Below are 144179 nucleotides of genomic sequence, written 5' to 3'. Positions count from 1 at the left end.
GCTAAAAAATCACAGGATCTAGGAAATATTCAGTTAATCCCAAAGAAGATTTAAAATTAGAGGAAAGGGTACACACATAATATATGGGACAAATAATAGGCAAATAGCACGATAGTAGACTTAAATCTAATAATACCAATAATCATATTAAGTATAAATAATCTAAACACCACATTAAATTAAAAAGGCAGAGATCATCAGATAGGATTAAAAAAACAATACCTGGCTGTATACTCCCTGCAAGAAATGCATTTCAAATATAATGACACAAGTAGATTAAAAATAAAAGGATGAAAAACATGATGCCAACACTAATCAAAAGAAATCTGGGGTTTCCCTGGTGGCACAGTGGTTGAGAATCTGCCTGCCAATGCAGGGGACACGGGTTTGAGCCGTGGTCTGGGAAGATCTCACATGCCGCGGAGCGACTAGGCCCGTGAGCCACAATTGCTGAGCCTGCGCGTCTGGAGCCTGTGCTCTGCAACAAGAGAGGCCGCGATAGTGAGAGGCCCGCACACCGTGATGAAGAGTGGCCCCCGCTTGCCGCAACTAGAGAAAGCACTCGCATAGAAACGAAGACCCAACACAGCCATAAATAAATAAATAAATAAAATTAAAAAAAAAAAAAGAAATCTGGAGTGGGAATATTCATATCAAAGTAGATTTCAGAATAAAGAATGTTATCAGAAATAAAGAAGGTCATTCCATAATGATAAAGGGGTCGATTCACCAAGAATATGAGTTTATAAACGTAATAAGAGAGCTTCACATTACATGAGGCAAAAACTGACACAACATAAGAATTAATAGACAGATACATAATTAAAATTGGAGATTTCAATGCTCTTCTCTCAATAATTGATAGAACAAGTATACAAAAAAATCATTAAAGATATAGATCTGAACAACACTATAAACAAAATTGATCTATTTGACATTTATAGAATATCTCACCCATTCAGAGAAGAATACACATTCTTTTTAAATCTACATAGAACATTTACCAAGATAGACAACATTTGGGGCTATAAAACAAGTTCCAATAGAATTAAAAGGATTCAAGCCATATCAGGTATGTTCTCTGACCACAATGGAGTTAAATTAAAAATCCATAGCAGAAAGATCTCTGGAAAATTTCCAGTTACTTGGAACTTAAATAATATAGTCCTAAATAATCCACACATGAAACAGGAAATAAAGGAAATTAGAAAGTATTTTGAATTGAATAAAAATGAAAAGACAACGTATAAAAATTTGGTGGATGTGCTGCTAAAGTAGTACTTAGGGGAAATTTTATAGGACTAAATGCTTATACTAGAAAAGAAGAAACATCTCAAATCAATGACCTCAGCTTCTATCTTAAGGAATGAGAAAAAGGAAGCAGGTTAAACTCAAAGTAAGTGCAATAAAGGAAATAATAAAGACCAGAGCAGAAATCAACGGAATAGAAAATAAAAACAATGAAGAGTCATTGCAACCAATCTTATAAATAAGATTGATAAACATTTAGCCACACTGATCAGGGAAAAAACAGATAAGACACAGATTACTAATATCAGAAATTGAGAGGTGACATCACTACAGATTCTACAGATATTAAAAGAATAAGATAATATCATAAACAACTTTATGACAATACATTTGGTGACTTATATGAAATGGACCCATTTATTAAAAGACATAAACTACTAAAGCTGACTCTTGGAGAAATAGAAAACTGAATAGCTCTATATCTATTAAAGAAACTGAATTTTTAGTTAAAAACTTTCCCACACAGAAAACTCCAGGACCAGATGGCCTCACTGGTGAATTCCATCAAACATTTAAGGATTGAATAAAAGTAACCCTACAAAAAAACACTCCTAGAAAATGAAAGCAGAGGGAATGCTTTCCAAGGCATTCTATGAGGCCAACATTATCCTGATACCAAAGCCAGAATATAACATTCTATAAGAAAAGAAAATTACAGACCAATATGCCTCATAAATGTAAATGCAAAAATTCTGAACAAAAGTTTACCAAATCAAATCCAACAATACATAAAATGGATAATACATCATGACCAAGCAGGATTTATCTCAAGAATTCAAGGTTGGTCTAAAGTTTTAAAACCAATCAATTTATTTTACCATATTAACAAATTAAAAAAAGGATCATTGCATTATCATTGCAATGGATGTCAAAAAAGCGTTTGACAAAATCTAACATGTATTGATAAAAATTCTCAACAAACTTTGAATAGAATGGAACTTCAACCTGATGATGGGCAGCTACAAAAAGCCTACAGCTAACTTAAAACTTAATGGTAAAGAAACAAAAACAAAAAAACGAAAGCTTTCTCCCTAAAATTGGGAACTCTGAAAGAATGCCCACTCTCACCACTTCCACCCAATATTGTACTGAAGGTTCCAGCTAGGGCAATCAAAAAAGAAAGAAAAAAAAGAAAGCAAGACAGGAAGGGGGGGGAGGGCAATAGAGATTGGACAGGAAGAATTAAAACTGGTTACATTCACAACCAATATGACTGTCTATTCACAACCAATGATTTGTCTATGTAGAAAATCTGATGGAATCTACAGAAAAGCTAGTAAAACCAATAAGTGAGTTTAGCAAGGTTATAGGATACAAGATCAATATACAAAATTCAGTTTTATTCCTATTTATTACCAATGAACAATCTGAAATTGAAATTAAAAATTACTCTAAAAAACAGCATAAGAGATATGAAATACTTGGGGATAAACCTGTGAAAATATGTGAGAGACCTCCACAGTAAAAACTATGAAATACTACGAAGAGAAAATAAAAAGACCAAATAAACAGAGACATATACCGTGTTTATGGGGCAGAAGGTTTACTATGTTAAAATGTCAATTCCCCCCAAATTGATTTATAGATTTAATTCAATACCAATCAAAATTCTAGGAGGTGTTTACATAGAAATTAACAAACTGATTCTAAAATTCATATGGAAATGCAAAGGACCTAGCATAGCTAAGTCAACTCTGAAAAAAGAAAGGGAGAGTTGGAAAACGTACACTACTTGATTATAAACACTTATTATAAAGCTATAATAATCAAGACAGAGTGGTGTTGGTGTTAAGAAAGACAAATAGATCGATGGAACAGAATAGAGTTTAGAAATAGACTCATACATATGTGGAAAACTGATTTTTGACAAAGGAGTAAAAGCAATTCAGTGGAGAAATGATAGTCTTTTCAATAAATTTTGCTGGAATGATTAGATATACATGTGCAAAAAATGAATTTTGATCCATATTACATGACATATAAAAAATCAACTCAAAATGTGTCATAAACCTAAATATAAAACCTAAAACTGTAAAACTTCTAGAAGGAAACATTGGAGAAAACCTTTGCAACCTTGGTTAAGTAAAGATTTCTTAGCCACCAAAAGCACAATCTATAAAGGAAAAAAGTTGATAAATTGGACTTCATCCACAATTTTAAATATCTACTCTTCAAAAGATAGTGTTAAGAGAATGAAGACAGAAGACCATGAGAAGAAATTTGTAAATCATACATCCTGTAAGAGACTTATAACTAGTGTATGTAAAGAACTCTTACAACTCACCAATAAAAAGACAACACAATTTTTAAAAGGATGAAAGATTTGAATAGTCCTTTCCCCAAAGAGGATATACAAATGACCAATAAGCACAGGAAAGATGCTCAACATCATTAGCCATCAGGGAAATGCAAATCAAAACCACAATGAGATACCACTTTATAGCCACTACAATGGCTACAATCAAAATGATGGACAATGACAAGCATTGGCAAGAATGTGGAGAAATTGGAACCCTCGTACATTGCTGGTGGGAATGTAAAATCAGTCTGACAGTTCCTCGAAAGGTTAAATGTCACCATATGACCTAGCAATTCCACTCCTAGGCATATGCCCAAGAGAAATGAAAACATATGTTCACACAAAAACTTGTACGTGAATGTCCACAGCAGCATTATTCATAACAACCAAAAGATGGAAACAACCCAGATGTTCATGAACTGATATATGCATAAACAAAATGTGGGATAGCCATACACTGCAATATTATCCAGCCATAAAAAGGAATGAAGTACTGGTACATACTACAACATAGATGAACCCTGAAAACATCAAGCTAAGTGAAAGAAGCCAGTCACAAAAGCCCACACATCGGGACTTCCCTGGTGGCACGGTGGTTAGGAGTCAGCCTGCCAATGCCGGGGACACGGGTTCGAGCCCTGGTCCGGGAAGATCCCACATGCCACGGAGCAACTAAGCCCGAGTGTCACAACTACTGAGCCTGCGCTCTAGAGCCCGCCAGCCACAACTACTGAAGCCTGCGTGCCTAGAGCCCATGCTCCACAACAAGAGAAGCCACTGCAATGAGAAGCCCGCGCACCACAACGAAGAGTAGCCCCGGCTCACCTCAACTAGAGAAAGCCCGCGTGCAGTAACGAAGACCCAATGCAGCAACGAAGACCCAACGCAGCCAAAAATAAATAATAAAAAATAAAAGCCCACACATTGTATGATTCCACTTACATTAAATGTCCAGAATAAGGCATATCCATAGAGACAGAAAGTGGATTAGTGGTTACCAGGGGCGGGGTGGTAGTGGAAATAGAAATAGGGAGTGACTGCTTAATTGGTATGGAGTTTCTTTTTGGAGTGATGAAAATATGTGGAATTAGATAGTGGTGATGGTTGCACAACTTCGTGAATATACTAAAGTCACTGAACCGTATACTTTTAAAGGGTGAGTTTTATGGTATGTGAATTATGTCTCATTAAAGCCATTATTTAAAAAAGAAAAAAAGATTCTGAGTTATTTCCATTTTTGTTTAGCCCTTTGTATCATTTATTTTTTATTACATAGAATCTCTGGACAATGGGAAGTGGGAGGGAAGAAGGACAGTACAAACCCACACTTACTTACTGTGTGGAGTGAGTGACCTTATGGAGTTAAGATGTAGTGTTTCACTTATTTGTTTTTAATCTCTAAAAGAGACCTTTTATTAAAACAAGGAGGCTGAGGCAGGCCTTATTGGAATGGGTTCAGAAAAGTCATAGTAATATGTCTGAGCGCTGTGGAAGATGCGAATGCATTGGCAATACATGGGTTCAGCTCCCACTACACTCACACTGGTTGGATAGTGTGAACTGTGTGCCCGGGTGAAAGCAGCTTTGGCCCTTGGCTGGGGAAGGAACAAGGGGAACAGGATGGGGTTTGGAGCCATATTTCCCCTGCTTTTGCTCAGCTTGTCCATCATCCAATGAAAACATCCAAGTCTATCAGAAAACCTGAGAGGTTGTTCAGTACAGGGGGCGGTGGCCAACCTGCAGAGAGGAGAGTGAATACTGGACTTTGGTTCGAGTTCCAGCTCCGCCACTTCCCAGCTGGGTGACCTTGGGGAATTCACACAGCCCCTCCAACCTCGTTTTTCTCATCTGCAAAATAGGAATAATGACGTTTGCAAGGTTGTCTGTGTATTGCCCCAGAAGATGTATGTGAAAGTGCTTGACAATGCTTGTTGATTGCATTTGTGTCTGAAACTCCTGGTAGAGTCATTACTGTAACGTCCCAAAATAGCCAGTTTAAATGTGTATAAACCATCCATATTCCTCCACATACCACACATGCAAGAATAGGATGTAAATACTGTCATGTACACTATTTACAACAGTAAGAATGTATGGACCATGCTCTGTGTAACGGGCTCTTCTCACAAATTTAAGCCCTGCAACAACTATGAGGTAGGCCCTGTTGGTTTCCCCTCATGTACATAAATAAATTGAGATTCAGAGGTTAGACGATGTAACTTGCCAAGCTACAAAGTAATGGGGACAATAGAAATTGCCAGGTACTGTTGACCTTTGAACAACATGGGTTTGAACTGCGCAGGTCCACTGATAATGCGGATATGTTTCAATAGTAAATACTACGGTACATACGATCTGTGGTTGGTTGAATCAGCAGATGTGCAACCACAGATACAGAGAAACCATGGATATGGAGGGCTGACTATAAGTTATATGTAAATTTTCAACTGCAGGGAGGGCCCCCCAACCCCCACATTGTTCAAGGGTCAACTGTATTTGAATAGGAGGCAGAAGAGAACAGTGGTTAAATGTGTGGCCTGTCTGAAACTAGCCCCACCACTCACTAGCTGTGTGACCCTGAGCACACCTGTCATTTGTAAAAGGGGATAACAATAGTATCCACCTCATTAACCTTAGCGGGTGTTATAAGGATGAAATGGGTTAATATACTTATGATACAGAGAATAGTATCTGGCACAGAGAGTTAGCTATGATCAATAATCCATGATAAAAGATTTTAATCATTAATGAAACATCAATCTAAAAATGTTAGGGTGCTGATAATTAATATAATCTGCCTAATGGGACTTCTGTGTTTGTTCACTGTTTAGCAGTTGCTTAATATTGGGAGTTCTTTTGGCTGCTGATATGTTTTATGACAACTTCCCAGGCCACCAAAAATGGCTTCATCCTCAGAGCACAGGTTAGTCATCCCCATCTAGGGGAGAATGCCCTTCATGCCACCTCTGTGGAACCTGGAGCGCAGGGAGCGAGAAGAGCCTGTATAATGTGACACGCCAAATGCATGAAAAACTCAGGCTGGAAACCGGATCTTCATTAATTTAAGCCCATTTGAAAGCCAGGTCTAGGATTCAGAAGGACTTGAAGACTGTGGGACGGCAGTGAGCAGCTTCTAGGAATTGGTGAAGACTGTCAAGACATTTATTCAAGAAAGGTACATGATGTTTGCCTTGGTTCTTTGGTGACCTGCTGACAGGAAAACCTCTACATGGTACTTCTGACAATGTTTTCAGATAAAGACAGAGATACTAAATATCTAGCTGTCAGAGAAAAGAGAGGGCAGTAAATCCCTCATGGCACATGTTCATGGAAGAGCTAGGTGGTTTATCAATACTGTAATGGTACAGATGCCCCATGGCCTGCTGGGTCTGGGTAGTGTGAATAGAGTGGTGCTTATGTCTGGGCAGTGGGAGGGCTCTGTCCTAGGACCCACTTTCCAAAGGGGCTGAGGGGCATAGGGGTGGCATCCCCCCTCTGGGGTGGCCACTGCCCATCAGGTGGTCTGGGCCAAGGAGATGAGAAGCCGCTGCTTGTCTTCCCTCACCCAGGAATTCTCTGTCAATACACAGCTCTGTCAGTCCTTTTCTTTTTCTGCCTTCAGCTCCTCAGCTTTGACCTGGGCCCTGTCTCCTCCTCAAGTTGGCTGGCTGGGTACCAGGGAGTCAGCGGGGGATGTTCCTGGATCCTGAGCATGGGATGAGGATGGTCCCTGTGCTAAGGCTCCTCTGAGCTCACCTCCCACTCAATCTGCCAGAAGGCCAGAGTCTTCTTGGTGTGACGGGGGAGCATTCAGCAGTAAAAGGATTCTAAGTCCACAGAGGTTAGCACTTCCTAGGCCTCTTTCCTAGAGACTGGGCTCCATCTTCTAGCACGGCGCCCCTGCCTGCTCTAGGAAAGGACCAGGAGAAGAAAAGGGCCCAGTCTCAGAGTCAGGGCATTGGGTTCCTGCCCTGGTACCACCAACTCAGGTGGACCCTGGGTGAGTCTGAGCCTGCCGCTCCCCGGGGCTCAGCTGCGCATCTGCAGAGCAAGAGGGAGAAGGAAAGAGCCTCACCAATCCTAGAAAGTGATGGCAGTCATGGAACCTGTCACTGACAGGCACAGGTGGTTGAATGAGACCTGGGCTCTGGGCTGTGTCTCGACTCCCTGCCTGGCCGTGCCATGCTCCACTTCCTCTAAGGACCCTTCCAGCTGGAAACCCTGAAGACTCCACCGGGCAGCTACTGCCTGCTTGCTGTCTGCGGGGTCCTGCCTCCAGCTGCCCCGGACAGGGTCGCTGCTTAGATGGGGTCTATTCCTCAGACACAACCGCCCGGGGCTACCTTAAAGCTGTCCTGGAAGTAGGCAGTCTGGGGAATCGGGGTGGCTTACACGGAACTCTCCAGGCTTCACTCTGACTGGGGCTGGAGCTGATCAGGGTGTTGCAGAGGATGGCCCCCTCCCTTCTCCCTGGAGACTCGTACCCTCTTCAGACTGGCTGCCATGGTCCTCCTCTCAGCGGCCTGTGCTACTCCCAGCCCTCCCCCGACCCTACTCCTCTACTCTGTCTCCTCCCCCTCGCCCACCCCCCGCCTCACTCAGCTGCCCACTCCCCCTGGCACACTTGGCAAACCTTCGAGGCTCTGCGCATCCCAGGGGGCAGAGGCCCTGAGCGGGGGACTTCGGTCCTGGCGCTGAGCTGAGCCCACAGCTGCCTGAGCACATGTTGCTGCAGAGGGCGGCCTGGCGGGGTGGAGCCCGAGCTGTCGGGACCGGGCCTCCTGAGCGAGCCGGGACCGCAGGCAGGGCAGTCGGCCGGAAGCAGCCGGGATCCACAGGGAGCCCCACTCCACAAGACCGCGTCTCTGTAAAGCAAACCTCCGTGTGGCGATGAGGGTTGCGTCTACCTGATACGAGGTTCTGCCAGGGGACGCAGCCTGCGTCTGCATGGAGCTGGGCCCTCTAAGGAGATGCAGATGGCGTCCACGCAGGAGGAGACTCCCCAAGAAAAGGAGGGCTGTATCCCCAAAGCACAAGACTCTATAAGATGCGGTCTGTATCTGCACAGGGCCCAGATTGGCCAGAAGACACAGATGGAACCAATGGAGAACGAATGGCGCTCACCCTGGGGACGCAGGCGGAGCCAACACCAGGGACTGCGGCTCTTCCGGGCGATGCAGACCGCCACCGCAGGGACCACAGTCCCGCAGAGAACTGATGGCTGGTCCATCTGTGGACAAGGCAGCGCACGGCGTCGGAGGTTGTGTCACCCATGGATGCGGCTGCCCTGGGTGCACGGCTCTGCCTGTTGGTGCCGGCGGCTGGGTCAGCGCTGTGCAAAGCCTCAGTGGAGAGACGTGCGTGCAAGGCGAGCCTCGGCGGCTGGGGCGGCACAGCCACGAAGGAGGTGGCTCTATCCTCGGGCACAAACTGTGTCTCCAACTCAAGCTACATCTGTACAGGACAAGACTCCACAAGAAGATGTGGGCTGTGCGGGCAGCTGCTCTGCCAGCGGACAGACGCTGTGTCTATATGAGCCCAGAGCTCTGGGTGGAGACACAGGCTGGGTCTGTGCAGAGCCAGACCTCGGCTGCCCAGGACAAGGTGGGGCGGCCCCAGAGGAGGCTGCATCTGCCCAAGACGAGACTCTCTGTCCCGGATGAAGTTGCATCCGTCCTGAATACGGTTATGTCTGCAGAGAATGAGGCTCTGTCTACTCAGAATGAGGTTGCGACGGCAGAGAACCAGCCGGTGTCTACGCAGAACCGTGCAGATTCCACAGAAAACAAGGCTTCTCAAGGAACCGCAACCTGCACCGGCACAGCCAAGCCCCTGCCTGCATAAACGCACGGGGCCATCTCGTGGAGACGTGGCCCACATTGAGAGGGTGCACGGCCCTGCTGAGCACTGCCACCTAGATCTGCACCTAATCACAGCCAGTATGTGGCTGATCCAGGGCTGCTGGAGGATCTGCAGCCTGTGTCTACACGGAGTGTGCGTGGCTCCAGGCTGGATCAGCAGGGAGCAAGGCTTTGCAACCTGTCATGGATGAACCTGGGCTCTATCTGCCAGTGTGACCTGTCTCTACAGCCAGCACATGGATGAACTCAGAACTAGCCAGTGCAAGGGAAAGTCGGTTGCACTGATCTCAACTGGGGACCTTTGTGGACACTTGTCCTGCGTCCACACCACGGGCAGCTCCTCGAGGAACTGCAGCTCAAGTGAGGGAAGCAGAGACAGCTGCTGCAGAGGGCCGCTGGCTGCGTCCACCTGACCCAAGCGTGCTGCTCTCCCGGAGGTGCAGCCTGGGTTGGCAGAGCAGAGCGGGTGTGCCAGGGGGCGCTGGCTAATTCTCACTGAACCAGGGCACCAGCTGGAGGCTCAGCCCAGGTCTACACTGAGCCTGGCTCGGCAAGGAGCTGAATGCCGGCTCAGGGCGGCCTCTCCCACGGAGTGCAGGCCGCCTCTTAATGGAGCAGAGGGCCACGTGCAGGACCGGCCCGCCTCCGTGCCCAGCACAGCGCTGCTAAGAAACATCACCTGGATCAGGGCTGCCGAACGAGCCTCTGTGTGGGGCCGCTGGCAGAGCCTCACCAGAGCTGAGCTCCAAGCCCAGGCCGGGATGCACCGACACACAGCGCAGCCGGCGTCCTCCGTCCCGGTCCCTCCCACCCCCAGCACCAGGCAGCTGGAAGCAGCCTTCCCAGGGCTGGATCCAGCCCTCCCAGTCAGCGTTTGCTTCTCTACCACTGCCTGCAGGATTCTCCCCCCGCACCATTTCATCGCATCCCCCCACTCTCTCTGAGCGTCCCTGAGGCCGCTGTGCAGGTCCTCTCTCCTGGGTTCCAGAAGCCTGGTGTCCCCGGATTTGGACAGACTCCCATACCACGTACCAAGGTACAGACTGATTCCCTCATGCAAATCCTTCCGCAGGTCTTAATCTGTAAAAAGGCTTCCTAATAAATCTGCAAAACCACCAGCGCCTGATTCTGTTTCTCTCTGGTTGGGAGATTCGGGATTCATAGACCCTGGGCAGCATTTGGACAGGGGTTGGTGGGGTTGGCAGTGAGCGTTCCCAGCAGAAGAGACTTCATGAAGAAAGGCCCGGGGGTAGGAAAGCATGGACTATTTGAGGAAACAGCAAGTCAGGCATATTTCCTGGAATGTGATTGGCTGCTGTCTCTTGGGATCCCTCAGCACTTTGCAGAGCTCCCCGTCAGCACTTGTCGCCCGGGACCCCATCGCAATCTCCTCCTCTGCTGCCCCACCCTCAGAGGTCGAGCTCCTCACAGGGCTGCCCCACCCTCTTCCCTTTTCCTCTCCCTCCACGCTCCCCAGCAATCCCAGGAAGCCCCAGGCTTCTGGTCACTCGCTCCAGTAGCACTGCCCAACAGAGCTTTCTGGCCAACACACTAGCCCCGAGTCACACGTGGCTGTTGAGCTACTGGATCTATGGCTCATGTGAGCGAGGACCTGAATTCTAAATCATAATGAATCTTTTTTCTTTTCTATTTTAAAGTTGTGGTAAATATATATATATATAATTTGCCATTTTAGCCGTTGTTTGTGTACATTTCAATGATATTAATTACATTCACAGTGTTGTGCAACCGTCACCGCTACCTATTCCCAAAGCTTTTTCATCATCCCACACAGAAACTCTGTTTTCAGTTTTTTACAGTTAAAATTAGTTTAAATTTAAATAGTCCCATGTGGCTAGTAGCCACCATATTGGACAGGACAAATCTAGAAGCCAACGAGCTCCAAATCGACATCTCCTGCTTAGACCTCCCCTCTGCCCGGAGCCCCAGTCCTGGATACCCAACTGCGTAATGGGCACCTCCAACTCAACAAACTTTCCCAAATTGGATTCATCATCTCCACCCTCACCTCCCAATACTGCTCCTTCTGGGCTCCCTGTTTTACAAAATGGCACCACCAGCCACCCCAAGGCCTGCGTCAGAAACCCATGAGTCATCTCAGGGTCATCCCATATCTCCCATTTACTTCGCTTCCACAGCCAATTATTTCTGAGCTCCACAGATTCTGCTTCCTTAAAGTATCTCATCTGAGCCCCATCTCCTCCTTCCCTATTGCCACTCGTCAGGGCTGGCTCCCCCCTCCCATCCCTTCACCGCCATACCCCCGGCCGCCCCCCTCCCCGAGCCCCTGCTGCCGGAGGCTGGCCGAGCTCCCAGCCCCTGCCCCTCAGCACTTCCCAAGTGTGGGGAGACCAGAGAGATGCTCTCTGTGAAGACCAAGACCTCGGCAAGCTTGGGAAAATCAGAACAAGGACGAGGAGAAGGCTACCCAGGCTTCTGGGGCAGCCCCCCAGGCTAGCCAAGAGGTGTGGGAGCAGACTTCCTACGTGGGACCCCACAGATTGGAACTTGAACCCTGGCTCTGCCTCTGAACAGCTGCCTCCGTTTCTCACCTGCAGGACGAGGACGATTCTCTTCCATCCTCACTGTGCTGTGAGGCTGGACGAAAGCAACGCAGGGGAAGGGGTCTGCCACATCCTAGGTAACAGGTCAGCCTCCCTAGGGGACAGAGGTTACTGGTCCCAGCTCACAGGGGTGGGGAGTGCTGTGGCAGCACCTTGGAGATTATTCCAAGAGGTGACAGACTTGTCAACTGGAGTTCAGAGAGGGGTAAATGCCCTCCAGGAAAAGTGGCCAAATGAGGTCACATACAACTCCATTTCCAGAAATGCCTCACCAAGCCCCCGGGGGTTTCCTGGGGGATGTCAGCTTGGCTGATGGGCAAGCCCTCCCAGCAGGGAGGTTTCTGTCTCTGGGCCTTTGTCACTCTTAATCCTGGCGAGTTTAACGGGGGAAATGTGTGTCTGCTGACTGCGCTGCCTGCTGGTCCCTGGGTGAGCCCCACGCACTGGGGCCTGAGGGGTGCTTCCTTCTCCCAGAGCCTAGAGGTCATGAAGTCATTAAAAAGGCGTGAAGCTTTTACTTGGAAAGAAATAAAGAAACTCCGAATTTGAGAAAGTGAGTTATCAGCACCAAATGTCTAGCTTAACCTTCTGGTAGCAAAGACAGTTTTTTTGTTTTTTTTGTTTTTTTTCCTGTAGGTTCATTCTGCAGGCAGGCAGCGCCCAGAGCATCACCCCTGCTCCTTTAGTGAAAATGCAGCTATTCCCCAGACCGAGACTGGCACCCTGGGACCGCCCTCCCCTTCGGTGATCTCCGGACAGGATACACAAGAGGCCCCCTGAGGGTGATAACAGGCCCTCTTCACTGTAGCCAGGCTACAAGGACCTCTGTTTCAAAGACCTTCCTGGGCTAAGGTGAGCAGGGCTTAGAAGCCGTGCCTTTGGCCCAGGCTCCTGCTTTGCTCTTAGCCCCCGAGGCCACAGGCTAGGACTCTCTCCTAGAGAAGGCCTGGGGCCTGGCCAGGTATTTCTGGAAATGGAGTTGTGTGTGGCCTCACTTGGTCACTTCCCTGGGCAGTGTGCAGCCAGTGGGCAGGGTACAGATAGCTGATGAACAAGCCCTAAAGATGGGCTCCCAGCTTGGCCTGGCTGTGGGACCTTAGGCGTTTCTTGGCCTCCCTTATTTTATGGCTGGGGAAACTGAAGCTTTGAGGACAGAGGCAACTTGCCAAGGGTCTGCACCCCACAGCACGGGCTGCATTTGCCACCCTGAATGGGGGTCCCTTCCTCAATGGCCAAGGAGGGCTGTCTTCCAAGCCAGTATCTAATTCCCACAGGAAAACCTAATCTCGACATAACTCCACACATGCCGTACAGCTTGAGCCTCTGTCCCCTACGGGTGCGGCCGTCCTGCGCCCTGGCTGGGGATGGGGACACGCACACACACACACACACACACACACACACGCTCTTAAGCTGAATACCTAATCCTGCACAAAATGCTGGATCTTTCCAACCACCCGCCCGTTCCTCCTTTGGCCCACAGAGCTCCCCTGTGACTTCCACAGAAATCTTCGCTGCCATAAAAATAGACTCCTCAGACATTTGGATGCAGAGCTCTCACTCTCCTTCTAAATTGAGGAACTCATTCTAATATAGTGTTAGCTGCACAGTCGTGAAAAGAGAACGCAAGGGAGGGAGTGGAGCAGGGGACAGGAGGCCTGGCTCCTTTGCCAACCGTGACTTCTAGTCCTGGGCCTTGGGGCCTTGGGCCTGGCAACTGGGACACTACTCACCTGACCGGTCAAAAGATACTCGCGGTGCAACCTTCCTGCCCTGTTGCTGGGAATGGAAAATGGTGCAGCCACTATGGAGAACAGTATGGAGGTTCCTCAAAAAACTAAAACTAGGGGTTTCCCTGGTGGCGCAGTGGTTGAGAATCCGCCTGCCAGTGTGGGGGACGCGGGTTTGAGCCCTGGTCCGGGAGGATCCCACATGCCGCAGAGCAGCTGGGCCCATGCCCACGGATGCTGAACCTGTGCTCTGGAGTCCGTGAACTGCAGCTGCTGGGCCTGCGTGTCACAACTGCTGGGGCCCGCGCACCTGGAGCCCATGCTCCACAACAGGAGAGGCCACCGCGGTGAGAGGCCAGCGCGGCCCCGGTGAAGACCCAATGCAGCCAAAAATAAATAAATAAATTTATAAAAAACCCAAAAAACTAAAAAACTAAAAATAGAGTTGCCATATGAGCCAGCAATCCCACTCCTGGGCGTATATCCAGAGAAAAGCATAATTCGAAAAGATACACACACCCCAACATTCATAGCAGCACTATTCACAATAGCCAAGACATGGAAACAACCTAAATTTGTTGTCAACCTTTGACAGATGAATGGATAAAGAAGCTGCAGTACATATACACAATGGAATACTACTCAGCCATAAAAAAGAACGAAACAATGCCACTTGCAGCAACATGGATGGACCTAGAGATTATCATACTGAGTGAAGTAAGTCAGACAGAGAAAGACAAATACCATATGATATCACTTATACGTAAATCTAAAATATGACATAAATGAACTTATCCATGCAACAGAGAGACTCATAGACATAGAGAACAGATTTGTGGTTGCTGAGAGGGAGAGGGGTGGGGGAGGGATGGATTGGGAGTTTGGGGTTAGCAAACTATCATATATAGCATGGATAAACAACAAGGCCCTACTGTATAGCACAGGGAACTATATTCAATATCCTGTGATAAACCACAATGGAAAAGTATATAAAAAAAGAATGTGTATATGTATAACTGAATCACTTTGCTGTACAGCAGAAATTAACACAACCTTGTAAATCAACTATACTTCAATTAAAAAAAAAAGATACTCCCAGATGAGGACATGCCCTTTGGAAACATGACTCTAGACATAGACCATCAAAAGTTTGGAAACCATCAAACCTAATCATCCCCTCAACTTTTATATTACAAACGTGCCTACTGAGGCTGAGAGAATCAGGTCAGGTCAACACACATTTTTCTGACTCTTTCCAGAGACTGACAGCCCCAACTGAGGGCTCCTTCCCCAACAGAAACATGAAGGCATCACCATACCAGCCCCTTAGGCTTTCCTGACGAGTCAAGCAGTGGCCTCTACCTGGAGCTTTCTGCAGGCAGACCTGGGGTGAGCAACCCAAACCTATGGGACTCGTTCCAGGGTCAAGTTGCTCTATTTGACACCCCCCCGCTTCCTGGTAATCATATCCATGAAGCTGATGGGAGTTAGTTCTCCCAGACCATGTGCTCGTTTCAAAGACCATCCAGGGCTCTGGGGCACGCTTGGGCAAAGCAGAACCTCAGCCAAGTTAAGGCTGGGAGTGTCACGGCCAAAGGTCCCAGCTAACATCAGGTTTGGGGCAAATCAGGCAGATTGTACCCAGCAGGCAGAGACCAGACTGCACCCCTCAGGCCCACCAGCCTGGCAGGAATAGGAAAGCATTGGCAACTCTGCTTGCCCTCACCCTAAGGCATCTCAAGCCACGTTGTGGGGACTGATACCTCTCTTGTCTCAAAGTGTTGGAGAAGATGAGCTAGGTTAGCGGTTTCTTCTTCCTTCAGTGTCAGTTCACTGCGATTGGTGGATTCCAATCATAGATGCCCATCTGGAAAGGGAGGGGATTCGGGGGAGACAGGAAGCAGGAGAAAGAAGCGCATCATTCCGCTGGATGCCAGTCAGGGTGGTGCCTGTGATCTGCCCGCAAGGTGTGGCTGCAGAGGCCCCCAGAGCTGCCCATCCTCCTGCCTGCCCGGGGCCCCGCAGGCCTTCTGTGGATGGGCCCTCTCCCTGTTTGCCCCAATGCTTCAGCTCAGAAAGTGTGTGTGTATTTGGCGGGGTGGGGAGGGATGGGGACAGGCACAGAAACTGGCTTGGAGCAGCCAAAGGCCTTCCACGTGAAGACACAGGGAGTCGATTGCATCTGAGTGATTTTAGGGGCCCCTCGCCGGCTGATGGAAGCCGCAGCCAGGGAGGCCTGTTTCTCATCACACATCTCAGAGAGGAGAGACTGTCTCATCATAGGGGAGGGTTCAAGCGAGGACTAAACCACCGTGTGCCAGGGAATGCCTCCCAGGGGTAGGAGGCCGAAGGCCAGGTGCTTGGGGGCCCCTCCCTGGGATGGTGAGAACGCGCAGCTCCCTGGCCAGTCGCCATTTTGCAGCTCTGCAGCCCCCAGCCTGAGTCTGGGTTGCCATGGATTTCTGCAAGCCGGCTTCCCCAGGGCTCCCTGTGGGCGTGGTGGCTCTACCTGATCCAGTCCAGAGAGGGGGTGGCGGGTTCCATCCCAGGCCCCCGGGGAAGGTGGTCTAGGCCTACCTTATGACGTGTAATAAGAACTGGAACAGGCTCCAAAGGGCTCCACAAGCCTGGGGCAGTCTTGATGTTCCTAGCCACACCTTGGGACACCAAGGCCTTGCAGTTGTCAGATTGGTCTGGAATCTATGCCCCACTGGGGACAAGCTGATGACAACATGGATGGACCTAGGGATCATCACACTGAGTAAAGTAAGTCTGCCGTTGTGGAAAGGCAGTGTCTTGCTTGCTTTCTCACTTTCTTTTCAGTTCACACATTTGGCTTCAGTATTCCCTTCACAAAGAACTTCTGTCCTTAGCAGCCATAAGATAAACTTGTTCTTTCTTCCTCTCTTGCCAGCCTGTGCCATCAAGGGTTCCAATATGCCTCAGTGGCCAGCCTGAACCTGGCATGAGATGCCTTTTTCTCTGACCTCCTCCTCCTTGACTTTGAGTTCATGTATGGCTAAGGGAGGCTGAATAATGACCCCCCCCCAAGATGTCCCCATCCTAATCCCCAGAATCTGTGAATACCTTACCTTACATGCCAAAGGTAATTTGCAGATGTGATAAGTTAAGGATCTTAAAAGATGGGGCGTGATCCTGGATGATCTGGGTGGGCTCAGTGGAATCACAGGGGTCCCTAAAAGAGGAAAGAGGGAGGCAGAAGAGTCAGAGAAGGAGATGTGATAATGGAAGCAGAGGTCAGAATGATGCCTCGCTGGCTTTGAAAGTGGAGGACGGGGCCACAAGCCAATGAATGCAGTGGCCTCTGGAAGCTGGAAAGGGCCAGGAAATGATATTCCCCTAGGGCCGCTAGCCGGGGCACCATCCTGCCCACACCTTGATTTTGGCCCAGTGCAACTCATTTAGGACTTCTGACCTCTGAGACTATAAGATAATAAATGCGTGTTGTTTTTAAGCCACTAAACGTGCGCTAATTTGCTACAGCAGCAGTAGGAAACGGATACAGTGGCTAACGGTGTTCAAACGCCAACCAGACACACAGCCAGCAGCTGTCGCTGGTTGAAACTAATGTGCTATAGTGGACAGGGTAGGCAGGCAACCCCGAGTTCAAATCCCAACTCCTCTGCTTCCTGGGAGTGGGGCCTTGGGTAAAGTCACTTCACTTCTCGAGCCTCAGTTTTCTCATCTGTAAAATGGCAAAATAAAATCACAATTTGCAAGTGTGTAGTTGAGTTAATAGCATTGTACCAACACCGATTACCTGCTTTTGATAACTGTACCAAGGTAACATAAGATGTTACCACTAGGGCAGCTGGGCAAAGGGTATGTGTGAACTCTCTGTACTGCTTTTGCAACTTCTCTAAAATAATGTCCAATTTGAATATATTTACCAATTTGAATTAAAATTATTTTAAAAACTTTAAAATCACAATCCTTAGGGATATTGTCAGGGTGGTAGTTAAGTTCTTAGTAGAATGAACAAACAGTACCAGCTGCGACTAATGCCTGCCATTGCTGTTAGGTGACAGGCTGCCTTCAGAATCATTACAGAAAAAGCACTTTCTTCATGGGTGAACCCATCAAAAATACCATATAAGCAGGGAAGAAAGGATATAGTACTGTATGAGATCCTTGCCAGGTCTGGGTTGGAATTGAACTAGTTGGTGTCAGACACAGCTCAGGTGAAGAGAGCTGGGTGCTCACGGGGCGTTTCGTTCTGGGGGAGCCTTTCTGCCACCGGTCTGGCCTGGGGTAGGACAGTCATCACCCCACTAGAGCAGCGCAGCCCTTGCTCCCAACCACTTGGCCCTCGCAGGATGCATCTTGGCCAGAGGTGATCCCGCAGGTTTCTTTGAACATTCTTTGTCCACAGACTCTTGTTGGCCTTTTCTTTCTTAACATAAGCAGTTTATCATGCAGCTCCCAGGACCTGGAGGGATATTTGCTTTTTCACCAAGATTCTTTGCTTTTAAAAGCCCCATTGTGCATTCAGGGCCCTTAAACTAGGAACAGACTGCCTCAGTCTAGACGTGCGCCTCCCAATCTAGGAAGAACTCCGCGGACCGGAAGGCATTCGGCAGCCTCCCAGGCAGCTCGAGCCCTGTCGACCAGGCCCTCAGGTAGCAGGGGTTCCCAGTGTTCAGAAAGCACAGGCCTAAGGCAGGCCTCCCTGTCCCCTTCATTCAGACTGAGAGAGGAATGCCCAGAGGAGGGCCGGGGCCCAGGTCCCCAGTGGGGCTGACAAGGTCCCGCCCGAGCTGGCCCTGCCCTGTCACCCCACCAGGGCTCGCTTCCAGGCCCTCTAACCTTACTGTTCTCCACCCTCCCGGGCACATTTGGCCGTCACCAATCCCCTGTCCCATCCTTCCAAACACAGGCACATGTGGCCTTTCCATCTGGCAACATGCCACCCCTCCCGGGCATCCTCCAGAGTCACCTGCCTCAGGCCAAGTGGGCTGGCCCTGCTCGGGGGACTCCTGTCCCCTCCCGGCACTCAGCACGCTGGACTAAGATTGTTTGAAGACCTGCCTCCCCATAGGTGGTGGGTTCCTCGAGAACAGAGCCCAAGCCTCCGCCCCCAGCTCCTGGCACAGGAAATGGTGGTGAAGTGGACGAGGGAGCGAGCGAGTGTGTGTGCGGGGTTCGGGGGGCTGAGGGAGCGTGGAGCCCCGGCCACTGCAGAAGCCCGATTCAGGAGTTCTCTCCAGGGCCACCTTTCATTTGTCACATTCATAGGCAAGGATTCAGGAGTGAAATGAGACAGATTTCTATCCATGGCATGACTAATGCAGGGGCTTTTTTACTGTCGATTACAAAAATAGCCCAAATGTGTGGAGGCCCCCTAGGGATGGATGACATCATGCTAGCCTCTGTGAAGTCGGCTGCTTTTGGGGGGGAAGTTACATTGTTATTAGCTATTTTGACTATGTGGAGGAAAGGGTCCTTGGTGAAAGGCCAGCCTGCATCTTCCCACCGGCCCAGGTCCCAGAGGCTGCAGGTCCCACTGGCAAGGAGCAAGCACCAGATCCTCTGCCATCCGTCCCAGTCCTGGGGCCTCTGAGGGCAGTAGGGGGACCTCTGGCTCCCAGGCCCTATGCCATGGCCCTGCTGGTACCAATGGGGCTCCCCATCCATCTACTCTCGGGGCAGAAGGGAAGAAGCTCTCCTTGGGGGCCTTCTGATCAGCCTGACGCTCAAGCATCTTCACAAATGCATCTCCGAGCCCCTCTGCAAGCTGCTGCAGAGACAGGCAGGGAAGGACCGTCTCAGAGAGCCTCGCCGAATGCCGGCTCCAGCTCCACTGCAGTCAGTAGGCACAGGGCGAGGCCTCTGCTTTAAAAGAAACTTGGTTGTGATAGGGGACGTGAGGCTGCTCTATTTTCCTCCCTCAACAAAGGGCTTAAAATGCACCTGCTCTGCCACTTCCAATAGACCTGGCTGGCTTGAACTTCTTTTCCCAGATAAATCAATCACCGGCAGTCATCTCCCGTGAGGTGAACGGGAGGCAGCAGACTAAACAGTCTTTGCGGGAGAGACAGGAAAGCGAGCCTGCTGCCCTGGGACTGCCAGTGGCAGGCACACAGTGGGACCAGGGAGCTTGGCCCTGAGCTGAAGCCCCGGTCCCCAGTGTGGCGGTTTCTGGTGCCCAAAGGACAGCCCTGGTGCTGTGTCCTGCTATCCCACCTTTCAGTGTGTCTGCCCTGCTCACCTCCCAACTTTCTGGGCTTCCTTGTGTCTCCAAGTGCTTCCTTGTGCTACCTGAGGGCAGGAGAGAAGCCCCAGGAGAAAACGCCTGCGGCATGACGTCTCCCCCGCCCCCGGCCAGTAGAATGGAACATCACGTGGGAGCCGGGAGCCTGGACCCAGAGCGGTGGGACCTGACTTCCAGACTCAACCCCTGCGCCTATAGGCAGAGTGACCCCGGACAAACCTGATGATTTTTCTGGCCTCTTCTTCCCTGCTGTCAAATGGAGATGCAACCCCTGGTCAGACCACCCCGTGGCTGCCCCCAGAAGAGCTGTTGCCCTGGGCCCTCCTAGGTTCTTGTTGGCTGGTGTTCTGGTCCCGGCAGAGACCGGCTGCTCCATCAGTCCCATTTTACAGAGAAGGAAACTGAGGCCCAGAGTAGGATGGGATTGGCCTGAGGTGTCCCCAGCTGGGAACCGACTTCCTCTCATCTCTCTCTCTTTTTTAAAATGAAGCTTTTAATTTTGATTTAATAGTAGATTCACATGCTGTTGTAAGAAATAATACAGAGAGACAGCGTGCACCCTTTACCCCCAGTGAGAGAGATCTCATTTTTGAAAGTGAGTCTGAGTTGGGGGTGGGGTACATATGTGCACTAGTACAAGGGACAAGGGAACAAGGAAGATAGAAAAGGCTGTTGTTCACTCAAAGCCAGGTCTGATATGCTTGATCCCAAGCTGAAACTGCAAAAAGAATCCTTCTCTTTTTGCAGCATCCAAAGCAATGGAGAAAGTGAATTCTGAGTAACCCGTGTTGCCCATTTGCCCATTTGGTTCCTCCCAGGCCTTCTCCTGTGCCACCCCTGCTCCTGTGCCCACTGCCCTGCATTTGAAGAATGGGGGCTCGCTGGACAGCCCAGCAGCCCCCTGTATCGGAGACCTCCCCGCAGCCCCCAAGCAGGCAGCCGGAGATGTCCACACGGCTGCAACGTGGGCCTCGGGAATCACCAGCTTTCTGCGGAAACCTCGCTTCTGTCCTAGACCCCCGCCCTCTCCCAAGCGCCTGCAGACACCCGCGATTTCCACCACCTGTCATTTATCAGGAGGACGGGCTCTCGACTGTCAGGCCTCAATGGTCAAGTCTCATCTTTATTTCCTCTCAGATTCCTAAATACCAGCAAGGGATTTGAGTTCATCTTGACAGACAACAGCACTTAAGAAACATTTTTAGCTAAAAAAAAAAAAAAAAGCTGTGACCCTCTTCCTTGGGGTGGACAAACGGAGTCCCTTTGATAGCCTCTTGAGTACTGATGATTTTTTTAATATAAATTTATTTTATTTTTATTTATTTTTGGCTGCGTTGGGTCTTTGCTTTCTCTAGTTGCAGCGAGTGGGGGCTACTCTTCATTGTGCGGGCTTCTCATTGCGGAGGCTTCTCTTGTTGCAGAACACGGGCTCTAGGTGCATGGGCTTCAGCAGTTGTGGCTCGCAGGCTCTAGAGCGCAGGCTCAGTAGTTGTGGCGCACGGGCTTAGCTGCTCCGCGGCATGTGGGATCTTCCCGGACCAGGGCTCAAACCCGTGTCCCCTGCATTGGCAGGCAGATTCTTAACCACTGAGCCACCAGGGAAGCCCTGATGATATTTTGATTTGCTTTTCAGAGTCGTGGGCAGTTGCTTCCACCCAACTTTTGTATAAACCACTGTCAAGAGCAAGCCCCCCAAAGGGGTTCTAACGAGTTGACCTAGTTGGTGTAAATGATCCTCTAGTAAAGCTTTTTACTCGCTAGCTACAGGGAAAGCTGAACGTGAGCTCCAGGGCAAAGCAAGATGGGCAAGAAAACCCGAGCGCTGGAGAGGGTGGAGGTGAGGTGCTGTCACTCCCACACTCCCAGGTGGTGCCAGAGAGAGAGCCCAGTAACCGGGGCAGGACAGATGGGGAGCACGCGGATGGGCCTCCGGAGCGGGAGCCCAGTTCTGCTCACTCCCCTGGCCGCCACAGGCCAGGACGGTGCTGTCCGGTGGAACGATCTGTGCTCATGGAAATGTTCTAGATCTGTGCTGTGCCATATGGTAGGCACCAGCCACATGTGCCTCTGGAGCCCTCAGAATGAGGCTGGTGCAACGGAGGAACTGGATTTTTAATTATATTTAATTTGAATTTAAGTCAAAAACAGGCACCCTACCTATAGTGTGGCTACCGTCGCGCGAGAGCAGATGTAAAGTCTACACGAGCCCAGAACAGACCCCTAGGAATTTTCCCATCCCTGCCCTCACCCCGTGTCTCCCCAGCCCCCCGCAGTGGGTGCTTCCTTTCTGTAAACGTTGCTTTTTCTTGCCAAAGATTTGGTCAGGCCCTAAACACAGCTCCCTTCTCATAGGCTGAGCAAAAGGCACAGCCCAGCCTTGCCGAGCTGCCCTTTCTGGGCACCGGGAGCCCCACTGAGCATGGGGTCCGAGGGCATGGCTTTCCTCTGAGGTTCGGTCTTTGGTGACCTTAAGTTACAATCCATATGGCCTCTCCCAGCGTGGCCTGGGGAGCTTTGCTCATCACCCCCAAACCCGCCAAGGTGGACTCCTAGCTCCCACCAGGGCACCTGACTTTGGCCTGGACCGTGCCAAGCCTGGGCTGGGTGCTGGAGGAATGAGTGAGGGAAAGAGAGGCCAGGAACACTAGCATCCAAGGACTCCGATCCAGTGCAGTGGGGGAGGGGGAACAGTGGTCCCAGAGGGAGGCTTGGAGGTGGGCCCTAGCGAGCGAAAGTGGTACCGAGTGCAAGGGAGAGGGATCAGAGTCAGACGGGGGTGAGTACAAAGCTCAGCTCGGCCCTGTGTTAGCCGGGGGTGTGCAGCTTACCTTTCTGTGCCTCGGTTTCCTCATCTGCAGAACAAGTATAATAACTGTCCCCATGTTTTAGGGCTGATACGGGGAACTGGCCAAATAAAAAGTTACATGTAAAGCACTTAATCCATACCTGGATATACGAGGCCCTCACTACGAAGTAGAGTTTCTTCTAAGCATAAGGGAAGGGTAGGCTGCATCAGACCTGGGAAGAGAAGGGCAGTTTGGGCCAGGGCCGTTCAGAGACAAGTTGAGGCTGCCACTAGGGGTTCTCAAGCAGGCCAGGGGAGCAGGTTATGTCATGAGAGGGGAGGCCGGGCCCGCAGGCTGGACCCAGATCGCAGAGGGCTTCAGAAGCTGCACCTGGCTTTGGACTACAGCCTCCGGGGTGCGGGGGTCACGGAACCCTCTGAGCGAGGAAGTAACAAGGGGCGAGTTGGGCTGGAACAATACAGACAGTGGAAAATCACGAAGAGGTTTGAATGGCTCATTTTGCGGGGCCGCTGGGGGAGAAGCCCTGGGAATTCAGAGCCCTGCAGGACTCCCAGGAAAGAGGAGCCCAGTGGAGCCCGCCTTGGAGGCTGCGTGATCAGCGGAGGAGGACGCTGGCACAGCCGAGCCACTGTTGGCAGAAAGGGGGCACCAGGGAGCTGCCTGCCCCTTCCGAGCACCGAACGGAAGGGCCTGAGCTCTCACTCCGACTCCAGGCTTCCTCTCGCACCTGAGCTGGGCTGCTGCCCGGGGCGAACTGAATGAACACTCTCTGCAGCCCTAGCTCCTCTGGACACTCCAGAGAACCCGCCTCGGGAGGAGATAGCTCTAGGGCCGCGTTCCTCGGAGGCACAGGGACAGCGGAGGCGGAGGCGGGATCCCAGCAGAAGGGGCCCTGGCGCTGGAGGGGGACTCGGGGGGAGCGGCGGCCGGAGTCCAGTGTCGGGCAGGCAGGGAAGCAGGGAGCAAGTTGAAGAACTGGGTCCCACGCCGGGTGTCTGCCCCCCTTCCTGCCGCATCTCCCGTCAGAGGCTCTCTGCCATTGCTTAGCACCCAAACCTCTGCCTCCTGGGTACCGACTTCCTGAGTGGCAGGCTGCCCCACGGCCTCACGACTGGGAGCCCCGTTGGGCACCGTGCTCTGTGCCCCGTGCAAGTGACGGAGGAGGGTTTGAGAGCCTGGGCCCCGGCACAGGGAGCAGCCTGTTGGTGGAGCTGAAGAGGCCTCAGCATAAGTGGGAGGCTCTAGAAAATACTGAGGACGAATCCGAAGGGCCTTTCACCTCATTCCCTTCCCTGAAAAGGCCAATTTTTAAAAAATGAGCGCCCCTCCCAGGCGCTCCCATTGAGAAGCTCAGACAGGCCCTTGTGGGGAATTGCCCCCCCTGCACACTCCCGCGTGACGGGAGGGCATTCGCCGGCCAGCACCGGCCCCCTGGAGCTAGCCCACAGGAGCTGGTATCCTCAAGAGGCCGACATGGCATAAGCTCTTATTCTCTGGTAGCAACACATGCTTTTATGGGCTGAGAGAGCCAAGACTTTTGATAGGTCGCTGGGGAATGGGCCTCACACACATCTAGAATGTTCTGGTTGGTGCCAAGCTATTTTTTGATTTTTGTCTCATGATCAAATCATGCAGCCAAAAATACAAACAGCGTTCCAACTTCTAACATGAGTATCACTTTACCCTGGTAACAAATATGATCATTTAAGAAGTAGGATAAGGAACACATTCGTGTATCTGGTTTTTGCCTATTCCACGAGACACACAAAGATGAGAGCTTGTCAGAGAGGGCGGAGACCTAAGGGGCCTTGAGGCCGACCTCTGCACTCTCGTGATGGGGAAGCTGAGTCCCAGAACAAATGAAAACACAGGCAGCATCCTCTGAACTGCGGTTGTACCTTAACATTTACGAAACTTTTCACCATCTCTTGAACTTTCACTCGCACTGTGAGAGGCAGGCTATGTAGTGGATAAGAGTAGGTAATTAGGAGCCAGACCCTCGGAGTTGGAAACTTACTCATTGTGTGAGCTGGGGCAAGTCTGAATCTCTGAGCCTCATGGGGATGATAATAGAACCTAATTCTTAGGGTTGTTGTCAGGGTTCAATGAAATAATACATACAACGTGTTTAGAACAGCGCCTGCCTCACACTATGGACTATGAAGGTGTCAGCTACTGCTTTTTAAAAAAATCTTATCAGGATCCACAAAAGCCTCCTGAAGTGGGAAGAGCTAGATTATTATTCCATTTGACAGATCATAAAATTGAGGCTCGGGGAGATACACTGATTTGCTTGATTTTATATAGCTAGTCAGTGGTCAAGCCAGGAATCAATCCCAGATCTCTAGACTCGACACCCTGGGGCCCTTTCCACCAGACCAGCCAAATCCTGTGACAACCCTTCCAGCTTGCTCACCCACCTAACTTATAAATAAGTCAAGGAAACACCTTTTTTTTTTTTTTTAATACTTCTCTGAAGATCTGAGGCGGCCTACAATGAAGCCACAGATTAAAGAGGGCAGTGGGACTAAACCTTTGAGAGAGAAGTCAGAAACGTTCAGAGAAAAGAGAGAAGTCATTTCACTGAGACCTGGGGCTGAGATCACTGGGACCAAAATCCGCTTGGCTCCGAGCTTCTTGGCATCCAGAGAACAGGAATGATGGGGCCAGATTCTGACCAGTATTGTCAATAGGAAAGTTTCTGGGTTAAGAAGTGACCAGGGATGGCAGGGGGTGGGAAGGCCGTGCTGCATCATCGCTAAGCCTGCCCCATGGCTGGGCTGTGCAGACACAAGGGAAAGGGAAGCAGGGACGCCACGGGCATGCAGATCCAGGCTACAGACCTCAGAGGCAATTTGGTCACACCAGCTGTCCCCGGAAGGAACACTTTTTAGGGGAGGCATGTGACAGGCCAGGTCCAGGAGGGCTGCAGAGGTCTAGGAGCTGAAAAGTGCTCCTTCAGGAGATGGTCAGGCCGCAGCAGTGCAGAGAAGGAGGAGTTAGTTCAAAGAGCGTCGGGAGCTCCGCCTTGGTCCAGGCAGGCGGGCGTGCAGAGCTACAGGGCTGGGCTTGGAACTCAGGTACCCTTTAAAGACAGTGCTTCATCAAAACATACATATATACTGTTTGGGATTGAATTGTATCCCCCTAAAACTCATATGGTAAAGTCCTGACACCCAGGACCTCAGAATGCGACCTTATTTGGAAATAGAGTCATTGCAGATGTAATTAGTTAAGTTGAGGTCGTACTGGGGTAGGCAGGCCCTCATCCACTATGACTGTGTCCTTGTACAAAGGGGAAATTAGAGCACAGACACACTGAGAGAGAACACCATGTGAAGATGAAGACAGAGATCAGGGTGATGCTTCTACAAGCCAAGGAACACTCAAGATGGCCGGTAAACAGTTAGAAGCTGGGAGAGAGGCCTGGAACACGTTCTCCCTCACGGCCCTTAGAAGGAACCAACCCTGCCCACACCTTCATCTTGGACTCCAGCTCCCAGAACTGGGAGACAATACACTTCTGTTGTTTAACCCTCCCAGCTTGTGGTACTTTATTACAGCAGCCCCAGCAAACTAATACACATGTGTGTGTGCACACACACACACACACACCACCCCCTCCCTGTAGGTACAAATGCGCTTTTCCAGGCCTGCGACACAGAGAGGCACAATTCCCGGAGAAGCAGGACCCAACCAGGGCCATGTGTGTGCAAAACATTAGCAGGTTTAAATCAACTTCCCATTTCTAGTTGATGCTGATGCAGATGCAGGATGAAAACAAACCCGTCCTTTCCATGCTGCTCTCTAGACGCAAGGGCACTTCTACATTCACAACATCACTTAAGCCCCATCAGCACAGAGCGGGTGCAGATGAAGAAAGCCTGAGCCTGAAAGGTGGGCGCTGCCTGCGTGGGTAGGGTGGGGCAGCCTAGCGTGTGAATATTCCTGCCCCGGTGCGTGTGGGCGCAGAGGTAGCGGCAGTGACTGGGAGAGCGCAGGGCCGTTGTTTAAGAAAAGACCACTTGGGGCTTCCCTGGTGGTGCAGTGGTTAAGAATCCGCCTGCCAATGCAGGGGACACGGGTTTGAGCCCTGGTCCGGGAAGATCTCACATGCCGCGGAGCAACAAAGCCCATGCGCCACAGCTACTGAGCCAGCGCACTAGAGCCCACGAGCCACAACTACTGAGCCCGCGTGCTGCAACTACTGAAGCCCACGCACCTAGAGCCCGTGCTCTGCAACAAGAGAAGCCACCATAATGAGAAGCCCGCGCACCGCAACGAAGAGTAGCCCCCGCTCGCCGCAACTAGAGAAAGCCCGTGCGCAGCAACAAAGACCCAACGCAGCCAAAAATAAATAAATAAATAAATAAATAAATAAATAAATAAATAAATAAATAAATTGAAAAGGAAAAGACCACTTGACTTCTTTGCACGTCTCCCCGAGTGTCCACCAGGCCAGCATGGCGCGCAGTGCGCTCTGCTCATTATGATGCGGCTTCCTTTCCACTGGGACAATCCCCTCTCCCTCTGGGGCAGCACTTGACAGGAATCAAAGCTCTTTCACGTTGTTTATCTCATTGTCAACTCAGTTCTAAGGAGGGAGGCAAAGAAAGGAGGAGTGATTTGTCGTTCATTCCTGAGGTAGCCGGGGCTCAAATTCCGGTCTTCAAGTTCAGTGTTATTTTTATAACAATGAGTATGGATTATTGAGCACCTACTATGAGCCAGGCCCTGCCCCAGGGGCTTTGTGGACGCTCTCCTGGGGAAGCCGGGAGGCATCTGCAGGTCTCGCTGACTCTGTGGCCTGGCTGGACGCAATCCCCCAACGCTGTCCCCTCTGGGCAACCTCCAGAGAGGAACACTTGAACAAGTGGCCAGGCTGACACCTTGTTCCCAGGCCCCAGGAGATGCTTGTGAGGAATGACCCCAAATGCCCAGCACCCAGCTGGTAGACCAGTACTCCACGCAGGAAGTCCTCTGGCTAGGGGCCCAGCTCCCAAGGGCTGTTTAGAGACAGTCTCATTCCCTCCTTGTAACTCCTGAAACCCGAGGGCCAGCTCTCTTGGGTGCTGGTGAGCAGCAACCACCCAGGAATGCTCCGGTGACACATTCCCGCTCGCCCAGAGCTGGCCTGGAGCCCAGCTGGCGGAAACCATGGCCCAGTGCAGGTGACAGGAACCCTGGCAAGTGAGTTACCCTTGGAACCTTTCTGGGCTAGAAGGTCCCTGGAAGCAGCAGTCCCTCTGGCCTGGGACATTCCCTCTGCCGAGGGGAGGGGTGCTCAGTGGCCCCACCTGCTGGAGCTGTTGGCGCAGCTCACCCGCCTGTGACGTAAGAAATGAGCCCCAGAGGATAGTTAAGGGGACAAAGGGAAATCTTCCTAGAGAGAGAGAAATCATTTCCTCTAAGAATTGTAAGCTCTGGAGATTTGCAAGGGAACAGCGCGGATGTTAAACTAACATGCTGGGGAGGAAGGCAGGTGCCAGGCTAAATAAAGACATGTGAGGCCATACACAGAGAACACGCTTCTTTATTTCCACAGGGAGACACAAATGTATATTAATAAGGATTCTGAACGCCAAGAAATCAAATAATGACATAAACATCACGTAAACACCAAAGCCCCAGAGTTGGCTGCAATCATTTGCTATGGAAGGAATAGAGGATTTTGACTGTCTGCCCTGCTCAGCAGCCTTCCAAACCTTCACAAAAGACAACTGCCCTGGGACTTGACGCTCTATATGAGAAACTCCTGGCCTCAGCCCTTGACACTGGGGAGAAGCCCTAGGAAGGCATTGCAAGCACTAAACGCACAACAGCAAGGATGTGAGCTGGGATTCATATTACGGGCAAGGAGCTCTGTATTTAAGTCTTGAGGCAAGTTGGCTTCCTAACCCCAAGGGGCACACAGACCTTCAGATGTGGTAGGACATTGGTGGGGAGAGGGGACCTAAAGAGGACAGCCTCTCCACATGAGCCCCACACACAAGAGGACAGGTCCTTGTGTACAGCATGGGAGGACATAGGCGTGAGTGGCTGCTCCCATCCACGCCTGTGCCCAGCTTTGGCCTGCTGGACAGATAGCCATAGATGGGCCAGTTGCACCGAGGCCACACAATCCTGATGTGGGCCTGAGGTAGATATCTATCTCTTTTTGCCTGCCAAGCATCTTAACTCCATTTGCAGGTTTGAGGAAGCTGAAAGCACCTGTTACTCTCCTAGCTTCCTGTTGAAGCTAGAGTGGGGTGTATGACTGAGGCTTAGGCCATTAGATTTGCGGTCAGTGCTAATACTGAAGACAAGCAGGGCCAGCAGAGAATCTGCCACAGCATCCCATTTCCTGGAGCAGCTGTACCAGGGATGCCAGAGGCCATCCATGGTGATGCTAGTGGACAAACTACAAGGTCTACTGCTCAGTGGTGCCAACACAGGTGTCCTTATCAGACTAATTCTGTGCCATGATTTTGTCTGTGGATCTAGCCACATGGCCAACAAGCCTGATTCTCTAATTCTCCCAGCAATTCTGTGAGCTACCCAATATCCTTCCTATAAATTCTTTTATCTAAAGGCTCCACATGTTCATTAATTTTTCTGATTCTGTGTTCTTTCAGATCTTACCTCCCTAATCCCTAGTATTTTATTAGATCTTTAATATTTTGGAGAGACTGTTTTTTAATGTTTTAACTAGAATTTTTATTTCTCTTCAGTGGGAGGGCTAATCCTCCACTATCAAAACTGGAAGCCTCAACATTTCAACTCTGATTTCCCCATCAGGGTCAGGCAGCCATGAGCCAGGGATTCACCAAGCCTCTAGTACCACCCTTATCACATTTTTTTTGATCATCCATTTATCATCATAACAGGAACTCTTTGAGTAAATGAACAAGGTCCAATTTATTTCTACATCCTCGGCACTTAGCACAGCACCTGGCTCAAAACAAATATGCAGGAAATGCTGTTAGGATGAATGGAGTACTTAGGCTGTGGTTCTTAGAAGAGAGATTTGTGTTGGACCTCAAAGGATGGCTAGGTTGTGGAGAGAATAGGGAAGGATATATTCCAAGTTCTCAACAAGGATTTATGGGTCCTCTATCAATCAGGGTTCTTCGTTGTAAGCAACAGAAACTGACTCTGGATGATTTTCTGAAGAAAGAATTAATGAACTGGAAAATAAGAAAATAGAAGATGCACAGAGAAACAACTGAACAGAAAGGGACAGAGAGGATAGAATGAGAAGATCTAACCTATGTGTAATTGGTATCCAAGGAAGAAAAAGGAAAGGAAAAAGAAAATGGGAGCAAAAGAAGTATTTGAAGAGTTAGTGGTTAAAGACTTTCCAAAACTGATAAAAGGCATCAAACCACAGATTCAAGAGGCCTACAGACCTAAACAAGAATCATATACTGAGGCATATCACAGTAAAACTGCTGAAATAAAAGACAAACAGAAAATATCAAACACAGCCATAATTAAATTATATGATGTTTGGGATTTACTTTGAAATGATGCAATAGTACTGGAAGAAGTGGGCAGGGTTATAGATGAAAATATATGGGGAACTTTCACTTCCAGAAGTGTTACCAATTATGTAGCAGAGGAGTCCTCCAACAGTAAACAACGGTAAAACTGGACAAAATATATGAGGCAATTGCTTTCAGGCATTATAAATTTGACATTAGACCTTAGGCAACAGATAGCACAAGACTTCAATCCCTGAAAGCAAAGGACGAGCTCCACAACTGCTCCAGTTCTCTGCGTGGGGAAAATTCCCCAACTGCAGGGAAGCGATCTGGAATCCCAGCAGAGAATGGTGGTCCTACTGAGGTGAGAAAGCAGCGATCAGAGTTAGGGGAAGCTAAAATGGTTGTGATCTTTGGGATAGGGTACTGGAGAGGAGAGAGCTACAAATGGGAATAAGCACAAAAAGTCCATGTATCAGTTTGCTAGAGATGTCATAATAAACTACCACAAACTGCGTGGCTTAAACAAATATATTGTTTCACAGTTCTGGAGGCGAGAAGTGCAAAATGAAGGTGTGGGCAGAGTTGGTTCCTTCTGAGGGCTATGAGGGAAGGATATGTTCCAGGCCTCTCTCCTGGGCTTGTAGACGGCCATCTCATCCTTATATCTCTTCACATCACCTTCCACCTATAGGTATCTCTGTGCCCAAATTTCCTCTTCTTATAAGGATACCAGTCATATCGGATGAGGGCCCACCTTCATGACCTCACTTTAATTTGATTACTTCCATAAAGACCTTCTCTCCAAATATGGTCACACTCTGAGGTACTGGTGGTTAGGACTTCAACATATGAATTTGGAAGGAACATAATTCAACATATAAGAGTCCATGTGGGATCCCCTGAAAGTCTTTGGCTGAGTCTGGGCTATAAATAGGCAGAACAAGATATCATCCCTGATGTTAAGTATACAATAAAAACTTACTAAACCTACAAGGAACCATGAAATTGTGAAAAGAGCAGTCAATTGAAATCAACCTTGAGACGGTCCAGATGTTGGATTTAGCAAAGACTTTAAAGCAACCATGAAAAAAATATGTTCTAAGAATAAAAGGCAAATATAGTATTGATGAATGAACTACCCAAAATAACCAAATGAAAGTCTAGAATTGAAAAAGGACAATAACTGAAATGAATAATTCACTGAGTGGGATTAATATTAGTTTGAAAAAGACAGAAGACAGACTCAGTAACTTTGAAGACAAATGAACAGAATTTATCCAATGTGAAGGACAGAGAAAAAAATTGAAAAAAATGAACAGAACCTCAGGGACCTTGAGAAATCGAATAGTATAATATGCATGCAAATTGTAGTCTCAGAAGGAGAAGAGAGTGAGAATGAGGCAGAAGAAATACGTTAAGAAATAATGGACAAGGTTGTCCTAAAGTTTGAGGAAAATTATGACTTATAGAACCAAGGAGTGCAGTGAACCTCAAGCAGAATAGATACAAAGAAAAGCATGCCTAGCCATATCATAGCCAAACCATTGGAAACAAAAGGTAAGAGAGAGTCTCAAAAGAAGTCAGGAGAAAAACATATACATCACACACAAGGGAAAAATGATACACACTGTGCTGGAGCAATTGGATAGCCACCGGCAAAAAAAAAAAAGAAAAAAGAAAAAATCACCACATGGATCCCTCACGTTGCCCTTTTATAGCCTTTCCTTCCCCTACCTGTCCTTCACCCTATTAACCAGCAATCTGTTCTCTATTTCCATAATTTTGTCATTTCAAGAATGTTATATAAATGGAATCATACATATAAAAAAGCCAATCATAAATGGGATTGGCAATTTTCATTTAGCAGAATACTCTGGAGATTTATTCAGGTTGTTGCATGCATTGATAGTACTTTCCTTTTATTGCTGAATAGTATTTCATGGTATAGATGTATCACAGTTTGTTTAACCACTCGCTTGTTGAAGGACATCTGGATCATTTCCAATTTTAGGCTATTATGAATAAGGCTGCTGTAACATTTGTGTACAGGTTTTGTGTGGACATAAGTTTTTATTTCTCTGGGATAAATGCCAAGAGTGCATTTGCTAGATTGCATGGTAGTTGCATGTTTAGCTTTTTAGGAAACTGCCAAATTATTTTCCAGAATGTCTGTACCATTTTATGTTCTCAGCAACAACATATGAGTGATCCAGTTTCTCTGCATCTTCCTCTAGGCTTCCCCTAGATTGAGTTGTTCTGTATTTTTATTGTCATGGTAGTTATCAATACATCAATCTATGTTTGTGTAAAATTCACAGAGATATATATGAAAATGTCAATTTAAAAATAAAAATTTAAAAATGAAGAGCAAAATTGTAGGAGTTATATTGACAGACTTTTAAAGACTCATTATAAAGACTGAATAATCAGAAAAGTGTGGTATTGGTGTAAGAATAGACAAATAAATCAATGGAAAAGAATAGAAAGTCCAGAAATAGCTTCACGCACATTTGGCCAATTGATTTTCAACAAAGGTGCCAAGGTAATTCAATGGGCGATAACACAAACTTCAAAAAAAAATGGTGCAATTACAACTGAATATTCATATGGGGAAAAATGAACCTGAACCCTTATCATATACCATATATAAAAATTAACTTGTAATGGGTCATAAATCTAAATATCAAAGCTAAATCTATTTAAAAATTCAGAAGAAAAATAGAAAAATATTTGCAAATATGGGATAGGCAAACATTTTCTTGATAGGACACAAAAAGGATTTACCATATTAAAAAAATGATACATTGGGTCTCATCAAATTTTGCTCTGTGAAAGAACCACTAAGAAAATTAAATGATATATTTGCCAACTATATATCTGAAAAAAGACTTGTATAGAGAATATACAAATTACACTTACAATTTAATAATGAGACAAGGAACCCAATTTAAAAATGGGCAAACAATTTAAATAGGATACTTCACAAAAGAAGACATATGAATGTCCAAAAAATACACGAGAATATACTCACTATCATTTGTTATCAAGGAAATACAAATTAAAACACAAAGAGAGATCACTTCACACTCACTTGAATGGCAAAAATTTAACAGCTGGACAATAACAAGTGTTGGCAAGGACGTGGAGCAACTGGATCTCTTAAGCTTTGCATTGTGCGAACACAGAATGGCATGATCACTTTGGAAAACCCTTTGGCACTTTCTTGTAAAGTTTAACATATAGTAACCATACAGCTCAGAAATTCCATTACTAAATATTAGCCAAGAGAAACGAAAACATATGTTCACACATATTTGTATACAAATGTTCATAACAGCTTCATTTGTTGTAGACAAAAACTGGAAACAACCCAAATGCCATCGACAGATAAATGGATAAACAAGTTGTAGTATATGCACAATATGGAATATTACACAGCATTGGAGAAAACCAAACTTCCTATACATGCAACAGCATGAATGTGCTCAAAAAAATTGTGGTGGGCAAAAGAAACATAGGGCAAAAGAGTACATACTACATTGTTCCATTTATATGAAATTCTACAAAAGGCAAGACTGATCTATAGTGACAGAAAGCAGAAGAGTTCTTGCCTGGGGCTGGGGCAGGAGGGATTCAATTGCAAGAGGGCACCAGGGAGCTTTTTGAGGTAATAGAAATGTTCTATACCAACAACATGGATCAATCTTGCAAACAATAGAAGGAAGCCACACACAAAAGAATACATATTGCATGATTTCATTTATATTAAGTTCAAAAAAATAGGCTAAGCTAAAGTATAGTGCTTAGGGATCCATACTTCAGTTACCACTTAACCAAACTAAGAAGGTAAGCGAGGAAGTGATTGCGGGAAAAGTCAAGCTAATGGTTTCCTACAGCAGGGATCGGAGGTGTCATGCTTGGGAAGGGACATGTGCACAGCGTCCGGGATGCTAGCAATGTTATCTTTGTGATCTGGATGGCAGTTACATGAGTGTTTACTCGAGAGCAATTTGTTAATCTGTATTGTTTTGACTATGTACCTTTTTGCTTGTCCATTATATTTTACAAATAAAGACATTAAAACAAAAAGAAGAGCAAAAATGGTAACTGAGAGGGAGGCCGAGGCTGGGACAGGGGAGGAGGTCACGAGAGTTGAAAGCTGCACAGAACAAGCAGCAAGGGCTGTGGGACTAAGCCTGTGAAGTATTTCTAGGGCTACCCTTGAACTTGCTGGGGGCAGATGGACAATGCATCTTCCTAACTGCTGTCCCATCGCATACTCAGCACAGGGATGGGCATACAGTACACTCACCTGAGGCTTGTGCATACATTGATGGTATTAGGGTGTGCCGTTAAGACTCGCCTAAGTCAGAGCATATTCCCCAGGGGCCACCTACCATAAAGCACCAGACTTGAAGGCAAGGGACCTGGGCTAAGGCACCAGCAATGTCACTTCTAGCTACATGACCTTGGACAGGTCATTTCACCTCTTAGTATTAGTTTCCTTATTACTAGTCCTGGCTATGAGTGTCAGTATATATCTATATATCTGTATCCTTCTGCACCCAAATCCAGCCTTTAGGAATGGCCAGTGCAGTGTCTCAAAGCAGGAACACCAAAAGCCTCAACCCAAGGCAGCCAACTGGTCCCCCACATCTCGTCACCCCTGGGTTTAAATGCCTCTGGGTGTGAGTTAGCATGGCGACGTGAGGGACTGCGTGCCAGCTATTCCAAGCTGAATATCTCAAAAGGTGCCAATTCTGAAAGGGGTAGCAGGAATGGGGAAGTGGGAAGGTAGGAAAGCCAAATGCTCTGAGCCTCGGCCGAGTTCACTGCACCCAAGGGGGGTGCATGAGGTGGGGGTCACCACTGTTGCCTCCAAAAACCGCTCTGGTCCCTGACAAGACATTCAAGCTGGGAACTTGGGACCAGCTTCCTTATCCTGTTGGGGAAGGAATGCCCACTTCCTTTGGTTCATCTGAGAGAGACGCTCTGGGTTCACCCCTGTTCACTGATAGGCAGGAACGTTTTGCAAATTAAAGACTTAAGATGAGGGCTGGCTGGCAATGTAGGAATGGCAACAATGGACCAGATGCTACAGCCTTATCCATTTCAAAGGTTCATGAATAGCCAGCTGTACCATGGAAGGAGCCAGGCTTCTTTTTAATAACATGACATGGTCCTGATCAGGCATCAAGTGGTGCCAGCACCTGTTTTCTTCTTGTCCCTGTTCCTCGTATATATACTTTTATTCTCAAGTAGATGTAGAAATCCACTGCAAATAGATTTAGCTTTGGGGAGAAATTATTTGCTGATTCCCCCTGCCCCCCGACACACACTATTCCATTTGGAAATGTGAAAACAATATAACTATGATTAAGACATTTTTTTAAAAAAGAAATCACTCAAATCCCATCACCCTAACAGAGCTCTTTATATTTAAGCGTTTACCGTGCAGAAAGTGTTTGTAAGTTGCAAGATCACAACGTAAATACAATGGCACCTTCTTCTTTACAAAACCTTCTTCTGTTCCATGTACTCCTCGGCCTGCTGCAAGTTTCAGAATGAGCATATTAAATGGCCTCATAATATGCAATGGAATGGATATGCCATAATTTAATTAGCCACCCCTTATTGTTGGGCGATTCATTTGTTCCCAGTGTTACAGGGCTACAGCCACTCTCGTCATGAACATCTTCATGCACATATCTTCTCAATTCTGTTGAAATGCTTCCTGAGGAATCAAATCTCAGGAGGGAGAATTATTGGGTTAAAGGGTAGGAACAGCCCCGGGGCCCCTGCTTCAGTTGCCTGGGCTGCCTTCCACCGGGCTGGGCCCCTTTCTGAAATGCACATACCCTCCATACTAGCCGGCCTTCCCCTTCAGCCCCCCAAAGCTGTCCCACGCACTCTTGGCGCCTTGGTTACTGCCTGTTGTGCGGGGATAAACTTCTATTTGCTCTCCGGGTGCCCTGCACCATGGTTTCAAAACAATGCAAACTTGTTTGGGGAAACAGAGTGAGCCGATGTGGAATACGCGCTGAGCTTCAACAGCTGAGACTTCACAATAATTATCTTTGGGGGATGCCAGCCTCGGGAAGTAAGGAGCAGATGCGCTTGTTTCTCTGAGCCTACACGGCAGAGAACCTTTCCCCGCACCCTGACGAGTGAACCACGGTGCTCTGACACAGGCAGCCTTGCGCTGACTACCAGGCTGCCCTCAGCACCCACTGTGTGCCAGGTCCTGCCATGAACCGGAAATGGCCCTCGCCCTCAAAGAGCCCGCCACCTCTGGTAGAGCCAAACGAGTGAACAACTGACGGGGATGCAATGTGGTGTCACAGTCAAGAGTAGGTGCATTGCAAACCAGGCCGACTTGCGTCGGGAGCCCACCTTTGCCATCCGCTTGTTGCATGGCCTCGAGCAAGTTAATTTCCATACTGTTTTTGGCCTTGGTTTCTCTGACTACAAAATAGGCGTAATGTCAGTACTGAGTCCTGTGGGGTTGTTATGAGGAGTTAGTGAGTCAGGGCATGGAAAGCCTGCAGCACTGCGCCTGCCACGTAGTCCAGTAAGTGAAATATTTCCTGAGAGGGACTGATGGAGTAGACGAAACCCCAGTCTTCCTGCCTGGGGGATGAGGAAATGCTTTTTGCCCTCGTCCCAGCCCCGGCAGTGAGAGGTGCTGGGAGACCCCAGCAGGCCAGAGGGTCCGGTCACTGCCACCAGCCGCAGGTCAGGAAGGCGTGCGGGTGAACCCCAGTGAGCAGCCCTGCAGTGGCTGGAGAGGAGAGGGCCTCAGTGACTTGGGGCTGCCTGGAAAGCCATTCACGGAAGCTTCCCCTGTCCCTGCCTATGTGATTTCTACCAGGAGGGGAGAGCAACTTGGCCCAGCTGACTAGTCTTTCCCAAGCGCTAAATTGCCCTACTTGATTAGAAAAACACAGCCCTGGGCGGACCGCCTGGCCAGCCATCAGTGTTAATGCAAGGCCCAGCTGAGGCATACAGCTGGCCAGGCCCACGCCCAGTGCCACGAAGCCTTTTGCCTCGTCCAGGACATGGGCCAGAGATATAAAAGAGCTGATTTAATAGCAGAGCTACTTAGAGTCGACATTTACGAGTGCCAGCAATGCCTTATATGCAATGAAAGGAACATGAGTGGGGCAGCTTCTCTCCCCACCACCCCTGAGTCCCGGGGTAAGGTTTCCCAGAGGAACTGTCGATTGGGAATGGCCTTGAACCACACAGCTGGCGGCGCAGGCGCGTAGACCACAGAAGTCCCCATCGCCACTGTGGTTAGCGTCCTCTTCCCATCAAGCCTCGTACTCACTTCTTTCTGGGAACAATCTGCTCTCCTCTTGTGGCTGGGAATCTGTTGTCTGCATCCAAAGTAGCCTCTCTTTCACTCCAGTTCATCCATTTCTTATTACACCCTGTCTTTATCGCCCATTATCTGAGCACTACCGTGGCAGATGCAGACCTGAGACAGACGTCATCCTCTTCCCTCAGACAGTAACTTCAGCGGAATCACCACCTAGCAAAGCAGCGCAGGCCCCAGGTAATCATCCCCTCCAGCGTTTCCCAAAGCATGTGCCACACTTAGGGGCTTTACAATATTCTAAGAGACGCTCAGCTCCAAAAAGGTGGCGTGGTGACAGAAGTTTGAGTAAAGCTGAGTGGAGGAAAGTCAGCGAGCTTTCTTGATTGCCCAGCTTCCCAGGGCCTGTGATAGGCCAAGGTGCATTGTGACTCTCCCATGGAGAACGCAGCATCACCCAAGCATATTGGACACCAGGCCCACGTGGCAAAAGCACTGCAGGAGATTCGCAGGCAGCCAACACCTGCTGGGACACACAGAACTATTCCCAGCGCCTTATTTGTTCGATGAAGAGACTAAGGCCCAGAGAAGAAAAGGGGCTTGCCTGAGCTCAGCCGGGGGTCTGAACTAGCTCAGCTTGTAGCACCTTCAAGAGGGCTGGCTATCTCTACCCTCCACCCCCCCCACCCCGTTTTTCAGAGGGTGGAGCCATTAGAGGGTTTTAAGCGTGGGGTTGGTATGGTTGAATGAGCATTTTAGGCAAATCGCTCTGACTGATGTGTAGAGGAGGACGCAGAGGGTGCCAGTGAGAGGACGATTATAGTAATACAGGCAAGACGTGCTGAAGACCTAAAGTAGGGCAGTGGTGGGAGTGTTTTCCAGGAGGAGATACATTCTAGAAACAGTTAGAAAGTAAATTGGCAGGACTTGGTGGCTGACTAGGTGGGGGAGAGGGAGGAGTTAAGGGTGATGCTGAGAAGTCTTGCCTGGGTGACCAGGAAGATGTTGGTGCCATGTGCTGGAGAAAGAGCTGGCTGCCTGGGGTTAGAGGGTGTTAGAGACTTCCATCCCAGTGGCTGTGGAATGCTCAGTGTGGACATCCAACAAGCATTTGGCTTTGTGGGGAGAGGTTCAGGCTAGAGACCTCCATCGGGGAGATAACTGCAGAGAGATGGAACTTAAAGCACAAGAATGGAAGAAATGGCCCAGGGAGAACCTGTAGAGGGAGGAAAGGCAATGGGCCGGGGCCTCAAGGAGCCTCCAAAGAGCTCACCATCTCGACCTTACCCTTCTCTGACGTTCCTCTCAAATTGCACCTCCTCCAGGCAAGGAATGCTCCCAGAACAGAAATACAAGGTGCTGAGGGGATTTAAAGGATAGACAATTCACCAAAAACGTGATTAAAAGAGTAAAGAAAAAAAGCCACAGATTCTACTTCCACCAATGGACAAGTAAATTCTTGTTGAACCAATCCTACTGCAGATAAAACCAAAAACGTGGAGAATAAACAAATAAACAAAAAAATAAAGACACATTACCTGAAGACAGTAGGGAGAGATGGAAAGCAGGCAGATACTAGAGGGGAGCAAACACTTGGAAGAAGAAGATGACACTGGGTCACTTCCCCATTTTTTATGATGTTTAGCTTTGAGGACAGGACCTACTCGGCACAAGGCAGGGCAACTAAAACTCTGCTGGAAAACTTGCAGCCTTTTGAGATTGAAGAACTTGAGCATGGAGTTCAGAGCAACCACAGCAGCTGAATAGTAGGGAGAAAGTCCCCCCAACTGAGAGCCAGAAAGAAAGAGCCTCAAATCCTATGTGTAAACTACACCCAACTCTCTGCTGACCTCAAATCATGCGTGTACGGGATAGACTTCAAGAAGTCTAGCGTGTGTTTTTTCTGATACCAAATATGGTGTCTTTCCTAAACAACAATGAATTCAATTCTCTAACACCACTTGGCACAAAAACAGAAATATAGATCAATGGAACAGGATAGAAAGCCCAGAGAGAAACGCCCGCACCTATGGTCACCTTATCTTTGACAAAGGAAGCAAGAATATACAATGGAGAAAAGACAGCCTCTTCAATAAGTGGTGCTGGGAAAACTGGACAGCTACATGTAAAAGAATGAAATTAGAACACTCCCTGACACCATACACAAAAATAAACTCAAAATGGATTAAAGACCTAAATGTAAGGCCAGACTATAAAACTCTTAGAGGAAAACACAAGCAGAACACTCTTTGACATAAATTGCAGCAATATCTTTTCAGATCCGTTTCTCAGTGTAATGGAAATAAAAACAAAAATAAACAAATGGAACCTAATTAAACTTCAAAGCTTTTGCACAGCAAAGGAAACCATAAACAAAACAAAAAGACAACCTACAGAATGGGAGAAAATATTTGCAAACGATGCGACCAACAAGGGATTAATCTCCAAAATATACAAACAGCTCATACAGCTCAATATCAAAAAAACAAACAACCCAGTCGCAAAATGGGCAGAAGATCTAAATAGACATTTCTCCAAAAAAGACATACAGATGGCCAACAGGCGCATGGAAAAATGCTCAACATCGCTAATTATTAGAGAAATGCAAATCTAAACTACAGTGAGGTATCACCTCACACTGGTCAGAATGGCCATCATTAAAAAGTCTACAAACATAAATGCTGGAGAGGGTATGGAGAAAAGGGAACCCTCCTGCACTGTTGGTGGGAATGTAAATTGGTGCAGCCACTATGGAGAACAGTGTGGAGGTTCCTTAAAGAACTAAAAATAGAGTTACCATATGATTCTGCAATCCCTCTACTGGGCATATATCTGGAGAAAAACATAATTTGAAAAGATACATGTACCCCCATGTTCATTGCAGCACTATTTACAATAGCCAAGACATGGAAGCAACCTAAATGTCCATCGACAGATGAATGGATAAAGAAGATGTGGTACATATATACAGTGGAGTATTAGCCATAATGAAAAAGGAAATCTTGCCATTTATGACAACATGGATGGACCTAGAGGGCATTATGCTAAGTGACGTAAGTCAGACAGAGAAAGACAAATACCACATGATCTCACTTACATGTGGAATCTAAAAGTCAAAACAACCAGAAAAACAAAATAAAATGAAACCAGACTCATAGATACAGAGGACAAACAGGTGGTTGCCAGAGGGGAGGGGGTGTGGATGGGTGGGTGAAATAGGTGAAGGGGATTATGAGGTACAAACTACCAGTTACAAAATAAGTGAATCACAGGGATGTAATGTACAGAACAGGGAATATGGTCAATATTATTGTACATCAACTATATCTCAATCAAAATAATTTTTTTCCAACTGCTCTCCTAGGTTGGTGCCCAGGAATTGGCCACATTTCAGTACTAGCACTGGAAGATCTGACCCTCATTCTTCTGCTGTAATTGATGCTCGGGTTATGGCCACGCAACAGTGAAATGCAATGAAAAAAAAAAAGCAGCAAATGACAGAACTGGGACTCAAGCCCAAGATTCTAACACCCTCTGTAGCACCACGGCCCTCGGAGGAGATCCTCTGATTTAGCTCCCAGTGGCTGCTAAGATGGAATGCCATCTACTTAGAGAAGCCATTGTGATGATCAAACCTAAAGTCACTCACTCTGCTTTCTTAACAATGAAAATTATATCATCAACAAAAAACTGTCACCAGCTCCTCCCACCCCCAGGTAATGACGCACTGTCATGTACACAGAGTGAAAATTGTAGGTCATGAGAGATTGGTAAGCTAGAAGTCCTCAGATGGCTTTATTGATGGGTGACTCTGGAAGGGCTTGATAGACACATATACAAGTGATTTGATATACACAAAGCTCATGACCATATTATGAAGGCGCCTCTATCACCCCACCAGTTGGCAGATGAGCTCCCCAAGTTGTCGAATTCTGTTCTCTGACCAGGGTTGGGAGCATCTTCCTTGAAGACACTTCCTTGTGCTTGTGACACTCATTAACACCTGACTGTAACAACAGCTGGCACAGCTGCACTAGTGCCATCTCTGAGTTTGGGACCTGTTGCTGTAATCAGACTGGCCCAACACATCAACTCCGGCCTAGTCCAGGACTACACTGGGTTACGTGCATCTCACATGTATGAGTCACTCCTCAAATACAGCCCCAAGAGGCAGGCCTTATCATTCTCACTCATAAAATGAGGAAATGGAGGCTTGGGGAGGTGAAGGGAGTGGCCCAAGTTCACAGAGCTGGCCAGTGTCGGGGCCAGGACTTGAACTTGCATGCCCATCCTGGTCTCCCTCTGGAGTGTAGAGCCAGTGCACCTTCTCCTACACAAGGCAGCCTATGTGAATACGCTCTGGGGAAGGCAAACAAGATGAGCTTGGTTGGCCTCACAGCTTGTGACCCAAAGGGCCCAAATTCTACCCACTCACTCATTGATACCATCTTTAGAGAAAGCACTGGAAGCACAGTGTTCTCCTGCCCTTTCCAGGGCTGCCAGCAGGAAGCTTGGAAAGGATGCTTGTCTGGAACCTTCCCTAGGCCCTGCACACGTCTAGCAGTCTGATCACTTATTTGTGGAGGCCGTGTTAGTCTGAACGGAAACAGCGGCAAGTCAGAAGCCCACGCTGCATTCGTTAATGGGATCTCAACTCGGCAGTGCTGGCCTCGCAGTGCCCACCCAGGCAGCACGATGAAGGCTCTTCTAAAGCCAGGAAGGCCACCTCTTGGGACAATGGCCTGGGAGCTGGTGCCCAGACATGCCGGGTGTGAGGTGGAGGAACCAACGTAGCAGCACATCGGAGGACTTTTTCTTTATTACAAACCCCATTCCCACTCCCCACAAGCTGAAGCCACAGGACCCCCGAACTCATCACAGCTTTTGAGACTGGCTAAAGTAGAGCACAGAAGAAAGTCCAATGGGGGACTCCTAGCTAAGTAAAGGCAGGGGGGTGAGTGGGCAAAGTTTCTCCCCTTTACCTCCCTCCTCTGCCTTCCTGCTTGCTACCTCTGCCCGTTGCTCTCTCAGCCAATGGAACCTTCCCCTGAGGGAGCAGGCAGCAACAGGACTAGGGATTGGCTCAGGATTCAGACTGAGGCCGAGTTCAAGTTTACTAGCTTGAGAGCAGCCCCCTGATTACCCTTTTACGCAGGATCCCTCCATCCCTCCCAAACTCAGACAGGCACACCTGACTCATCCAGTCATTGAATCAACAGCAACTACGGAGTAGCCAGCCTGCAGCGCACTAGGGACAAATTGGCGGGCAAGGCAGCCACAGGCCCTGTGCTCTGAGAACAGACATTCTAGGTGGGGAAGAGAAAAATAGTCCATGAGTACATAATGATTTCATAATAAATGTTATGAACGATAGTTTCATAAGAAGTGTTATGAAGATAAGATCCACGGTAATGTGCTGGTGACCGTGGGGGGTTTGGGGGCTGGCAATCCTAGTCAGGAGGTTCAGGGAAGAAGACACACTGGCACATCCCCAGCACACGGGTAATCTACAAACATGCCAGAACAAGTCACGCCCTCTCCCTCTTACACACACACACACACACACACACAAACACACACACACGATCATGCGATGTCAGGGATGGAAAGGCCCTTGGAAGTCATGCAGTCCAGTGGCTTCCAATCTTCTAAAGAAGAGTCTTCTTTGGAGAAGCCCCATCCTTGGCCTCATCCTTGTTCCCCCAAGGTACCACCCTGGGAATGCCAGAGAACACGGTTTGGGTGCCACTGCTCCCGTCCAAGCCCCTGGGTTTACACAGGCACACTCCAAGGCCCAGGATAGAGAAAGGCCTTGCCCAAGGTCAGGCCATGAGTTGGGAACAGAGCTGGGGCTGAGGGCTGGGCCTGTACTCCTCCCCTCCATGCTCCGCAGAGGCTTCTCCCAACCCTCACCTGGGGCTGCCCGACAAGCGCTGTGGCTGGGGTTAGGGCCATCAGTGATGTCCCTAAGGAATGAGGGAGCCCGTGGGCCTCGGGCACCACGGAGGACAGAAAGGAAGGCGCCAGACGGGAATCGGTGCCCCCATCCCAAGCCAGCCACCTTGGCTGCGGGCAGAGCACTGCAGCTAATAAGCATCTCACTCTGCCAAGGACAGACAGTAGGGAGCAGGGTGACGTGTGTGTGTGTGTGTGCGCACACGTACGCATGCAGTGGAAGTCCATCCTACCCAGAAGCCTGGCACCAGCTTCAAGCTGGGCATAGACAAGGGCTTTCAGAGGCAAGGGCTGGCAAAGACAAGTGTCTCTTGGGGAACTGCTCACGACCCACATATATTTGTGACAATTAATGGTTCTGGCAAATTTTTCATTCAAATGAGAGATTTTTGATTTCAGAACCAGCCAAAACTAATGCAGAGTCAAGTGGCATGAGGAAAAATGTGTGGGTTGGAAGCCGGTCCACCCTGGGTGAGAATCCAAGTTCTGCCTTTGCGAACTTGTCAAAAGTGATCAGAAGTGCCTTTGCGATCTTAGACAAGTAATTGTAAACCTCACTGGGCCTCTGTTGTCTTGTCTGTAAAATGGAGCTGTAAGAGCTACCATTTGTGGAGCATCTGCTTTGGCCAGGCTCTGGGCATGTAAAGAAATTCTCATTCCAGCCCCACAGAGCTTTGCAAGTTGCGCTGTTTTAAGGCTGCTTCTCACGCCAGCCTCAGGGCCCGAGAGTCCCTAGCAGGAATGACAGTCACGCGGCACCTCCTCACCCTGTCTCCTCATGCTGCCTCTCCGTGCCACTTGCGATGGAGGGACAGGCTGTTTTCTCACTCAGATCAGGAACAGCCAGCTCCTGGGCGTGTTACAGAGATGATCAAGGTGCACAGGCAGCTGCTCGATGCTTGTTTCACAGGCCAGGTGTCCCAGCCCAACTGGGAGCCCCCAGGACAGGGGCAGGGCAGGCCTCCCCACTGGAGCCTCAGCACCCAGCCCAGGGCCAGCACACGGGCCGCCTGGGTAGATGTATGCCGAATTGACAATGATGTACTCTTGCTCTGTCACAGATAACTTCCTTGGTGGCTCAGGAAAGTTAGGATGGTCCCAGGTCCCCGGCAGAAGCAAGGACAGAGATCCTAGAATTTCAGACGTCACAACTAGGGAGGGGCCCCAGGAGATGGCCTAGTTATTGGACAGATAGAGGCTCGCAGCCAGTGCCAGGAAGGGATGACCCCAAGTCAGCAACAAGCTGGCGACAGAGCCTGACCCAGACCTCACACCTCTTGAGCCTGGGGGACCCTGCAGCCCGTCCAGTCCTCTGACCTCCTCCGATGCAGCCAAGCTGGCTCCAGTACCTCCAGAGTCCACAAGCGCCCTGGTGGACCGTACTGCAGCATCCCTCCGGCAGTCGTGTGCTGGGCGTGGGGCTGGAAGAGGAGCAGAGCTGCTTCCCAGTGAGGCCCCAGGCTCCGCCCTGGCTTCAAGCCCTCCCCCTGACCTTGCAGGCACCTCAGGAAATCCCATTCTGGCCACTATCTGCTTCCTCCCAGCATCCGGGCCCCTCTGCTCTGACAGGCTTGACGCCAGCCCATCCCCCAGCCGCTCTACCCTCAGGCCAAAGCTCAGGCTCAGGGTCCCCAGGGTCCTGGTCAGCAAAGAGGGTTGCTTCCCAGATTTCTTCCCAGAGTTCTGAGGAGACAGCCGGGGGTCACTACCGGCCTGTTGTAGCCAATTCCTCACCTGAAGGGCCCGTGCCTGTGGCTTGTCAGCTTCTGATGCAAAGCCTGGGGGAACCAAGGGTTCTAGAGCCTGGGGGCCAGGCTGACTGTGCCCACACCCCCTTCCCAGCTGTGTGGCTTAGGGTAGGTGGTGAAAGGCCTGCTTCCCAGGCAGCTGGGAGGGCTCAATGAGACAATGGATTTGCAAGACCCTGGCAATACGACTGGTACCCACAATCGGCTCTGTGAGGCCGGCTTTCCTTCCATGGGGAGGGCTTCTTAACCAGGGACCCCAGATGGATTTCCAGGAGTGCCAGGAACCCCCATAGATGACCCACATGTGTGTGCATGAGTCTTTTTCTGGGGAGAAGCTCCCATGGCTTTCATCGGAGCCTCAAAGCGGTTCCGTGACACACCAAAGGTTAAGAACCTCTAATCTAGAGTGTCCCCTCTCGGGTGCAGAGTGCGTGGAGCTTAGTCGAGAATCAGCTACCCCCTGTCATGTGGGGCCTGCACTGAGCCAGCCCAGCAGGTCATGGGGCTCTGAGATATAAGAACCGCAGCATCCATGGGGCCCCTGAACTGAGCCCAGACACCCCGACACGGGAGCGGCCCACACTGCCGTCCGGAGCCCCGCAAAGTGCACTGACCGTGGAGATAAGAGATGAGAAGAGTGGGGGTGGGGAGGGGTGACGAGGGCAGGAGCCAGTCTTGAACGAGAAACCGGCTCAGGTCAGAGCAGCAAGAACAAAGGCCCAGAGGACACAGGACAGAGCAGCACAGGGTATTTTGAGAGGTGGTGTAACACAGTGGTGAAAACCGTGGGCCCTGCTCGCTGCTAACTCACCGTGGACCTGGTAAATTACTGCCCTGCTCCACGCCTGTTTCCTTCCTCATAAAATGGAGACAGTCAGAGTAGCTGCGTGCAGGGCTGTTGTGCGGACTGAGTTCGGACAGGGAGAGCCCTCAGAACTGGGCCCGCAACTGCCGTTGTTCCTGTCAGTCTAGTGGGGCCAGAGAGCAGGGCTCGTGGATAAGTCCGGTGAGACACGTGTAAGCCGGGCTCACACAGGCTGGCCTGAGGAGCCTGGGCTTGAAAACGTGCACTCAGGGCCGCCACTGGCTGTTTCTGAACAGACCGCTGCCACGTGCTGACGGATGACGTATGAAGGTCCTGTGAACATGGTGGGCGGAGCAGCAGGTCATTCTTCAGCCAGTCATTCATTCACTAAATTCTTATTCATGCCAGGCCCATAAGGGACCTAAAAGAAGAGTTTCTGGGAACTAGATGCTTCGAATACCACACGTGGGGCTGTTCTGTGCGGTGGAGCTGCATGCACTTCGCCCCTCCCCCCTGGTAGTGCAGCGCCCCTCTGTGAGTGGAGGCCGGGGCCCAGGTGGGCACAAAGGGATGGGAGCCCCACAAGACTCTATCCACACTCAACGAAGCTCATCCTGCTAACTGCCGACGCCATGGCTTTGCAGCAGGAGTCTGTGGTAGCAGAATGATGACCGCCCCCCAAAGTTGTCCACGCCCCAATCCCTGGAACCTGCAAATATGTTACCTTAAATGGAAAAATGTACCTTGCAGATGTGATTAAATTAAAGATCTTTGGGGCTTCCCTGGTGGCGCAGTGGTTGAGAATCCGCCTGCCAGTGCACGGGACACGGGTTCGAGCCCTGGTCCGGGAAGATCCCACATGCCGCGGAGCAACTAAACCCGTGCGCCACAACTACTGAGCCCATGTGTCACAACTACTGAAGCCCACGCGCCTAGAGCCCGTGCTCCTCAACAAGAGAAGCCACCGCAATAGAAGCCCGTGCACCGCAACCAAGAGTAGCCCCCGCTCGCCACAACTAGAGAAAGCCTGCGCACAGCAACAAAGACCCAACGCAGCCAAAAAAAAAAAAAAAAGATCTTTGGATGGGGAGATGTTTCTGGATTATCTGGGTGTGTTCAATGGAATCACAAGGTTCCTAGTAAGTGAAAGAGGGAGTCAGAAAAATGGGTCAGAGTAAGATGTCATAATGGAAGCAGAGTCAGGAAGAGAGGGCTGGGAGAGATTGAAATTTGAAGATGCTCTGTCGCTGGCCTTGAAGACAGAGGAAGGGCCCATGAGCCAAGGGATGGGGGAGGCCTCTAGAAACTGGAAAAGGCCAGGAGGCCAACTCTCCCCTAGAACCTTCTGGAGGAAAGCAGCCCTGCCCACACCGTGATTTTAACCAAGTGAGGCCCATTTTGGACTTCTGGCCTTGGAAACGGTTAGATAATAAACGTGTACTGTTTTAAGCCACAAAGTGTGTGGTACTTAGTTACAGTAGCAATAGGAAAGTGATACAGAATCTGAAGGAAAAAAGGGAAAGTAAAGCCATGGATGAAACCTATTTTAGAAAGAGTACCAAACCAGGTGAAAGAGAGCCTCGGGGAAATGAAAGTTTATTTAGCAAGTGCTCCAGGGGAACCCGGATGCGAATACAAGGGGAAATCCACTTAGATCTTTACCTCTCCTTGAACAATCCAATTTATTCCAGACAGGTTACAGAATTAGCTGTGTGGAGAGAAACTAGAAGTGAACAGAAGGGAGAACAGGCTGGTGAAGGGTCCAGGAATCATGATGGAAGAGGAATGAACGATCAACCTGGAGAAAAGAAGATGAGAGTCCACAGCTGCCATCTCCAGCTTAGGCCAGAGCTGTCATGGGCAAGTGCACGCAGAGGACAGGACCGGGGCTGGTGGATAGACATTTCAGAGAGAAGTTCAGCACAAAGGGAAACTTCCACACAACTGGCACTGCCTGAGCCCGGAACAGGCTGCCACTGGAAGCCGGGGGAGCACGTCCTTAGAGGTATTCCGATAGAAACCCAACCTGGAGAGGGGGTTCCTGCACCGCGCCGAGCAGAGGACTTGGGAACTGATGGGCCCCTCCATGATCCTGGCGGTGTCAGGTGCCTTCTGCAGCTTTGTGAAGACCAGAGCAATCAGTGCTCTTCTGTCTGGATTTGACAGAAAGACAGAAAGTAGCATCTGTCCAGGGACCAATTCCTCTCAGCTCCCTGACACCTGCAGTATCAGAGAGGACACACAGAACGCATGAAGCCTGAAGTGTGTCCATGGGTCTCACTCCCAAGCCAGTCCTCAGCGCTCAGGGGAATTAAAAGCAAACGTTAACCATGTGCCTTACAGGCTGTGGCACCATGACAAATGGATTGGCCACCGCATTCTGGGAGGGCAGGTGAACGCCAAGGCCAGAGGAGCTTCCCCGTGGTGAGCATGGAGGACCAGGGAACTTCAAGGCTGGTGCGCCAGTGGGACAAGCCAGATGCCAGCCCTGGGCCGGCTTCCCCCTCATTTCAACACATTTGGGTCACCAGCCAGGGTCACCTCCTTTTCCCCAAGTTAAGTTCACAGCCGAGAGGGTCAGCCTGAGGCCAGGGCCTTCCTTGTGTTCCCACACCTCTGTCTAGTTGCCTTACTGAGAACCACAGGCGCTTGATTTAGACGCCTGTGCAGATGAGGAAACTGAGGCAGGGAGGCTGGAGAAAGTACCAGAGTCAAGAGGAGGCGACTACGCTGCTCAGGCCATGACCTTGAACAGCCCACGAAATCACGCCTCCTGAGAGAGGAGGGGCCTGGGAGGAGCCAGCCCTTGCCCTCTGGGTGCACAGGCCAAGTCTCTCTCACCGGGCTGACAGCATGGCCTCCCTCCTGCTTGGCCTTTCCCTCCCCCACTTTCAACCTGCCCTGACTGATCTCCTCAAAACAACCCCACCTTAAATACCAGACAAAGCCTGGCGCGCTTCTGGAAGATGCACGTGTAACCTGATGGAGATTTGGAAGTCACAAAACCCCGCGTCTCCTCGCCCGAGGGCTGCGTGCCTCCCCTCCCCTTCTAGACCCCCCTCCTGATTTCTCCTCACCTAGAAAATGCTTCCAAACCCCCTTCCCCAGGAAGGCCAGCATGGCCGAAAAACGTGATAAGCCAGCTGCTTGGCTGGTTTAAGTCAATCTGACATCGAAGGTCTGCGAGGTATAATTTTCCCTTTCTTTTTCCCCTTCTTCAAGCAAACACGATTTACAGTCCCAGCCATGACATCTTGCTGGCTGACTGCCCACGTGCTTCACTGACAGCCTGCAGAGAGCCGCTTCTGAGGAAAACCTGCCCTCCACAGCGGGCTGGAGCCCTGGCTTGACTTCAGATCTGCTCTTCTCAATGGCCTGGACGAGGCAGGGGCAAGTGAGGAAGCGTTGGGGACCTGGCTTCCGCGGCCTCTGTCACTTCACTGGACCCTGAGCAAGGCCCCTCACCTCTCAGAGCCCGTTTCCAGGGTGAGAGAAGGGCAGTCATTCACACGAAGCTGTTGTCAACACACGACGACGACACCTCCACCGTCTTCCTCTGTCCGCACCCCAGCACTCACACGCAGGGCGCCTCGCATGGGCCACGGTCTGCGGCAGGTACGCAGAGATCAGCCTCCTGTGGGACGGGGTGCTACTGCCTGCATTTACAGAAGAGGCAACTGAGCTCAGAGACATGGAGCAACCCGCCCAAGATCTCAGAGCCTCGCAATGGGGGAGCCCAGGGCACACCGTCCTAAGTGCTGCTGCTGCACTGCTCTCCACTGCCGCCTCCCGAATGGCAGGCTTGCCTTGAACCTGCTTTACCAAAGACCATGGTCACGCAGAAAGCCAGGGATGAGTCCCCGCACGTGGCCCCCACTGGCCTGGCCCCAGTGGAGCTTCCTGGACGGGGGCCTCTCTCATGCCTGGCCTCCCTGAGAGAGGCCTTTTCAGGAGGCAAGCCAGTCCCCCACGGTCACCACCTCTTCCTGCTCTGAGGCCTCACTGAGGGCCTCCCACGTCCAGCCTGCCACACCCACAGCTGCCAGGCCCGGAGCCCAGGTCCGCCTCGGGCCCTGCGCACCCTGCCCGCAGTAGAGCTGCCTAAGCACACATATCCATGAAGCCAGCTAGGTAGCCCCAGGTGGGTTCATGCCACTGAGTGCACTTTGCTTTTCAAATATGGTAAAGGGTGCATTAACCACGCGATGCCAGAGCAAGGAAGAAAGAATGGGAGAAGGTTAGCAGTTAATTTTATGGATTCGTGTATGAGGTTTGAAATGATAGAAAATGCATTTCATAGCATGCGTAGTATCACAGCTCCGTTAAGCAGCGAAGGAGAAGGAGAGAAAAAGAGAATGACATTAGGTTACTGTTTCTCCTTTAAATCTTCGGGGGTTAGCCATCACTGAGGAATGAGAATGCATGAATTTGTCTGCAATTTCTTCTCTGCTAAAATCTGAAATGCTAATGTAATTTAATATAAAAATGAATCCATTCTAATTCACTCTTAGTATGTAGTTTAGCAGAGAAGACTTTTTACTGTTACCATATCCATTTTCATTCATTCATTCATTCTTTCATTCATTCAATAAACATGCGCTGAACTCCTATTCTATGGCAGGCCTTGGCTGGGCCCCCGAAGGAGCAGGAAGAAAACAGACGCACATCAGGCTCACGACCTGACCTTGAGCCTTGTGGTCTAGCAGAGGAGACAAGGCAGGGACCTAAATAATTCAGTGGAATGTGGTCACAGTGCCCCGGGAACAGCAGGGCACTAGGCCGGGGGATCTGGAGAGGGACAGAGAACTTACAGCTAGAAAAATAAATTAGGAGGCTTGCTGCACTCCTGGATTCTATGATGACCAGGAAGTGGATCTAAGCCTGCCTGGCAACACAGGCCCGAAAGAGCCTGCTTCTCAGCCTCAGCTTGGCAGACAGCACGGTGTGCAGCCTGGGGCGAGTCCCTGCTTCCCTCTGGGCCGGTTTTCTCAAGTGTGACCTGAGAGCTTGGGACCTCACAAGAACCTAGAGGCGCGTCCAGGGTGAGGAGCCCAAGCTGAGTCCCAGACGTCTGGGCTTCAATCCCTGGCCCTTCCGCCATCTTTTTGTTATTTCCAACCGCCCAGCAGCTCCCATCTGCTCAGTCTTTGAGTGGGAACCATGGAGCCTGGGAAGGATGACTGAACTTAGTAGGTGGCCATTCTACTTTCTGTTGCCCTCAGATCTTGAGAACATTAATGGAAGACCTGTGTTCCCAAAATGTCTCCAGGCAAGAGCGATACCAATGCCAATAATGTCAAAATGTCCAGCAAACAAACAAATACACTTCTCTTCTGTCCTCTCTCCCTTCCCATCCCCTTTACAAGGTACAAAACAAAATACGCCAGAAGGGATGAAATACAGCTCAAGCGAGCTGAAAGGTAAATTAAGCGGAATGCAGGAGCCCTCTTGAGGGCCATTATGACTGGCCACTCTTGGGGTTTCCTGGATACCACCGGGAACCAAGGCCCCTCTTGAGCAGCTCTGAGCACTGGGCTGGAAGCCTCTGAGTGGAGAGGGTTGTGGACCCGGAAGGAGCCGCTTTCACCTTCTACCACTCTTGTGGACACTTCCAAAGGGTAGGTAGTATTGCTACCCACCCCCATACTGACCTTGACCCTCAAATCAATTTAAGGAGCAATGGTGCATCTAGACTCCTCCTGGGGGCTCACTCCCTGTATTCATTTCCTAGCGCTGCCATACAAATTGCTGCAAACTAGGTGCCTTAAAGCGACAGAAATGTATTCTCTCATGTTATGGAGGCAAAAGTCCCAAATCGAGGTGTCAGCGGGACCACGCTCCTTCCAAAGGCTCTGGGGTAGAATCTGCCCCATGGCATTCTCCTAGCTTTGGGCAGCTGTCAGCAGTCCTTGGCTTTCCTTGGCTGTAGCCGCATTGCTCCAATTTCTGCCTCCGTTTTCACATTGCCTTCTTCTCTGTGTGTCTCTCCTCTGCTGTCTCATAAAGACCCTTGTCATTGGACGTAGGCCCCATCCTAAATCCAGGATGGTCTCATGTTGAGATCCTTAAACTAATTACATCTGCAAAAACACTTTTTGCAAATGAGATCACAGTCACAGGTTCTGGGCAGACATATCTTTTTGCGGGGGACAGCACTCAATGCACTATACCCCCCTCAGAGCTCTTGTGTTTTTGAGAGCCAAGTGGCAGCACTCAAACAAACAGAGATTCTGCCCTGGGCAACTGGTGCTCTCATCAGTTCTGTTGGATAAGAGCATTCTGGAAGACTCAGCTCACAAGACCCCTTCCAATAGAGTAAAGCATGGACTCTAGCGTCAGTCTCCCTGAGTTTGCATCCTGGCTCTACCACTTCCTAGCTGCTGTGTGACCCTAGGCAAATCACTTTACCTCTCTGTTCCTTAATTTCCTCATCTGTAAAATAGGGATGATTGACAGTGCCTACCTCGTGGGAAGAGTAAGGCTCTATAAGTGTTTGCTCTTATTCCCAGTATCCTGCTGTGAGCGCTACCGAGGTAAGCTCCTATCATCACACCCATGTTCCCAGAAGCAGAATCATAACTGCAACATAGAACCGGAAGCAGTCCTACAGACCTACAGACTATCGATTCTCCAGTAGCCTCAGTCAATTGAAAAATGGAGGCTCACAGGATGCAACTGACTAGACATTTACATGGATGCTCTTTTATACTGGAAATCATGATAATGAGACTTTTTTTTTTAAAGCAAAGGAGCCAGAATTTATGCCATCAAGGAAATGTCTCCCTTCAAAGTTCTCCCTTGAGAGGCTCTACACGTTTTCTCACAGCTGCTGTTGTTCAAACCCTGTGGGGCTGTAGAGGTGGCCCTTGGAGACTGTGAATTATACCATCCTTTGTAGCCCAATCCAGCCTTTCCTGGTTTAACCATCCACCTTTCTCCATATTCTCTCAGAAATCCTTTTGGGTTACTGATAATCAAACCTACCCTCCAGTGATACAGAGGTGCTCTGGGACTGGCTGGTCAGCTCTAAAGGCAGACTCTCAAGACAAGTCCCACAGATGCTATGAGCACGCAGTGCCCACTTACAGGTCCCCATGGGGGTTTTGATGATGGGAGCCTGTGGCCACTTTCTAGTGCTGCCACATCCCTTACCTCATTTTATCCTCAACAAGCCTGTGGCTAGACGCTTTACCATCCCTTTACTAATGACGTAATGGAGGACTGGAGAGGGTGACCAGCTTTCCCAAGGTCACACAGCTAGTCCATGGCAAAGGGGAGAGTTGAACATAGACTTTCTGCCTCCAAATTTATCAATTTTTCCATCACCCCAGGATGAACACAAATGAGTCACATTACTTTAGAGGCATTTCTTACATGTTTAAAATAATCTTCTGATTGTCTACTTTGTCCTTATTCCCAGTCTGAATTTGGGGAAAACGGGGATCGGTCTGCTCTGTGCTGCGGGCTGAGCCTGGCACTTTGCTTTGCAATCAACAACCGTGTGTGCACATATCGAGATGCTGGCGCAGTCTGGTGCCACTGGCCTTTAAGACGTCCTAGTCTTTGCGGTCCCAGGTGCCCCTCTGTTCATGTGTAAAAAAAAAAAAAAACCAAACAAAAAAACTTGGTATTAAAGAATTACTGTTACATTTTGAAAAAAAAAAAATCCGTTTTGCAAAAAAAAAAAAAACCCAAAAAACCCCCATAGTGATAACAGAAGAGAGAACGTTGGCCTCAGAGGGATTTTGTGAATCCCGGTCTTTCCTAGGATTAGCGATTGGAAGTGTTCTCCACTGGGGGTATGCAGGGGTGTCTTTGAGCTGTCCTACAAATAACAGCACTGGACCAGGAATGAGGTGGCACTCAGAGTCCTGCCAGCCAAGTAAATGGGCCTGGACGGGTCGCTAGCAGAAGATGCTAAGAGCAGGTGGCTGTAGAGGTGGACACGTGATTCCTGAGGCCGCACCAAGGCTGCTCCTCACAACGGCTGTATGAAACTGGAACAAAATGAGAGAGGGAGGGAGGAGAGTGGGGGACAAGGGCATTTTCTTATTCTATGTAGAAAAATAGGACATTTTAAGATGGAAGGAGGCCAGAAAGCGCACTGAGAGCTGCCTCCTCTTTTCTGAGCCCTGAGTTCTGGCGCAGTATAATTTTCCTCCCGGCACCTGTCGAAACATTTTTAAAAGCAAAACAGCCATTCCCACTAGTGACTCCTATTATTGCCTTTGGTGAATTTCCTGCGCTGGAACCATCCTCTCTGGGAGGGGATGGCGGTGCCTTTCCCTGGATGCTGTTCCCCCAGGGGGCCCCAGCCGCAGGGCATTACTGTCCTCGCCTGAATTTCCAGGGGCTGAAGTCCTCACTCCCCGGCAAGCCATGCTTGCCATTCTTCACCCCATTTCAAAATAAAATCTGAGTCCCTGGATCATCAGAAGGGAAATCTTTGGTCCCAGGAGGATCTAGGGCCTTCGCATATCCTTCTCTGCAGGAAAACTCCGCCTCATCCCAGAGGGAGAAGGTGCCTAAGTCTCCCTGGGAGTTTCATTTTCCCATGAGGCTTTGCTGCTAACTTGGAGAAAACTCCTGGGCCCCACATGAAGTTGGCCATTTCTGCTCTTTTTCCCCCGAGGCTCTGGTCTCAGCTGTGAGAATCAAATCAAACCAGTCCTTGTGAGGAGTCTAGAATTTCCTACACTTTGTGTTTGAGAAGACTGCTGGACTCCCGTGTTGCCCGGTGCAGACTCTCACCGTCCTTGCCAGCCCCGGGGGACAGAGGCAGGCCTCTGAGGAGACAGCCACGGTCTCAGTGTCACTAGTCTGCTCAGAATACAGGAGAGGGCCTCATGGGAGCGGCTGCCCAGTAAGTAAATATTGGTTGAACGAATGAGGAAAAATGTAGCCAAGTAACATTTAAAAGGGTGTCCAAGTGAAAATAAACAAAGAGCTAAGAGGGAATTGGGTCAGCCGGTCTATCAGTCTCTGCCAGCACGTGGCCCTCACAGCCAGGCTCTGGGCCTCTCCGCACAGCCCCAGCCTGTCCGCATCCCAGCCACGCTGGCTCAGTCCACACAGATGAGCTTCTGCCTCAGGTTCTCTGCTGAGTACGTCAGCCCTCGCTGGACCTGGAGCCCTGCACTGTGCCCCAGTGTGCCGGGATCGGGTCCTGTCTCCCTGCCTGGCTTCTGTCTGGTCCCTCCACAGAGGTGACAGACAGCCCCTCTCCCCACCAGCTGCCGGCCGACTTTTGCTGCCAAAGTTTCCGCATCTGGCAATATACCTCCAAGCCCAGACTTCGAGGGTCGCCAGGCTCCCACTGCCACGCTGACCCGCAAGGTGAGCCCCGCCTCAGAGGCCAGTACCTGCGGAAGCCATACCCACATTGCCTCACCACTCTGACTGCCGGGCCTTCTCAGCCCCAGCTGTCTCCTTGTCTCCAGCAGGCTACCCTGCTAAGGACACGGCCTAGCCCGCCACAACACTGGCCTGTTCTCTAGCAAAGGCTAGGCTAGAGTAGACCTGAGCTGCAGATGGGCCTGCTGTTCAAAAGGCTGTGCCTACAGCAACGCGGAAGTTCCTACTGGCAAAGGCCCGGTGCCATGTGAGAAACCTCTGGAAAGCGTGATCAATGTGCACCACACAGCAGGCTGCCTCACACTAGAAGGGGCTGCAGAGGGTGTCTAGGCCACATGGTACAGATGCGGAAAGTGAGAGCATCTGGGCAGGGCGGCAGGCTCCCCCAGGCCACAGAGTGTGTTCAAGCTGCTCTCTGGCCTAAAGCCCAGGGCTCAGAAGATCTTAAGAACAATTTGACAAGTTCCAAAAGACTTCTTTTGGATGAGTTGTTTTGAGTTCAAATCACCTCAAAACGGAACTGCTGCCTATTTGCTCTTTTGACTTTCTTTGGCTTCCTCACCTAATAACATAAACAATAATAGTAAGACAGTTGACAGCAGCTTGCATATGCATTTTCCCTTGGACTCTTCACAACAGCCCTATGAGGTTGATAGAGCGGAGATTTTTAAGCCCGTTTACACCAAGGAGAAAACTGAGGCTCCAAGGAGTTCAGAAACTCATCCAATTCAAGTAGTAGAGCTGAGACTTGAATCGAGTAATTCTATTCCAAGCCCCGTGCTCTCTCCCCTCCCATGGCCTTCTCCGGGAGCGGTCCCAGTGAAGCAGTTTTCTGCAAAACCAAATCGTGGTCTTTCCCAAGCTGTGCTCAGTTGAGATAAAGTATTTGCATGTGATCTTGTCCCCTCAGCAGCCCCTAGAGATCACACCCTCAGCCACCCGGGGCCCAGCACAACCGCTCTAAGTCCCAGCTAAGGCCTCACTCCGATCCAAGATCACCTGGGGACTTGAGCTGGCTCTTCCACCCCGCCCTCTGTGGCAGAAAAGACTCACATGCAAATGAAGTGGGACATTCGTATTTGCACTGGGGGAGATGCAGCCAAATCAAACATGATGACCACATCCACTAAATATTCCAGGCATTTCCTTTCCAGTTTTCCTGCCTGTCACCCATTCAATCTGGTGTAAAACGGCCATGCAAGAATGTGATAAATATTTTTTCCTTCCTAAACTGGCATTTAGCATGAAGAGAGAAGGACTGGAGTCAGAGTTAACTGTTGAAATATTTGCTTTCATTGGGCCAAGTATCTGTGGGAAGGAGTTGGGGTCGTTCAGGATCGAGGTATCACTGGAGGGGAAATGTCGGCGCGATTTTTAAGGCAGGCTTAGTCCCAAATCCACGGCTGGGACACATATCACCTTTGTTGTGCTTCAGGCTACTCAGAGGCAGATGGGCCAAGAGGTGGACATGCTTTGTGAAGAAATAGGTTTGTGCCTAGTTGCTGCTTGGCTGCTTAAAAGCGCGATACTTTTCCTACGTGGAATTCGTCTCGAAGGACGGTGAACGGGTGTCTGCTTAGGACTTGTGAAAAGGCTGACCAGCAGTACGCGTGAGGCCGGTGCGGGCAGGACCCGCATGAAACCCTCAACTGGGCTGGCAGGAGGCCACTTCCTACCCTGACCAGAAGGCCTGTCAGCTCCCTGATCACAGAGCTGGAACACAGGCCTGGAGGCAGGGAGGTTTCGCGTGAGAAGGGAGCTCAGGGATGGGATGAGTCAACGCCCTCAATCTGAGGCCAGAGAGGGGAGGGGACTTGTGCAAAACCAAGAGCAAAGCTGGGGCCAGCGCTCAGGCTTCCAGACCCGGGGCCACGGTGCTTCTCATGCTCCAGGCCACCTCCCAGCACGTGGGCCACAGAGCTCAGGGGTGGACAAGCTACCTTCTTTCTCTCTTGCTGCTTGTCCCGAGGGGAGGCCCCTCCCAGGGCTTAGGAGAAAGAAAGTGATGGCACGGATGACAATGTCCCCAGCAAAGAGGAGCTTTGAGTAGATCTAGGACCTGTTTGCAATAGAAACAGGAGAAGGGCCACCTCCCTACAAGCCCTTTCCCACTGGACTGGACCCTCCTTCTCAGATGTGCTCCGTTCAAAGTTCACCAACTCTGCACATGACTCCTGGGGCCCAGCTCAGCCAGGCTTTTCTGTGGGTCTGATGGACATAGAAGGCAGCAATCTTCTAGAGGACGGGGCAGACGAGTTGCACTTAGAACGTGGTTTTTGAGTGAGTGACTGACAAATTGGGCCTATCATCCCGGTGTGTGTGTGTGTGTGTGTGTGAGACAGACAGAGAGAGAGAGAGAGAGAGAGAGAGAGACAGAGAGAGAGGTGGAAGCAGCTGCTGATAACCCCAAAGGGAGCTTTGAAGTGAAAACCTGACGGAAGCTCTGAAGGCTGGCCTGTGTACCAAGCATGACACCAGGGCTGTGGGTTACCTTGGGGAATGGACACTTTACAAAGCGCTTCTTGACAAGCTCCCTCACTTAACTTGCCCAGTGAGCCTGAATGGACGTGGCTGTGTGTGCGTGTGCGCAGGGCTATCACTCCCGCCACCCCCATCTAACTGATGAGGAAACCGGGACTCAGAGGGCTGCCCACGGTCGCACAGCCAGCATGTGGCAGAGCTAGGACTCAAAACCAGGCCTTCAGCCTCTCTTATCCCCTTGTCTTTTCATTATAAACAGTATAGCCTAGGGGATAGGAGGCCAGCCCTAGAATCAGAGACCTGGGTTCAAATCCCAGTTCTACTAGTTTACTGACCTGATATGGTGACTGTGACCATTAAATGAGCCAATATATGGTCATAGCCCATGCTTAACACAGTCCCAAAAGACCCTTCTCGCCTTGAAAGGCAACAGGAAGCCTGGCTACTCTGTGCTAGACCACGAGCTGGGGGGGTGGGCGGCACAGCTCTCGGCACCTTTGCCTGACCCTGCTTGGGCCAGTCCACGTGGACACTGGGCCTCTCTACTCAGCATCCACATCCAACCTTTTGTTTTTCTTTTCTGTCCCTTCCATAATGGAGGGAACTCTCCCCCCCTCCCCTCAGCCCTGGGTGTAAAAAGAACACCCGGACCCTCCCTCTGAGCTGGTGGGCACAGAGGGCAGAAGCACTTGCCGTGGAGGGACACTGCCCCCACCCCGCCCATGCACTCAGTCACCCGCACATCATTCGGTCCACCCTCATCGAGTGAGTGTGATTGCAGGCGAGCCCCGATACCAGGCTCTGCCAGGACATGGAGAGGAAGGCATTCCCGGCTTGGCTGGCTCCAGAGCTTTCCCCTGGATATTCTCATTTTAGTTCCATAATCATGCCTGGCAAGAGTTATCACCCCATTTTATAGAAGAAGGAAAGGAGGCTCTTGGAGGGATATGATTTGTCTGTCCATACTCACAGGGCCGTAAGTAGCCCAGCTGGGATTTGAATTCAGGTCTCTCTGTGCCCTAAGCCTATGTTCCTTTGGCTCTCCAGGGGCTGGACAGGAAAGGGGCGAGACAGGAAGAGGTTTATAAGGATGTATTTTTCTCCCAAAGGGGATCTGGGCCAGACCAGAGGAAGCAAGGGGCCTGGGCTTCACAACTGGAAGACTCCATGGCTGAGCTGACAAAAGAGCTACATGGAACCACATGGCTGTGAGGTTAAATCCATGACTGCCTCTTACTAGCAGTCTGCTAAATTCAAGGTAGGCCTTGGCAGTGGTAGTCCTGGCTGGCAGTGTGCAGTGTGGTCAAGAGAGCATGGGCCAGAATGGGCACCCCTGCTCTGTGTCCCAACACCATTCTGTGCAGAACCTCCAGCCCCTTATGGCCCTTACTATCCTAAACTCCCATTACCCATTGTTATGGGCTGAACTGTTTTCCCCACTTTTCATACGTTGAAGTCCAATACCTCAGAATGTGACTGGATTTGGAGACAGGGTGTTTAAAAGGGCAATTAGGTCAAAATGAAGTCATTAGGGGGAGCCCTAATCCAATATGACTGGTGTCCTTATAAAAAGAAGAGATTAAGACACAGACATGTAGAGGAAAGATCATGTGAAGACATGGGGAGAAGGCCATCTATGAGCCAAGGAGAGAGGGCTAGAACAGATCTTTTCCTGACAGACCTCAGAGGGAACCAACTCTGCAAGCACCTTGATTTTGGACTTCCAGCCCCCAGAAGTAGGAGACAATAAATTTCTGTTGTTCAAGCCACCCAGTCTATGGTACTTTATTACGGCAATCCTAGCAAATGAATGTACCCACTTATAGAGATCTATCCTCCCTGCTGGATCACGAGCTCCTTGAAGGCAGGAGCCCAGCACCAGCCCAGTGCCTGATGTCCAGTGGATGGTCAGTTAAGAGTTGCTGAAGGGGCTTCCCTGGTGGCGCAGTGCTTAAGAACCCGCCTGCCAATGCAGGGGACACGGGTTTGAGCCCTGGTCCGGGAGGATCCCACATGCCGCAGAGCAACTAAGCCCGTGCGCCACAACTACTGAACCTGCACTCTAGAACCTGCGAGCCACAACTACTGAGCCCGTGTGCCACAACTACTGAAGCCCGTGCACCTGGAGCCCATGCTCCACAGCAAGAGAAGCCACCACAATGAGAAGCCCGCGCACCACAACGAAGAGCAGCCCCCGCTCGACGCAGCTAAAGAAAGCCCACGCACAGCAACAAAGACCCAATGCAGCCAAAAATAAATAATAAATAAATTAATTTAAAAAAAAAAAGAGTCGCTGAAGGCAACCTTGCCTGGGGTGGGCGGGAGGATATCAGACTGGGAGGCAGGCTCCCCATTCCTCTCAGGACAGGTCTGGGGGGTGCTGCCTGCTGGCCCCTCCCTCCCTTGATCTTTTGCAGTCAGAGGGGGCCTCCTTCTTCATGGAAGAGGGTGTGAGCAGCTGCAGCAAGGAGCCTGGTAGCCCGTGTTCCTGGAGACTCCAGGTCGCTCTGGGAAATACTCTGTGCCGGTTCTCTTCTCCATACAGCATGGGGTGAGGGCCTTGACAATCAGGTTCTGGTACCTGAGCATCCCGTGTACCCGTAAGTCCGGGATGGCTGAAGCATGACGATCTGGGGAAAGGGGTGGTCGAGACCTTGGAAAGTTAAGTAGGAAGTAGAACGTTGGGGTGAGGAGGGCCTTGAACACCAGGCCTCGGCTGGGACTTCATTCTGAAGCCAGTGGAGAGCCAGGCCTTCAGAGCGGGAGGCACGACTTCACAGTGGGAGGAATGTCCTTCACACTGGGGACAGCCTGGAGCAAGGGAGACAAGAGAGTGGGCTTTGCCAGCACCCATGTGTGATGTAAGTAGTCTGAACCCCAGAAGCCAAATGGTGAGTGATGGCTGAGGGAGTGAGGCGTTTCTAACTGGGCAGCTGGGGCTATGGTAGGCTTCCTGGCCATGACCTGAAACTGTCCGGCCCTGTGTGCTCCCCAGGGTCAGAGGAACTTCCATTGTCTCCACAGAGTCCACTGCCAAGCTCAATCCGAGGGCCCAGCATAGAATCAAGAGTTCCTCAGGAGAGGTTTGTGGACCAAATTAATTTGCAGAAGAAGGAACGAATGCTAAGTTTCTGTTTTAACCCTGTAGAACGACCTTCTGCCCCCCAAAAGATGCAGGGAATGAAAAGTGGGGAGACTTCATTGTGAAAACCAGCTAATATTTAAACTCAAAACTTCAGAGGCACTCATGGAAGTCAGTTCCTGAGAGCAAAGGGGAGCTGCAACTTCCAAAGGGCAGTAGCCCTCTGTGATTTCCACAGACACGCAGAAGAGGAGAGTCCAGATCTACAGTGAACCAGCTCCATCCAGCAGCATTAATCATCAATGATGCCTTTGCATCTGTTTTGGTCTAACAATATAGGAAGAAAAGGCCTTTCCGGGGTCAAAGAAAATGCTGCGTTCAGTGTCACCCTTTGTTTATCTCCCAGCTCCTTTCTGTGAAAGTTCTGCAAAGCCCTCAGGGGCATGCAGGATGAGCCCCATCTCCTGGCAAGAACAAAGGGCTTGTCTGTGAGTCCTTGGTCCTGCTGCCTGGGTATATATATACTCTGACACACAAATGACATCCCATGCCACAGGTGAGATGGCTGATCAGTAAGAGAGGACTTGCAGCTCTTCTGGAATTTGTCCTCAGTAAAGCTGGCAAGACCTTCAAAGACTGGGGTCCACAGGGGGGAGTGGTTAGCACAGGTTGGTGGTAGGGCTGCGAGTACAACGCAGAGAGCTTGACTCCTGGGCCCAGGCTCCTCGCACTGGACCATCCGGCCTACTTCTCAGGCTAGACCCACAAGACCCACCAGTCTGACCATCTTGATAGAATTGTCTGGTCAAGTCAATGACCATTAATTTGGCTAATTTCTTTTCTGATCCCAATGATCAGTTGTTTGCATTGGCCAGGAAATGAGTTTAAATGGACTCGTTGTTCAAATAGGTCCTTGACTACGGTTGGGCATAGAGGGCTTTGTGATTTAGAATCCGGGGTTGTCTGTCACAGTTAACGGTACATCAAAGAGCAACAGATTAAGAATAGGCCTAACTGGTCCATCCAGACAATGGAATACTATTCAGGAATAAAAAGAAATGAGCTATCAAGCCATGGAAACATATGGAGGAACCTTAAATGCATATTGCTAACTGAAAGAAGCCAGTCTGAAAAGGCTACATGTTGTATGGTTAAATATATGTGACATTCTGGAAAAGGTAAAACTATGAAGACAAAAAACAAAAAGATCCACAGTTGCCAGGAGTTTGAGGGTAAGTGGGGAGTGACGGGGGTGGAACACAGGGGATATTTAGGGCAGAGAAACTACTCCATGTGGTACTGTAATGGTGGATGCATGACATTATGCATTTGCTGAAAACCATAAAATTGCACAACACAAACGGTGACCCGAATGTAAACTATGGATTTGAGTTAATGATACCATATCAATATTGGTTCATCAATTGTAACAAATGCACCACACCAATGCAAGATGTTAACAATAGGGGAAACTGAGGGAGTATATGGGAACTCTCTGTATTTTCTGCTCCATTTCTCTGTAAACCTAAAACTCCCCAAAAAGTCTATTAATTAAAAAAAATAAACATTGATAGAATAGGCCTAAGTGTCCAGATATGGGAGGAAGCAGTGCAGGGCTGGAAAGCTTCTGTTCCATAGCAGACAAATAGGCAAATGCCTGGTAGACTCTGAAACCGTGGCTAAAAGTCTTCACCAACACATGAGGGTAAACACTGGACAATTTGGTCCTGTATCTAAGTACTTAGGAATAACTTTTTATAGGCATTATGTAGTCATGATCTTTGGTGATATGCTGTATGTAGCTGAACAATAGCCCCAGAGCATATGAAAATGGAAAAAGCAAAACAAACTAGAAACTCAGAGGATAGTTGTCATTTTTTATATGAAAAGACTTCAAAATTTTCCCTTTCAATCTAGACCAACTGCATTACATCCTATGATTTTCTCACTGAAGGCAGAGAATGTGGGTCTATACCAAGAAGTGGAACTCTTTAGCCTCTCATTGTTCTTCTCCAGCCTTGGTTTTTGTGCTAAGTCCTTGAGTGCCTAAGACCTGGAGCAAATAAACAGATATGGCAATAAAAACATAAAAGAACACAGGAGACAAACACTACTGGGTTGACCTTATATGTACAATTGACAATTATGGAACATAGCACTTAGACTAAATTCTACACACAGTTCAAGGTACTTCAGCATAAGTATCATTAGCTCTGGCTTTTGTTGAGTGAGATCCCTGGAGGTGGGACCACTTTCAGATAGTTCAAGAGATCCCTCTAAAACACATTCTTTTCACAAGAGAGAAGACTTGGTATTATAGAGACGGCAATTCTTCCAAAATTGATCCATAAATTCATTTCAATTTCAATAAAAATTCTAATAGATTTTTTCATCAAACTTGACAGGCTGACAATAAAATTTACATGGAAGAGCAAAGGGGCGAGGATATGAAAAAAACACTCACGAAGAAGAAGAAAAGAATAAGCAGGGGATCACGCTATCAGAGAGCAACATTTCTTATGAGCCTACAGTAATAAAACTATGTGGTATGAGCATAGGGGCAAAGTAAATCAGACCATTGAAACACAACAGAAAGCTCAGATGTAGGGAACCTTGGTATATGACAATGATAGAACAGCAGAGAGGCAGGGAATGGATAGACTATTTAATAAATGGTGCTTAGATGATTGGATAGCCATATTAAAAAAAGGAAATCCCTATACAAAAATAAGTTCCAGGTGAATTATAAAGCAATATGTAAAAATAAAACATTAAAACACTAAAAGAAAATAAAGGAGACTATATTTATGATAAGGTAGGACTCCTTAAGAGAAAAACACAAGCCATACCATAAAATATTAACAAATTTGACTTCTTTTAATTAAAACATTTATAGAACAAAGACAACATGAAGTTCAAAGATACCTACAGACTGCAAGAAGACATTTTCAACAGATATAAGTGGCAAATATTCGCATTTATAACATCGTAAAACATTCTCAGGTCAAAAAGTAAAAGACAAACAACCCAACTAAAATGGAGAAAAACAAAACAAACAAACAAAAAAACCATGATCCGGCACTGCATAGAGGATGAGACCTGAAAGACCATTCAAGATATGAAAAGCTAGTCAACTCCCTAGCTATCAGGGAAATACAAACTAAAGCAAGAAGACACCTTTCATGCCCATCTATTTGGCAAAATAGTAAAGTCTAGCAGTATCAGGAATGCTGTTGACGATATGGACATACACTGTTGCTGCAAGCACAAGCTTGGCCTGACTGCTTTGGAGACCACTCTGATGATGCTTCATAGACAGCTGCGTGAACGATTACTTACAGTGGAGCTCAGATAGCTCACTTTAGACCTTTGCTCTTTTCTAAATTAAGTACTGAACACTAAACATTTCTCCATAAGCACTGTTTTAGCTGCACCCCACAAATTGTAATGTCGTGTCTTCATTTCCATGTAGTTCAAAACATTTTCTAATTTATCTTGAAATGGGTTATTTAGAAATGGGTCGTTTAATAACCATATATTGAAATAATCAAGAAAGTGAGAAGATGACCCACAGAATGGGAGAAAATATTTGCAAACCATACACCTGATAAGGGACTTGTATCTAGATATATATAAAGAACTGTTTTTAAAAAAATTTTATCGAAGTATAGTCGATTTACAATGTTGTGTCTAATTTCTGCTGTACAGCAAAGTGACTCAGTTTATATATATATATATATATATATATATATATATATATATATATATATATTCCATTCATATTCTTTTCCATTATGGTTTATCACAGGATATTGAATAGAGTTCCCTGTGCTATACAGTAGGACCTTGTTGGTTATCCCTTCTATATATAATAGTTTGCATCTGCTAATCCCAAACTCCCACTACATCCCTCCCCCACCCTCCCTCCCCCTTGGCAACCACAAGTCTGCTCTCTATATCTGTGAGTCTGTTTTTGTTTCGTAGATAGGTTCACTTGTGTTGCATTTTAGATTCCACATTTAAGTGATATCATATGGTATTTGTCTTTCTCTGTCTGACTTACTTCACTTAGTATGATAATCTCTAGGTCCATCCATGTTGCTGCAAAAGGCATTATTTCCTTCTTCTAATGGCTGAGTAATATTCCATTGTACATATATACCACATCTTCTCATAAAGAACTCTTACAACTCAACAATAAAAAGACAAACAACCATATTAAAAATGGACAAAGGATCTGAACAGACATTGCTCCAAAGAAGATATGCAAATGGCCAAGAGCACATGAAATGATGTTCAATATCATTAGTTATCAGGAAAATGTAAATCAAAACCATAACAAGATATCAGTTCATACCCACTAGGATGGCTAGAATCAAAAAGTCAGGCAACAACATGTGTTAGAGAGGATGTAGACAAATCAGAACCCTCATACACTGTTGGTGTGAATGTGAAATGGTGCAGCTGCTTTGGAAAAACAACTAAAAAAGAGTTACAATAAGACCCAGTTAATTCCACTCTTATGTATATACTCAATAAAAATTAGAATATATGTCCACACAGAAACTTGTACATGAATGATCATAGCAGCATTATTCATTAGCCAAAAGGTAAAAACAATTCAAATAACCATCAATGGATGAATGGATAAACAAAACATAGTATGTCTATATAACGAATATTATTTGGCCATAAAAAAAGGAATAAAGCACTGACACATCCTACAATACAGATGAACCCTGAAAACATTACGCTAAGTGAAAGAAACCAGTCACGAAAAACTACATACTATATAATTCTACTTATATGAAAGTCCAGAATAGAGAAATCTATAGAGACAGAAATTAGATTAGTGCTTGCTTAGGCCTGGGTGGGGTGGGGAGAGAGAGGGGTGATAGCTAAAGGATACAAAATTTTTTCTTGAGGTGATAAAAATGTTCTATAATTGTGTGATGGTTATGCTGGACATCTGTTCTCTACAGCAGGGGTCAGTAAACATTTTCGGTAAAGAGCCACATAGTAAATATTTTAGTTTTTGCAAGACATTTGGTTTCTGTGACAACTACTCAACTCTGCTGTTGTAGCACAAAAGCAGTCACAGGCAGTATGGAAACAAGTGGGTGTGGCCATGTGCTAACAAAACTTTGCAAAAGCAGGCGGTGGGCCAGATTTGACCTGGGGGCCATCGTTTGCCAACCTCTGCACTAGATCTTTGCTAAAAAAGATGATCTTTGTTAGCTTAGGGCCATGCACCCAAGATGCATCTCGTGTAGTACAGTGAATAGGAGATATGTGAGTGTTCTCACCTGGGCAACAGTATTGGAGTGGAGGTCGTGATGGTGAGATCTTCTAAAATGAAGAAAGAATCACAATAGTGATAAGGTCTCTTTGTCTCTTTGTGTTACGTTGGCCCAAGCAGAGGATGATCAAGTAGTATAAAGAATGTCAAAGACAATAACCCACAAATGGAAAGATGAATAGTCATCCCTTTGACATTTCATTATGTCCTTCTGGCAAAGTCGTGGGGGCGGGGGTTGCTATAAAACCACCTAGAGCTGTGGAGCGTTCAGGTTTCAAAGACAATGAATTAAATGTAATTTCAAAATAGTTGGTCTTTATGCTAAAACATACACACACACATAGAGGAATAAAGTGTTGTGATCTAAAATGGTTAGAAAAAATGACAGAATAAAAATAATAATTACATTAAGAGAGCATGATTTATTATAAATCTGTTTAGTATTGACAGAAAGCAGGCATGCAGGAGCAGCCTGAAAGCAAGAGAAAGAGTATTTTAAAAAATACAATGTTTAGGAGAAAACTCTAATTCGAAAAGATACATGCACCCCAATGTTCATTGCAGCACTATTTACAATAGCCAAGACATGGAAGCAACCTAAGTGTCCATCGACAGATGAGTAGATAAAGAAGATGTGGTCTATATATGCAATGGAATATTACTCAGCCATAAAAAAGAATGAAATAATGCCATTTGCAGCAACATGGATGGACCTGGAGATTACCATAGTAAGTGAAGTCAGACAGAGAAAGACAAATATCATATGATATCACTTACATGTGGAATCTAAAATATGACACAAATGGACTTATTTACAAAACAGAAATAGACTCACAGACATAGAAAACAAACCTACAGTTACCAAAGGGGACAGCAGGAGGTGGGGGAGAGATAAATTAGGAGCTTGGGATTAACAGATACACACTACTATATACAAAATAGATAAACAACAAGGACCTACTTGTTAGGTAGGTAGCACAGGGAACTCTACTCAATATCCTGTAATAACCTATAATGGAAAAGAATCTGAAAAAGAATATATATATATATATATATATATATATATATATATGTATATATATGTGTGTGTATATATGTATATATATATATATATAACCAAATCGCTTTGCTGTACACTTGAAACTAACACATTGTAAATTAACTATGCTTCAATTTTAAAAATACAATGTTTAATGTTATTCCCAAAGAAAATATTTCCTAACTGAACTCTCCTGTCAAAAAAATTTGTTCTATTTAATAATGGTTATCACCTATGATACAGATGCCCTGTGACGAAAATAATCTTTTGAGATGAGGTAAAAACCTCAATAGTATCTCTCCTTCTCATTTTTTTTCTCATTTATCTGCAATCCTTAATCACAAAGTAAAACAAACAAGAAAAATACTAAATCTACTGAGCACGTGTTCAAATAATTCCTACTCCTGACAGTTACTTGGCATTGACATGATGCTTCCCTGGGTCTGATTGGCTCAGATTAAATATCTCATACCCAAATTTGGCTTCCTTCTCTATTTGACCACAGCCTTACATGGTGAGACAGCTTTTTGTTCCAGCATCAATCACTGTACCTGTGAGTCCCGGGGGTCACCTCACCACTCCTGGAAGGCCACTGGAGTAAATGACAAGAGAGCAGGAAAGGAGTCAGTGAGGACCCAAAGCTATGTTAACCAAGAACACCAGATTTCCCAGGACAGGAGCACTTCCAATAGTTGGCTTCATTGACCCGGCTCTAAATACATTTGTTCTTATCAGACTATGGTCTAGAATTTTAACTTCAGGGCTAGGAGATCTCAGATCCAGCCAGAATCACCTTTCCTTATTTGGTATACTTGCTCTCCCCTGCCTACTTCCCATTAGGGGCTGATTGGCAGTGAAGTCCCTAAGATGAAAGAAAAGTCGGCTAGGAAGTGGAGTCTGGGGTAAGAGTAGCCAGGACAAAGCCGGGGAGGACAAGCGTCTGTGACATGGCACTGAGTCTCTCTGAACCTTCAATTCCTCGGCTATCAAATGTGCATCTCATACCCACCCTGCCACACCGAATATGAGGATTCAGTGTCAGAATGCATAGAAAGAGCCCCTAAAAGCTCTGGCACAGAGGCAGTCCTTATGTTGATTAAGAGTCGACCCCTGAGGCTTATGGGAAGGGGATCCTGGGTAGCCAGCCCAAGACAGGAAATAGCTCCAGAGCTGAGCCCTCAGTCAGCACAGCTACCTCCACGCCACACAGGACGACAGCTTGGAGAACGGGCCCCATGGGTGGGTGGTCACACAGCTTGCCCTAGTTGAAAGTCAGCATCTTCTGAGCGCACAGGGCCATATGACAACATGTTCACTGGGTACTTTGGGGGAAGCAGCCACCGGGCAAAAGAATCGTCCAGCAAGTCCTCTCAAAATCCCAATTCAACCTAGAATAGATGCTATGCATGGCCGCTGCAGGATACTGCTTAATTGAGGTGATTCTTTTCCTCACCACTCTTTCCACCTTCATCCGGTCTCTTTTAGTTAATTGTCAAAAGGTTGTGCTCTTTGCAGCACCTGCTGTTCCTGTGGCTGCTACGGTGGGACGTTGAGGCTGCCTGACAATTTCCTAATTCTGATCCTAAGTTGAGGACAGTGCCAGAGCAACACATGAGTGGCAGAATATCTAGGGTAACCGTGTCATGCCACATTGACTTCTGTGGCTTGTTCAGTACATTCTGGATTTATTATCCTCTTTAGCTGCTGTGACCTTGAGGAAAAGCCATCTGAATTGTAGTGTAAGTATAGCTCACTTAAGAAGGGGGATCTGCTATACATATATTAAATGATGTCTTTCAAACTGAAATGAGGGTCTTTGGAGTGACACTGTCTTGGATTACCCTTTCGAATTATCCATGCTCCTTCCTTTAACACAATGGAAGGCTGGCATCACCGTCACACCTCATTCTGGGGACTTGGGCAGAGATGGTTAGAAGGAATTTTTATTAATATCTGTGAATGGGTACTCTAAAAATAAAGGAAATGCTTTTTAAAAAAACAACTGCATTGAGACAATGCCTACTTTCACAGAGCTTAACACGTGTTGCCATCATCTATTTGAGGCCATCTATCCTTAAAATCAATTTGTAAGTATGTATTGAGTATCTGCCATATGTGAAAGAGAACATTCCACACCTTAAACACAGAAGCTTAAGTAATCATAGAAGACGTGATGCTGTCACTTGAGTAAGAAGAGTACAAGAAATGGAGAGGGAACTTGAATTTCTGTGTACCTACTATGTGCCAAGCTCTATGCTAGGTTCCCTCTCTCTCTCTCTCTCTCTCTATATATATATATACACACACACACACACACACACACACACACACACACATATTTATAATTATGTCTATAATTTTAATTTTCTTAAGAACCATAGAGAACAGGTGTTATTAGCTCCTTTTAATAATGAAGTAAGTTGAAGTGGGTAGATATTAAGAAGGTTATACATGGCCATACAAGCAGTATGAGATACAGGCAGGATTCAATCCCAGTCTACCTGACTCCAATGACTGTGTTCTTTTTACTATACTGCGTTGATATCTAAAAATATGGTTCTTCAGATCTGGGGCAGGAAATGTCCATGATGATCCTGGATTATCTTACCGTACCTAGCAAGGAAGCAAAGACTACTAAAGTCATGTAAAAAGGGCTTAAGGAGCCAGTTTAAAGAGGCTCCCAATGGCCAATGCAAGCCTCAATATGAATAAGAACAATGGATTAAAACACATCAAATATGTTTAAATCCATAAATTCATCATTATACTTTAAAAAAAATCACTCACTGACTTTACTTGCAGATGCTGGCGAACTAGCTCAGTATTTTGAATCAGGCATTTATCTTACCTTCTTATATAAGCTGTGCCCTCAGATAACCAAGTAGTAGATAAACAGATATATGCCAGCTAACAAATAAAGAAGGAAATATAAAATAAGAATATAACAATTTTGCAATCCTTCATGAATGAATGAATCTAGACTTGATCATCAGTGGCTGACATAAAAAGAGACAACCAGATAATATGTGTCTCTTAATGGAGAGCACAAAACCATGTCTGACATAGTCTCACCAAAAACAAAACAAAAAGCAAAAAAAACATGAATCTGATTAAGCCTCTAAAATCGACTACCAATTTAGAGAAAACACATAGTCTGAGGATACTTAGCATACCTATTCAATGTAACGATGCGGATGCAATCAGCAAAATTCAGAGTGTGGGAAATGCTACAGGGAAAAGAATACATTTTCTTCAAAAAATAAATTGCAAGATGAAGAAAGATCAAGGGGGAACCTGTAGGTTAAAAGAGACTAAAAGGCTATATCAATCAATTACAGTATCTATTCTTATTTAGAGCTTTATTCAAACAAACAAGAATCCTTTTACCCCAACTGTAAGATAATTGGAAACTGGAACACTGGCTGGATATTTGTTGATTTTAATGAAGTTTTGTTCATTTTGAGCTGTGATAATTGCATAGTGGATATTTTTTTAAGAGTCCTAAAACTTTAGAAATACATACTGAACTATTTACAGCTGAGGTCTGCAATTTGCTTCAAGATATTACAGAAAGAGGGAAAGTGAATGTGGTATAGATGAAAGAGTGGCCACGGGTTGATCATTTTTGAGGTTTGGTGATGGGATTAGGGGTGTCCTTATATAATTCTATCTGCTTTTGTATGTCTTTTTCATAATGAAATGATATAAAACATATATATGATTTGAAGAGACACACATACAAAATCCCACATCTTGGAATTGATCCTACAGATATACAGTGGAATCACACCATATGCATATGCAAGTCATACAGATTCAAAAGTAGGCACTCAGCATACAGAGAGGGAGAGGGGAGAAAGGTGTGAGAGAGACAGAAAGAGACAGAGACAGAAAGATAGAGGAAAGAGAGTTGAGAGAGACAGAAGACAACAGTTGAAATGGTGTAGCAAGTTGTGCCCACCATTCTTCTCAATGACCCTGCTCTGCCCTAGAGAGAATGTAAGGTAGACGCTGTGATTCTGTTAATCCCTCATTAAGTCTCAATCCCCATGTGCCTCTCACAGAGTGAGCATCTCATTGTGATGCTGGTATTTCAAGATGCATACATGTCATTCAACACGGCTCGTAACTACAAGCTCATCTCCTCATCAGGTGCTGAGCCAAAGACTCAGAGATCTACTTCAATACTGGAGGACAAACAGGCAAACAGACTGCTGGAATGATAAAGATATGGTATGTCAGCCTTCCTAAGGGAATTTTAAGGGTGTTTTTGACTATATGGGATTTTCACTGTATGTGGTAGTTAAATAATCTAACAAAAGATGCCAACGTCCACTGTACCCCACACGGGTGTGCAAGGATATGTGTAAAATATTTTTAATATTTAATATATCATTGTCATATTTTAAAAACGAGAAATCCCGAATGTTCACTAATAGAGGATTGGTTAAACACAGTGTATCCCCACAATGGAATACTTTATGGAGCCTTTACAGAGAAGAAGGTAGATATTTCCCAACCACTGATAGGAAAAGATGTCCAAGACAGTGTTACATGGAAAAAGCATGTGGCAGGACAATGCATATGGTGTGCTTCCCTTTTTGTAAATAACAAAAGGAATAAAGATATACCTATGGATACGTACACACCATTGTTCATCACAGGACATTTCAAGAATACACAAGAAGCTGGCAATAGTAATAGACTCTGATGAGAGGGGATGGGAGTTTAGAGTGGGAGAGTTACTTCCCTTGCACTGTACACTCTTCTATATAGTTTGAAATCTTATCATGTGCATGTATCAATACTGAAACTTTTGCTGAAGTATAACACACGTATAGCAAAGTGCATAGTTCATACCTGTACAGCTCAATGAATGAGCATAAAGTGAACACACCCAAGTAACCACTACCCGGGCCCCCAGAGAGAACGTTACCAGTCTCCAGAAGCCCAGTCAGGCCCATCATTTTCCTCCCCTTCCTCCTGAAAGTTAGCACTATTCCTGATTTCTAACACAATCGTTTAATTTTGTCTCTTTCCGAATTTTATAGAAATTGAGTCACACAGTGCGTGCATTCTTTAGGGTCTGACTTATTTTGATCAACATGATGTTTGTAAGAGTTTTCCATGTTCTTGTTAATTTGTACAGTATCCCATTGTATACATGCACCACAATTTATTTATACATTCACTGCTGATGGACATTTGGGGTGTTTCTGTTATTTGGCTGGTACTAAATAATGCTCTAATGGACATCCTTGTCTATGTCTTTTGGTGAATACATGCAGTGGAATTACGGGGTAGATTGCTGGGTCAGAGGGTTGATGTTTGTTTAGCTTTAGTAGATACTGCCAAACAGCTTTCCAAAGTGGTTGTATCAGTTCAGCCTTCAGCTAGCAGTGTATGCAAGTTGAATTAACTTTTCAAACAAACAAGAACAAGAACAAAAACAAAACCCTAATTCAATTCATATAAGCATTGTTGATTTGATTGGTATTTCTGTGTTATATTCTGTGTTTCACTTGTAAAAGTTAAAGACATGGGTCACTATGTTACCACATGTGCTTATGCAAGGTTCTTGTGACAAATCCTCATTTGAGTTTCATGTCAGGGAGAAGATGATCTTAAAAGAGGAATATAGCTGCTTTCTGGTCCTCAGATAATACATACCACTGTAACCCTTAACCTTGACTGCCAAGAAATCCGGAGTCAATGTCAGTGTTCAACAGCTATAGCATTCCACTCATCCAAAGTATTTGGTGATATCGACTCTTTCTTTTTCAAATAGACAATTCTGTTCTATGTCTTACTTTGCATTATGTTTAAACTGGTAAGCTTCTGCAAATCCTTTTGGAAATAAAGGGGAAAGGCTAAATTGTAAATAAATAAAGCAAAAATAGTTCTAGTCCCAGATGGTGAAGTTTCAAAACAAAATTTAGGAAACTAAGGCTAATGCAACCCCAACAAGAAAAGAAGCAGTATAGATGCAGTGTTCTGTAATTTGTGATTGGCCAATCACCCTGTCACATGGCTGGTGGCCTAGGCAATGTCAGGCTTGTATGAGTCCTAGGTTCTCACCAAACAAAATGCCGTGTTTTATCTTGATGGGAGAAAGGTGGCAAAAGTAGTGCTCTCCCAGGATTTGGGAATTTTTGACTCAATAGCCTTTGGACAAGACCCTCTCCCCAGACAAAAGTTCAATTTCTTCTCCTTGAATTGGAATTAAATCCACATTTGGAAGGGACACACAATCTACTACCACATTTCTCAGTCAAGTATTGCCCCCTTGGAACATCTTCCTAGCTGTGCTTCCAGGCAGATAGAATCCCACATCCCTCTTGGTCACTGTCAGAATGAACCCTAGCCAATCCAGAGGTCCACTTTCCTCACCTTTGGATGCTGCTCTGATATTCAGTTAATGCTTCATGAATGTATCAATGAATTTCTTAGATCTCACAGTAGTGACCAAATGGTCTTAATAAGAGCTTTCCATTTGGCTCGGGGCTAAGTCTATGCTCAGTTTCAAATGGATATCACAAAGAATAGGAGCTCAAGGGAGAAAGAGAGCCTGGGCTGAGGTTCCAGTAGGGTTTCCAAAGATCTGGAATTTGAATGGAACTTTGAAAAATAGATAAGGTATAAAGGTAATAATAAACCTGATATTTGGTAAATCACATATGCAGAGCAATATGCCTACAGACCAAAGTAAAGGGAATGAATATCAGGAAAGGAAATTTGGGTCAGTTCACGAGGCCTTGAATGCCAAACAAAGGAATTTAGATTTTATGCAATTATTGAAGATTTTTGAGTAGGCTGAGAAGAGATCACGACGGAAGAATTATTTCAGGAGATGAATTTGGCTGTGGTGTGCAGCACAGACTGGCTTGGGGGGAGAAAATGAGTAGAGATTCTACTGCTATTGCTATTATCCAGGCAAAGACAACTAGTGCCTGAAGTCGGGAGAGAGCAACAGAGACAGAAAGGCAGAAACAAGAAGAGTACAAAGGAATAATAATCACCAGCATTCAGAAGTGATTAGATGTACAGAAGGAGGCAGAAGGGAGAGTTGAGAATGCCACTGAGGCTTGGAGCCAGGAGAACCATGGGACAGACACCTCTACCGCATGTGGTGGCATCCTTTGTAGTAACAAAAGACTAGAACCAACCCAAATATCTGTCAATATGGACTGACTGGTTGAACAAACTATGGTTCCTCTTTGGGATGGCATGCTATACAGTTAAAAAAAAAAGGAGCAAGGAAGATCCCCATACAGTGACATGGAACAATCTCTAGGACATGTTAAGTGGAAAAGGGGGAGCAGAGCAATGTTTGTAGTACATGCTACATTTGTGTAAGAAATAGGGGGTGGAAAACTACTTATGCTCACTTGTTTAATATTCAAACATACAATGGATGCACAAACCAAAACCTAATAAACATGATTGCTGTAGAGGGAGGGAGGATAAAGATTGGAGGCAGGATGGAAGCAGGATTTTTAGAATATCTCCTGTTATACGGTTTTGACTTTGGAACTATGTAAATGTTTTATACAAATTAAATTTAATAGGGGAAGGAAAAACAATCCCCAAAACCCAGAAAAAAAATGAAGCAAATGAATCAAACTGTGTATCAACTTGGTAACATAACCACACAGAGAAAAATTACTTCAAGTGACTTTAAAACACAATACTTTGACTACTTCCCTAGCAGGATTTATTCTAAAGGCAAAAGGAAGAGCAAAGACATCTTAAATTGCATTCGCTGGTCTTGGTAGTAACACTAGAATTGTTCCTTTGAAATTGTCACAGATATAATATAGGGGAATGCAAGTAATTATATTAACATCATTAGGAACCAAGACTTTCAGAGTGGGAGAGAAGAGACAGTTACAAAATCAAAGATGTTAAGTAAAAGCCTATACTCTTAAATTCAACTTTGAACTATCAGTAGGAACTCATCACTTTCCCTTTTTAAAAAATACGCATTTTCTAAACTCTTTTAACTAAAAAGAAAAGACCTGACAGCCTAGCAGCGGTGAGGAAACCCAGCCCTCAGAAGGGATTTAACCCGCACACCACAGTGAAAGTTCCAAGTCTTAACCACTGGACCGCCAGGGAATTCCCAGGCTGTGCTCTCTTAATACCATTTTACATCAAGAGGCACTAGAGCTCCTTGGAGAAATGGCTGACTCCAGGACTGGGTTTGGAATTGTGCAAGATGAGCCTGAAACATCTCATCAAACCCAAAATCAAGAAATCTATCATGACAAAAGGAAACAGAAGCCAACTTGAAAGGACTCTCACTGACCTAAGATGAGACAACTTTAGCAACCAAATGAATGACTAAAATGGATCGAAACACATTAAAAATCCATTGGTTCATAACAGTACTTAAAAGACTTGGTTGGTCACCATTGGAGGTTGCTAGGATACCAACTCATTCCGAAAATTGATGTTTTTAAAAGGAAGGTATCAAACATTTATCCTGCCTTTCTTTTTTTGTTTACACTGTAATTCAAGGTAACTAAATGGCTGATAAGTAAAATTCTTCTTTATAGAAAAGCCCCAACTAATAAATGAAGAAGGAATAACAATTAGAAAAATGCCATTTTGCAACTCTTAATGAAATAATGGACCTAAGCAGTAATCATCACTGGTTGTTAAAGCCATTAGGGGAAGGGGTGATGGGATCTTTATAATGAAGGACTCCAGGTGATACTATCTGAGCCCACTGATCAATGTTAGTATAGCTAAAAAGTGGGGCAATCAGACATTATTTGCCTCATGAAATAACGGGATAGAAGGTACACAGCCCTGACTGTGAAGTATTCTTTCCCCAGAATTTCAACCTGGATCTAATCAAAGCCTCTAGACGTAACTACCAGTTCACAGGGATAGAGAAACAAGTTCAAGGACAATATGAGGAAATAATCAAGCAATTGAGAATGTGAGACATTCTTCAGGGCAAATGACCTGGTTTCTCCAACAACTCAAAAGCAATAAAAGACTTAACGAGACATAACCAAGTGCAATGTGTGGGCTTTGTTTGGATGCTAACGCCAACAAATTAACTATAAAATGATATCCTTGGGAAAATCAGGGAAATTTGAATATGGATTGGGTATTAAATGATATTAAAGAATTATTGTTAATTTTGTTAGATGTAATAATGGCATAGTAGTTATTACATTACATATAACATATGTAATGTATTATAACTACATATAATATATATGATGATGTATTATAACGACTATGCCATATATATATATATATATATATATATATATATATATATATGAGCTAAAAAAAATTGAAAGGCACTACTGCTAATGAGAAAAGAGAAGATGGAGGAAATGAGAAAAGAGAAGATGGGGAAAGAGGTTAGTTTAGGGAAAAAGGGATGAGAATTTTATTTTTATTTTTATTTATTTATATTTTTTAAGTCCTTTCTCTGCCAGTTGCTAGCTGTGTGACTCTGGGCAAGTTACTTAACCTCTCTGTGCTTCACTTTTTTAATAACACTTTTTTTTTGATGCTATTTTTTAAAAAATTTTATTTATTTTTGGCTGTGCTGGGTCTTCGTTGCCGCGCGGGCTTTCTCTAGTTGCAGTGAGCGGGGCTGCTCTTTGTTGTGGTGCGCGGGCTTCTCATTGCGGTGCCGCGGAGCACGGGCTCTAGGCGCACGGGCTTCAGTAGTTGCAGCACGCGGGCTCAGTAGTTGTGGCACGCGGGCTTAGTTGCTCCGCGGCATGTGGGATCTTCCCAGACCAGGGCTCGAACCCGCGTCCCCTGCATTGGCAGGCGGATTCTTAACCACTGCACCACCAGGGAAGTCCCGGGATGAGAATTTTAAACATGAAGTTCAGGAAGACAGCCAAAGAACCAGGTATAGATGTGCAGCAGGAGCTTAAAAATGCACACTTGAAGCTCAGAAGAAATGTCAGAGCTGGAGAGAGATTTGGGAGTCGTTCATATAGATGCCTCTAAGGAATGAAACCTTGGGATTCGATTAATTTCACTGGGAAAGAAGAAAGGGCCCAGTCCAAACCCTAGAGAATACTTAGATCACAGTGAGGTGTGTAGTGGAGGTGGAAGAGCAAAAGGAAGACTCAACACCAACAAAACAAAACGAGGAACAAGGAAGGGGTCAGAAAAGCGTGAGAAAACCCCAGATAGTTCAATCTCATGGAGACTAAACAAGGAAAGGATTTCAAGGAAATGGTGGTCAACGGTGTTAAATCCTCGAACAAGACTGAGGAGGATCAGGCCTCAGCAAGTAGACTAGCCCTTACCTTACATTCCTGCTATCCATCCAAAGTAATCTCAAGCTGACAGTGACCTCGCTAATAATAGTGAGCCTCTAAGAAACCGTCTTAATCATCAGCCTCCACCTGTCCCTTCATTCATTCCTTCCCTCACGCACCCACCCGTCCAGCCACTCATTTAATCAGCATTACTGAGTTCCTGCTCCAGGCCAAACCCCTGCCGCGTTCTGCAGATACTGAAACAAATACAGTATCTGCCCTCCAGCTTAACGAGGAAGACAGACCTGGAAAAATAATGACCACATAGTGCTAACATTTCAGCATCGACTTATTGAACGTATATTCTGGGCCAGGCACTCTGGGAGGCACTAGATATACAAACACAAACAAGAGGTTCCTGCCTCCGGGGCTCAGAAAAACAGCTGGGAAGGCAGACGGAATTAGAATATGTTGCAATACGGACTAGAAATACGAGGAATGTACAGATTATGCGAGAGCGCAGAGCAGAAAATGAAGCTTGTAAGGCAGTCTGTGAAACAGGGACTATTCATATGTCCATTTCACACACAAGGAAACTGAGGTACAGGGAAGTGGGGTGACAGCTGTGAGTGGCAGAGCCAGGGTTCAAGTGTGGGTCTGTGAGACTCAGGAGTTCAGGTTACCCACTCTGTCATCCTGCCTGAGGGCCTCTTCCAATACCCCCATTCCCTTTCCACTGTGCCACGCTGGTCACACCTCCAAGGGCACAGAGCAGGTGATCAATGAGTGTCTGCTGAATGAATAAGTGAACTATGCAACCTCACAGGGCTGTTGGGAAGGTTCACTGAGATAAGCACTAGGTCATCTGAGGTCACGTGAGGAGTCACAGTGTAGGGTGGCAGGTGAGGATATAAAGACCCCACACCCAGAGGCTCTCTGCTGGGTGGGCCACTACTACCAAAAAGAGCAGCCAGGTAACCAGTGTGTCTGGATAGCTAGTGATAGGCATCGGGGAGCTTTGAGACTGGGGGGCAGGACCTCAGTCACAGGGACAGGGACGGAAAGGGGCAAGGGCTAGGCACAGTCACAGCCCTGGAGGGCTCATGCTCTGAATGCAGGGGCTCAGGGACCCAGATCTAGTTCCCCAAACTAGGCCAGCAGCACAGAGAGGCGACAGCCTGCCAGGCTGACCTGGTCCCTAGTCCGCCAAGCCACTAGAAAGCCCTCTGATGGTAAAGGAGGAGGAAAAAGAGGGGAAATAGAAGGGGGAGGAGGCAGAGAAGGACAAAGAAGAGGAGGGTAGAGGAAGGGGAAAGGAGAATAGTGGCAGCTGACGTTTACCCAGTGCTGAGGGTGGGCCAGGGGCTGGGCTGAGTGCTTTACAGGTAGTCAGGTAACCCTCCCAACCATCCTGTGGGGCAGAAACTAACATTTAACTCTCCATTTTATAGACAAGGCATTAAGTAACCTACTTGACGTTACAAAGCCAGGATTTGAACTCCGGCAGCTTGACCCCCAGGCAGGGTTCTAATCCATTGAACTTTCCTGGGTCTTACAGTCTTACTGAGATGGGCTAAGCTTGCTAGGGGCAAGGGGCTCTGCCCGCCTCTTCCTGCACCTATCCGAGCCCTGCCCGCAGGTAGCAGTGGCCCTGGCTGATGATGTACATGTGACTAGTCAGCACAGCAGAGAATTAAGAATCTGCTCCAAATATTTCTTTTGAGTTGCAGAGAGAAGGTGCTGGGGCGAGGAGAGGAAATGCTTCCATCTCCTCCTGTGAACTCCTGAGGTTGCCAATCCCTTGATCTGTAACAATGAAGATGTTAACAAGGCCTTGCACCAGGGTCATGCCCTGTAGTTTACAAAGCCTTTCACGTACATTACTTAACGTGTCACTTTGGAGAAAACAATTGGAAAAAAAAAAAAAAAGCTGGTTCTTGATCCTGGAAACTTTCCCCAAAAGATTGTGTATTCCTCTCCACTTCAATCCACATATATTTCCCAGATGTCTCTGGTCTTCCTGGAATTTCTATTAAGGATTTCAGCGATCCCAACAAGAATCTTCAGACATCACAGTTTCTACTAACATATGGAGACCAGATCTCCTGGTGTCAAATTAATTTCGCTTTCTACCCCAGCTGGGGCCAATGCTTCCACAGGAATGGTAGAGGGGAAACAGGCTCCGCAGGAGCTGAGGCGTCATTCCTGGTTTCTGTTCCATTAGCCCCCAATTCAATTCCCCCACTCTACTCAGATCCCCACAGCTAGACTCACTTATCCTTACACCTAGAGGCTCAAGCCCAACCCAGTTCCCAGACCAACCCATTCACCCGCATAGGAGCCAATGCCTGGCCTTAGCCCTGAGGCTGGGGGATTAGGAATAGGCTGCTTTCCTGGATCTGGTACCCCCAGGACAGATGCCTGAGAAGCCGTGATGCTCCCGGACCAGAACTCTCCCCAAGCCCCCCTCTTACACTGACACAGTCTTAACAACTAGCCTCTTGCCTCGATTCCTATCCCCAAGTCCTACGTGTTGTCCTACCAACTATCTCAGCCCCCTTTAGAACTAGCGCCCTGGCAGATGAGAATATCTTACTTGTCTCTTCCCACAACATGTGGCACAGAGGATGGTCCTCAATGCATGCTTGCTGGGTGGATGAGCCCTTTCCCCCTGCCTTGGTCTTGCCCACCCTTTTCTCTGGAGCTGGAACCTTGGCCCACTGATGGGTCTGGCCACTAAGGAGGGGCCTTCTAGATGATGATTGCCCAATTGGCTGAAGATACAAGCAATACTCACATACCCACTCTTTAGCTGTGTGATTTTGAGCAGGTTACTGAACCTCTCGGTGTCTCGGTTTCCTCATTCGTAAAGCGGGGAAAGAGCATTGCTACCTAATGGGACTGGTGTGAAGATCAGAAGATTAAAGCTATGTTAAATGCTTGGTACAGCATCCATCCATATAAGTATCTGCTCCTGCCATTGCTATTACTGTTGAGTTAGTTACTGTGGACCCCTCAATGTTGACCTCTTCCCAGAATGTCATTGCGGCCCCCGGGCCTGCTACCTTGCTCCGCACCCACTTGCCTGCCTCTGCCTGTACCAAGGCCACTTCCCCAAGCACGTGTTCTGGCCCAGTGTCTGTATCCAGCACCAGGGCTCGATTCCCTCTCCCCCACTGCCTGGCCTGCTTCTGCCATTAAGCCCATCATTCCAGACGCACAAGCCTTAGCAGGATGAACACCATCTTTCTAACAACCAAAGTTCGGGTAAGCAGACCGTTCTCTCGGGGCCGGGCCATCCCTAGGGTGAGCAGAGGTGGGAGAAAGCACCAGTGTGGTCCGGAGAAGCAGCGGGCTTAGAGGAGTAAAGCAGCAGCACAAAAAGCTGGGCCACGTCCCTGGGAGCTAGGTGTGGCTGGACAACCCTCTGCAGGCCGGAAAGACCACTCCCCCTGAGGGCAGAGCCACCCTGGGGAGAGTCTGTCAAAAAGCAGGAAGGCAGCGGGGCTATTGCTTCGTGGGGGGTAGGGGTCCTGCCAGTGCAGCTCCTGACATAATCAGAAGAGAATCCTAGCATCTCAGGGACTCAGGGTCACCCTCTAACAGAGGACAGTGGCCCAGCAAGATCACTTCTTTGCTGCTCAGAGCCCTGGAGGCTCTGCAGACCTGTTGACGTGGGCAACGTCTGACACGGGGGTGCCCTCAGAACTCGTTTAGCCCCCTGCCTTTCTCCTACAGGTAAGGACACTGAGGGCTTGTTTTGCCCTCTGCCTGGCTCTTCAGATGCAGTTGGCCTATTCACATGCCATCCCATGAGCAGCTTCAAAACTAGCCTCAAGGAATGGCTCGTCTTGGCAACTGGACCCAAGCACTTCTTGCTGGCCTGTGACCCACAGCGTCGCTCTTATCCTCACTGCTGTGTTCCACGTCTTCCCCATCTACCACCTTAATGCCTGGTCCATCTGGTCCCTCAGCCTGAGCAATACACTTGGACTTCCTCTAGCTTGTGGACCTGGGCTGCACCTCAGGGCTTTTCACTGACTGCGCTGCTCCAGGCAGTGTCTGCACAGAGACCCTCTCCTTCAGCCCCAGCCAGACTGGTCCCCTCCTCTGCCTCTCCTCACGTGCACGCAGCTTCCGGGTCATGGGATTCGGGCACTGTGGCCCAGAAAAGCAATAATAATAGCAACACAAGCTCCTTGGCAGCAGGTGAGATGTTTTTAACTTTTAAAATAAAGAACAGAATCCTAGTACAAATCTCAGTTTCAGCTCTGCCTAGCTACACGATCCTGAGCAAGTTATTCAACCTCTCCGAACATCAGTTTCTTTATCCATAAAATGGAAACTAAATGGGATACCGTACCTAAGTGCCTGGCAGTAGGAAGAACTCACTAAATTCTAACTAACATTAGGAGTAGTAACAGATGACGTAACAACCTTTACATCTTCGCCATCCATCAAGCTGGTGCCCCAGGGCAGTTGCTCAGTAAGTGCTGAGTGAAAGATGTTTCCTGACCTGACCATCCCAACCACCAGGTGAGGCAGGTAGAGGAGACCCTGGCCTCTCCAGGGATGGAGAGCTGAGGCTGGGTGGCTAAGCGACTTGTCCCAAGTCAGAGTTAGTAAGCAGGAGAGCCTAGACTGGGAGCTTCTGTTTCCTGACTCCCAGAAAGGAATGTAGAGATTACCTAGCATATCCTATCATCTGAGAATGTGAAAACTGAGGCCAGAGAGACCAAGGACGTTTCACAAGACCAAAGAGCTAGTCAGCTGGGGAGTAGAGCCCAGGTCTCCTGACTGCCAGCTTACTGATCTACCAACAACATAACAGCTTACCTTGCAAAAATCACCTCACTGTTCCTAGTTCAGCAAACATGGTCATCCTAGGCTCCAGGCTACCGCAGCTTTCTAAGGAAACACCCAAGTGGTAAGTGCAGAGGCCTCCTGCAATGACAGGCCCGCCCTCAGAGGACCAGATTCATTCTTCACAGAGGGTACACTTCCCATGTGATTTGAAAAAACGTGTCAACGCGAAGCTCAGTGGCAATCAAGAGTGCACCAACAGTCGCAAGCTCGGTGGTATGGAGTACCATGTTTGAAGTGGACCCTACAGCATTTCTGGAATGTCAAGCATGAGCTCTGAGAAACACCCTGCTTGGCAGGTCCTTCTAAAGCAACAAAGACAGTTAAATGAGCCCCAAGTAGCACAGGATATTATTGTTTACATGCGACCCTTATCCCAGGGCTGTGGGAAATGGAGCCAAATTCCACAAGCTCTTTTCTCGCGAGAGATGCTTGGCAAAACAGAGAAGGCCAGCAATGCTTCTTGGTCTGCTGTTCCTTCTTGAAGTCAGCTTCATTTGAAAACAAAAAATGATGTCCTCAGAATTTAAGCTCCAACTCTGGGGAGATGTATTAGGTTGTTCCACTTGGAATTAATCTCAGGATGCAAAAGTCAAACGAGCATCATGTTTGCCTCAAATGAAGAACACATGAGGAGGGGGCAGAGGTGAATAACTCATTCATCAATGTAACAAAAAAGGGATATCCACTACTCTTTGAAAGGTTTCAAAATTCGAAGGGTTTCAGCTGAAACACGAGGGGATGTTTTCTGTAGAAGAAAGTCAACACCTTGTATTCTAATAGCACTTTTTTTCCCCTTGAAAATATCACCAAACACATCTATTACACACTTCCTTGTAGTTGGGCCACGGTGAGTGCAGAAGCCTGTGATTGATGGAAGAGGCCTGTCTCCGTGCTCATGGCATGCCCTGACCAAGTACACAAATCAGGAGTACCTTGCGCTACATCCTCAAGCACAGGCAAGCTAATGCAGGCATCCACAGGCTCAGTAAATGCCATGCTTCTTGGTTCCCTCTGCTTCCGATATAAATAGCCATAGCAAATCTTAGACAAGTGGTCTGTCTTAGTTAGCACACTTGCTTGGGTCTTGGCAGTAAAGGAGAGAGGCCTTTGGAAAGCACCATCTTTGTGGACAATCTCTAAAAATGATAACATTTTGCAGTTGGTTTTACTCTTACTGCATTCACCTGCCACTTACTGCAGGCCAGGTTCTGGGCTAGGTGTTAGAGAAGAAGAGAAGAATAAAGGAGGAAACAATCAATTCTGTCTTATGGAGGAGGGACTGGGCTCGATATTTTTTGAGCTGGTCATGTAGAACATGAACAGAGCTTTGACAGACATAGGGATGGGGATGGAGTACTAATGAGAGAAGATGTAAGAAGGAAAGAAGCTGGCTAATGGCTCATGCACTCATTTGCTTAAACAGTTGGAATCATTGGATTGTAAATGGTTGGGGCTGTCTTCTCAAAGTGAATGAGTATATTCATGGAACACACACTTGTTATTAATAGGACACAATGCCTTTTTGCAAAAGACTACATGGAGTAGAAAGCAATGGACTCCCATAACTATGTTAGCATTCATTTATCAGATTTCTGAAGCTTCTAATCAACAGGAATTTGGTCTTGTCTAATTGGGTTTTAATAGCTCAGACAAAATTAAGAGCTAGAGGAATTTGATATGGCTTGTTTTTCATTCAAACTTTCTATAATCCTCATCTCTTTAGAAGCTATAAATTATAACTTACCCTCATAAGATTATAAACAAAGCCCATAAGTACAGGGAAAAAAATTAATCAGATATTGTTAGTTTTATTAGATAACAAATATTGCAACCACAATCCTATGTCTGGTCAATAATGCCACAGGAAACGTCATTCATTACTTTCTAGCCTACTGGTGAGACATTTTATGAAAATAAAAATCGTCTCCTATACTGTTAGAACATACATCTGTAAAGGTACATTCTACATCTACACCATGGATGGTAATATTATGTCTATGTCATTAACTGGGGAAGCACCCAAAGCTGAGGATCAATTATTCTTCATTGTTTGAAATTCTCGAAGGTCTTCTAGGGTTCAGAAGGAATCTCTCATTGTTAAGTTCCAATGTCCTGAAATATATACCTAAAGAATTCTAGGTATTTTCATTGTTTTAAATAAAAAGAGGTATTTATCCCAGTTCTTAGTAAACTTGCAAAATTACAGACTGGCCAGAACCCAACCCAGGACACATCACAGAATCCAGAGATGAATGGTTCTATAAAAGTAGCATAAAAGCAGGGAGGAAACCTCTCGGAAAACAAAGGGTGGATGGGTCAGGGAGCTGAGTTGGGTAGGACTTGGGGCGGGGGGTGGAGGGTGGGAAGGCAGCCTGCAAAAGAAGGACAGGAACAATGGACAGAGGTTAAGGTGGGAAACTTTTTTTTAATGTGCTCCTTTTTCTCTCCTTATCTTTGCCCTGAGAAGACCATTTTCTGCCCCTTTGCCACCGGAAGGCATGTAAGCCATAGACCTGTACCCACCAGGGGTGGCAGGGTAACTTCAGGGTGGAATTCAGGGCTGGCTGGAATGATGGGTCCTAGGTAACATGTGCATATAGACTGGCTGTCCCTTAAGAGTTCTTCCCTACCTGCATCCACACAACAGTAACCCTGAAAGCTCCAGGAGTACAGCTGGGAGAGGCTTCTCTTGAAAGAAAGGAATGCCGAGGCCCAGTCACCATTTGTAACACTAGAGGTTTTCTCCCCGGAGGCATATCTTCCCTATCAAACTCACTGAGGGGCACCAGCCAAGGCTTAAGGTTTAGTTTCTCCTCAGAGTTACATATTACAACCCAAGATAGCCAACAACTCTAGTGGAATAGAGTCTCACTAGGAAAAACAGCCAATGGGTATTCCCTGGAAAGTATGGTGGGACAATTGAGAATAGCAGGTGAAACTGGGAGGGGTTGTACCGCTTGTACTAATACCAAGTGAGTGCAAGGGGCCTGTGGCAAAAAGGACTGAAGCAGCTGAAGGAATGTAGCCCCTATGCATTCTCAAAGCTGACCTGCCAAGACTCCCTTCTGTGACAGAATCCCATATTAAGGACAAATTGGCGAGAGTGCAATCAAAATGGGGCAGCATAGTTTCTTCTCCTGATACGGCTGAGTAAACTCCTCTTGATCCTGATCCTCCTGTAGAGAGCAACTATATACTCTGGGAAGAATATAAAGAAACCACAACATGAAGAGACTGGAGGATGAACAGAAGCAGGTATATTCTGAAGGGGAGTTGACACAAGGTGAGTTGCCCATTTTTACAGCTTTTAGACTGAGGGCAAACTAAAACTGCTAAGTGGCTAGGACACCAAGAATAAGACACCAACAGTAAATTAACAATCTTGCTGGTATGAAGAACTATAGGACAGAGTTCAGGACCACAACCATTGGAAAGTAAGGGGCGAATCCTGGAAAGAAGAGAGCCAGAGACAGAGGGAGCTCCAATTTCTGTCTATAGACCCTCCCAATCTCAGCTGACTCCTGAACCACACATAAGTGGGAAAGGATTTAGCTAAAGATCAAAGCCCTGAACTAAGATTTCAACTATCGCCAAGAAGCAAAGTTTAGAGTTTAAAATCTAACCACATTGGGGCTTCCCTGGTGGCGCAGTGGTTGAGAATCCGCCTGACAATGCAGGGGACACGGGTTCGAGCCCTGGTCTGGGAAGATCCCACATGCCACAGAGTGACTGGGCCCGTGAGCCACAGTTGCTGAGCCTGCGTGTCTGGAGCCTGTGCTCCGTGGCGGGAGAGGCCGCGATAGTGAGAGGTCCGCGCACCGCGATGAAGAGTGGCCCCCACTTGCCGCAACTGGAGAAAGCCCTCGCACAGAAACGAAGACTCAACACAGCCATAAAAAAAAAATAAAATTAATAAAATCTAACCACATCAACTGTCCACCAAAACAATAAAATCAATATTTTTTGAAGGAATAAATCAGGATCCAGAGTACCCATAAGATAACACTGAAAATAACCAGGCTACAATCCAAAATTATTCAACATATAAAGAACCAGGAAATTGTGATCCATTTGCAAGCGCTAAAACAATCAACAGAAAACAAACCTGAAATGACCCAGATGCTGGAATTAGCAAAAAAGAATTTTAAAGTGATTATTATAACTATGCTCAAGGGAGTAAGAGAAAATATGCTCACAATGAATGAAAAGATAGAAAATCACATCAGAGAAATAGGAACCATTAAAAAAAAAGAGAACCAAATAAAAGTTCCAAAATTGGAAAAATATAATACCTGAAAAAAAATTTAAAAACATCACAGGATGGGCTTAACAACAGAATGGAAATGGAAGAGGCAAAGTTTCAGTAATCTTAAGATAGAACAATAGAAATATCCAATCTTAAGAACAGAGAGAAAAATATTTTAGGCAACAAAAACACGAACAGAGCCTCTAGCACATATAGAACAATATCCAAAGGTCTAACATACATGAAATTACAGTTCTAGAGGGAGAGGTGGGGGAGAATGAGGTAGAAAAAAATAATGAATGTGTAATGGCTTGTTTCCCCCAATTTAGAGAAAGACATAACTTTCAAGATTCAAGAAGCTCAGCAAACCCCAAGAAGGTAGAAAAGAAAACTCTGGGAATATCACAGTCAAACCACTGAAAACCAAACATAATTAGAAAATCATAAAAGCAGCCAGAGAAAAACAATGCTTTATATACAGAGGGGGAAAAGTTTCAAATATGGGTGACATCCGAAACAATGGAGGCCAGAAAAGAGCAACGTCTTTAAAGTGATGGAAAAAAAGCCAACCCAGAATTCTATACTCAGCAAATATATTCTTCAAGAATAAAGGAAAAACAAAGACATTTTCAGATAAAACAAAAGTAAAAAAAAAAAAAATCTTTGCCAGCAGACCTGAACTACAAGAAGTACTAAAGGTGTAGGAGAACAGCTCCACAACATGGTGCCCCAGTGACGCTTTTGGCTCTATATGGACCACTTAGTCAAGGCGTGACCACAATCTAACCTGGGTCTTGGAAGAACACTCTGCAATTCCTCCTGGAGCAAAGGAAATAAGCAGCCTGGTGAGGATCTATCACAGGGCTGTTCTCATCCATCTCCCTAATGTCAGTTGACCACAGGACTTTCCACCATGTCCCACCCCCTCCTTAGGGTGCAGCTAGCTGCATGCTATAAAAATATCTACTGTTGTTTAAAGTTGACTCCTCAATGGCAGAGCAATCCATTGTTCATGCCACCTGTCACCTGGCCCCTCTGGTTCAGTATCATCCTGTGGGACTAGAGATATGGGGTACTAGTGCCATACTGATCTTGCTCTTGTTGCCTAAGTAATAAACTGAATCCATTTGGACTTGTTGTCTCTTTACCAGCTGAATCTATGTAAGTGTGACAAGCCAACTGAGCAGCTGCCTAGATACTACTTGACCTCTTGACAAGAGGAAGTTCTTTATCAGACTGAAGGGAAATTAACCAAATGGAAATGAGTTACTCCTTTAAAAAATGGAAGTGGCAAATATCTTGCTAAATACTGAAAGCTATTTGTGTTCCTCTTAATTTCTTAAAATACATATGACTATTTAAAGCAAAAATGATGATGTTGTCTCATAGGCTCTATATGCAGATGTAATACATATGACAACTACAGAATAAAGGACAGAGAAGGGCTAAATTGACCTCTAATGTTGGAAGGTTTCTATATTTTATATAAAGTATTATAATATTATCTTTATTTAGACTGTGAAAAGTTAGAGATATATGTAGTAATCTGGAGTGCACACTCTAAAAATTACTATAAAGAGGAATATCTAAAAAGCCAGTAACTTTTTTCCTTCTATTTATTTATTTATTTAAAATTTTTATTTTATATTGGAGTATAGTTGATTTACAATGCTGTGTTAGTTTCAGGTGTACTGCAAAGTGATTCAGTTATACATATACATGTATCTATTCTTTTTCAAATTCTTTTCCCATTTAGGTTATTACAGAATATTGAGCAGAGTTTCCTGTGCTATACAGTAGGCTCTTGTTGGTTATCTATTTTAAATATAGCAGTGTGTACATGTCAATTCCAAACTCCCAATCTATCCTTCCCCCAAACCCCTCCCCGCCTGGTAACCATAAGTTCATTCTCTAAGTCAGTGAGTCTGTTTCTGTTTTGTAACTAAGTTCATTTGTATCATTTTTTTTAAGATTCCACATATAAGTGATACCATATGATATTTGCCTTTCTCTGTCTGACTTACTTCACTTAGTATGATAATCTCCAGATCCACCCATGTTGCTGCAAATGGCATTATTTCCTTCTTCTTAATGGCTGAGTAATAGTCCATTGTATACATGTACCACATCTTCTTTATCCATTCATCTGTCGATGGACATTTAGGTTGCTTCCATGTCTTGGCTATTGTAAATAGTGCTGCAATGAACATAGGGGTACATGTATCTTTTCAAATTATGCTTTTCTCCAGATATATACCCAGGAGTGGGATTGCAGGATCATATGGTAGCTCTATCTTTAGTTTTTTAAGGAATCTCCACACACTGTTCTCCATAGTGGCTGCACCAATTTACATTCCCACCAACAGTGCAGGAGGGTTCCCTTTTCTCCACACCCTCTCCAGCATTTGTTATTTGTAGACTTTTTAATGATGGTCATTCTGACCAGTGTGAGGTGATACCTCATTGTAGTTTAGATTTGCATTTCTCTAATAATTAGAGATGTTGAGCATTTTTTCCATGCGCCTGTTGGCCATCTGTATGTCTTTTTTGGAGAAATGTCTATTTAGGTCTTCTGCCAATTTTTTTGATTGGGTTGTTTGTTCTTCTGATATTGAGCCGCATGAGCTGTTTGTAAATTTCGGAGATTAATCCCTTGTTGGTCACATCATTTGCAAATAATTCTATGGGCTGTCTTTTCATTTTGTTTATGGTTTCCTTTGCTGTGCAAAAGCTTTTGGCTTAATTAGGTCCCATTTGTTTATTTTTGTTTTATTTCCAATACTCTAGGGGACAGATCAAAAAAGATTTTGCTGTGATTTATGTCAAAGAGTGTCCTGCCTATGTTTTCCTCTAAGAGTTGTACAGTATTCGATCTTACATTTAGGTCTTTAATCCATTTTGAGTTTACTTTTGTGCATGGCGTTTAAGACTGTTCTAATTTCATTTTTTACATGTAGCTGTTCAGTTTTCCCAGCACCACTTACTGAAGAGACCATCTTTTCTCCATTGTATATTCTTGCCTCCTTTGTCATAGATTAATTGACCATAGGTGTGTGAGTTTATTTCTGGGCTTTCTATGCTGTTCCATTGATCTATATTTCTGTTTTTGTGCCAGTACCACACTGTTTTGATGACTGTAGCTTTGTAGCATAGTCTGAAGTCAGGAAGCCTGATTCCTCCTGCTCCATTTTTCTTTCTCAAGATCGTAAAAAGCCAGAAACTCTTATGCCATGCAGAATATTTGGAGTAAAATGTTTAAAAATAAAGTACCTTTGTTTGCCCTAAACTTGAAATAAGCTAACATTAAACTCCCTTGTCCTATTTTGGTTGATAAAAATGATAAATGACTTAAACATTTTTTAAAGGCAATGAATAAGTGAACATGGGAATACTTAATATTGTAAAGGTGTCAGTGACCCCCCAGATTAATGTGTAATTCAATGCTATTCCAATTAAAAATCTAGCGTGGCTTTTTAAACTTTTCTTTGAAATAATTATAGACTTGCAGGAGGCTGCAATATAGTTCTTGGAGTCCACTGACTGTTTCCCCCAGTTTTCCTCAGTAGTGACACCTTGTATGATTGTAGTAAAATACAGTTAACTAGACCACAGAGCTATTCAGTTGTTACCAGTTTTCATATATGCTCACATGTGTGAGAGGTTCTATGCAATTTAATCACATGTGCAGACTCATGCAATCATAATCATAATTAAGATAAAAGATCGTTGCCTCACCACAGAGGTACTCATTGATGCTACTCCTTTATACCCCTCATCCCTGACCCTGTCCCTTGGCAACCACTAATCTATCCTCCATCTGTATATTCTGTCATTTCAAGAAGCTTACACAATTGGAATCATACAGTATTGACCTTCTGAGCTTGGGTTTCTTCACTAACCATCAAGTCCTCAGTATCAATCAAGGATTTTGTGTATATCAGTAAGTCATTTTTTTTATTGCTGAATAGTATCCCATGGTATGGATGTACCATGGTTTGTTTATTCATCACCCACTGAAGGGCATTTGGGTTGTTTCCAGTTTGGGGTTATTACAAATAAAGCTACTATGAATATCTGCATACACATTTTTACATGAGCATGAGTTTTCATTTATCTGGGATAAATACCCAAGTACAATTGCCAGGTTATATAGTACTTACATATTTAGTTTTATAAGAAATTGTCATACTTTTTTTCTAGAGTGACTATCATTTTACATTCCCACAAGCAATGTATGAGAATTCTAGTTTCTCTATATCCTCATCAGCATTTGGTGTTATCACTATTTTTTATTATAGCCATACTAATAGGTAGGTAGTGATATCTCATTATGGTTTTTTTTATGAGTGAATATATAATATGATATGATATAATATAATGTAATATAACATAATATAATATAATAGGAACCTGGCATGAGCAAATGGTAAGAGTGTGTTATCTCATTATGGTTTTAATTTGCATTCCCTGACACCTAACGATGTTTAATGTATTTTCATGTGCTTATCTGCCATCTGTGGATCCTCTTCAGTGAAATGTCTCTTCATGTATTTTGCCCATTTTCTAATTGGATTATTTGTTTTATTCCTGTTGAGTTCTGAGAGGTCTTTATATATCCTAGATTCTAGTCCTCTGTTGGATATGTAGTTTGCAAATATTTTCTCCCAGTCTGTAGCTTGTCTTTTGTTTTCTTAGCATTGTTTTTCACAGAGCAAAAGTTTTAAATTTTGTTTTGTTTTAACTTTTTAAGTTTAATTTTGATGGGTTACAATTTATAAATATTTCCTTTTATGGATCATGGTTTTGGTATCAAGTCTCAGAATTTTTCACCAAATCCCAGATCTGTACATTCTTTTCCTCTAAAAGTTTAATATTTTACGTTTAAATCTGTGAATCATTTTGATCCAGTTTGCTTTAAAACACACTCTGAATAAAATGGTCAAAGGACAAGAAGAGACAATTTACTTCTTCACAGGAAGAACCAGAACTACTAAACAAGTATGGGAAATTCAGTCTCACTAGTAACCAAAGAATGCAAAATTGCAACAATAACAAAACATATTTTAAACTAATTAAATTAGTAAAAATTTAAGCAATTTGTTCTGTAAAATTCCCCACACTCTGGGTTTGGTTGATTACATTCTTATGGTGTTTTAAAATGTAGGTTTTATTATTATTCAGGTATAGCTAGGCCAACAGATCAGGAGACAACTGCCATTGAAAAGATAGTTTGTTACTCACAGTTCCCAAGAAGGGGACATGGCACACCACACAGGGCCACACAGGGAACCACCAAGGTCAGCCAGCAGGCAAAAGAAGTGAGGGGAAAGTATGGGCAAAAACCTTTACTGTGGTTTTCCAAGAGATGGATGGGAGAAACAGGTCAAGCAAGAAGGGCAGCTTTAAGATTGGATAGTTTGAGAAATTTTGGCAGGCTCTGGGATATAGGGGTGGTCCTTAGTTGTCTAGCGCCTGGCTCTGGGATGATTTAGGGCATAGAGATAGTGTCCTGGACTGTGGAAGCCTGAGAAAAGGAGGAGGATGGGGTATGGACTCAAGATTAGTTGGTTTGCATATCAAAGATGTGCTGTAGGTAAGTTGTTTATCCCAGATTAGCTAATTCTGGTAGGGACAGTCCTGCCCTGGGTCCACAAGGGTCCACAATATCAAAGCATCATAAATATAGAAAATAAAAAACATGAGATACACATGGTGTTGTGGAGGTGGGAGTTTTGGTAATGGAGTGACTAGTATATGTCTTTGCAGTTACTGCATCATGAGTTTTCCCAAAGACAATAAATACAGAACTGAATATCCTCCCATAGTGGTCCATTTGTAGGATTTACTGATCCCAATGTACCAAAAGACAGTGTTTTTAAAGGAAAAGAAAGCCAACCAACAACAGTAGTTGGGCAGACTACAGGAATCTCAGGCCAAGCATACCAAAAGTGAGCTTTCCTCAATTTCCCAAAAGTCTCCAAAGTACCATCTGCTTCTGGCCCAGTCTCCTGACTAGAGAGATTCTGGATTAAGCCCTGAACTTCATGGTATTGAAGCTCCCACCATCAGACTATCAGATTTAACAATGACTGTCCCTTCCCTATATTCTGGCTTTCCAGTTCTTACATATTCTCCTTCTTATGGAAATTCCTAGTTGCAGGACACTTGCTACATGCCAGGCAATGAGAGAGGCTGGGTATAAACATCAACTTATTTAAGAGATATTGAGAAATAGACTCAAGCATATATGGAAATTTAGTATAAAACTGGCATCCCAAATCATCAATCTCAGTGATGAAGATGGCATTTCAAGTCACTTTTTAAATAAACGGTGCAGGGACAATTGGAAAACTATAAAATAAGATCCATACCTCACACCATACATGAGAATAAACTAAAAAAAAAGGGGGGGGGGAATCTAAATGTAAAAAATGAAACCATACAAGTACTAGAAGAAAACATGTGTAAATTCCTCTTTATCTATGATGCAGGGAAAGGCTTTATAACTATGACTAAAAATCCAGTGAAAACAAAAGACTGACAAATTGGACTGCATAAAAGCAAATAATCTTTGTACAACAGAAAGCACTAAAAATGAATTAAAAGGAAAATTGATAAACTGGGAGAAAATATTTGTAGCATATATCACAAAAGGCTAGTTTCCTAAAATACGAAAAATATTCAACAATTGAGGGACAAAGGACCAAAAACCTGGCAGTAAAAGGGGGTGTGGCATGAATAGATAATTCACAAATATATATCCCTTAACATATGAAAAGATGTTTCAACTCACTCAAAATTAGAGAAATGCAAATTAAAACAACACCAAGGTACCATTTCTCACCTATCAGATTGATGAAAATTTAAAAGTATGAGAACAATTTTATTTGTGAGACTGCAGAGAAACAGGCACTTTCAACCATTGCTGATGGGAATGCGCATTGGTACAATTCTCATGGAGGAGAATTTGCCAATAGCTAACAAACAAAACTAACATGCATCTACCTTTTGACCCAGCAATCCTACTTCTAAGAATTATCCATGAAGCTACACCTCTGACAATACAAAAATACATACATACCAGGTTTTTTATTGCAGCATTGTTTGTTATTTCAAAATGTTGAAAAAACCCTAATGCCCATACATAGAAGAATGATTGAATAAGCTATGCTATGTCCACACAGTGGAGTTCCAATGCAGCTGTAATAAAAGAATAAGAAGGATTTCTATGAACTGAAATTGAGTGATTTCCAGAATAACTGAGGAAAAGCAAATTGTAAAAGAGTTTCTATAGTATGTTATCCTTCATGTAGGAAAGTATGGGATATAAGAAAATTTACGGGTATCTGCTCATTTGCACAAAAAGAAATACAGAAATGGTAAACCAGAAGTGAATGAGCTTGCTTACCTATGGGGGGTAGGCAGGAACAGGGTGAAAATCAGGGAGGTGAGAACACTATATATTAGGGTTGATCAAATATGTGAATGTATTTTAGATAATGAGTGTCAGCTTTCTCACTGCTGGAGGGAGGAGTTAAAAAATAAGGGAAGGATATTGAGCTGCATGAGCTGTTTGTATATTTTGGAGATTAATCCCTTGTCGGTTGCTTCGTTTGCAAATATTTTCTCCCATTCTGAGGGTTGTCTTTTCATTTTGTTTATGGTTTCCTTTGCTGTGCAAAAGCTTTTAGGTTTAATTAGGTCCCATTTGTTTATTTTTATTCTTATTTTCATTACTCTAGGAGATGGGTCAAAAGGGATCCTGCTGTGATTTATGTCATAGAGTGTTCTGCCTATGTTTTCCTCTAAGAGTTTTATAGTGCCCGGTCTTACATTTAGGTCTTTAATCCATTTTGAGTTTATTTTTGTGTATGGTGTTAGGGAGTGTTCTAATTTCATTCTTTTACATGTAGCTGTCCAGTGTTCCCAGCACCACTTACTGAAGAGACTGTCTCTTCTCCACTGTATATTCTTGCCTCCTCTGTCATAGATTAGGTGACCATAGGTGTGTGAGTTTATCTCTGGGCTTTCTATCCTGTTCCATTGATCTGTATTTCTGTTTTTGTGCCAGTACCATACTGTCTTGATTACTGTAGCTTTGTACTATAAATAACCCAATGAAAAAATGGGTGGATGACCTAAATAGACATTTCTCCAAAGAAGACATACAGATGGCCAACAAACACATGAAAAGATGTTCAACATCACTAATTATTAGAGGAATGCAAATCAAAACTACAATGAGGTATCACCTCACACCGGTCAGAATGGCTATCATCAAAAAATCTACAAACAATAAATGCTCGAGAGGATGTGGAGAAAAGAGAACCCTCCTACACTGTCAGTGGGAATGTAAATTGGTGCAGTCACTATGGAGAACAGTATGGAGGTTCCTCAAAAAACTAAAAATAGAACTACCATATGACCCAGCAATCCCACTCCTGGGCATATACCCAGAGAAAACCATAATTCACAAAGATCCATGCACCCCAATGTTCATTGCAGCACTATTTACAATAGCCAGGTCATGGAAGCAACCTAAATGTCCATTGACAGAGGAATGCATAAAGAAGATGTGGTACATATATACAATGGAATACTACTCAGCCATAAAAAGGAACAAAATAGTGCCATTTGCAGAGACGTGGATGGACCTAGAGACTGTCATACAGAGTGAAGTAACTCAGAAAGAGAAAAATAAATATTGTATAATATGGCTTATATCTGGAATCTAGAAAAGTGGTACAGATGAACTTATTTGCAAAGTAGAAATAGAGACACAGATGTAGAGAACAAACGTATGGATACCAAGGGGGAAGGGCGGGGTGGGATGAATTGGGAGACTGGGATTGATATATATACACTACTATGTATAAAATAGATAACTAATGAGAACCTACTGTATAGCACAGGGAACTCCACTCAGTACTCTGTGGTGACCTATATGGGAAAAGAATCTAAAAAAGAGGGGATATATGTATATGTATAACTGACTCACTTTGCTGTACAGCAGAAACTAACACAACATTGTAAAGCGACTATACTCCAATAAAAATTTTTAAAAAAATAAGGGAAGGAGAGAGGTTAGGATGAGCCCTGTGCTGTTAGGTTGGAATTAGAGATATCAGTGTGAACTCATAGTGTTTAAGAAAGAGGAGAGATGCAAAAATTAGTGGGCAAATGCATAATGATAAATAGGATATCTGCATAGTCTCAAGGTATCTCTCCACAAGATTCTTATTAGTTACAAAGGGAAAAACAGTAACTTTAGGGTGGAGAAACCAGGCAGACACCCCCTTAACCAAATGATCAAAGTTAATATCACCAATACCATAGATATCATGAACCTCCAGATACGATGCACTGAGAAGGGCACCCATACTTCTGTGGTATTCTGGCCAGAAAAGCATAAACTCAATATAATCATAAGATAACATCAGACAAACCCAAATTGAAGAGCAATCTATGAAATAACTGATGAGTACTTTTCAAAAGTGTCAAGGGCATGAAAGACAAAGAAAGACTGAGGAACTCTTCCCAGATTAGAGTGGGATCATGGATTAGATCCCCAAACAGAAAAAGGACTGGTGAAATTTGAATAAGGTCTGTAAGTTAGTTAATAATATTTTATTAATGTTAATTTCCTGGTTTTGAAGTTTTACTATGATTATATAAGGTGTTAACATTTGGTGAAGCTGGATGAAGTGAACTCTATGTACTATTTTTGGAAGTTTTTGGAAGTCTAAAATTATTTCAAAATAAAATCTTTTTTTAAGTTTCTGCCTGAACCAGCACCAAATTCATTAAGGGTTCATCAGGTTATCTTTCATGTGGAAGGTCAAGAATTGGACTGCAGCTTGCAAGGTCTAAAGACCTCAAAACCTTGCTCCTTTAGGATCCCAAAGCAAGGTGGGTAAAAGAGGTAACTAATAACCAAGTGAGGGCAGGAGGCCCTTCTAGTTTCTGGATGAGAGTGAAAAGGAAGATTATATCCATGGGCAATTAATGAATCCTCTTTTTATGACTGAGGATAAATTACATAAAACACCCAAACTAATCTTAAGAATTAATTTAAAAAAGATAAGAGGGGCTTCAGTTATCCAATGTAACACAATTGGAACTGAAATTTAAGCACTCCAAGGAATTCCTTGGTGGTCCAGTGGTTAGGACTCCACGCTTTCACTGCCAAGGGCCCAGGTTTGATCCCTGGTCGGGGAACCAAGGTCCTACAAGCCATGTGGTGCAGCCAAAAAAAAAAAAAAATGAAATTTAAGCAATCCAATTTTCCAGTTAGACAAAGAAGTTCAAATTCTGACCCTCCTTTCTCAGCGGTAAGACTATATGCAGTGGCAAAAATTGGGGCAGAACGAAAAGGACCAAAAATAAAAATTAAAAAAAAGGAAATTCTACACAAGAGCCCTAAGAGGAACAGAGAAGTTCCTTTCCTACTTAGCCCATTCCCCTCCCAGGAAGGGAAAGAACAAATGAGGAAAGAAGTGAGGTTTTGAAGCTGTTCATTGGTCTCTTATCTGTTGATCCCTTACTGACCATTCATGTCTTGTTACCGAAAAATCCCTTTCCCTTTAATTTTACAATCTGCCATCTTAAGTTCAGGATCCTTCATTTAACATCTAAAGCTCTCCATAGCATGGCCCTAACCTTTCTCTCCAGTCACATGTTTATTTCTGAGGCATAGAGCTTAGTGGTGAAGTGATGGATGTTAACTAAACTTATTCTGGTAATCATTTTGCAGTATATACATATATTGAATCACCATGTTGTACACCTTAAATCAATACAATGTTATATACCAATTATATCTCAGTAAAACTTGAAAAAGGAAGGAAGGAAGGAAGGAAAGGAGAGAGGGAGGGAGGAAAGGAAAAAAGAACTTAGGCTTTGGAGCCCAACAGACCTGGTCTGAATTCCTGTTCTGCCATCTCTTAGCTGGTGACCAAGTTACTTAATTGCTGTGAGCCTAAGTCTCCTGATTTGTACAGTAGGGATGATACTGTCTGTAACTAATGTGATTGCCGTGAGTGGCAATTAAACAAGAGAATGCGTGCAAAGCACTTAACGTTACGCTTGGCACAAAGTAATGACTCAATACATGGAGACTACTACAAGTCCTAAATGGATCCTATGATTCTCACCTTGTTACTTTTACTCAAGCTGTTCTTGCCTCCTGGAATGCCTCTGCCTGTAGAAATTCTATCTGTTCTTTAAGGCCAGTCCCCAAAGCCACCTTCTCAGGAAGTCTTTCCTTTTGTTCCACCAGGACATATTCTATCCCTGCTTTGAATGTCCAGTTCATTTGCACTCCTCCCCTGGCACCTCCTTCACACTGATAAGTGTACCTGGGCACTGCTCAAGCCTGAGCCTGAGCTGAGCAGGTGCTCCATGACTATTTACTGAATCAAATCCACGTAATGCCCAAATGTTACATGATTTTCTAGAATTTTTAGTAAGAATTCCAAGTATCTGAGCAATAACTCGATTAATTCCAGGTGCCAAGTTTCTGCTAACAACCTCAACTCAACATGACCAAGAACTGAATCGGGGTAAGAAAGCACAGAGCAGAGGATGGTGGGGAGGAACTCTGCTGACATTTGCTGCCAATGACAATGTTGGCCTCCAAGATGTGCATGTGTCATATGTGTTTTGGGGGCCTGCTACTGTCATTTTCTGTCTGTCCAGATCCCTTTCTTTGGGGTTTGTTAACTATGGAGAGCTTGAAAAACAGTTCACAACCAAACATATGCAAATGCTTTTTAGGTAGGTGGGAAAGATGATATTTGCCTATTGAAGGAATAAAGGAATAACTCTGATGCCCCTCTCAGCCCTGGTATCTCTTGCTCTGCCTGCCTCCAAACACCAGCAAGTAATGCCAAGGGAAAGAAAAGTGTGAAAAACACTCACCCAACTCTTCCCTGAAAGTTACAGGTATCTGAGTCAACGCTGAGCTCTTAGGGTTTGGATGCCGACAGGTGTGCATTACCCATATGGCCTCAGTGGGCACTCGTCATACAGTCACAGATGAGCAAAAAGAACTGCCTCCCTGAAGAGGGAGGAAGAGAGGTCTCCACCAGCTCTGTGGAGATGCACTGACAGATTCCAGACCAAACAAAGCTTTGTGGGTTATTTTCCCTTCTTATTCCTGACTTGGGAATGTTTACTGGCGTGCGAGTATATCACTCTCCATCGTTAATGACTCAGAGGGAGTTTTGAGGGCCATGGAAAACCAAGTAAATGGTCAATTCAAGTGGAGTCAAAGTAAGCAGGTTGCCTTTAATATTTTGTTAGTGAAATGAATAATGCTCAATTATCTTTGAGTCTTTCACAGTCAGACTTAACACGGGAAACATGGTCCACAGCAGTGCAATATATTGACACACATTAGGCTGTCACAAAAATGGGACAGAACAGCTATTCTCTTGAATAGAAACAACCCTAGCTTCATGTTCCAGCCTCAAAATTCTCTCCCTCCCTCTCTTCTCCCTTCCTTCCTGGCATAGACATTTAATGAATACCTACCATATACAGAGCCCTGTGACAAGTACTACTGGAAATACAGAAATGAATAATGTTGTGTCCTCGGTAATTTGCAAGCTTAACAGGGAAGAAAAGACTGTAACAAAAGCAGAAATGAGCCACTTGAGGATCCCACAAAATAGCCCACAAACCTCAGACACTGGCTCCCTCCAAATAAACTCAATCCTGGAGATGTGACCAAAGTAAGAGGAGTGTTGATGGATCTGAGAAATTAAAGGGAACTTTGTGAGAGGGTTCTGGGGGAGTCTGCCCATTTATATTTATTATGGGTACTGTCTTATTGGACTTATTTCAAAGAGAGTCTTTGTGGGGTAAACTTTCTGAGGCCCTGAATGCCTGACAATGTTTCATTCTTACATTTAAATAATATTTAGCTGGGTATAATATTCTAGGTTCCAAGTTCTTTCCCCACAATACTTTGAAAATTAACACTCCCCTGTCTTCTTGTATTTTGAGTACTGAGACATCAGTATGATTTTGTTCCTTTGTAGATGATCTGCTTTTTCTTGCTAGGAAGTCTTCTCTTTGTCTTTTTTTTTTTTTAATAAATTTACTTATTTATTTATTTTTGGCTGTGTTGGGTCTTTGTTGCTATGTGTGGGCTTTCTCTAGTTGCAGTGCGTGGGCTTATTGTGGTGGCTTCTCTTGTTGCGGAGCACGGGCTCTAGGCGCACAGGCTTCAGTAGTTGTGGTACGTGGGCTCAGTAGTTGTGGCTCGTGGGCTCCAGAGCACAGGCTCAGTAGTTGTGGTGCTCGGGCTTAGTTGCTCTGCAGCATGTGGGATCTTCCTAGATGAGGGATTGAACCCATGTCCCCTGCACTGGCAGGCGGATTCTCAACCACTGCACCACCAGGGAAGTCCCTTCTCTCTGTCTTTGATATTTAAAAAAATTTACTAGTATGTATCTAGATATAGGTTTACCTTATATATCCTGTTTAGCAAACTCTGAATCTTTTCAAACTGAAGTCATCCATATTGCACTAAGACTGGGGAATTCTTGGTCTTTACTTCTTCAAATGCTTAACACCTCTCCAGCTCTTTTTTCTCTCATTCTTGGGTTCTTATTAAACTGACGTGACACTTCTCTTTCCATCTTCTACATCTTCCGTGTTTCTGAAGGGTTATTTTTTTCGTATTTTTCAATTATTATCTTAGCTCATTAATGTATTTTTCATTTGTACCCATCTTGTTATTAACCTCCCCCCCACCATCAAGTTCTTTATTTCAACTCATATTTTTCATAGCTGATATTTCTAGATGATTCTTCTTTGTAACTGTTTATTTTTGCTTCATGTTACCAATACGCTCCCTTGGCTCTTCAATGATATACTAGTTTGTTTTCAATTATTGTTTTGACTAGTTTATTAAGTTTGCTTTGTCTGGTAAGGTCTATTAAGTTTGTTGTCTTTCTTTTGGAATAGTTATGTTACTTAAGAGGATCAATGCCCAGTAACTCCTAAGGTTACCACAGCAGTTTTTTTTTTGATTGGGCAGACCACCTTTGTTATAAGTTTCAATCAGATTTCTCAGATTAATGTTAGTGACTCCACTCTCATTCTGTTAGGTTTAGGTTATACATTCATCCTTCCAGGGGTTTATTCACCCATCCAAAGAAACAATCTTTTCCACATCATGCTTAATACATTAAGGTTTCTGAGAAAATTCAGTAGAGGCAGAATTCATCTGAGGGGCTCTGCTTTTCACCTATGATAACCACTGACAGAAGTTTGGACTCTCTTTGGGCATGGCTACACTAAGTTAAAAAAGTGGGGTGAAAATAGCACTTTCCTGGGAATTAGTAGACCTAAGCTCCAACCACAATTCTGTCACATAATAGCTGTGTGATCTTGGACACATCACTTAACTCTCTAGGCTTCAATTTCTTCATTTGTAAAATTAGGGTTGAACTACATCATCTCTAAGGTCCCTTCAAACTGTACAAGTCTATCATTCAGTTTCATATGGATATACCATTCAAAGGAAAATCAGTATTTTATGTAGAGGAATCTACTGCTTTAGAAAAAAAAAAAGTACATAAATTTTACTTTTGTAAAAAGACAACCAAAAAACAGTTCTTTTTATTCCAAACTATTGATCCAACACTCCACACCCACCTTGTGCCCTTAAACCTGTGTTTGGAAATGTTTGAATCATGTAAATATGAGAATTAGAAACACTATAATAATCAGTTGTGAAGCTATTTAAAAGAATTTTTTTTACTTTTTATACAATTTTACAGGTTACTTTCCATTTACAGTTATTACAAAATATTGGCTATATTCCCCGTGGTGTACAATACATCCTTGAGCCCATCTTACACCTAGTTTGTACCTCTCATTCCCCCATCCATTGCCTGTCTCCCCTCCCCACTGGTAACTACTAGTTTGCTCTCTATATCTGTGACTCTGCTTCATTTTTGTTATATTCACTAGTTTGTTGTATTTTTTAGATTCCACATATAAGAGAGACCATACAGTTATCTGTCTTTCTCTAACTTATTTCACTTACCATAATACCCTCCAAGTCCATCCATGTTGTTGCAAATGGCAAAATTCTACTCTTTTTACGGCTGAGTAATATTCCATTGTATATATGTGCCACATCTTCTTTATCCATTCATCTGTTGATGGACACTTAGGTTGCTTCCATGTCCTGGCTATTGTAAATAATACTGCTATATACAGATGGCCAACAGGCACATAAAAAGATGCTCAACATCGTTAATCATCAGGGAAATGCAACTCAAAACCATGATGAGCTATCACCTCACACCTGTCAGAATGGCTATTATCAAAAAGAACACAAATAACAAATGTTGGCAAGGATATGGAGAAAAAGGAACCCTTGTACATTGTTGGTGGGACTGTAAATTGGTGCAGCCACTGTGGAAAACAGTATGGAAGTCTCTCAAAAAAACTAAAAATAGAGTTACCATATGACTCAGCAATTCCACTCCTGGGTATTTATTCGAACAAAACAAAAACACTAATTTGAAAAGATACATGCACACCAATAAATTTACTTTTATGTGTAAACCATGCAACCTCCTATAGAATAATTGAGAAAAGAGGAAAGTCTATATGCAAAGAGTCCAATTTGCAGCTTACTCTGCAATAAAGCTCAGTTTCTAACCATTTCCTTTATTAATCTTACTCCTAGCTATAGACTACCTCAGGGCATTTTCACAGCTTTCACCAAACTGTTCCCATTTAGTTTTAGCTGCTAAATCTATAGACTCCAAGTGCTAAATACTAGATTAATAGGTCCTTACTAAGAGTTCCAATAGCTCAGCTAGCTCTTGTGCTCCCAGCTTAATCTCTCTTGTCTTCCCCAGTAATCAGCCTTTGCATAGTTCCCAAGTCTCAGCCCCTTTCTCCAGTTCCCATTATTTTTCTCTCCTTGAATCAGAGTTTGTGAGCTGCTTTTTATGCTAGAGGCACATGATGTCATTGTGTCTACCCCCAGCTGTTCTTAATTTTCTCTCAGCTCAGCTCTCTTGGAGGACTCTCAGCAGGCCCAAAGACACAAGCCCTCCCTTCCAGGGTGCAGATGAAAAGCTGGGGTGGAGGCGGGGAAAGGGCAATTCACCAACCCATAATGACTAATCCTAGCAAAATAAAGGGCAGGGCCCTTTTAAGAAACAGAGCACTCCAGGAGAGGGCGGAGCCAACTGAATAAACCCCAGACTCTGATACCAGAGACAAGTGTGCTCCTGGACGCTGTCATAGCAACAGGAGTTCGCTATCCAAGATGTTGACCATCTCTCTACCTTAGGCAGTTCTCTTAAGACCTGAGAATCATGCTCTGAGCGCTGTCTTGAATCACCTGGCTCTAACTACCCACAGTGCCAGCCTCCTGCCTCCCACCAAGGACTGGCCTTCTCTGTTTAGAGAGTTAAAATGGATGGTGGGGAACTCTAGACAAATTTAGCTCTCTCCTCCACAGATGCCCAGTGTTTTGTGGTGTTGTAGAAAATGCCCTGATATACCAATTCACATGACTCGTAATTCTTATTGAATTTACGTCCCAGTATCCATAAGTGCTGCTTGAAAAATGATGATGTAATGATGCTTTACACAAAGGAATGAATCTCTGAGGTGGAAATTCTTACTATACAATGGCACCTGGCTAGAGCAGATAGGATAGTACCCATACTAGTAACTTTGAAATGAGTTTCCCACTGGGATAGTGGTAGAAATATTTTTCCCTCATTCTATTTAGACCAGCAGCCAGTTGAGAACAAATCCCTCCAGAGCAGGGCAATTTTGATGGAGGAGAGTAGAACACAGTGGAAACCCATGAGGCAGGACCTAATGGATGAGATAGCAGTGGTTCTCAGCCCTGACTACACGTTAGAATCTCTGGGGGGGAGGGGGGGTGTTAGTTTTTAAGTTTATCTTGAAATAATTTTAAAATTACAGAAAAGTTGTAAAAACAGCACAGACAGCTGCCACACACATTTCATTTAGCATTTCTCACGTCAAAATTTTACATAACCATAGTGCAGTTATCAAAACTAAGAAATTAACCTAGGTACAATACTATTAACTAAACTATAGATTTTATTTGGATTTCACTAGTTTTTCCAGTAATGTCCACTTTCTGTTCCAGGATCAAATTCAGCATACCATGTTGCATTTAGTTGTCATATCTCTTTAGTTTCCTCCAATGTATGACAGTTTATCAGTCCTTCCACATCTTTCATGATCTTGAAGAGCACTGAGCAGTTATTTTGTATAATGTGCCTCACAAATCTTTCCACTAATGTCCTTTTTCTGTTCCAGGATTGAATCCAGAATATTATGCTGCATTTAGTCATCCTATCTTCCTAGTTGCCTCCAATTTATGGCAATTTCTCAATGTTTCCTTGTGTTTCACGACCTTCACAATTTTAAAGATTGCCACGTACTTTGTAGAATGTCCCCCAGTTCGGGCTTGTCTGATGTTTTCTCATGATTAAATTGGGATTATGTATCTTGGGAAAGGATAGCACAGAAGTGAAGTACCTTTCTCATCACATAGTATCAGGAAGTACATGGTATCAATATGACATACTGGTGATGTCAGCCTTGATGACTTGGTTAAGGAGATTTCTTCCAGTTTTCTCCACTGTAAAGCTACTATTTTAAAAAACGATTATGTTGATATAGTTGTAGATTCACATGAAGTTGAAAAGGTGATACAGAGAAGTTCTGTGTACCCTTTACCCAGTTTCCCTCAATGTTACATGTGTATATTCTTGTAAATACCACTACAATCAGAACAATTTCTACAATCAGAAACAGAACAATTCTATTACCACAAAGATCTTCCTCATGCTACCTCTTTATAGTCACAACCCTCCTCCCAACCTACCTAACCCCTGGACACCACCGATCTGTTCTCCAGTTTTTAAATTTTATCATTTTAGAGAATATTATATAAATGTAATCAATCAGTATGTGACCTTTTGAGACTGACTTTTTCTACTCAGCATAATGCCCATGATATCCATCCAAGTTGTTGTGTGTATCTGAAGTGTACTCTTTTTATTGCTCAGTAGTATTCCATGGAATGGATGTACCATAGTTTGTTTAACCACTCACATATTGAGGGACATTTGGGTTATTTTTATCTTTTCATTATTGCAAATAGCTCTGCTATGAACATTCATGGACAGGTTTTTGTATGGATGGAAGTTTTCATTTCTCTGGGATACATGCCCAGGAGTGCGACTGCTGAGTTGTATGGTAAGTTTATGCTTAGTCTTGTAAGAAACCACTAAACTATTTTCCAGAGTGGCTGTATTATTTTTACTTTCCCACCAGCAATGTATAAGAGATCTAGTTTCTTCATATCCTCACCAGCATTTGGTATTATCGCTATTTTAATTTTAGCTGTTTGAATAGACATATAGTGATATCAAATAATGGTATTAATTTGCATTTCTGTAATGGCTAGTGATGTTAAACATCTTTTCAAGTGTCTATCTGTCATCTACATATCTTCCTCAGTAAAATGCCCGTTGCCATTTTTTGCTTATTTTCTAATTGGATTGTTCTTTATTCTGTTTAGTTTTGAGAGTTCTTTATTCTTTGTCGAATATGTGGCTTACTGATATTCTGTCCCAGTCTGTAGCTTGTATTTTCATCCTCTTTAACAGGGTCTTTCACAGAGCAAAAGTGCTTAACTTTGGTGAGTTCCAATTTACCATTTTTTTTTCTTTATATGGATCATGCTTTTGGTGTCAAGTCTAAGAACTCTTTGCCTGGTCCTAGATCCAAAAGATTTTCTCCTATGTCTGTTTTCTGAAAGATTTATAGTTTACATTTTGCAAACTTACATGATCCATTTTTGGATAGTGTCTGCATAAGGTGTGAAGTTTAGGTTAAGGTTCTTTTTTTTTGCCTATGGATGTTCAGTTGCTCCCATACCATTTGTTAAAAAGGCTATCTTTCCTCCATTGACTTGTTTTTGCAACTTTGTCAAAAATCTGTTGAACATATTTGTGTGGGTTTATTTCTGGGTTCTCTATCCTGTTCCACTGATGTGTGTGTTTATCCCTCTGCCAAACCCCACTGTCTTGATTAATGTAACCATATAATGTCTTGAAACCAGGTAGACTGATTCCTTCCACTTCCTTCTTCTTTTTCAAAATTGTTTAGCCATTCTAGGACCTGTGCCTTTTCATATACATTTTGAAATAGTCTTCTGATAAGAACTTGGAAGTGACCACTCCCATCCTTTCAAGAAAACTGGGCAACCAAAAAAATCAATGACTTTTCTTGGACCCATCAGAGAACCGGGGTTGCAGGGCAAACCACCACCCCAAAATCTAAAGATTTAGGAACATCCAGAGAGATACAGCTGTAATTTACTTACCCGGAAAAGAAGGCTCTGGAATCATAAACTGGTAGGAACACCAAAACTGGTAATTTTGACAAATTGCTGGAGGAAGAATATGGACTACTGTAAGAGTGAGAAACTTCTGAGGACTGAAGGCACAGGGGCAGCCCCCAAATTTCAGGAAATCCACCAAATTCTCACAATAAAGATGTGAATAAGATCCTCTTGTGAATCTGGCAGGGGGAGGGAAAGAAGAATCATTGTGAAATATGCCTAGAGCCTTCTCCATAACTCTACAAGGAAAAAGACTTTGCCACACCTTATCCTAACTGGGGAACGGCATTCCTCCCACTCCAGCCTCCCTCTAGCCAACGTTAGAAAACCACATACAAAGGCAACATCTTTAAGGAAGACAGAGTGGGGGGAACACCTTACAAGGGAACAAGCATAAGAATTATATCAGACTTCTTGTCAGAAACCATGCAAACAAGAAGAGAGTGGAATGAAATATTTAAAGTGTTGAAAGAATAAAAACACCAATCCAGATTCTATATCTGGCAAAATTATCCTATAGAAATGAAACGAAGTCTTTCTCAGAAAAAACAAAAATGGAGGGAAATAAAAGAAGACTTGTCCTGCACAAAATGTTAAAAGAAGTTCTTCAGGGGGAAGGAAAATGATGATAGAGGTCAGAAACTTGGATCTTCATAAAGAAAGGAAGAGTGTCAGAGAAGGAATAAATGAAGGTACGGTAAAATCTTTTATTTTTCTGATTCTTAATTGGTTTAAAGATAACTGTTTAAAGTAAAAATAGTAACAATATACTGATTGATTATAGCATATGAATAAGTGAAGTAAATTACAACAATGTCACAAGAGATGGAAAGGAAGATTTAATAATACTCTGTTATAAGGTACCTGCACTACATTTAAAGTGTTATTTGAAGATGAACTCAGTTAAAAATGTATATTGCAAACTCTAGGGCAACCACTAAAAATTTTTAAAGAAGTATAATTGATATTCTAAGAGAGGAGATGAAATGGAATCACAGAAAATCTCAGTTAAAACCAGGGAAGGCGAGAAAAAGAGCAAGGGAGTAATTTTCTTTGCTCTGAAGTCTACTTTATCTGATAGTAATATAGCCATTCCCACTTTCCTTTGAATAATATTTGCATAGCATATCTTTTTCTGCTTTCACTTTCAACTTACTTATATATTAACTAGAAAATATAAATAGTAAATAGTAAAACTACTATCTGTCCCTTTCCATACTTTATTAGAACTGAATTACTAAGTCCAGCCCACACTCAATGGAAGGGAATTAATCTCCACCACCTGTAGGGAGGAGTATCAAAGAGTTTGTGGACACATGTTGAAACCACCAGAGCAATTAATAAATATTTTGGGGGTGACAATTTGAAGCTATGCAAATATCTTGCCCTCCAAAATTATTACTAGGCCTAGTTCTTTTTTTTGAGAATGGTATTTAGAAAACAAGATGTGGTTCTAGGTAAGCTCAATTCTATTTGAATGTTCCTGCTTTTAGGCCCTGCCAGTAGAGACAGCGACGGAACACAGTCATGTAAAATAATCCATGTATACACACATATAAATATTAATGCCTGCACCTACTTACCTTTACATGTATATATTTATATATGGATATAGATAAGCTTACATTTTTATATGGATATCTCTGATTCTAATCTAGTACCACAGAGTTTATTCTAGCTTTCCCTCCTTGCTGATTTGTAATTTCTTTCTATGACAGACTCTCTGAGGTACCTTTAAAAATACAGATGCCTGGGGCTTCCCTGGTGGCGCAGTGGTTGGGAGTCCGCCTGCCAATGCAGGGGACGCGGGTTCGAGCCCTGGTCTGGGAAGATCCCACATGCCGCGGAGCGGCTGGGCCCGTGAGCCACAATTGCTGAGCCTGCGCGTCTGGAGCCTGTGCTCCGCAACAGGAGAGGCCGCGATAGCGAGAGGCCCGCGCACCGCGATGAAGAGTGGCCCCCCGCTTGCCACAACTGGAGAAAGCCCTCGCACAGAAACGAAGACCCAACACAGCCATAAATAATAAAAATAAATTTAAAAAAAATACAGATGCCTGGAGCCCTATCCAGTATCAATTAAGTTGGATGCATCCATATGTTTTAAATATACACCCAGGCAAGACCAAATACATCATTTGTGGGGCCCAGTGCAAAATGCAAACGCGGGGCTCCTTGTTCAAAAAGCGGGGTAAAAGTGTCACTAAGGTACTACAATGTACAGATTTTTCCTTTCTTCTGCAGCCTTTCATTCAACTTGTCATGGTATTTTCTATTTGCTACTCAATACTATTCTAAGTCAAGAAAAAGTAAAAATTTCAATTATTAACATGTATCTTACCATTCATCTTTACATTGTACAATACCAGTTTTAAATAAAAATACCAGAGCATTTAGTTCATATGCAGAATCACCAAAATTGCACAATTTGTATTGCATGCCCCAGCCCTGGAAGGTGCCTTGAGCTGGCCAGAAGAGATGAACACAAAGCCAGACTCAAGAAAGTTAGTTATAAGGAGGAAGAGAGGGTCACCTAGATGTGGAGTAGGCCCAAAGGACACTCTCTAGGGCATGGGAAGGCACTCATGAGGCAAGTGTAGACCCTTACAGGCACCTGGGAACCCTACCCCATGACTTGTGTCACATGTGTGTGCTCGGGCCTGACAACTGTTTGGTTTCATCCTTCTTCTAGCTGCTGGCCTGACATGCTGTGCCTTATCAGAGGGCAGGGAAGTTGACCCGGGCATCTCCCTTCCCGAGGCAGATGTCTGCCACCCCATCCGACAGCATATAGGCACCTCTCAAGGGTATTACCACCTCCTCACAAGGATGCACTAGGTACCTGGATCAGGGATGGGCAAGAGATTCACCCCCACTGAATGTGCTTGGTGCTGTGAACCAAGTGCAAGGATGGTCACTGCCATGCCCCACCTTGAGGGGCTGCAGGGTGCATGCACCTGACTTGACCCTCCCCACATCGAGGCTCCCGCTGGAGATGGATGGACATGGATGCGGGTGCGGAAGGGTAAGGGAGACTCGGGCACCTGGAACGAAGGGAGTGGCAGTCAAGAACCCATCTTGAAGATATGGGGAGGTAATGGGGGGTGGAACCATATGTGAATTGAGCTTCTAAGCCCCCAGTACATTCTCTACTGTCCCACTGGACTTTACTTACAAAACACAGATTCAAAAATAAAATTATTAAGAATTTCAAATGGCAACCGCAAGGCATTAAACCCCCAGCATGGAGCCCCCTTCTGAGCATGGGGCCCTGTATAATTGTGCTGGTCATATGACTCTGAAGATGTCCGTGCCCCCTCTCCCCCTCCACCTGCTGTGACTCTAATGTTCAGCCAAGGTTGAGAACTACTGAGCCAGATACTGCAAGGGTTGGTGGTCAAGACGGTCTTGCTCAAACCAGTTCCCAGGCTACCAGAGCCCCTCAGAAAACCATGGATGGAGAGACTGACCCAACAGTAGCTGAGAGGAGGAGACCAGACTGTGTATCACTGCCTGAGGCTGTCATTACAGAGATCACAGTAAGGAAGCAGGGAGGTCAAACACTCAGTTTTAAAGAGAGGCTCTCATTCCTCTCTCTCTCTCAGAGCCCACAGCCTTACCTCAGTACCTGCTGGTTGCATGTTGGCCTGCCTTGCCCAATGTGAGGGGTTTTAAGGTACAGGTTATATACATCTAAGCATAGTGCAGGTGCCAGCTAAGTCATGGAGGCCACCCTTCTCAGAAACTTATTTTCTTACCTATTTTACCCACCAGCAGGTTAGGCTCTTAGCAAGGAACCCTGAGGCTGCTCCAGGCAGCCATCTTAGCCTGGGTCCACAGCTTATCAGCTGAATTCCAGAGTCAGAATATACAAATCCTCTCACCTCTAGCCCCTAGCATGACATAAGCTCCTCAAGGGGTTTCTTTCCTTTTTATTCAACCTTGATTCTTTTTTTAAAATTAAAAACATTATTTTTTAATTTTTATTTATATTGGAGTATGGTTGATTAACAACATTGTGTTAGTTTCAGGTGTATAGCAAAGTGATTCAGTTATACATATACATGTATCTATTGCTATATTTAAAATAGATAACCAACAAGGACCTACTGTATAGCACAGGGAACTCTGCTCAACCTTGATTCTTTTTAGAACATTTTAGCCTCTGTCACCTTCTGTAGTTAGCATAGCAAGCACTCACTTAATATTTATAGCCTAATTTGCTTGCTTCTGGCCTGCTCATAGCCCAGTTCTTAGAGTCTTTCCCTTAACTTCCATCGCCTTTCTTGGTTCCTCACTCAGGCAAAACTCCTTCCACCTCCTAGCGTTCTCTTTCTAACCTCTCTCTGGTACCCTAATGGTGCTTTATAATACCGAAGTATCTGTATTTACATTACAGGGCAAAGAGAAATAAAATGAGAAAATATACATACTGGGGGACTAATCACAGGCCCTTTCTGCCACTTTGGTCCTGAAAGTCAGTCCCCTGGGGAAGATGGACAAGCGCAGTGTCAAGAACCAGAGCTCCGGAATTTGAATCCTAAATCTGCCTCTTACCAGGTTGCCGTGTGACCCTGGACAAGTTACTTAACATCTTTGTCCTCTGGATTCACTCTCTGTCCTGCTTTCCTCCCCAGGAAACTGGTATGGATTATATCAACAGGCTTGACTGGTCCCTGGCTTCTGGTTGGATTTGGTCAGAAAGGAACTCTGGCCGTTGATCAAAGATTGGGAGAAGAGTGTAGTTTCCTCCTAGCTTCCTGCCTCTGAAGTCACCCTGTGGGGAGTTAACTATGTCCCTTGACCAAATACCACTGCTCATCTGAAGGCTACCTGCTCTAGAGGTCTCTCCTTCCAGACACTCTTTCTAGACTCTCCTTTCCTTCATTTCTTTGGGCCTGGGTGATAGTGGTGGAGTAACAGCCCCACTATACTAGCCATAGGGTATTTCGCTAGCCCTTATGGCTTCCCTACACCCTGCCTATGTCTTGTAAATAGTCGCTTTAGTAAACCCTTCTCAAACTATCCTGACTGAAGTGCGCCATATTTCCTGTTAGGACCCTGACTAACGCAGAGCCTTATTTCCATTGCCTTTAAAATGGAGATAGCAACACCTATATCACAGGATTGCTGTCAGAATTTAAATGAGACAAGTCAAATAAAAGTATCCAGCAATGTCTGGCACAAAATAGATGCTGAATTAGCTCCCTCCTCATTTTTTCTTTCTTCTTCAAAAGCTATTCTTTATTTTTGGGTTTGAGTCCTAACATTGTGACTTATGAGCTAAATAATTTTCAACAAGTGCTTTCACCAATCTGAACCTTAGTTTCCACATTTGTAAAATGGAGTTCATTTAACAAATTCATCCTACCAAAATTAACAAAGCTTCTACTATGTAACAGGAACTGTTCTGAGCAGTGATTTAAGACTATCCGTCTTGCCTATGTCACAGAATTATTGTAAAGATCAAAAAAGCAATGAGTCCTTAAATACTACAAACTTCCAAAACTCACCCAAGATGAAATAGATGAACAGTCCTATTATCATTAAAGAAATTGAATCTGTAGTTGAAACCTTCTGAAAAAGAAATCTTTAGGCTCAGATGATTTCACTAGCAAATTCTATACAAAATTTAAAGCAGAAATAACACCAGTTCTATACAATCTTCCAAAAAATAGAAAAGGAGGAAATGTTTCCCAACTGATTTAATGAGGCAAGCCTAATACTGATACCAAAATCAGACAAACACAGTTCCAAAAAAGCAAGCTACAGACCAATATCCCTCATGAATATAGACATAGACATCCTCAAAAAATATTATCATATCAAACCTAGCAATATATAAAGAAATAATACACCACAATCAAGTGGGGTTTATCACAAAATTACAAGGTTGGTTCAATAACAGAAAAATCAGTCAATGTATCTACCATATTATCAGTCTAAAGAAGAAAAACTACATGATTAGAGGCACACCTTGGAGATATTGTGGGTTTGGTTCCAGACCACTGCAATAAAGTAAATATCACAATAAAGCAAGTCACATGATTTTTTTGGTTTCCCAGTGCATATAAAAGTTATATTTATACTATACTGTAGTCTATTCAGTGTGCAATAGCATTATGTTTAAAAAAATGTACATACCTTAATTTAAAAATACTTTATTGCTGAAAAATACTAACCATCATCTGAACCTTCAGCGAGTTGTAATCTTTTTGTAATAATAACATCAATCACTGATCACAGATCATCATAACAAATATAATAATAAAGAAAAAGATTGAAATATTGCAAAAATTGCCAAAATGTGACACAGAGACACAAGCGTCCCAAATGCTGTTGGAAAAATGGCACTGATAGACATGCTCAATGCAGGATTGCCACAAATCTTCAATTTGTAAAAAAATGCAATATCTGCAAAGCACAGTAAAGCAAAGAGCAATAAAATGAGATATGCCTGTATATCAATCAATGCAGCAAAAGCATTTGGAAAAAAGTCAATATATATTAGTAATATAAATTCTCAGCAAATAGGAATAGAAGAAAACTTCCTCAACCTAATAAAGTGTCTCCAAAAAATCTACAGATAACATCATACTTCATGGTAAAAAGACTGAATGTTTTCTCCTTATGACCGGGAACAATGCAAAACATTGCCTCTCGCCACCAATTCAACATCACACTGGAAGTCTTAGCCAATGCAACAAAGCAAGAAAAATAAACAAGAAGCATAAATATTGGAAATAAATAAAATTCTATTTGCAGGCAACATAACTGTCTAGACAGAAAATCCCAAGGAATTGACCAAAAAATTTTCTAGAAATAATAAGAAATAATAAGTGAGTTTACTAAGGTGGTAGGATACAAGGTCAACATACAAAAATCAATCATATTTCTATATACTCCCAATGTTACCACTGGAAACTAAAATTTAAAAATGTACACATACACACACACACCATTTACTGTAGCTCGAACAAAATGAAATATACTTATGTGTAAATCTAACAGAATATGCACAGACTCTGTATGCTAAAAACCATAAATCACTGATAGAAGAAATTTTTAAAAGATCTAAATATACAGATAGATATACTGTGTTAATGGATTTAAAGAAACAACATAGTAAAAATGTTAATTCATGCCAAACTGATCTATAAATTTAATGCAATTCCAGTCAATATTCCAACATAACTTTTTTTAGATAAGTAAAATTTATTTGAAAAGCAAAGGAACTAGAAGAGCTAAAATAATTTTGAAAAAGAAGAATAAATTGGAAGAATAACACTATCTGACTTCAACACTTACTGTAAATCCACACTAATCAAGACAGTGTGGTACTGGCAAAGGGAAGGAGCCATAGATCAATGGAACAGGGAGTCCAGAAATAGACTCACATGAATATGGCCAATTGATTTTTGACAAAGTTGCAAAAGCAATTCAATGGGAAAAAAGTATTTTCAACAAATGGTGCTGAAACATTTTTACACCCATATGCAAAAATATAACCTTGACCTAAACCTCACACTTTACACAAAAATTAACTCAAGGTGGATAATTGATCCAAATGTAAAACATAAAGCTATAAAACTTCTAGAAAAAAAGGACATAGAAGAAACTCTTCATGACCTTGGGTTAGGTAAAGAGTTCTTAGATATGATACCAAAAGCATGATAAACTGGACTTCAAAATTTTAAAGTTTTGCTCTGTGAAAGACACTGTTAAGATAATGAAAAGACAAGCCACAGGCTGGGAGGAAATATTTTCCAACCACATATCTGACAAAGGACTTGTATTTAATATATAAAGATCTTTCAAAAGTCAACTCTTTATCCTCCTAACCATAAGATCATTCCAATTCAACCTGCCCTCACTGAGCATGTGCTCTAGGCCAGACCTAGTGCTGGATACTTTCACATCCAGTGTCTCACTGATTCCTTATACCAACCACAATTTAGGTAGTGATTATTATCGCCATTTTAGGATGAGAAAACTGAGGCATCAGTGATAAACAGAGAAAAAATAATAAGATTGATGGGAAACTGGATAGTAAGGCACTTCAATCTTAATCCCAGATTATACCATTTTGATTTCCCATACTGAGGCCATGTTATGATTCATAGAGTTAGTAAGGGTTTTTAGAAAGAAGAGTTTTCACTGAAATACGTAGCACTCTAGGTAAGAGAAACCCGGTCATCTAAACTGAGCCCAAATTAGGGGCATTTGCCCAAGTTGTTGGCTTTCATGCCTGCAAGATACAGCAGGAGAGACATCAGGTGATTAAAGGAAAGACTTCCTGGCTGACCAGGGGCTTCCATGTTCCAATATATGGATGGGTGAGCTCATAGAATATTTGTCTTCAGGAGAAGAGATGTTCTCAAGAGTTTCTTTCAGATTAAGAGAGGAAGGAGAATGGGGAAAGTAAAACAGAGAAGCCAAAGAAAGAAAATGTATCCAAAATGCCATTTCTTCTGCCTTAGCAAGGTCAGTTCAACAGGTTATCATGCCTTCCCTCTTGCCTCCTTTCTAATTTCATTCTTTAAATCACAGATAAAGTATTTAGCTTCATTATTTTCATTAGATACAATCATTAGTGTGAATCATAGGATCAAAAAGCCCAAGTGCCTTTTGGGAAATTCAACTTAACCAGGTTTTTTCTTCCTCAGTCTCATAATATGAACAGTGATGTGGTGATGGATAATTTGTCTATCCAAGATCATCGACCCCATTGCACCTTTTAAACACCTATCAAAACTGGTGTTGATGAATGCAAATATTTCATTTGCATTGAATGTCTTCAATTTTAAATAGACCTTATGGCATAAATAATCTAACACTAGACATGATTCTAGTAAGCAGAGGCCAAGCCAAATGGGCTACACAAGTATAAAGGCGTCCCCTGTATTAGGGAGTGTTTGAATCACATCGCATTTGTGTGAAGGTTTTCCATTTGACAGAAATAGATTTAACACAGTCCATTCAAAACAGTCTCATTGCAATTCATTGGGGGCTTTAAGAAAGGTGGAAAACTTTAAACAGGCACACTTTATTCTAAAAACTCTTTGTCGGATACCTGTACACATACAAAGACAACAGTCAATAGCAAGAATAAAGGTTTTACCTCATTTCCACAGTACTTTTTTCTTAATATGCCTCCAATCAGCAATGCTCTACCTCTGGAATTCCAAGCTCAACTTGCATCTAAGCACTGTCAAATGAAAAGGAGATAATAAAATTACTAGTGTGTTACAAGGTGATTAAATTTACATAATGACTCTGGATTTGATTAAATGCCAGATCCCCCCTCCAAAAAAAATTACCTGTAGAGGCATTAAATCTTACAGCCACACACTTCACTGCATTTACGCTTTATCCACAGAAGCTCCGGTTTATCTTAGCAGAGATTACTGCCATCCCTCCACAGGAACACAACATGTAGGTAATGCCTGGAAGCTTATTCAGGAGAGTGGCAGGGACTCATGCAGCTGATTTGAAGAATAAATATCAGAAAAATGTGAGAGAGACAGTCATTGTACTCATCCAGAGAAAAGACTGTAGTGCAGACTCAGAGGCAGATCTTTCTACTCTACTAAAAATGGAAGGGCTTCTTAAAATGCTATCCAAATACTTTCTCCCTAAACCCAAGGCTTTCCTCCCATTAACAAACTCTGAGGAGCTCACCATGGGCTTGCTCTTCCAGGAGCACACTGGTGAGGAGTGAGGCCACAGTGTGCCAGGTTTGAAACCATTCCTGTCAAATTGGTAAGACGATTTATGCATGTTCTGTCACCCTAAATATTATCCCACACCAGGATCGCATAGTGGGTTATTTTCTCATTGCTCAGTTGCTGCACAGCCCTGGATGGCAGTCTTTGAAATAAAAACATTCACACAAACAAGTAAAAACAAAACAAAACAAAACAAAACAAACCTATGCATTATAGTTTTAACAGGCACCAAAGCATAAGGCACTGTGATACAAATTTCGGAATACCTGTCATACCTATTGAAAAAGATTACACAAGAAAAGTGCTCTTGAACATCATTTGCCTCTAGACCAAGTCACTGGAAAGGGGCTGGTACTGGCTCAGAAAAGAAATGTGCCTTACCACTTTTCAATGGAACATTAAGAAAAGGGACTATAGCATCAGCATGTTGTTCATTTACTGGGTCCAAACTGCTTTCATCGGAGAAAATTGATTACTTCTCTACCAAGACTGATGTAAACTAGTCAGTCCACATATTCCTAGCTTCAGTTAACAGAGTCTTCGCTGGGGAAGTATAGAAATCTAAACTCTACCAAAGCTCTTGGTGTTGTTCAATGTTCTACACATCCATCCCCTTCAAGGGATCCTACTGTTTGCTAACCCATGTGCATCAATCCCTTGCTAGTCATTCACTGAGATTTAGAGGTAGCTATGGTCTACCTACAGCCTACCTACAGTGTGCCTGCACTGCATTCAGTGAAGGTAAGACTCGGGTTTCAGGTCAATGCATTATCATTAAATGATAAATAGTAACCACAATTGTGGCAGGCAGGTTGCCTCAGCAACCTGAAACAGTACTTTAGCATATGTCTGACCGACAGTACTTACAAAATAACCTTCTAAAAAGTGCCATTATTGGGCTATTTTTCAAGCATACAACAATTTGAATATAAAAAGACCAAATTTCCAATTGCCAGCACAAAGTAAAGTCTATAAACTAGTGGATTAACATTTTCTAGGCATCTGTTATGGCTCTTAAAAATATGTGTGAGCACAATAGATAAATAGTTTTAAAGGATACAGGATGTCTTTTAGTATTTCCAAAAAATCATATTTGTTAGTTTTTATAATAATCATTTGGAAGGCTAAAACTAAAATTTGTTTTCCTGCAAAATGTTTTTCTTTATCACACCGGTTTATTATGGAAGAGTTGCTGTGAGTCATGAAACTGCCTTGTTCCATTTTTCTTTAAAAAAAAAATCCCCAGGGAACTCAGGGAATTAAACTCATAAATTTAATTTCAATATCTGGTAAGCTGTGAGGACAATTATTAAGGCAGTCATTTATGAGTACCTAGGGGAAACCCAAGTGATAAACAGTAGTCAATATGGATTCTTCAAACACAAATCATACCAAACAAAGCTAATTCCTGTTCATGATAGGATAACAAGCTGAATGGTGAAAGAGGATGGAACGAAGTTAACATATCTTAGAGAGAGAAGCATCTGATATAATTTCATCTGACGTTCTTATAGGACTACCAGAGAAAGACAATAAATAGAGCTAGTAAAAGAGAAACCTGATGTAACAGCTAGAACTGGTTTAGTATAAACTCAAAGTGAGTGGAACCAATGACAGGGTAGGATAAATTTCAAACGCAATACCACCCAGATCATGAACAACTACTCTTGGGTTATATCAACATGGACTGTAATCTTAGTCAATATAATCAAAGTACATATGGCTACATACACTGTTGGGGAGAGAAATAAATTACATGCATTATTGATACATTGGAGCTGTTTAAATCAATCGCATGTGTTGTGTATTATAAAGTCAAGTATTTCTCATATAGAGAATCTTCATCAAATGAATAAGAATGTAACTGGAAGGTATCTGTCTGTACAAAGAGGCCACTGAGAAGCCCACAGAGACTGTGATGATAAGAGAAGAGATTCCTCTTTGTTTAGGGGAGGGTGGTAATCCAAGACTTCTTTTGTCTGCAGAGCAAGTCCATAAATGGTCAGACTTACCTCTCCAGTTGTATTTCCAGACCAGTCGCCATTCCCCTAGGTTTTCACACCTGAAGGCTGTGTGGTTCCTCAGCCTAAACTATCTTTTTTAAAGTGCCATTAAAATGTCTTCCTGTAATAGTCTCATCAACCCTTTAAAACCAAGCTCAAAATCTTCTTTCAAACATAATATTTCCAGACTCCCTAATTAAATTTAATTTTTCACTCCTCCAATACTCCCACAGCACCTTGTTTAAACTTCTGTATATACCTTTATTATTATCTTCCTTGTACGAGAATGAACAGTGTACATGTTGACTTCCCTGTTAGACTGTGAACTCCTGGAGGGTGAGAGCCATGTCTTAGTCATTCTTTATCTTTTTCACAGCAGGTATTCAACAAGTATTTGTTGAATTGAATTGGATTGGAACTGGAATAAACACATCATCTAGACATTTATTATTGAGAAAGTCCCACAATTCCAGGGCAACTGCTATTGGTTTGACCTTTCCCTTTCTAGATTTTCAGGTTTATTTTCCCATGCTTGGAATAAAATAAGACTGAAAACCTGAAAATAAGTAAGTAAATAAATAAATACTCTTCCAACTATTCAATTTCTATCAGACAGTTAAGAAATGAAAGGCATTTACCTGACATCTGGAATGGTCTTTCTTTTGGACTCCAAGGGACTTAGAAATTCCCAATTCAGTGAGTGGGCCATGACGTCCAGATTCTGAATCCCCAGAACATGAAGGCAAGGCAATTGGAGAATCAGGACTGGAGATCAACGAAAAAAAAAAGAGAGAGAGAGAGAGAGACCAGAATAGAAATCATCTCCTAGTTACCACGTACTTTATCTTGGACACCTCATTCAGATCAATCTGAATTCCAAGAGGCAACACCCAGGGAAGGCAGCATTGGTAGGGAAAGTGGAGAACTCTGATCTGGAAAATAAAATGAAAGACCACTTCCCTCTTGTAGATTGGCGTTTTTGGTCAAAGTAGGGGTTGTAAGCCTGGGTCTTTAACTGAGGTGGAGCATGAAGAGATTAAACAAAAATGCCTAATAGCTGCTGATTCTGCCTGAGGTCTTCTAACAGTATTACACAGGAAGGAGCGTGGGGCTTCATAATGTGGGAATCCCTTTTCAGCTAGAATTGTAAGCAGGAAGTGCTTCCTCCCACCCAAGATCCCCTCCATGGTTTAGCTCCTAAGAATATGCTATTCCAGCATGCGAGAATTCAGCGCCACCCTCTTGCACAGAGCCTGGCATGCAGCACATACTCAGGAAGTGGATGTTGCGGCCTGTCCTTAGAGAAGCACAGGCTCACAGATAAACGAGGGTTGCTCTGTAATGACTGGCTAGCCAAGAAGTACTTGCTGACTTAGGGAGACAGTACATGTGCTGGTTAAAAGCACAGCTTCTAGGGTCAGATGAACCTGGGGTCAAATACCAGCTCTTCCACCTACTAGCTGTGTGACCTTGGACAATGTCCTTAACTTTTCTGTGCCTCATCTATCATTTGGGAATAATTATTGCACATCCCTCATGAGTTTGTTGTGAGGATTAAAGGAAATGACACATACAAGTCTGATGTACAATAAGTGTTCAAATAAGGGTGTGCTAGAATTAGCAGTTCTTTGAGGGAGGACTCAAATTGTACATGGCCAAATGAAAACTAGTAAGGACAGAACATGTCCAAATAAGCAAGAACTTTATAGTCAATGAGGCTAGACCAGAAAATATAGGCTGGACTTCCCTGGTGGCACAGTGGTTAAGAATCCGCCTGCCAATGCAGGGGACACGGGTTCGAGCCCTGGTCCGGGAAGATCCCACATGCCACGGAGCAACTAAGCCCGTGCGCCCCAGCTGCCAAGCCTGCGCTCTAGAGCCCACGTGCCACAACTACTGAGCCTGAGTGCCACAGCTACTGAAGCCCACGTGCCTAGAGCCAACGCTCCGCAACAAGAGAAGCTACCTCAGTGCCCGTGCACCGCAACGAAGAGTAGCCCCCGCTTGCCACAAAGAGAAAGTCCACACGCAGCAACGAAGACCCAGTGCAGCCTAAATAAATAAATAAATAAATTTATAAAAAAAAATGAAAATATAGGCTGAAGCTGAAGGAGAAACTCTTATGAAAAGGAGGAAAGAAACTGTCATCAAGTGTTGAGACAAGCCCTGGAGGCTGGATTGGCAGCTCTCTTGAGAGTGGTCCAAGGCCAGAGTGGATAAATGGTGTGCAGGCAGGGAAACTGATCAAGCTAATTTTGATTTCCCTGAAGCATCTGCAAGCCATTGGAATCCTTCAAGCGTTGGAATGCATAACTGGGTAACACCCTCAATATAGAGAAAAGGTAAAAGAAACCTGAGGACAGTGAATGAAAATTGAGTTTATACATTAAAAACATCGGCCGTCTTTAGTGCCCTCTATAGAAAACTCATCAAAACCTCAGGGTTTTCCTAAAGTCACGTTTAACCACGCAGCCTTAAAGGGAATCAGCAGGACTGCATGTACTGACGTGGAAAGTGTGCCAAGATATATATACGTAGAAGTGAATTTACAAAACTGTTTCTAGCTCTAGTCAGTGTTTCCTGAAAAAGCATATATGTGTATGTATGAACCTATATGTATATAGTTGCATAAATGTATACATACATACACTTCTGTATGCATAGAAAAGTTCTGGAAGGATACACAAGAAATTGTTACTGATGATTATGCCTAAGGAGTGAGACTAGGGGCGTGAAGGGGCTCTTCATTTCATATCCTTTTGTACTGTTTGCATTTTTACTATAAATATGTATTACATTTATAATTTAAGAAGGAACAAGACAGAAGAGAATAACTAAAACCTCAGACTATTGTACGGTGCTTTGCATGAAGTAGAACCCAGTAAATGCTTGAATGAATGGATGAAGGTCACTCAATTGTCCCATCAGTTGGTATATGAGAAGGGAGAAAAGGATATAAAAAGAAAAGAAATAAAAGGGGGAGAATATAGAGATCACAGAAGCAGCCTGGAGCAGTTTTCACTACCTCAAAAGAGGAAAACTAGAAGGAAAGCTACCAAAGGAAGGAGCTGATGAATACCTTCCCTGCCCCAGTGGCACCTGTTGGCCAAGATTCCAATGTACTTGGCAAATACTGTCCACAGACCTATGAGAGGGTGTAAACAGAAGGCTCTTTAAGGAGCTGATCAAAGCTGGGCTGTGCTCCAAACAGGGAAGGAGCGGATCAGAAGTTAATGTCCTCCTCCTGGCCACAAAAGATGCTTTGCCATGAGGATGCATCTCAGTAAGGAGCCCAGGGACTCCATGGAAAGTGCAGTAAAACATCCCATATTGGTAATGATATATGCCATTTGCAGAACACTACGCTCCCAAATATGAGAGTTTATTTTAAAATGTCCTCCCACAAAGAACAGTACAAATTAAAGGTAGAAAACCCTATTAGGTCATCCACTTTCTCCTAAAGGCCTAATGCAGACGATATTCTGCCATATAAATCTTAACGCTTTCAATGATGTATGAGGAGGATTTACACTAACATCCTAAATGGAAAACACAGGCACAAAGCGGCAATACTGACTGCAAAGGAAAGAGAGTTACCTTTACTGATTCATCCTGAACTCTGAACTGCCAGGATGTTTTTTAATTTATATTTTTTCAAAGAATTACAACTTCATTGTAGGTTTAATGGATGGAGCTATCAGAGTCAAGTTAAAACAAATGAACACATATGGCATTTCCATTGATCAATTCAATTTAGTATGCTCATGGGAGACAACTAAATTCCTCAGCAAATATGGGGAGAAATAGGGAGATCTGGTGAACAGCAATCCAAGTGTGCCTTTATTTTAACAAGGGCAAATACTCTTTGGTCAAGGTGGTAAGGTGGCTGGACAGTGCTGTGGTTTTCTTGCCATTAGAGAATTCCCTAGGAAAGCTAATTAGCTCTCCAGTGAAACTCACTTACACTGATCATCTTCAACTCTGTGATTTAGCAGTGAGGGCCCTTATAAATATGTTTTAAAATTTTCTTTTACTTTACTTTTCAGACTCTTCTCTTTTCCTTCCTTGTGATCCAGCTGGGAAAAATAGGAACGTTTCCTAACTTTGGGACAATTACTCAACAAATGACCTATAGTAAAACCACAAGGGGAATTCAGACTTCTTTTTCCTTCTCCTTTCTTTTCTTCCTTACTTATTGTCTGGCCAGCTGAACGATCAGCCCGGCTGCACCACCAACTTGCTGTGTGGCCTGGAGAAGCGGCTTCTCCTCTCTAGGGCTCATCTGTACAATGAGGAGCTAGACCAAACGAGCAGTCACTTTCAATGGCATTGACTCTATTAAGTCTGAGTGAGAGGACTCTCAGAAGTCCTTCTTGACCCCATTATCAGCCGGAAAGAGCTGGAAGCCCTCTCTAGTCAGATCCCCAACCCCTGGTGGAGGACACCCAGCCTTCAATGTTCTCCCAGGGGAGTAAAACTTCTCTGGTGTAAAAGTGAGAGCCTTCCACTGAGGCTTTGGGTTGACCTCTCAGGAATCTGCGTTGATAGAGGTTGTACCAACCAGCTTCTGTGGCACAATAGATACTCACTTGGTAGACAGAGCAGAGACTCAATTAATACTTTGTGACTGACTGACAACTTCAGTAAAAGAACTCACAATGACCACACACTTAAGGCTCTCAATGATCCTGCAACTGTCTCTGCCCTAAGCTACACTGCCATCTTTATGTGTCTGTCTCAGTCAGGGTTCTCCAGAGAAACAGACCAATAAGATAGATAGATACAGATGTGTATATACACATACCGATAATATATAAATATACACATATAAATACATATCTACACATATACATGTATATATAAATACACACCCACGCACACATATATATATATGGAGAGAGGGAGAGCAGGGCAGTATTTGAAGGACTTGTTTCACATAGCTGTAGGGGCTAACAAGCCTGAAGTTCGTAGTGCAGGCTGACAGGTAAGAAATTCAGGTAAGAATTCATGCTGCGGTCTTGAGTTCAAAATCTGCGGGGGCAGGCCAGGCAGGTTGGAAACTCAGGAAGGGTTTCTATGTTACAATCTTGAAGCCAAATTCCTCCTTCTTTGGGAAACCTCGGTCTTTCATCCTAAGGCCTTCAACTGATTGGATGAGGCCCACCCACATCATGGAGGGCAATTTGCTTTACTCAAAGTCAACTGATTTAAATGTTAATCACATATAAAAAAATATTTTCACAGCAACATCCAGACTAGTGTTTGACCAAACAACTGGGCACCAGAGCCTAGCCAAGTTGACACATAAAGTTAATCATCACAGTGTCCAAATGCAGCCTGCCTTTGCTGCTCACCTAGGCCACTTACCACTCTCCTTTGAATTGGGTTTACCTTGGGCTAGCTGATACTGGCCTTGTACCCTTTCCCTGGTCCCCAAATCCTGCCAGACCTTATAAGAATAATCCCTCACATTCGTCCCACTCTTCTTTTAACTGCTATTAACTGCTTCCAAAATAGCTTCAGTCTGAGCTGCTAGACCAGCGACAGCAAGTGCCAAACAAAAAGAAGGCAGTAGCCCCTGTACTCTAGCTCAGGAAATTCCTCTCCACTCAGGAAATTCCTCTCCTTCAAACTTCCCTGTGCGTCGGCTCTGCTGGCTCCCTAAAGCACTTGGCTTTGTATTCTATCTCCCCAGCCTTCTCTGGCTCCATGTCAGGCCACTTGCCTTATTTCTGACCTGCTATTCCCTCAGCGATCCCAATCTTTGCTGTCCCCCAACACTGGGCAAGAGGTTCCATGTCTATGGCTCCCACCCAACTGGGAAGGAAGACCGAATTATCTGTATGATGCATTACAGTTCTTAGAACACTTTCATGTCCACTGTCCACTAACTGGCATTCTTGACACCACCCTGAGAGCTTATAAATGAGCAAAGATATTATCTCCACAAAGCCTCATTTGGCAGATGAGGAAACAGGTTCAGAAAGAATAAGTCCTCAGCACAAGGGCATATAGCTAGCCACTACGCATGCCCCTGCTATGGGGGCTGGGATTCTGGGTTATTTCATCAAGCCAGATGCACGTTTGCAAGGAACTGAATACTACTAGGCTGACTACTAATAACAATAACAATCTCACCTTAGATTCACATGCAGCTTTGCTTCTCAAAAGATCTCAAAGACATTTTTCACCTTTCGCCTAATTATCTCTTTCTGGCTCAAAAATTCGCAACAGCATCTCTTCTCCCTCACTGTCCATCTCATAATTTTAACTTGAATTTATCCTACAAAGTCATTGACTGCAAAGTGTTATAAGGCTGTTTGTTAACTGGCACACAGTGGGTGAGTCTGGACACAGCAGTTTCCATCCTGAGGGATGGGCCCAGGTAGGAAAACCTGGCCCAAGAAATGCCCACAAAGACTTTGTAGGCTCTAACTGGAAATTGGCTGGGGTTGGGATAGACCAAGCTGGGGAGATCCAGGACCCAGAGACCAGATAGGCCCAGGAAGGCTCTAAGGGTAGGATCTCCAATGACATACGAGAAGTAGAGGCTAATAGGCAGCATCAGGAAGGCCTGGAAGTGAGTAACAGGGCAATGTCCCCACAGAGCAGATGGAGACACCTTAAGAGGGTCTTGTAATAAGCAGTAGACAGAGGTCCAAGCAAGGCGGGCAGCAGCTTCAGTGAGAGCCAGTAGCAAGCAACAAGGGGCTGTGCTGGACAGTACGGAGGAGGCATTGTGGAGTCTCAGACACAAGCTATAGATAAAGATCTCTGCAGGCTGATGCGCAAATCCAGAGAGGTCTGGCAGTGGCCAGGCTCAGACCTGAAGACTGAAAAGAGCAGCAGAATTCCAGTTTTCAAAGGACAAGGACACCTAGTATGAAGCTAAGGCAGGGGCCTAGGCTCTCTGGTAAAAGAAGAGTGGGTAACAGACAAACAATGAGCTCCTGGGCGTGGAGGAGAAGGCAAGGGGTTGGCCACGGGAAGATATCAAGAATTGATTTATTAGGACTGAGGCACAGAGTCTGAGAAGAACTTACAGCTACGCTGCCTCAATGACCCTGGGCCCTTTACGTCTCCCTTGAATACAGACAGGATGGGGCTCAGAGCCTTGCTGAGTGCGGCGATGGCCTACCTCTGGAGGCCACATAGGCCCAGCTGTGGGTAAAGGAGGTAAAGGAGAACTGAAAGAGCATGAAGCCAATAACCGATCTCCTTATAGGGCTGGGGGAGTGGAGACAGCACTTCCCTGACCAGAGGAAAACCTGCAAGAAAACCCCCACTTGTACATGTCACCACCTCCCTGATCCAGGGATCTCGTGATATGACTCTCTCTTTCTCATTCCACAGGGTGTCAGTAAGTATCCTCCAGAGCCAAAGCAGGGAGAAACTTAACCCTAAATATTCCAGAAGCCTAGAATGGGAGAGCTGGAACAGTTCAGCTTCCAGCACTAAAAATATGGGGAACCTGAGACCCAGAGTCCCTTTAGAGACCTGCCCAAGATCGCATAGTGATTTAATAACAGAGGCTGGGACTCAGGTCTCCTAACTCTGCCCGAAGTTATTTCCATTAAATCCCAAAGATGAATATTCCAACACCGGTACAAATCCGAAGATAGCTTTATGGTAGCCCAATTTCCATCCATGCCTTGGACAATCAAGCTGATTTATCTCATTTGGTTTCAAAACACACATTTATAGATGTAGATCAATAGGGAGTAGGGAGACTTCAGCAGCCATTATATATAATAAATTAACTTTCCTTCCATAGCCTGACTTACACTGTCATTTGAAAAATAAAGGAAATACCTACAATATGCACCTCACCACAAAGTGTGCTATATTTAGTAAATTTCAGTAGCATGTTAATCTCAAAATTCCAGTATTTCCCTGTTGCTATAGTTATGGCATCTGGTTAAATCAGAGTTCAGCTGCTTTGGGCAATGCTAACACTGATTCCAGCCAACTTTGTGCTTTGTTTCTAATGTACTATGAGGAAAATGGGAGCAAAACACTCACTTTCTCTCCTACCCCTTCCCAGGAGCAAAGCCCCTTAGCTAGTCTGGGTTAAGCAACATATTGACTCCCCAGCTAGCACCAATACAACTGGAACCAGTGAGTCCCCAGGCACTGATTTGATGATGCAAGCAGCTCCAGGTCTATAGTGGGGAGTTACTGTGCTCTGGACGTGCTAATATGCCAAAGCTATAATCTGCTCACCCAGAGAATTTTGATGCCTAGTATACAGTTGTCCCCCGGTATCCACCCCCACCCGCAGATACCCAAATCCGGGGATGCTCAAGTCCCTTATATAAAATGGTGAAGTACAGTCTGCCACTTGTATCCATGGGTTCCACATCCTCAGCATACACGGAGGGCTGACTGTGGCTGGATGTTTGAGTGTCAATTCCTTTTACAAACATATACCATTTGAGGATTCCTGGACAGGACAAAATGTGGGCTTTTAAATAGAGTCATCACTTTGAGCCACACAGCCTTCCATTTTTGAATTTTCATTTTGAACTCCTATTATTTGAGAGCTTCTTTTACTTGCTTTTCAAGACAAGTTGTCTTACGTAGGTTTCTTAGGTCTAAACACTGGGCCCATTAATGGGCTCTAACCTCTCTACATAGGTCTCTATTTCCCTTACTCTGAATAGTGACTTGGTCTCCAAATGTTATTCTGAACATTTACGGCCATCATAAACACACGTGACAGAGTATTTTCAAAGCGTGACAATAAAATCAATATCATATAAATTATGGCATGGATTTGAAATGGCAGGCCATCCTTTAGGATTGAAACATAGAGTTAGGCCCATTTTTTAAAAGGGCATTTAGCAGGTTTTTTATAATCCTTTCTCGCAGATGTTAATTTTCCCGTGTACGTTTCACGGGTACATATTTTCTGGAAACTATAATCTGTATCTGAGTTTAAATGGACTTTTCAAAAAACCATTCATACACAGATACTGAGATTATTCTACTGATGTCTAAACATATTGGTGATGGATACTTGTGAAGAAGTTCTGATAGCAGACTCTTGAATAACCCTACAGAAGCATGTTTTCAAAATGGTCCCTCCTTTCTCTGACTATCTTGGAGTGGGATGCCCTCTTGATGGACCAACATGCACTGGTTTCTGGTAAAATGACTATAGAGCTTATGCACTGTGCTACATTCATTTCATCTGGGCTGGCAGACACAACTATGATAAATGACTCTGCCTTTGAGATTGAAGATTATCATCTGGTCACGCTGGTAAGCCCTCACTTGGCTCTGAAAGTCCGTCACAGAGACAGAACCAGGGGCAGGACATCTTCACACAAGGCCAGTGGCTCGTCTCAGTTACTGTAGCTTCCACCTGGAAGCCCTCAGCTTGAGAGGGACCTAGATTCATGGGAGGTCTGCTACTGTGAACTTTTGGGGGACTACATAAATATGAAATCTGGAGACTGGCACCCTTTATTTTTTTTTCAAATAAAAAATATCCACGGAATGCCTTCAGAGTGTGTGCCATGTCTCTGATACCCCGGAATCTTAGCAATAGCTCCCGATTTTCAACACTTGAAAATTCATGTACACTGCTCACATGTCAGGAGGCATTCTACCATTTTGAATTTCTATTTATACTGATATTGCAACAGTATGATTACAGGGCCTCAGTAGTTTCATCACACAATAATATGCACTATTGGCCAATTTTTCCATTCCTATTTCTAAATGTCTTACCAACATTCCCATGTTATTAAAACATTCAGTGTACAAATTCTTGCCCTAATGGGGACTTATCCTCACTGATGTTCACATCAATTCAAAACTCAAAGTGACATGAACTGCTAAGTCTTTGGTGAATGTGGCAGGGGTGCTTTGGAGAGCAATACAAGAATCTCAAAAACTTTCTCATATAATTACACACCCTTTGAAATATATTTCAGAGTGAAATATAATTTGTTGAGAGTGATTAGAGAGAAGATAGTAAAAGAGTATCCTTTATTAGCTGGTCCTTGCTTGCCTTCCAAATTAAGGGAACACATGGTAGAGAAGAAAAGCACTGAATTAGAAATCAGAAGTCCTAGGTTAGTCTTGGCTCTGCCAATGACCAGCTGTGGGACATTGGGCATGTCTCCTGCCCCTTCAAACCTCACTCTTCCCATCTGTAAAATGATGGACTTGGAACGGCTCATCTCTAAAGGCCTTTCCTACTCCAGAGTCTGTGCTTTCCTAACATTTTCATTCTGCAAGTCATAGTGAGAGTTATCTCCCGTTTTCTGATATCCATGCTAATGGTATCACTACCAACCCTAATCGATTCAAGGCTTAAGCTTCTGAAATCGTGTTACCAGACTGGTCTTTATTACCTCTTTCTCAAATACTTCCATATTATTCCTTTCCAAGTTGACTTTAATACAAGGTTCCTTTCATTGAGCTTATCTGGACCAATAAAAAATCACAAGGGAAGAAACTGACACACTTTACTCCATAGGAAGCCTTTTGTGCCCTCTCGGATGATAGATGGGTAGAAAACAATGTCAACCAGCTGAAGGAACTTTAAATGTTTACTCTAGACAAGAGAAGACATAGAAGTATATGAAAGCTGTTTTTAAGTATGTGAAGAGCTTTCACATTGGCAAAGGGTTAGCCTTGGCCCGTGTGGCCCCAAGGAATTTAGTCTAGGACCAAGTAGTAGAAGATACTAGTTGATGGATTTTGGTGCAGCCTAAAGAAGAACTTTTAATAGAACAACCTGTAGATGAAGTAAGCTGCCATGAGATATAATGGGCACCCTGTCACTGGATGTATTCAAAGAAGAGCCAGACCATCACATGTAGGGATGAAACCGAAGGTACTTAGTTAGCCTAGGATAGCTGACCTTTGCGGCCCCTTCCAACTCTGAAATTCTGTGGGCTCATTTCCACCCTCACCCCCCTCCTCCATCTTCCACCCTCTCATTTCCTCCACTTCCCTCCCCAGCCACCCCAAGTAGTCAGTCAGGTCACCTAAGTGCACTCCTCCTCTCTATCCCCACTGTCCCTGCCCAGGCTCAAGACCCCATCCTTTCTCACTTGGGACCTAACAAAAGAAACAGCTGGTAACTGGTACCCCAGCTTGCAGTCCCTCTCCCTCCATTGGATTTCCACACTGCTGCCATGATAATCTAAAATTTTTAAAATTGGCAACATCACTTCCATACTTAAAGCTCTCCAGGGCCCTCCTGTTATCTCACAGGAAAAAAAACCCCAAATTTCTTAGCATAGAATGTGTCTTTCAAAGCCTGTCTTTCGCCTACTTTTCCAGCCACACACTTCATGCCTTAGTCAAAATGGACTCTTCACCTTTGTCAGAATACGCCAGGGCACTTTTGCAATTCTGCACTCTTCTGATATTTTTTTCCCTCTGCTTCGAATGCCCTTCCCTCTCTTGCCTATCTGAGAAACTCCCATACAACCTTCAAAGTCTAGCCCAGTGTTCTGTAGGGATTTATCACCTCCCCAGATAGAACTAATTGCTCCTTTATTGGTATGATGCTACCATTTTCTAAATACCTCAACACATCTTACTCTCTGAAGATGCATTTGGTGAACTGTGCATGTGGCCACGTCTAGAAACAAAGAATGCAGATGTGCCCTAAATGAATTCCCAATCGACTGGATTTAATCTTCTATGTGGCACTGCTGAGTTTGTAAACTATTTAGCTTCTTCAATAATACTTCTTTATGCTTTGGTTTCAATTCAATTTCTAGACGCTGAGGATGGAAAGGCTTTATTATTATGACTTTTTCTGAGAATTTTAAAACATTAGTTGCCAGAGCATCCTGAGGAGAAAGATGTTGTTGTGAAGAAAAATGCAAATGGCTTGCTCATGGAATGCAGTGAGTCAGTGGCAGATGAACAGGCGTAATTTAATTTTGCAGGGTTAGACAACACAGAATGGAAATAGAAACTAGAAATGCTTTTCTCTTTCTAAACGATGAATTCTACTTCTTCCTGTTCCAGATAAGGGTCTTACTAGGTCAGGGCAGCAGGTTGAGAGCAGGTGAGAAGTAGAGAATGATGAAGCCACAACAGCGTAGCAGAGAGAGATGATTCCAGAGAAATGAACAGAAAGCAAAAGGACGCAAACTGGTGAGCAGAGTCAGATGATAAGCCCCAAGACCTTGCAAATATCTACATTTATGCTTATGTGTGTAAGACTCACTCTGGAGGGAACCCCAAGAAGGTGGCTGTACCAGTTGCCTCTGGAGGAGGGAACTAGGGGACATAGGATCACTAGGAGAAGGGGACTTACATTTCACTTAATATGCTTATTTTATTTGCATTTTTATCATGTGTTTTCTTTTACAACAAAAAAGCATATAATAAGGATAGACGTCAGCGACTGTGAATAGTGAAAATGTTGAAGGAACAGCACAAGATACTCACAGGCCAGATAAACCAGCAAGGCTGTCCTACCTAAGCAAACAAGGCAGGCCAGAGAACAAGTCAAGGCCCCTGCCCTTGACCCTGACCCTAAGGGCAGTGCTGCCCAAACTGCAGGTACCTGTATTTATTCCCTTCCTACCTTGCTGCAAATTAATTCCGAGCAAGCCTGATCTAGATGCCTACAGGTCTAGCTGAAAATACCTTGCTGGGCAGAACATGAGGGAGGGAGCAAATGGAGTTTCCTGGCCGTGTGATGGTTAATTTTATGTGTCAAATTGACTGGGCTATCAGATGACCAGATATCTGATTAAACATGATTTCTGGGTGTATCTGTGAGCGTGTTTTTGGAAGGTATTAGCATTTGAATGGGTAGACTGAGTAAAGAAGACAGCCCTCCCCAATGTGGGTGGACATCATCCAAGCCAATGAGGGCCTGAATAGAACAAAAAGGCAGAGGGAGGTTGAATTCAATCTCTGCCTGACTGATTGAGCTGGGGCATCAGTCTTCTCCTGCCTTTGGTTCTCCTGGTTCTCAGGCATTCAGACTCGGACTGAAATCTACACCATTGGCTTTCTGGTTCTCAGGCCTTCAAACTACACCTCCGGCTTTATCCAGGTCTCCAGCCTGAACGTGGCAGATTGTGGAACTTCTCCTATTGATTCTGTTTCTCTGGAAAACCGTACTACAGACTGCTTTGATAATTGGGTTCTTCAGTGTACATTATGTTCTTGCATATGCTCTTGAAAAAGGTCTGATAAAATTTTCTAAAAATCTATTGCGACAATGGTCACTTAAACAATGATGGCTACTTATGCCCTATATGTTGACTCAATCCCATCTTAGTGACAGATACAATACATGCCATGTGACCAGAGTCCAGAAGCTCTGGTAATGGTGTGGTCAAGGCCAGCCCTAGAAGGAAATCACCATCACCATCTACAAAAACACCCTAAAAGAAAATGATGTACTGAAGGGAAAGGCATCAATGTCTGCTTTGAATACAAAAGTCAATACACCATTATGGAACATGTGAGGGAACTGCCTTTTTCTTAGCAATTACATGGCAGGCACTATAGTTAAAACACTCTACCAAGTTGTGATTATTACCCCCATTTTTACAGCTGAGAAAATTACGCTCAGAGAGATAAAACTAGCAAGTAGAAGAGTCCCTTCAAAGCCAATTATGTCTGATTCCAAAGACTATGCCTTTTTTGTTCTAAGAAACCAGGATCTAGAAATCACATTCTGTGCAGGAAAAGCCAATACTGGAAGGAGAATCTACCAGAACCAATCAATAGAGCTGTCAGCTAGGTCCACCAGAAGGTGGTAGAGGGCAAGGCGTGTCTGCTCAGGACAGGTCTAGGACATGGTCCCCAGTCAAGGGCTGCCAAAAATTATTCCAAAGGACGGGACATAGGCAGCAAGATACTGAAATTCATCCATCAAGAGGGTCATGATAGCTGAAGTCAAAGGTTAACAAGGGAGAAGACCAAACCTTGATGTGAGAGGTACCATCTTGCAGCTCCAGACATCAGACTGACTCAGGGATAAACAGAGGCAAGCATAATCTGGCTGGCAAGAAAGGGGTTGGACTGGGCCCAGATGTTGGCTCTGCCCCCATTGTTCCTTATGGAACAGGATCATGGCCTGGCTTGGTAAAGTCTTAGGGAGGGCTCTAACAATAAAAAAAAATGACATTCTGGTGACGTAAGTTTATCCACATGTTCAACTAATACACCACCACCATTCATTCATGTACTTACTAAACATTTATGGAGGTGCTATTATATACTAGGCACCATGCCAACAACAGGGACAATGGCACAGTCCCTACCACCACCTGTGTGGCTCAGAGTTGGGCATTTTTGGAACACTCAGTGCATTTGGAATGATTCTTTCAATATCTGCCTTCACCTGGGAGAGCCATGTATGTCGGGAGAGACATGTATCTGAGAGCGGGAAGGCAGTTGGAAAATCAAAGATTACAGTAAAATATGATAAGTATAATAATGATGGAGATAAGCCAGGGGTAGGGGTGGCTAAGGGAGATCAGAGGAAGACATCTAAATCCAACTGGGGTAAGGACGGTCAAGAAAAGTTTTCCAGGAAGGAGGGGCTCCTCACACTGAATTCTGAAGAGTAAGTAGAAGTTAGCAAAATAAAGAAGAGGGGGAACTGTCCCAGTGGATGGAATAGCAATGCCAGTATTCTGACTGAACAAGCCTAATAATTAGTAATCACTTAGCAAACCCTCATCTCAGTCAAACAATTGGATTTTAGCCAATCAGAATGCTGGAGGCCGCTGCGGTGGACACGAGGCTGTGCACCACGCCCTGTGAGCATGTGCTAGCCAGCAGAGTTGGCTGGTTTTTCTGGTGCAATATGGAACACTGAGCAAGGGGTAGGGGGCGTCACAGGAACTCTCCAGGAGAACACAGGGGAACAACCCTAGGCTCTCTGCCGCTTAGTCATGAAATGGCAGTCCTATACAACTCAACAGGCTTTCTAGTCATTTCTTCAAGGTGGCCTGGATTGTTTGTTGACCAGTTTGCTTCCTGCTCCAATGGCATATAATCTTCTCAAGGAGAGCAGCTCTGTCTGTGGTGTTAAAGATATCTGCCAAGTCATTGCTATTTCTTTCATTGAGAAGTGGAATGTAATCACCTCCCCTTGAATCTGGGTTGGCCCTTAGTGTCTTACTTGACCAAGAGAACACGGTGGAAATGACTTTCTGGGACATCAGAGGCTGGGTCATAAAAAGCCATGAATCTTCCACCTGGATCACTAGAACACTTGCTCTTAGAGCCCAGAGCTTCCACGTGAGAACACCAATCGCACTGAGACCCCATGCTGGGTGTAGGTGCTCTGGCTGGCAGGACCAGCTGAGCCTAGCCTTCCAGCCATCCGCCAAGGCACCAGACATATGAGTAAAGCTGTGGTGACGGGCTCACGAGACCAGCCCATCTTCCAGCTAAATACTGTTGAGTGAGCTCTGTCAATGACAAGAGTCACCCAGCTGAGCCCTGAATGAATTCCTGAATTATGGAATATTGTAAAATGGTTGTTGCATCGAGCCACTAAGTTTTGAGGTTGGTTTATTGCATAGCAATACACAAGAGGGACACTGTCTCAGTCACCATGATATCCATGGTGCTGGCACTGCGTCTGGCACATAGTCGACCTCTAGCCCTCTGGTACATATTCGTTGACCAAAGGAATGAGTGCTAGAGAGAAGAATAAGAGAAAGGGATACCAGAGAAAGATAAAAATGACTTACAAGTGGCAGTTGTTATGCGTTTAGAGAACTTCAGATAAATGAGTATACTTTTCTAAATAATATGGCACCTACTCTGGGAAGCTAAGCAAAATAGACAGTTAAATTCTCCTGGGGTGGCAGGGGCGATCAGGAAGTAACAACGGAGACTTTATCCCATGTTCCCTACCTTAAAATCCAGCTGTCCAGTGGCTTTCCCTTTATCCCCAGATCTCAGGTTTTTCCAGTTCTCATAATACGGACCTAGTCCAGTTACAATTAATATGCTTTTCCTTCTCTTCACTTATAAGACCTTTGCACTTTCCTGGAAGTGATTAACTCCAAAAAGACAAGCTAGAAACTTGGAGCAAGAGATTAATTACCAAAACGAACACATTTCCAAGTTTGGCTTCAGAACTAGGCCCACCTTGCAAAGTATACACACAGACTATGCCTCCCACTGGAGATATCTGGACTTTGATTCTAAATGTAACTAGGTTTTACTTCCCTTACTTTTAATTGCCTGAAGTTTAGCCTGAAATTCAATCAGTAGACTATTGTTTTCTGCTTCCTGGGAAGCAAGTCACAGCTGAAAGGACTGCTGGGGGAGAACTGGGTGGGGTTATAAATCTGAATCTTGGCGTGACTTTTATGAATTTTCTTGCCCATTTTACTCACCTCTTTCTGGCTCTGATGTTATCAGTAATTTCCCGAGACAGAGAAAACCCAGACTTCCTTAAAGAGTTCAACTACCTGCTTCAGCAAAATCCGAAATGGGGGGGGGGAGACTAGCTGCTCCACAGAAACCCCCCTCCTGTGTTTGTGTCCAAGGAGAGGCACACAAAGAAAACACACTGGCAGGCCGCTTTCATTTCTGCCTTCCTCTAGTTGGCTGAGAAGCAAAGCCTGTGGTGATTCTGGGCAGACCACCCCAAAGCCAGAATGGACAGGACGCTCTTACAGCCAATGACAACACATTAAGAGAGAATATTGGGGCTTCCCTGGTGACGCAGTGGTTGAGAATCTGCCTGCCAATGCAGGGGACACGGGTTCGAGCCCTGGTCTGGGAGGATCCCACATGCCGCGGAGCGACTAGGCCCGTGAGCCACAATTGCTGAGCCTGCGCGTCTGGAGCCTGTGCTCCGCAACAAGAGAGGCCACGATAATGAGAGGCCCGCGCACCGCGATGAAGAGTGGCCCCCACTTGCCGCAACTAGAGAAAGCCCTCGCACAGAAACGAAGACCCAGCACGGCCATAAATAAATAAATAAATAAATAAAAATTTAAAAAAAAAAGAGAATATTAAGCTTCTTCTGATGTAGTCAAAGGCATGAGCTATCCGGCACCAACAAAACAGATGAGGAGCTGTGCAAAGGGCAGACTAGAAAGCAGCCTTATTTTAATTTTCTCATCAAGTCCAGAGTTTTGCCTGCTCAGCGTTAGTTTCCAAATGGCACACATGTTAAAAGATCAAACCTGGCTTTTTCTACCTACCAGTGAACTCAGAGTCAAGAAACCTGGGCTCTAGTCCTGCCTATGCTATTGACTGACTCTGTTTTTCCAGACCAGCCCCTTCCCCTCTCCTGGGCGTAAGTTCCCTCATCTGCAAAACAAAGAGCATGGACAGACAGTATTTACGGACTGGAAGTGACAAACGCAGTCAAATGTTCATTATCCAAGAGCAGATTCTCATGAGTGTAGATTCTCTGTGGGTCACTTTGCCTTCAACCTTATGGATAGTGCCACTTCTGGTGAGTACCTTCCCCGCTTAATTAAGGCTCTGCTGCCATTTCAATATCTTCTTTACTTTGTATTCGGAAATGTCCTTTGAAATCCACACACTTAATGACTCCTATGTTGTAAAGGAAGTCTTAGAGAGCAATGCTTATCTCATTCTAAGAGACCTAACAGATGAGGAGCATATATTCAAATGTAAGCACAAAAGCACAATCACCAAATAATAGGGACTGCATATTAAAATGGCCACTATGTGCCAAGACTTTACATGGATCATTCTAATGCTTACGACAGCAATAAAGGTACCAGCGACAGTTGTTGATGAGGGCCACATGCTGTGCTGGACACGCTGAAATATATACTTTCTGACAGCAAACACTACATAGCACGTACTGCCTGCCAGGCCCTGTTCTAAGTGCTCCATGTATATTAATTTCTTCAATACTCACACCAACTCCACACGGGAGGAGATATTCTTAACCTTGTGCTACAGATGAGGAAACCAAGGCACAGAAAGTTTAAGTAACTTGACCAAGGTCACAGAAGTTAATAAATAACAGAGCTAGGAACCAAATCCAGAAAGTCTAATTCATACAACCCTTCAAGGAAGATAATGTCCTATGCCCATAGGGAGGCTTTCAGCTGTCCATTAACTGACAAATTAACCTCAAAACTCCACTGGCTTAACATTACAACAGTTCGTTCTCACTAATGCTACACGTTCATTGCAAGCTGGAGAGGCTCTATGCTCTTCATGGTCACTTAGGGACTCTGACTGAGGAAGGCTCTGCCACAAGTAGTGCCACCAGCTGCCACAGCAGGGAGAAGAGAGCACACAGAGATGGCACACGTGCTCTTCTCTGCTTCAGCCGAGAAGTGACACAGGTCGTTTTCCCTCATAGTCATTAAGTATGTGGATTTCAAAGGACATTTCTGAATACAAGGTAAAGAAGATATTGAAATGGCAGCAAAGCCTTAATTAAGCAGGGAAGGTGCTCACACAGTCCCACCTAACTACGAGAGGACTTGGAAGTTAGTCTTTCACACTCCCAGAAGGGAAGAAGCAGATGTTAGTAAACACTAGTAGTGTCTACCACAAGCTGCAGGTATCACAACACCCAACTAAAAGTTCCACTCCATACCTTATGGAAACCAGCATTCTTATAACAGAGAAGAAGAAAATGGCTATTGGACAGGTAACCAACAGTGTTCATCATACACCCTCATCTTAAGATGAAGAACCCGAGACTTAGAGACGTTTAGTAACGCACACAAGGTCATTCAACAAGAAAGTAACAGCCTGAATTTGAACCCTGGTTTGACTCCAAAAGTCTGTATTGTTTTTACTCCAGCAAACTGCCTCACAAAGGAAGAAAGAAAATGTTTCGTGATCATCTATCACTCAGGGTTATCCACAGTGGTCCACAAAGTCAGAAGAGAGAACTGGAGCTCAAGCTGGCTATGGACCACCACTGCATCATACAGAAGTGCAGATGTCAGCACTGGAAGGGGCTCTCAGGCAAGAGACCAGACCACCTTTCGCCGCATCAGCACTTTTTCAGATACAGAAACTGTGACCCATCAAGTGAAGTACTTTGTCCACAAGTACCTGGACTATGACGAGATAGGTCTACTATAGCATTTGTGTCAGCCAGGGTCCTGGCAGCAATCAGAGGACACATTCAAAAAGTATAACTGAAGGTGTGGGCAGGGCAAAGGGGACCAAGGGATTGTGCAGCAGGCCCGAACCAGCAGCAGGGAAAAGCTGTTACCATCCTAGTCCTGAAGCGGGAAGGAGAACAGAATCTGGTAAAAACTGAGGCTGTTGGAAAGGGACAACCCAACAGAAGGTGTGGCACAAAATAGAGGAACACCATCATTGCCAAATGTGACCTGGCAGAGAGGGAGCTGGAGAAATAAATATCCAGACCTCTCTTTCCTCCCAACTCTCTAATCCTCCTCCCTCCCCCACTGATACTTCCCATTGGCCAAATCCACTGGAAGCCAAAGGTCAAGGAAGCCTGGGTGATACAGTCCATAGAAGTCCATTTCCAGGGGCCCAGAGCACGGGAGATAAGGGTAAAAAGGGGATCTGAAGTGTTAAACTGAGACTATACATTATAGCAACTTTCCTTTTTATTTATCGATTCATTTGTTTACTTATTTACCATGTTCAGTGTCAGAAAGTGCTAAATACATTTTAATTCCCATCAAAATTCAAGTTTGTCTTTGAAATCTGGCAGTGAAAGCATGTCACCTATCCAAGTATAATGCCATTTTTATTTAGAAGATCAAGGGTATATTTTAAGGCCATGTTTAGTTCAGCATGAGGTAAAGAAAACTACATTTCAACCACAGCTTGACTTCTCGTTAAACATGGCAGATTGACCACATGTGATTATCTCTCTCTCTCTCTCTCTCTCTCGAAGCCCCATTAAAACAACAGTAAAGAAATTAAAACAAAACAATGAGAGAGAGAGAAAAGAGAAGAGAGAGAGGTGTACAAGTCCACACAAACTAAGAAAACAGGAAAGGAGACCTTAGTGGATGAGAACTGTCAACACATTTTTTGAAGATGGGAAGTCAGTGGAGGAGTGTGTATCAGTTTAGAAGAGTGAAGGAAATGCCAAAGAAAAGTGAGCCAGTTAGCCCCAAGAGAATTCTGGGAAGACTTAGGACTTAAAAATACCAGGTACCACAGACGTTAGGGGTAAGATACAGGAAAACAGGAATTGAAAATATGTACGTGGAGGAGTAGGTTTCCACATTTCCTTCATCCCATGCAGCTAGCCAGGCAACTGTTCCATCCACCCTTTTTGTGCCCGGGAAACAAAAGCTGTAGTCTCTGAAGACACTGGATCAGACACACTCGGGGAACTAGGAACACTGGGTATAGTAGAGGGTGGGATGAGGCACATGACAGAAAATGGAGGGATTAAGTGAAAGTCTATATATGGAATGGCAGGAACCCAGCCAGCCTACCCCCAATCCCAAAATACGTGCAGGCAGGCTAAAGGATTCTATCCTTGAATAAGTAAAGGTCACTAGAGGAAATTCCCCTGTATACTGACATTTGGATGTCCTCCCACAAAGAGGCAGTCGCTGCCCAATCACTCTACAGTGAAGCCACTAGTTGGCAAGCTCTGCCTTTCCATCCAACACTTCCACTCAGCTTTTGAGGGCTCAACTCTTAAATATGAATTGACAGCCAAGGATCACAAGACATTTGAGGAGAGCCTCTAAAATGAGAGAATAGAAGAAAAGTTTATATGTATTTATATATATTTATATATACAAATGTGTATTTTTATGTATTTCATATATATATATATATATATATAAAGCATGAAAGGACGCTATGAGAAAGAGATAGAAAACAAGGCATTGATGGATATTGAACATATGATAATCAAAATGAAAAAAAGAGTAGGAAGATTAAAATAGGGAAATCTCTACAAAAGTAGAACATAATAAAGACCAAGAGAGAAAAAGATAAGAAAAGTAGAGGAATAATCACGGAGGTCTAACATCCAAATAATTGAAATTTCAGAAAGAAGAAAGAGGGGAGAAAATTATTAAAGTAATAATACAGGAAAATTTCTCAGATACTAAGGACATGAATTTCCACATTGAAAGGGCAAAAGGAAGGGCCAGAAAAGATGAATGCATAAAGATCTACACCAACTCACATCATCATAAAATTTCTGAATAATATGGGTTAAAAGAAAATCCTAAAAGCTTCTAGAGCTGTATAAAAAAAAAAAATCCTATACAGAAGATTAGGAGACAGACTGGCAGCAGACTTTTAAATAACAACATTGAAAACTAGGAGACAATGTCTTCAAAATTCTGGGGGAAAAAATCAACCTATAATTTTATATGTAGCTAAACTATCTACTTCATATGATGAATTATATAATTTTGCCTTTAGGAGAATTATATTTCCATGCTCATTGACACCTGGCTTGGCCATAAGATTTGCTTTGGCCAATGAAATGTGAACAGAAGTGACACGTGCCAATTCTGAGCAGCAGCACTGAGAGTCATCACTGGTTTTCTCAGTGCTCTTTTTCTTCTGCTGTGAGAACTGCTTTTCCCAGAAAGGGGCTTCTTCCTCAGCCTGGGTCCAAGAATGAAAAATACCAAGAGAGAGCTGCGGCTGACCCATGAAGAACAGAAGACATGAGTAAGAAAGAACTTGTTGTGTAAACCATTGAGGTTTTAGAATAATTTACCACCACAGCATAACCATTAGTCAGTAAAAAGCTGACTAATACACTTCCCATACGCCTTTACTTAGGAATCTACTAGAGCATGTGCCTCAACAAAACAAGTGAGTAAACCAAAACAGAGGGAGACTTTGGACCCAGAAAACGAGGACTCAAACACATGAAACTGGTGACAGAAAGTCCTAGGATGATACCTGTGCAGCAAGCCTAGAGAGCAACTAGCCCAGACTGAAGCAGGAGGCTGGAACACTCCAGGAAACATTAAAATTGATATATTATCTGATAGTTTTTAGTATTTAGAAAATAATACTGAGAACCATTTGACAAATCTGATGGATGTTGTAGAGAAACTAAGGAATAAATACAAAGAAAACTAGGCAAATAAAAATTAAGCAATTATTGACCCTAGGGAAAATAAAATATTATTTAAAAAAGGACAGGTAAGCTTAATGCATTGGCTTACCAGTGGACAATATTTACAAAGCTATAATAATATAAACATTGAATACCGATTTTGAAGAAATATGCGATTTACTTATATTAGGGCAATAGGGGAGGGGAGATGGAGGGATTCTGGAGCAGTCGTTAGGGCTGTTCACAAATATTCCAGGGCATCTCCTTCCAGGCATGTGGTAGGACTGCCCTTTCTGGCCTTCTTTAAAATTAACTGTGGCCCTATGGTTTCCTTCAATCAATAAAACATGAGGGAAACTGACTTGTGACATAACTGGGCAGAAGCTTTGAGAGCCGGTATGTAGTCACCCTGTTATTTGCAGAGATCATGGAATCAGGTGTTGTGATGGAGACTCCATCAGCCTAGAGGACCAGCGTAAGCCAGAGGTTCCCTAACCACCTAGGGTGAACATGTAGCAGGAGCAAGAAATAAGCTTTTGTTGTATAAAGCCACCAGTAATTAGGAGTGGTTTGTTTGCAGCATAAACTAGCCAAGCATGACTACGAGACAACTAGATTCTCATCTACCATTACAGGAAGTCAACAAACAACATCTAAAATAATGAATCAAGTAATCGCAGTAAAAACATATAAAATATGAAGGTAAATACCACAGGCAATAACTAAAACGGTTAAAAAGTGGTTGCTCCAAAGGAGCAGGCTTAAGAGGGAGCAGTGCTGGCCTGATTGTTTTTGCTGTCTGTGTTGTTACAAGCCTGATTTTTTAAAAAAAATATTTGTACTATTACCTTGATAACAATAATTTTAAACCATTCTATATATGCATATTCGAGTGGGGATCCAGTACAAGGAACAAGATACTGGTAGCAGCAGGGTTGTATGTGAATTTCCTCTCCAGTGCTTAGAATTCCTAACGAAGAAAACAGGGTCTAGCCTACATTGTTTTTAATAGAGAAACTCAATTACCATGAGATCCTTAAGACAGGTCCCTCTAGGTTGAACACTGACTCTAGATATTTTGTAGGACTTTTACGCCCAGGATCATAATTCCAAAAGAAGCAATGATAAAAACAGTAGATATGGATGAATGAAGAGTTTTGATTCTAAGTAATCAGGGATACTTAGAATAAGTCGTCAGAAGGACTTGGAGATTGTATTATAAAATCATCATGAAAGTACACGTTTCTCCAAGGGCTGAGGGGAAAAGGGCTCCCTAGGAGCATCTCTGTCACAATAGGACACCTGCCCAAGTGGACCCTGATACCTCGTCCTAGAGATATTTCTTCCTCAGAGAGTTTCCCTGCTCATGTTTAGAGGAATTTGTACTGTGCTTCTGTAAAGGAGCAATACCTCTTACACTCCAATAGTGAATAAGGCAGCGCAGCCTAGGAAAGACCTGTGCATCTCACAGCAAAGTAACACAGAGATGAAGCAAGATGAATGATGGCTCATGGTGAAGGCCATTTCATCATCCAGAAGAGTCAGGAGACTCACCCAAAATATCCAACTCATCCAAAACATCAGGAGAGAGAAACCTCTAGTGAAAGCTGTGTTTCTATGTGTACTGCCACATCAATCCAACCATACTGCCTGTTATAACATGGCACCCATTTGGAAGATGGTGTGTTGGGAACAGGGATAGTACTTGTAGCTTTGGACCAGAGAGTAAGTTATATATGCCTGGATCAGGGTGTACTGTCAACAACAGCTCCTATCATGCCCAATGCATTCCTAAATGGCTCCATCTTTGGCTGCTCTTGCAAGCCTAGTCATTTGATCATGTCATGGCTGCTTGTGAACTGGAATCACATAAATGAACCAAATTGGTCCTTTATACCTGAATTGGATGTGAGATGTTCACACTGACTTTTAAGTATGGACTTCCATATGTTCTGGGACATGACAATATTTCAAGATGATAATGAAATCAAACTATAAATTTCTGACTGGGGAGTAGGTGCAAAAGTATCCAGCTCTACTATCCTTCCTTCCCAATCCTTCTTCCAAGACCAAATCTTCTCTCCCCTCCCTAAACTAAAGATACATCACATACATCTCTGACTGATGCAGAGCTGTAGCTCCAAGCCATACTGGATGCTCTAACCTCTGACTCACATGGTCCCTAGGGCTTAGGACCAGTTTTTCAGCGTTAATAGCTTTCTCTTCCACCTCCTGCTAAACTAAACAAAAGTTCTAAGAATGTCGACAAACTTGTTACTTTGATCCAACATCTTGAGTTCAGGGGAGTCTAACATGTTCTGAACGCTAAAAATCTCAACTCTTCAAAATCTGACCCAAATCTACCTTCCAGTCTTTTCTCCAGTAGCTTCCTGCCAACATCCACACCTCATTCCACTACGCTAGATTACTTGTGGCTCGGCGAACAACCCATGTATTTCTCTGCTGTCAACCTCTGCTCATGCCAGTGCCTTGACCAGGAATTTTCTACCCCACTCAGAGTGCTACAGCCATTTGTTGATGTATGTCTTTCTCTCCCACTAGACTATGAGACAACCTGAGAGTAGGGACTGTGCCCTTCTCATCTGTGCATTCCTGGCACCCAGCATAGCACGTAGCCCATAAGAGGTACTCGATAAATACGTGTTAAACAAATCTTAAAAGGCACCACAAACCATTCGCTGATTTCTTAAAGTAACAAATGTACCAACTGAAGCATACTACTCCACATGATGCTTCAGAACAGCCGATATCAAGGCTTACATACCCCATATATGAGCTAAAGAGCCTAAACAAACAAACTAACAAACAAACAGTGACCTCAGATCTCAAGAGAAAAAAAAAAAAGGAAAACCTCACTTCTCAAAATACTACTTCAGTGTGGCCAGAAGACAGGAGGAAGCCTTTCAACTCCAAAAAAAAAAAGGTGCAGTGTATGTTCCTGGGCCCTCCATGTGTTCTGAGCTTGCAGCAAATGACTACTCCAGATAGGATTCTGTTTCTCACCTGGGCACTGAGAAATCAGAAGTCTGGCAGGAGAACAGAGCCATAGTTTTCTTAATTAATAGATCTCTGATGCTCATGGTGTTGAAACAGATGCAGAACAAGAGGAAACAAAACTTCCCCTCTCCCCTCAACACAAAAGGTGGCCCAGAAGTCCAGGTGGTCCATGACAACAGCGAAGGATAGTCCAGGAGTCAACTAAAAGACCAAACACCAACATTCACTACATGCACAAGGCAGAAATGCTACAACGGTTCCCTCTTACCCCCATGAATTGGTTTGAGGGCTTAAGCACAATACATGTCTTTAAGGACTTTTAAAGTAGATAGGCTGTGGATAATCTACATAGGATGGAGATCTGGTTACTGTATAGATCAAATGCCACTCGATTTCAGACGTCACCAAAAAGTTTGGTAACATGTACATGTAGCGTAATTTTTAACCAAAAACCTGGAGTTCTGAAAGAAAAATGACACCTCCAAGCCTATATGGAAAGCGGCGGGAGGCAGGGGTAGAGAAAGAAGTATAGGAGAGAGGGGCAGCGTGTTGGTAGCAGTCAACAACGATTTGTGTAACTGAACTTGTCTGGCCTTCCTAAAGACCTTGACGTAAACCCAGGCACCAGCTGACAGAAGCAATAGCAATTCGAGTCCGTTTGCCAGAAATTCTATGGGCAAAGAAAAAACATCACCTTTGGGCTGTAAAGAGGGACTTGGGCACAGTCACTATTAAGAAAACAAAAAAGAGAAAACTATTTTTAAAAAGATACATGACAGTACCTCTTTAATGATCATAATGTCCTCTGATGAAGGTGGAAGGTATTTGGAAAATAATCAATAACCTTCCCTAATAGTTTTTTCGGGGGGAAATGGTGGTAATCCTTTTGTTGGCTTCTCTTCAGCCATGCACCAGTGACATACGGCAGTTTCAAATTCCTCCCAATGACAATTCACCCTGGAGAGTCTATTTCACGCTGGACCACAGAGGAAAGAGAAAATTGTCAAAAAGCTAGGGCAGCCAGATTTTGCTAATAAATCTGGACAGTTAGCTGTTTGGTATCGCATAGCATTTTATTTCATAGGAGGCTGGCAGATCCCCTTGTGGCTTCTTCGGTTAATGCTTCCTGGAGAGAGGAGGCAAGAACTGTGAGTGGGCTCACCCCAAGTGAACTGGGGGGTGTCCAGAGTGTCCCATGGATGTATAACCAGACTATGGGATAAGATAGACTATTGCCCATATTCTGCAGCAAAACTTTCATAGCAATAGT

General features: G+C 44.6%; 2 long non-coding RNA genes across 3 annotated transcripts; both read right to left on the bottom strand.

The window, feature by feature from the left end:
- Window positions 1-725: 725 nt before the first annotated feature.
- Window positions 726-8791, bottom strand: LOC309652247. The gene is made up of 2 exons (XR_014258620.1): window positions 8735-8791; window positions 726-5458 (listed from the first exon to the last, which is right to left on the bottom strand). It is a non-coding gene; the product is annotated as an uncharacterized lncRNA (long non-coding RNA).
- Window positions 8792-65012: 56221 nt separating this feature from the next.
- On the bottom strand, window positions 65013-143880 carry LOC309652240. 2 transcript variants are annotated; one of them, XR_014258613.1, is made up of 6 exons: window positions 143692-143880; window positions 118530-118656; window positions 115481-115645; window positions 115282-115368; window positions 106146-106342; window positions 65013-67964 (listed from the first exon to the last, which is right to left on the bottom strand). It is a non-coding gene; the product is annotated as an uncharacterized lncRNA (long non-coding RNA). The 2 variants fall into 2 exon arrangements; XR_014258614.1 differs by lacking the exon at window positions 143692-143880 and adding an exon at window positions 118732-119940 and having other exon boundaries at window positions 118530-118612.
- Window positions 143881-144179: the final 299 nt, after the last annotated feature.

This window comes from Balaenoptera physalus, assembly GCF_965194825.1.
Source record: "Balaenoptera physalus genome assembly, chromosome: X".
Taxonomy (NCBI): domain Eukaryota; kingdom Metazoa; phylum Chordata; class Mammalia; order Artiodactyla; family Balaenopteridae; genus Balaenoptera; species Balaenoptera physalus.
This window is presented reverse-complemented; position numbering and strand designations above follow the sequence as displayed.